The following is a 141,616-nucleotide window of genomic DNA, read 5'->3' on the forward strand; positions in this document are numbered from 1 at the left end:
ATCTGTTGCTTATAATTAACTAAAATTAAATCATGATTAGCAGGTAACACTTTATAATAAGTACACAATAATAAGCATTAGTCAAGCATTAAATGCTGAATTCATCATTTATAACACATGAATACTCATTAGCATGTAGTTTATAAACAGTTTAAATGTTTTACTCATCATTGATAAGCACTAACTGCATTTATAAACTACATACTAATGAGTATTTATGCGTTATAAATGAAGAATTCAGTATTTATTAATGCTTAACTAATTGTCTTACCTGATTAACATTATAAGTTATTTGATGTTAAACTGCATCATGTCTGTGCAAAAAGTGATGAAGAAAAAAATACAAATGAATAGATAAATATATAAATAAATGAATAAAACTGGACGTGTGCCCGGTGCAGTGACGGGGACGTGATTTGGAGAGCTCACCTCGATATGACACGGTGAGAATAGGGGCATGTGGTCCCAGTCCTCTCACTCTCAAACTGGGTGATGACTGACTGACCACCCCCACTGTCATGTCAACCACACACACTCACACACGCGCACACACACATGCATGCACACATGCAGCTTACATCAGCCTACAAGTGACAGATGCACACACACACACACACACACACACTGAAGCAGGAGCAGAATCTGCACATTCAGACATATTTGAAGGATAAAGACATGTACGAAATAAACAGTTAATGCTCTGATGCTTCAAGAATTTGAGAGTGCAGGCTTTCAATTTGGTAAAATTACATTTAAAATCCACTCAACCACAAGATTTGCTTTTTTCCCACATTGAAATGTTGGACCAGAACATTTAGTTTGGAGTAGGTGAAGTATGTCAGGAATATGCTTTATCTGTGGGATCAAACGTTCAAAAAAAAAATTAAAAACAAAGGCCCTGCTCAGGACTAATTATGCCACATGTGGCTGGTTCTCGACAAGAGCAGGGTTTATGTTAGAGATGCTGTTGTGCCTGAATCTTAAATCTGAAGACGCCTGTGTCGTCATTTCATCCATCAAACTCAAACAAGCTCTTGTCCAAAAGCAAAAATTCAAAAGCAATGAATCGGCCACTGTTCTTATTAAATACACGACGACAACAACACAGCACCACTTTTCTCCAGTTTGCCATGTTTTATTCTTCCTGTTTTCAGAGGTCGAGTTTTGGGGAACTGCAGCCTGGCACCTGAGGTGGGTCTTCACAAGTCACAGTTAAATTAAATGTGTTTGTGACCCGACCCGGACTATAAACAACACTGACCTCTCAGAGCTAAACTGAACGGTGCTATAGTGAAGGCTGGTGCACGCAAAGAGACCACAGGAGAGGAAGAACAATAAAGTGAAACAAAAAAATTGCAAAGATGAACACTTTGATAACCACTGAACTGTGTGAACTTATATTTATCTCTTTAGCACAATGCGCTATACTCTGCAAGTGCATGATGTGTACGTCGTGCATGCATCTCCCTGCAGTGACCTGCCAGAGAGACAGACTCTGTGGATTTAAATAAAAAACAACATTTCAGTCTCACTCTCTCTCTCTCTCCGTCTCACGCACTCTGTCTCTCTGTCTCTCTCTCTCTCTCCTTCTAATACTTTCAGAAAGCTTTAACATCTCCCATGTCGCCCACTGTTTTCACCGACACGCGTCTATCTGGGACGAAACGCTGCCCACATCCTGTCTGCTCATGTTGGTTGGTGCCCCGTCACCAGCAGGCGCCCGAGCACCAGCATCTGTCTCCCCCGACCCCCGGATAGTGAGCTGATCAGGATATGACACCAGCCTGAAACCCGGGGCAGGCGGGCGGGCGGGCACAGCAGAGCCACCAGCTCTCGCATCTGCATCAAAGAGTGAGGTGTAAGTGTGATGCAGCTGTAGAGAGATGGGCACAGGGCCAAGCAGCACAGCAACTACAGACATGAAGGGGTCAAAGATGAGAGTGTGCACAGCATGAGAGGGAGCAGCGTCATTGCACGGTGCCAAATTTGAAGAATTTCTGTTTATTTTGTCCTATTTTTAAAAGGTTTCTGCAGAAAAAAGAAACAATTCAACTATAAAAACAATATTTTCAGATGCATCCTCCCGCATCTGCTTCAAAGAGTGAGGTGTACAGTAAGTGTGATGCAGCTGTAGAGAGGTGGGCAAAGGGCCAAGCAGCACAGCAACTACAGACATGAAGGCGTCAAACATGAGAGTGTGCACAGCAGAAAGGGAGCAGCGTCATTTCAAAAATCCAAAATTTAAGAATTTCTATTTATTTTGTCCTATTTTTAAAAGGTTTCTGCAGAAAAAATTAACAATTCAACTATAAAAACAACATTTTCAGATGCATCTTCTCGCATCTGCTTCAAAGAGTGAGGTGTACAGTAAGTGTGATGCAGCTGTAGAGAGGTGGGCAAAGGGCCAAGCAGCACAGCAACTACAGACATGAAGGGGTCGAACATGAGAGTGTGCACAGCAGAAAGGGAGCAGCGTCATTTCAAAAATCCAAAATTTAAGAATTTCTATTTATTTTGTCCTATTTTTACAAGGTTTCTGCAGAAAAAAGAAACAATTCAACTATAAAAACAACATTCTCAGAGGCATCCTCAGGTATTGCATCAGCTCTCACATTAAAAAACTGTCAAACCAAAACCAGCTTTGTGTTTAGCACCTCCAAAAAAATCTGAGCGACAAAATGAATGAGTCCAACCGTGAGATTTGAGTTACTCGCTTTACCATTCGGTCACGTCAGTGCCACAGTGTAAAAGTAAATGGAAATCAAGACTAAAATGTGTGAAAACCATCAACCCGGTGTTAATGATGACAGGTTGGTTTGACTTCTGCTGAACAGCGGCCACTGTGGCCAGACCTGGGAACTACACGGACGGTGAACTTCACCTTCACCTCCTCTGTCAGGTGCTTTAAAAAAAAAAGGTGCATTTTTTGTTTTAATACAAACACTGGAATGACTTCATAAGAGTCTGAAAGATGCTATTATTGCTCACTGTGCTTCAAATATCTTCCCTTTCTCTCTGCTGAACCTGTGCGTCTGTGGGTTTGTGAGGATCTGCTGGTTGTTTAATCTGTGTTGTGTGTGCGACTGTGCGTGCGTGCATCCTCGTCTGATCCTGTGCGTCTTGTTCTATTGTGACACTCGGGGTGAGAACGGGCGAAAAAGGAGGCAGAAGGAGACAAGATGGAGAGACGTGCCGGACGAAGACAGAGGAAGATAAACAGAGGGAGGAAGAGGATGTACAACAAACACAGAGAGAGGGAGAGAGATCCAGGGCTGCTCCTCTCCTCACCTCTCCCTTATCCTTTCTATCCTCCTCTCCTCTTCTATCCTCCTCTCCTATCCTCCTCTCCTCTCCTCTCTTCTCCTTTCTATCCTCCTCTCCTCTCCTCTTCTACCCTCCTCTCTTATCCTTTCCTCTCCTCTTCTACCCTCCTCTCCTCCCCTCCCCTCTCCTCCTTTCTATCCTCCTCTCCTCTCCTCTTCTATCCTCCTCTCTTATCCTTTCCTCTCTTCTCCTATCCTCCTCTCCTCTCCTCTTCTGTCCTCCTCTCTTATCCTTTCCTCTCTTCTCTTCTTCTACCCTCTCCTCCTTTCTATCCTCCTCTCCTCTCATCTTCTGTCCTCCTCTCTTATCCTTTCATCTCTTCTTTTCTCCTCTTCTACCCTCCTCTCCTATTTTCTCCTCTCCTCCCCTCTCCTCCTTTCTATCCTCCTCTCCTCTCCTCTCATCTTCTGTCCTCCTCTCTTATCCTTTCCTCTCCTCTCCTCTTTTCTCCTCTCCCCCCCCTCCCCTCTCCTCCTTTCTATCCTCCTCTCCTCTCCTCTTATCCTTTCTATCCTCCTCTCCTCTCCTCTCCTCTCCTCTCCTCTCCTCTCCTCTCCTCTCCTCTCCTCATCATGTTTAGGTGTATAAATACCCCATTTCCCCTCGGGGGCCGGCTCAGCCCAGCAGGACCCCTCTTTGCCCCCTCCGCTCCCACCTCTCCTCCTTGTCCAGCTCCCTCTTACCCCCTCCACTCACCTCCCTCTTACATTGTCTAATTAGGATCTTGGGCCTCGTTAGGGCCGGCAGCCCCCGGGGGCCCCGCTGATACAAAAGCTGATTCCATCTGACGTAACAAGTCAATGCCAAGGGGACAGATGCTAATTTTAATTAATTAAATGGAAGGGTCAGCTCGTGACAAACAAGGGCCAGAGGGAGGGTCGGTCGCCGGTGTGTGTGTGTGTGCGCTCGGACCAGCCAGACCCCCCTGTTCCTCTGGAGGGGAGGATCAGCCCTGGTTGTTGTTATTCCTGCTGTTGTTCATCTCACGATGCTCGAGCCCCCCACGTTCCCAGATGAGAACTTTACAGGCAAGTCATGGCTGGTAGGCAGGAGGTGATTGGAGGGGAAGAGAAAGAACTTGGCATTCCTGCTTGTTAGCGCAAATTACAACGTGCAGGACGCGCTTTCAGGGTTAAAGTTTTCGTATAGGAAACGACGCTTTCCCCTCACCGCCATCTCCCCTGTTAATTTTCATTAAAATGACAATAACGGGCAATTATATTTCTCCTGTTTCACGCTCCAGAAGCCAAAAGAAACCTCAGTAATCACTACACAAACAGGAACTGTGCCTATTTTGGCTGAATTTATATTTTCTCTATTGATGATTTTTTCAAAAATACTTCATATTTTGTCACAAATAAGCAAAACATTTCCTGTTTTGTTTGTTTTCCCTCGTATCAACTAAAACATACCCACTTTTTAATATGTTTATGCGCTCACACCTTCAGGAAGGAGTCCTGGTTCAATAATGTAAAAGTCAGCGGTGGCATGAGACGAGATGGGATGTTTTCACTTCATTAACATTTAATCCAAACCACAATCTTCCCCTCACCTTAAAAAAAGAGAAACTGCTTCAGCTGCCTCAACCTGAACATACGTAGGACTGAGGATCTGAACTGTGGTTTCTGTCCTGAACTCTCAACGCCCACCAGCCTCCACCTGCATAGAAAATCATACGCATCAGCTCCCTCGCTGGAAAAAAAAAACAAAAAAAACATACAAGACAGACTTTTGATGCTAATTTTTATTATTTGGAACAAATGTCAAAGGATTTCAAAAACTATTTAAGATTCAATACCCGGTCGGTCACATTCTCCTCTTGTTTTCTGATCTTTAACCGTCCACTTTTGCTTTGCACCGTGCAACTTCAACATCCTGCAAAAAAAACAACAACACATGAACACTTCACACTAAATCTAAATTTAAATTGCAGCTCAGTATCAGTTGCAATTTTTTTTTTTTTTTTTTTTTTTGCAAGTGTGTGGAGAGCTGCTGTGGTATCAACCACAGGTGCGTTCTCAACAGTATACGGACGACCAAACCATCACTGACAACGAAACCGCAAGTCTCTCACTGTCTCCTACTGGCTACTGACTTCTCATATCTGATGATGACGATGATGAAGATGATGATGACAACCGTCTGCTTTGTTCCTTTTGCAGAAATGCTAAAAAAAAAAAAAAAAGGTCTGCTCTAAACTGACAATTCTTTTGCTAAATATTAAGGACCCCGCCCCTCCTGGACTTCCCCTCCCCTCCTTGCCCCTCCTTGCCTCTCTCTTCCTCTCTTCCCCCTGACCTAGTTTTGGCATTTGATCCTGACTGGAAGATCAACCCCTAGAGGGTGCACGGGTGTCAGCCTTGTACCATGTCAATTCCCACACAAAGGGCACGCTTTGTCACTTCATATTTTCAAGGCTCCAAAACCCTGGCTTTTTTTCCATTGTTGTTTCATGTGGCAGGGGTCACTTCCTGGTGGTGGCCATGCCTCCCTGTTGTTCTTCCCGATGGTGCACCTGCTGCCATTGTTGACCATCACACGACAGGGAACCAAATGTCTCCGTTCACAGATCATAGCTCTGACCTTATTCCAACATACCTAAACAGTGCAGTTGAGATAATCTGTCATTTAACCACGACGTGTTAATTCCATTTACAATCAGAGACGGGGGAGACACGAGGCTTATTTAGCTGCATTACACAGAAACATTACAGTTTATTATGAGGTTGTTTAAAAAAAAAAAGAGCAGTCGGACAATCAAACAGGTTGTTAAGCAAGCCGGCGAGTTAACCAGAAAAACGTTATCTTTATCAAATAAGATCAAAGCTGCACCAGGATCTGGTAGTTACCCTGTGGTGCATGTTTCCAAGAGATCAGCTTGTCAAATCTGTGTGATCTGTGACTGTTTCCTGTTTATTCGGGTTTCTTTTCAACAACTTTGCTGCAAGCCCAGATCTCAGATGCAGGATCGACAGATAAAGCGACAGAAATCAGACTAAAAAATCTCTAATAAGCTGCCACCATCTACTGTATGAGCGGAGAAAGTTTTTGTTCAAACTACTTTTTCCTCGACGCCACTCCCTCCATCTCCTCCACCGTCTATGACTCAGAGACATGGGGCATTTTCACAGGGTGTCCTTGATGAGGGCCCAGCACAAATTACCCAAAGTGCCATCTTTGCCATCGCCACTTACTATTTGACAGCAGGAGAGTGAGGGCTGCTCCTGGCAGGAAGTGAGCCCTAGAACCTGGCGTTATTGGTGGCCGGGCCCCAGACCGGCCACCAATAACGCCAGGCCAACGCTCCGCCGGGGGTCAGCAACCATCACGCACCGCAGCCTAATGCTGCTGATGAGAGAGAGCCCGCCTCACAGGCCTGCACACCCCCGAGGTGTGGCCACTCAGCGTCAGGTTAACCTGAGCTGACAGACTGTCCACCACGCTGCACTCACACGGGCGTGCACGCACTCACACATGCACTGATTCATAAAAATACACACATGCAAGGATGCACAAATGAACACACATACAAATTTGTATATATATATAAAAAAAAAACAATACCCATAGCCACAAAAGCTCCTTTCACACACACACGCAATCAGTCCAATAATAACGCAGTGCACACTTTATCATGAATCCCAGTTTTCAGAGAAACACAAAGACATAATAACAAAGCCAGTTCTGCTCTGAGCTACATGTTCACTCATGCATGTCAATGCTAACCAGCAGGTATAATGTTCATCCATCTAAGTTTAGCCTGTTAGCATGCTAACATTTTTTCTCACGGCACAGACCAGGAAGTGAAGAGCTCACCAAAGTCATTTCGATATATTCTGAGGAGAATGTAAATAGCAATTGAGACATTTCAATCCAAACCACAAATGTCAACCAGACAGTCATGATATAGAGGGGGGGGGAAAGGTCAAGAGATCAACAGAGTGATAAGGATTCAACATCTGGGAACCATGAATACCTTTAAAAACAAACTGAGCCAACCCATGCAGGATATATTAAGCTATTCCTTTAAATATATAGAAACTGTAACCTGTAGATGATGCTAAAGAAAAAGTCAGATTCATCCTCTCATCCTGTTTAACAGCAGTGCATCTGTCAACAAACAGCTGGAATGACTGAAAACTTCTTATATAAACTGATATGTTTTTGCTTTCACCTGTTGTGTTGCATCAGACACTGATAGTAAATGCATTACACATTCAGACAAATAAAAAAAAAAGGGACAAAGGTTACAGGAGTGGGGGGAGTGTATGTGTATGTGTACCTATGTGTATGTGTGTGTCTGTATTTGATCGTTGTGACACCACGTGTGCTCATCTCAGCTTCTTAGTGTGGTTAGAGACCAGATTAGAAACATAGTGTGGAAACAGTTGTAGGTCAAATGTCTCTGTAGTAAAGAGAGCTGTAGTTTTTTAATCAGAGAATTTACTACAACCTTTCATGGAGCAGATCACAAGAGGATGATTCACTGCAGATACGGTGCTTTTTTTTGTTTTGTTTCACATCATCGATTTAGATGATAAAATTTGAGTGTAGGAAACAAAAAACACAGCCTCCCTCTGAAGACACACCAGACATCATCTTCCTTCCTATATCTCCCGCGCTTTGCTCAAGGGCACCTGCAGGCGGTGATGGATGGAAGGCCAAGATGTAACACCAGCCGCATGGAGCATAATGTTCCCTGAAGTTTAAAATGTCACTTCGAAATGTCACTTCAGATCTCGGCATCTGAGTCATTAGCGAGCGCTGATGTTCCACATCAAAAAAATGGAACAGAAATTTTCGACAGCAACATCATCATCATCATCGGCGACAGCATCGTTTCTAGCATTTCACATTAGTGCTATTGAGAGTTTGTGTCATTTCAGCCATCCAGCTTTAAGTATCTTATAGTTTACAATAGATGATGATGATGCTCACATAACAGTGTTTGTGCTCTGATGATGACAACACTCACACGCCACAAGCAAACATGCAAGCTCAGCATGTTGGAACAAACCACCAGGGGTGGAAAGTAACGAGTTACATTTACTCAAGTTACTGTAATTAAGTAGCTTTTTTGTGTACTTGTACTTTTTTGAGTAATTTTAAAAATCAGTACTTTTACTTTTACTTGAGTACATATTGTTGGAAGAAATTTACTTAGTTACATTTTAAATAGCTTAAGTTACAAAGTAAAAAATATATAACTCTGTGTGGGTTGTCAAAAGTAGCTACGCTGCTGCCGCCTCTCTCTCTCTCTCTCTGTCCCTTCACAGACGCACACAGCAGCAGCAGGTACACACCTCCCCCTCACCGCTACGTGAGTTAGTGCATAACAGGGCTCGTCGCTATGTTGTCGTCTTAATATTAGCCATTAGCCGCAGCTAGCGGTTAAAAGCTGACTTTAATGATTAAAGACAACGTTATCAGGCATGTCCATCTATTCGGCTACGTTTATGGTGACCGTGCCAGACACACCGGGGCTGAAGGCCGGACCGGCAGTCCGTTGAGTTAAATGTAGGAGCCCAGTCAGATCCATGGCCATGCTCAAAGGAACAGACAAGCAGCCCACTGCTTCAGAGCAGTTACAGTAAAGAGGCAAGAGAGAGAGAACCTACAGTAAACCCCCCCCCCCCCCCCCCCCCTCCTCCTCCTTGAGAGCAGACAGACAGTAAAAAAAAACAGGTGTGTGTGAGTGAAAGAGGGAGAGAGAGATTTTTCTTTTCTTTTTTTATCCATATTGAAAATGGTATTGAGTAACGAATATTTTCCTTAATATCGATATTGAGTTGAAAATGTTAGTATCATGATCATGATCGTGACAACCTTAGTGCCAGTAACTGTAACTGTCCATCTGATTGGCTCTGGACAACTGCAGTGTCAGAAGGTCAGAATCAAGTTGGTGCCACAGGAGCTAAAAGATGATGGAGACCAGTGTATCGATGGAGAAGGGGCAAATTTGGAACACAGAGACATGCACGGAGAATGTTAGGCCAATCTCTGGCCATTATAGCCCCCCCCCCCCCCAAAAAAAAAAAAAGTAACTAAGTAACTTTTACTCTGAGTAAATTTTAAATGAACTACTTTTTACTTTTACTTGAGTAGATTTTTACACCAGTACTTTTACTTTTACTTGAGTAAAATTTCATCAAGGTAACTGTACTTTTACTTGAGTAGATTTTTTTGGTACTCTTTCCACCCCTGCAAACCACAGTGGATGCAGAAGTGTAACATCTACAGCAGCAGCAGCAGGAGGTGGTGGTGGTGGTGGTGAAAGAACCTCCAACTTTCACAGGGAATAAACTCTACAACACACCTGAGCTGAAGTAAAACACATAAAACACACACACAGCAGCAGCAGCAGCAGCAGCAGCAGGTAATTAGTTCATAGCCACCACGACATGAATGTGTTGATGAGGAGCTGTGTGGTTAATTAATATTAAACAGCAGCAACTATTGAAGAGCTGCAACTACAGTAGGCTGCACATACACACACACAGATCTCAAAACACAGCATGCAAAAGCAGTTCAGCCCATGAACATTCACAACTTCTCGTAGATGCATCCAGCAGCAGCAAAATGAAATCAAAGCCCAGCCATTCACAACAAACAGATTTGCACTCAGCAGCACCATTCATGCAAATCTATCAAATCACCGCAGCAGAACTGAAGCAGAGGAAACATGCAAATATTTACATAGAGGAAGTGAAGAGTCTCCATGGTCCCAAACAGCCGACAGCAGCAGGACAGGGAGGCAGCTCCATCTTCAGGCCTCAGGTGTGTGTTTGAGGCCTACAGCACCATCCAGCCGTCCATAGCAACACATTAAGGGTCTTTGGTGTTGCTCACTGTGTTAATAAAACGTTGCACAGGCTCCAGCTGCAGCAGCAGCAGGTGTTGCCTGGTTGAAGCACAGTTAGCATGTTAGCTTGTTAGCAGAGCAGCATTGAAGCTAGCTGGAGGTGAGCAGTGCCAGAGCAGCTTTGTGACAAAGGGTGCGTTTGATTTGAGCTACAGAGAGGACAGAAGTTTATGTTAGAAGCTCTTTTTACAGTCTATGGTTAGAAGTGACTCTTTAGGCCTGCACTGCACCATCACAGCTTTTATTCTTCTTTGGTGTTTTGCAGCAGTTGGCATCGAAAATGTTGCATGCTGCCACCTACAGTTTAGTTAGGATGAGACACTTCTCACCTGTTTTTCCTGTCTGGTCGTCTTTCGTGAAAACGTTTTTGATCAACTTTTAACCTCATCCTCGGCTCGCATTATTTTCGGTTGTTGTGTTCCTACAAACTTCCTGTTATGTGTGATATGAAGATATTCATAGTCTCGACCTCATGCCAATGATCACCACCAAAATAAAAGACTCGGATCATTGGAGTTTCATAACTGCGCATTTGTTTTTTTATTCTTCCATGCTTTTTCCATTTCGTCTTCATAGTTTTTATTCTTAATGTGACTTCACCACTTTTCAATATGCCAGAGCCTTTTCAAGTGATTCTTTTCTTTCCTCTGTAAACATTGTTTTAAAAGATAAATGTGCAGGTGCTCTGTGTCCATTCAGATCAACCACAATTTTGGACCTGGTCTATTTAAACCATGTCTGACTGCTCAGATTAGGATCTGTGAGGTTTTATTGGGGGGAAAAATCCGACAGTAGGCTATATTGAACACAGGAAGAATGCATTTTATTATTCATCATTTAAAAAAAAGAAATAACATCATTTATTGTCTGAAAATGCAGGTTAAAGGTCACATTCTCTCTTTCTCTCTCTCAGCAGGGTCTGATGTGTCCTGATGTGAGGCGATCTGACATTATTGGTTTGTTTTTGAACGATTTATTGAAAAAAAAAATGAATTAATAAATAAAAACAGCTCTGGTGGGGTTAGGGTGGGCTACATGGTGGTTGATGTGGGTTTGGGGGTGGGGGGGGTGGGGTGAAAGGAAACACCATGGTGTTGATCTCCTGGAATGCGGCATGCCAGAAAGCTGGCTCGACTGGCACCAGACCAAATGCCTCTGGCCTCCCCTCCTCCTCCCCCCCTTCACCACCACCACCACCACTCATACTCTTTTCTCTCCCTCTCTACAGCGTCATGACCCCAGTCCTAACTCCCCCCCCTCTCTCCTCATTTCTCTCTCTCCCTCTCTGTCTCTCTCTGTCTTCCACAACCCATGAAACAGGAGGAGAGCTGCCATCTCCGCTTCCTCCGACCGGATCAGCGATCACTCTGCCCAGGCCTCCGGACAGACGGCATTCCTTCCCCCTGCCGCTGTTGCTGGCCGGCTGTCGCAGAGGGCATCCAGAATAGATCTCTGACGTCCGCCTGGTTACTAGAATACGCCGATGTCCCGAGAATCAAAGGAACACAGAGGATAGACGCACACACACACACACACATAACATGGCACAGACTTAAAACACCAGCATATGTATTTATACACACTGACACAAAGGTCCAGAAACACTGAGACCTACAGTATGTCGCTGTCAGGACAAAACACAGTTGTCAAGAATCAGACCGTCATGAATACGTCACATCGAGTGGAAGCCTTCAAACAGTCATGTCAGGCATGTAAAGCGAGTGCAGTGGAGGGAGGGAAGGAGGGATGGAGGGTGGTTGGGTGGGGTAGTTGGTTTGGTGGTGGGGGCTGTGGTCTAAATAGTGACCGGATTTTGACCCCATATGTCCATATCAATACTATCAATACAAAAAACACACACACACACACACAAGGTTGAACCACTAGAGCTGAAATCCTCCACAGCAGATGCATGGATTTGTTTTAATGTCTGATGTGACTCCATCATCTGTGTTCTGTTGTTGGACTCTTTTTCTTTTTTTAGTTATTCACTCCATCACTTAATTTAAGTTTTGTAGGACCTATCGGATGGACGGACCTTAAATCTGGCAGTGCCCAGGGTGATGAACCCCCTGGACAGTGGCGACCTTTGACCTTGCATCTAGTGCAAAATGTTTCACTCATCCAACATCTTCAAAATGGATCACCACAAATTCTTTTTTAAATTGAAATAATCAAGACATTTCCATTAAAAAACAAGTTTGAAAGATGATCTCGAACTGTTTTTTAGTGAAATGTCTAAAAAAAAACTATTGGAAGGATCATCATGAAATTTGGTGCAGATGTTTATTATCTCCAGAGGATGAACACTGGTGACTTTTAACCTTTTTCATTTAGCTGTGTATTTGCAATGGGATACATATCAGTGCATGCAAGTCAATCCAGTTACAGTCTTTCTTATAATCTCTGCAAACTGAGACTCTTGTTCTCTGAGTTTAGCATTGAAAGGAGTGCCTCCTCCTCCTCCTCCTCCTCCCCCTCCTGATATAATTACACCAAGTCAACAAGGAGAAATGCAGCGGACATAATGCTTAATAACGACCTTACACCGGCAGATGCAGGATGTGGAGATGCTCCTTTATAAAGAAAATACTCCATTACAAGTAAAGGTTGTGCACTGAAATGTGTGAATGCTCCCCTGAATTATTTATTACTACCAATGCATTAAAGTGGAAGCAGCTTTTTTTTTACTGATGTACTGTAGTTGTAGTCGGACGAGGTGAAGATACTTTTAATTATTTTATACACCCTTGGGCAGTGTAGCCGTGCATCATATCTCACCAGGTTGAAGTGAGGCTTTTGTCACAGTAAACTCAGCCGCCAAAAACACCACCACACCACTGTGCGCTAACATAATCATAAACTACGCTAACATAAACTGCTAAATGTGCTAAACCTTGATCCTAAAGACACCGGAGTAGCTGTTGACTCCTCTGCGTCACGTTTGCATGACTGCCGTTTTCTGCATCCGTTCAATGTGGCACATTGCATTGTGGGGTAGAGAATTAAATAGCATGCATGTCATTGAGGATACCTTTTTTTTAATTCCACTGTGGGAATCATCGAGGGCTGTGTTGTGCATATTAAATTGGGTCACTGGAATAAAATGGTGCATGGTGTACTGACAACATCAAGCTGTAAAAAAAAAAAAAAAAAAAAAAATTGCATCAAAGAAAAACAAGAAGGCATCTAGTCGTGTCTTTAATGAGGAAACTTTTTAAAAGGCTGGGGAGGAGACGAGGGAGGGGTTTGGCGGCGGCGGGTGACACGGGGTTGTCACTTTTGCCGGGGCGCGTTTGCGTGATTCATGTTGACTGAAGCCCTGCGTTTGTCAGAGGAGGTGTCTGCAGTAAAAGTGCCACAGCCCCTCCAGATTGACACTCATTAGTGAGGGGCTCCGAGGCAGAGGGGGCCCACAGGGGGCAAGAGGGCAGCGAGGAGGGCGAGAGGCCACATCCCACTAAAAATAAATTATTACTAATGATTGATACAGATAGCACTGGACTGGACTGATAGGGCCGGATGAATCAGGGGGTTTAGGTGTTGGTGGTGGCGGGGCGAGACCTCTGGTTGGCAGGCTGTTGTCAGCTCAAACGCCGCTTAGAGCCACCGTGTCCGGCTAAACGAGGCCGAGCTGGATCCCAGAACACGCAAATATGCATACGCCACCTTACTACCAGTACACCTCCCCCTCCCTCTCCTCCTCCTCCTCCTTCACTTGTTGTGTTTGACCACCCCTAGCAGCGCCCCTCTGCCTCCTGCCACTCAGGCCATAGACACAAATATACACACTCGCATTACACACATTGCACACAAATGCCAGCGCTCGCCCAGGAGCAAGTGAAACAAACAGGGGCCACCGGACTCCACTGTCTGCCTGCCCACACACACACACTTTAGCCCTCTGTGCTTTAACCCCGCTGCACTTTCCACGTCTTCACATCCCCCGAGAACGACGTGTCCATCACTGTGTTTGTGCATTAAATCCACAGCTCAGGTCATTCATCGCTCATGTCTCAAGCTGCCAATCATTCAATCAATCCCGGCTTCATTACAGTGATTGTAATATCGAGGCCCCCAGCGTCGAGCTCGCAGGATGCAGAGGAGCAAAGGGGGCGAGATTATTTTAATACAAGCGTTCAGATCAGATTTCCTTCAAAAGTAAATTTCTGCTGCACCTTCTCAGGCGGTGTTCTTCAAACACTGAGTTTGAGCAGGAGCATGGGGGGTCAAAAGTTTCAGGAGGAGCATCATCATCAATTTAGGTGTTGATAAAGTTTTTAAAAAAACCACTCAAGAAGAAGTTGTCTGTATCTGTTTTCCTAACAATGTGATAACACTGTAGACGCACTAGTATCTTGGTGTTCTCATCTTTGTCTGCCTCCACAAAGATGCAACTACTGTAATTGTCAATGCAAATGCAATGTCAGTTTGGTTTCATATGAAAAATATGGAAGAATGACATTAAAAAATAAAATAATACATTTTGAGAAATATCTTCAGTATAGATTCACAGTACTTCAAACCATACGCTGTGCAACTCTGAGCTGTCAGGGGTTAAATTTGACAGGTGTTGGAGTAATGTTACACCACCACTCGTGTTTATAAACCGGAATATAAATATGAATTTCTGAGTAATTTTAAAGCCTATAGTTGGTTATTTTGTGGTAAAACATAAGCACCTGAATGCAGACAGATGATATCATCTCTTACATCTGTGTTTTTGTTGTTGTATTTTACCCTATACCTTTCACCTTGCATAGCACTATCAGACACCATCAGCAAATAACTTAATGCAGTCTGAAACTGACTTTGACCGAGGCTTCTTTGGAAGAAGACATCTGCTGTGGCACAGTGAGGTTTAAAAACAGGAAGCAAACCAAGACAAGAGCAGACAGACAGTTCAAAAAAGAATAAATATAGTGGTATTTATATATCGTGTGGAAACTAAGAGGGACTGAAGGACAGGTGAGGCTTATTAATGTGTAAATGAACTGTCTGGTTGAGTAATAGTGGATTAGCGAAACCTCACCAGCTCCTCCAAGGTGTCATACCACAGCCGGCTCTGTCAGCAGGGCTGCACCACAACAGTGACCCCGGCCCCTCGGAGCCTCTGAGAGTCACACTCATCTGACAAATTAAGAAGAAAAATGGTTGGAAATGAAAGAGAACACACAATATTTCCACCAACAACTCAATATCCTGTTAGAGGGTAAATGGGTGGAAGTACAGAGAGGTGGCCAAGTGGGTCAATGTGAGCTTAAGGATAGTCAGGTGGCTGCTTCCACCAACTGAAATCAAACCCCAGTTTTTCCACAAGTTTGCAGAACTATGGCAAAAGTGTGCATTTTATTGACTTCGGGAAATGTGATGCAATCCAACAAACTTTTCACATGGGGAGAGCGATACATCTCGTATTTCTGCAGGACATCCTTCAGATTCCACCAGTTAGGTTTTAGCAATTTAATGGATAATAAAGCCATTTCTCAAGTGTCAGCGTGGGATTAAGAGGGCACAGCGGACACTAGCGAAGCCAACGGTGCCTACATGCCCCCCGGACCTGCAGGAGGGATCGTTGCATTAGCAAATATATAGACCGTGTCTTTGTCTGGATAGGTGACACAGACCCATGGAAATCCCTGTTTGAATTAACAGCACCTGACACCTAATTCAGGGGGATTTATGGCCTGATAATTAGGCGTTAGGACAAGAGCCCATCCTGAGTGGCAGCTGTAGCTACATCAGCTGCCACTCAGGATGAACAAAGACAACAGAGATTGTCACTGATGGAAAAAAAACTCCCCATGTCCCAAATAACTCAACCAGCATCTCCAAATAAACACGGACTGATAAAATAAACGGACAAACAGTGGAATTCATATGGTCTTATCAGTCAATCTTTTGTTTTCTGTTGTTAATGTATTTATTTATTTAAACCAGGAACAAGAATTGGTTGAGTGCATGAATGACCCTGGATTGACTCAGTGAGAAATAAAACTTTTTCACCTCAGATGAAAAGATTGATATCAACTCCCATGTCTGTGCAATAAATATGAATGAGGCAGTTATTTTAGCTTAGCATAAACAGGGGAGGATTAGCTTCACCTTTTTTTTGGTAATCTTTATATTATGAAAACTTAAACTTTGCAACCTACTTTCGGGCTTTTTGTTAGCTTCAGCTAAAGTAATGCTAGCTGATTCCTAATAGCCTACGTCCTCTTTATGCTAAGCTAGCCATGTTGTAGCTTTAAATGTAGCATATAAACATGTATTATATCTACCTACAGTAACCCCGAACAATTAATTTCTATCTTTCTTACTTAAACAGTTTAGGTCTATTTTATCAAGTAGCTTCTAAGTTCTACCTAAAATCATGACCACATCTGGTCTCACCCTCTATTCTCTGTTTTACTCATATGAAAACATACTATATGTTTGGCAACATGCCAATAGCATAGTCTGGGCCACTGGCCAATAGAAATACAACCGCACACAACCACAACTACTCATTCACAATTTGAGTCACATAGAAAATGTCAAGGTTGGGAAACTCAAGCCTTTAATTCTTAGCAACTCTGCAGGGGTTCACAGTCGTTATCGTGTTTTTTTAAATACCCAACCTGCTATAAACCTTTCATTTGGCCTGTCACGAAATCCCGAACAGTAGTTGCAGCCACGCGGCTGACCCTCAACCAACTGACCCTGAGTCAGTATAGCAGGGTCAGCTTGGGCCTGACAAGGGTGATGATTTCTTAATGTAGTCGTAGGGCGAGCGGATGGCGGCTGAGCTGCATATGAGGCAGAGGGGTGGTGCTGGGAGGTATGGTGCCTGTAAGGGAAGCCTGGCAATGTTTTGAGGGGGTTGGTGTGGTGGTGGTGGTGGTTGGGTGGGGGGCATCTGCGTTCATGGAGCAGGCCGGAGGAATGTTTGGAAGTGCACAGCTGCCCTGTTTTGTCATAGCAGTGCACTGTGCTGTCTGCCGGAGTAACATAAAGCTGCCAGTGTTGTGTGTTCATGGAGCAGGACCTCCCATGGATCCGCGGGCCCCAGATGCACAACCCAGCGTGAATGAACCTACATGGGCACCGGCTAATACAGCTAAGGCTACGCTTGAAAGCAACACCAGCCATCAGTCAGATGCTAGTTTATTTTAGTTTGGCTCATCAGTCTGTCAAATCTATTACGTGCTTACAGTGAAACCAGTGTAACCCACATGATGTATCCCCTGCCTGCACGCCTCTATTTATGGAGATATGCTTTCATTACAGTCACTGCAGAAAATATAATACATTTTAAACAAGGATTACTTTTTGGGGGGCTGTAAAATATAATTCAGACTTTCCAATATCCAAGAATTTCTAACCCTTATGAAGCCAAATCAATGGATGGAAAACCCCTTTAAAAGCTGGATAATCCTAATCATTAAACTTTAACATTAATCTTTTGCATATGAAGAAGGAAATATAACATTTTTCAAAATATGTTGATTGATTTCAGGTCGTAATGAAGGTTTCTGGGAAAACTAAATGCCTGAAAATCAAAGTGAAAGTTTTGACAGATGCGATGATTGAAAACCCCAGTGTGTGTGATCAGTGTGTTGCATGAGTCAGAGCCATGCAGCCTCAGATACCGTGGTAGAAAAATTTAGCTGATGCAACTTTAGCACAGTGGCCCACTGAGCATCAGACGCATATTGAGGCTTTGGTGCTGCAATGTCGTTGACTCCACACACAGACAGAAGTAGTATCGGGGCAGAGGAAGTTGAAATTCAACCACACGGCTGCAGCTCACAGTGATGAGGTCTATGGTGTTGACCTTGAAATCTTTGCTAATTGAAAGTTGAGTTTCAGGTGTTTGATATTTTTAAAGCTGAAAGGTCACATAGCCGCCGTGGAGTGTCGGGCCGCTTGCTCGCTGCCTTCGGTTTACACACACCTCATCTGTGTTTATAGGGGTTAGCGAGGGTCCGTAGGTCAACCAGGGAGTTCACACTGTCCCATTAGTCTCCCTCTACAACTACCACCGCCCCCCACCCTCCCCTCCTCCTAAACAAGCTCTTGGAGAAAGTGACAAGTGTCTGTGGGGGAGAGCTCACGCCACAACTTGTGCAAGTGGTGACATCTATGAAGTCCATCGGTGTCCTCTCTGTCAGGTTATTGTGAAATGTCGTGAATAGTTTGTTGTGGAAATAAAACTCACAGAGGGAAAAACTTGAACCTGTTTTCAGACTTCTACATGTGTGCATCCTGTTTCCGTGGAACATTTTCCGAAAGCATGGCTTAATGCTCTTTATGTTGGATTGTCATCTGAGACCGGAGAGAGTACAGCTGCAGGTCGGTCTAGTGTTGCCCCCGCGATGGCTGGGGACGTCTGACAGGACAGAAACCCACCCAGCATTGATTACCAGCTAATTATAGGCTAAGGAAGTGGCAGCTTGTTTGTTTCTGGGTTGCTGAGGAATACATTTGCACTTCACCAAGAGTTCATGAGCTATCAAGTGCGAATTCCGCTGAGCACTAAGTGTTATCGTTCCTATCTCGCTCTATCTGGAGCTCGATGGATCTCTCCGTTTCCCTCTTCTTTTTCCTCACTTAATTCCACCACCCTCTGTTTTCACAGCCTCGGTGGGTGGTGCCTCCTGAAGCCCTCTTTCACACCCCGTGCAGAGATTTGAATAAACATATGTTGCGTTAATTATGAACCAGTGCCGTGGTGCGCCTGCGACAGGAAGGCGTTCTTCGGGAGCCGGCGCTTTGGAGACGCCGGAGCTCCAGCTAAGACGGTCTAATGAGAAACGTTTACACGGTGATTATGAGGGACGTCCTCACTCCTGCTTCTCGCAGCTCCCAAACACCTGCTCCTCAGCGCTGCCTCTCTCTCTCTCACACACACACACACTCACACACCCACACCCAGGCTTCATCACATTTTTGCCACGGCCTTTAATAAACTCGTCAATGTCTCAGCACTTGTGTGGCAAAGTAACTGCGTCTCATGTGAAGCCTTATAACAGAAAGATGAGTTTACAGGTCAATTAATCTGTTGACATAAAAGTACTTATAACTTCCTAATGGTACTTGAAATGCAAAGAGGTAGAGAGCATAAGAAAAGTGGAAACGTTAACCCTTTCCTCCTCTAAAATTTCCACTTGTACTTCTACTGTACTTATATCTATGTCACTGGTTCCTGGTTCATACAACAAAATTACACAGCAATGTCACAAAATGTTCCTCGAGTATCTGCTGATGTGGTCTCTGCTGATCCAGCCCATATTTTTAATGATTAAAATAACTCTAAATAATGTATTGATGTCATTGAGGCCGGATTTTAAGAGGGGTATAAAAAGTGAAAGGACATTTTTCTGGTTTTCTTTTACACCCAGATACTATATCTACTCCCTACTACTGGGGTTTGTCAGTCTTCCAAGGGAATGGATCCAAGTATAATTTGGAGATTAATCTGCTTATGTTTTATTTATTTATTGTCTTTATTTTTAATTCGACAAAATATGAATGAAAAATTGGGAATTTGGGGGAAAGAAAAACAGCATTTATCTGATGTTTGTGTCTTGGTGCTTTAGTTATCAGATGTCAGTGGGTTTTTTTTTTTGAGATATCAGGGCTGATGAGTCACTTTCTGTTGTTAAGTGATAAATCTCTCCTGTGTCTGTGTGTGATGATAATGTCATATTTTTTTAATTAGTCTGCTTGTCACAGGCCCCAAACTGCTGCTGCTGCTGCTGCTCTGAAATGAATGCCACGGCTCAGCATGTACATTGGGTTTGATTTGTGAACTCTGTGTCAGGCGTGTCATGCCCACCCACATCGTCGCAATGTCAAGACACAGATATTTACAGCCTTTGGAAGAGAAGGGGGTTAGTGGGGGTTGCACCCAACAGGCACAGTTGACTTAAAACATGAACTAGGATGGTAAGGGGAAAAAAATGTCACTTCAGAAAACATCATTTTGAAGCTATCGGGAGGTTTCATTTCAAACACTTGTTGCTCTAATAGAGTTAACAGGAAGTGGATATTAATGGAAAGTATATATGGGTTCGACATGGTGAAGGTTGTGGTCGCGAGTCAGAGCAACATGAAGCCTCTTCAGGTTTCAAAATGGGGTGGGGTGGGGTCGATGGGTCTTTTCAGTGCAGATTCAGCGGGAACAAGTTGTAAACTAACTGGTGTCAACCTGAAAACCTTTGACCTCCTTTAAAAAGGTTCAAGTGTGTTTCAGAACAACTCCTGAACCAAAGTTCATCCAGAGAGAGGAGTGAGGAAGCCAGCGTGGATGGATGGATGGATGGATGATGGGGCGGTGTCACGACTTTGACCTCAACCTCATCGTTTCCTGACGTTAGCACAGTTTAGCTGTAAAAACCTGAATCTGTGTGCAAACGAATGTCGGAAGCTTGCATGAGATGATGAACCGCACAGTGAGGACAACTGCGTGTCAGTGAGAGTGTCGGTTATGTTCACAGAAAGTGGCAGAGGGAGTGTGAAGAGAAAAATCCAACTCCTGCCCTCTGTTTTCTCACCTCAACACACCCGAGAAACTGCACAAAGTTCCTGTGAAATTTGAAAGTTGAGAGTTCGGGGAGGAGGCCGAAGAGTTGGCACAGAGAGACTGAAGGGTAGAGTTTAGGCGCGTTTCCACTGCAGGAACTTCGGGGTAATTTTACGAGGCCGGCCCCATTGGTGCGTGTCTCCACTGCAGGAATCTCCCCCACAGGGTCGTCTACAAGAACTTTTACGGGGCTGAACGGAGTCCCTGCCTAGGGGTAGGTACTCTGAAAATGTCCCGGTGGGGCATGAGATTTACTCTGTGCTGATTGGTCAGACTCAAAGCAGGATGTGACGCTTAGAGAAAGCCCTGAAATAAGCGGCATTTTTAAAACCCAACGTTATTAAAAACACGAGACGGCCGGAAAAAGAGAGAATAACTCAGTAAAAGACGAGAGTAGCAGTAGGCCTGGTAAAAAAAAAAACACACACACACATGCACAACGACCTCGCGGATTGAAACATGTTGGATGTCGCCATAAGAGCCCGGTGGGTCCTGTCTGCAGTGGAGACACGGCCACTGAGAGGGCCAAGTGAGAGGACGGTTCCTGTAGAAGTTCCTACCCCCTCCTTTTACCAGGAACTCCTGCAGTGGAAACATGGCTTTGGTCTACAAAGGTATAGATGTTGTATAGGCTGAACTGAAATGAGATCTTCTTGTCTAAGAAGGATTTGCGTCGTGCATCCACCAACCAAAAACAACATAAAACTTTTTTCTTCTAATAAAGTCCAGAGTTTTTAAGGTCGCTGGTTTTAACAGTTGTATCGTTACTGTTGAACTGGGCAGAAACATCACAGATGGCTCCCTCTTGTGCTCTGTAATGTTTGCTTTCATTACTGCCGTGCAATGAATCTTGGGATATGTTGGGTCGACCTTGATTCACCTGTTAGATTCATCAGAAATGAAGGCTGCATTTGTCAGCCATATTTGAAAGAGCCTCAAGACTTTGGTTGCACTGGTGTGCCTTTGAAATGAGACAAACCAACAGTCAAAATCACAGAAAAATAAAACATTTACATACTGCAATCATCATTTCCAATCATTGACAACGCCCTTGTTCAATTCGAGACACTCCTACCCGATTTAAATTTGCACCAGTGACTTCTGCAACATGTGCCTAACGCATTCAGTTTGAGACGCAGCACATTTCTATCCCCAACACTTCCTTTGATGCACTGCGCGAGGCCTTTAATGTCAGCCAGGAATCCAGACTGTCATTAACGACACACTGAGTAAAAACCAAGCTCATTTTCAGGTTTCACCTTTATTTTCAGCCACTTAACGATTTCACAGTGTAATTCTCACCATCTAAAAAAGATAAATAAAAAAAATCACCGCCGCCTCCTCTTTCCTCGTCCACAAAATATCATCTGTTTTAATGGAGTGGCGCGGCGATACCGTTAATGAAGACATGTTGAGAAAGACATCTGCTGATGTGTCCGTCTAACACGTCTAAATCCGTCGGCCCACAGAAGCCGACCGCACTTGTTTTAACTACATTCTTTTACAACCATCAAGGTTTTATATCCGCGTGTATCCAGTTGCAGCTCTACCTCTCACGTCTGCAGGGATGAGGGATGTTATAATTCACTATTTATATCTCCACGCTCACCCAGACTGACTTACGTTAGAACACATCCATCCAGAAATCAGAGCAGAAATGTGGGTTTGTGCCACAACCACCATCATCATCATCATCATCCCAACTTGACTGGCTGAAAGTAGATGCAAGGTTACAATCATCTCTAATCTCCTTTGTGAGAGACATTTATTATTTTAAAATCCCTGATTGTCTATATGAACAACTTACACTCATGTATGTGCTGATACACACTCATATCCCACCAGACATGCAATTAGTGGTAAATACTGTGTTCCCAAAGCAAAAACCCAACTTCAAACAACAAACTGTGCTCTACAGAGCCATTGTTGAATGAAATTCTCTTCCGGGTCACATCTCTAAAACCCAGAGCAAGGTCAGTTTCAAAAAACAAGTGAAGAAACACCTAATGGCAGCTCACAAAAGGTTGTAGTTTACCCATAAATGATTTATTTCCTGTGTGTGTCGCTGTATCTGAGTGTGTGTTTTGACACTGTATATGTGTGATGATTCCCCACAAAATCACATGTGTCTCTATATCTGATTAGATGTTTAGATTATTGGCTATATGCTGTTACTTTTACATACTGTATGTTGCCTATGTAAATCTCTTGTTATGTTTTGATTGTGTATTTCTGAATTGTATTTTTATTTTTATCCTATTATTTTTATTGTTACACTGATCGGACCCCAGGAAGAATAGTTGATGTAAACTACATCAGCTAATGGGGATCCAAATAAAATAAAATCATCCCCTGTGTGCTTTTTTTTTTTTGCTTTACGCCTCTGTGCATGATGAGAGCCACCTGACCTGCTAGTAACACTTCCAGGAGAAAATGAAAGCTGATTTTGCTTCACAAGGTGATGGCCCGGGGGGTTTAACCGGAAGCAGGGGGAGCAGAGAAGAGGAAGTGGTGACTCGAGGCCCCGGGGATGGGGGGGTTTGGTGGTTGGTGGTGGTGGGCTGGAGTGGAGTGGACACGCCTGGCTGGCCGTTGCGGCCGTAGTGTCGCTCACACTGTGGCCCCTCTCGCCAGCCGTGTCAACACTGATGACTTCAGCGTGTTGCCCTTGTGAGCTCACCTTGCTAGAAGAGACGCAGGAAGTGGGATTAGAGCAGTGACAGTGTCGAGGATGGAGAGGATAGGGGGGGTGGGGGGGTATAACTGTGTCATACCTGCACTGGAGGGGGGGTTTCGTCTATTAACGTGCACTGAACACAGCTGCTAATACCTCCGGGGGGGTTTATCTCTTTCATCTGTGTTTATGGAGCAGATCCTCTGTCCAGTTCAGCACTGGCTGACCACAGACCAGTGAAAAAGGTCTCAGAGTGAGAAGAGAGTCAAGTCACCAAAATTCACTTTCTCTTTCATTCAGACTCAGAGCTCCAGTGATGTGCGATTGGCTCTAACCTGTAAACGTTTGTGAAAGTTCACTTTGCATGTTTGACTGGTAGTGAAACCTTACCTGATGCTTTCTGAGGTGTTTTCTGCCGCCACAAATGCCATCTTCTTCCATCCACAGTGCAGTATGCGTCTAATTCATACATAATCTGTTCCTGTTAAAATGCAACATCCAGGACATTTAAACATGTTCATTAACATAGTAATACATAACAACATGCAGCGGTTACAACATCTGGGTGGACTGTGGGTCTGTGGGACTGCCGGACATGAAACTTTGTTCTCCACAGTTGACAGATTTGGGAAACAGGTCCTGACTTCTCAGAAACAAACAATCCACTTCAACTAAATCAACATGTGCACAACTAAGATAAATACCCTTACATTACTATTAATGCATATACTTGATCGTAACAAATGAAAGATAATTAACACAGTAACAGGTGAATTTCATAAAGGATTACATTTGAAAATGTATTTTTACAAATCTAATTTTCTGTCCTACAAATAAAGAAATAAATGCAATGTGTTTTTGCAGCATGAATTTCCATTTCCTGATTTTGCACAACTGAAACAGCAACAACAGAATCACATTAATAATATAATTAAAAAGCATTTAATAGGCAAACTCACCCCCTCACACACGTTCGTTTTCTGCAGAGGCGTTTTCATAAACGAAAAAAAAAACTCCTTTGAGGTGTTTTTGAGGTGTTTTCAATGAATCAGATGGAAAATGAAAATCAAATCTGGTTGATGATTCAACTCTTCAACTCATTTATGGTAAGAAACAACTATAAAACTGAAAGAAACAATTTGCTTGGCAGAGAATTCAGAGAATTTCAACATGGCGCACTTCACTTATAATAAATCAATTTAGACTCCGCGCGTTTCCTGTCAAATCGGAAGAACTAACATAATTAATCATAATAATCTTTATCTTAACTATTTTTAAAAAAGTCAAAAGAAGCGGAAAACATGTGTCCCTCACTGAAATAACTTTATTTTCCTGTTTAATTATAACGTGGATTTAATGTGTGAATAACTGGTAGTTATTCTGTGGTATACTGTTTAAATATCTAATAAATTAATTATGTTTTAGTTTTAATTCACCTTATTGCACCCGTCTATAAAAACAACATCATAGTAATATTAATTATTCATTATCCTTTAACGAAAATGCAAAAATAAATAAATAAATAAGTTGTGGCATTTTACTGTAATTTTACACCAGTTAAATTAAGTGATTTTTATTTCCTGTAAAGATATTTTAAAATATCTGTAATTATCGATATTCAAAAATTAATTCTGATCCTCATTAAATCAATTCCTGCCCTTTTGTTCCTTAATGAGATAGAGAGTGTGCGTGTGTGTGTGTGTGTTTAAGTGTGTGTGTGATTTGTGTGAAGTTAACTCCGTGACGAGGGCGACGCCTCTTTTTCATATCTGGAGCCTATCGCGTCCCCCTCGCGCGCACCATGACACACCTCCAAAATATGACCACTTATACTAAATGTATATATCACATGCAGGTTAGAGGAGTCAGCCCGGGTCTGGGTCACTGGTAGCGACTCCACACGTCACAATAAGACAAGAAACAACAAGACAATCAGCATCATCACCACCATCACCATCATCATCATCATCTGCTCGGGTAATAAAGAAAGTTTAAAGAGACAGAGAGAGGAGAGTCCACTGAGTCTTTATATGATTTGACTTGACGCCACAGTTTAAAGTTGGTGGCATGACAGAGCGCTGCGTCCTGGCAGAGGAGCAGAGTCCACGCTGTGTTGTTTTGTGATTTTTCTTTTTTCTTTTTTCTTATTGTACATGCTCTTATTTGACTGGACGCACGAGTGGAGACTTATGACATTACGCACAGACCGGGGAGAGCGGGGCTGCAAATGGGCGGCATAGGTGGCAACCTCTACCTCAGCATGTTGAATGGGGCTGAAACGCAAACTTTCGGAAAGAACACCGACATCATCAGCAGTCACCTCCACCACCACCACCGCGGCAGCAGCAGCAAGGATCTAGCCGAGTTCAAAATGGGGATTCAGGACGCGAGGTTTTACTACCCGGACTCGGTCCAGAGCGGTCAGGACACTCTGGCGCTGCCGTACCACCACTCGGAGCAGGCGGTGGGGGGCTACGGAGCGGCGCAGCCCGGCAGGTTTTACGCACAGACCCTGAGCAGCTGCCCGTACGGCGGAGTGCGGTCGCCGCCGAGGAGCGCGGCCGGGCAGGGTTACATCCCCACGGCGGCAGGAGAGTTCCCCACGGGCGGTAAAGACGTGTACTCCTCCTCGTCTCCGGAGAATTACGCCGCCAGCTTTCAGCACGGCTACCAGCGGCCGCCTCTCTACCCTCTACCTGGGCTACAGGTGAGCGGGAAGACGCAGGCGCTGCTCAATAACTACCCGCTATGGGCCAAGTTCCACAAGTTCCAAACCGAGATGATAATCACCAAACAGGGCAGGTAAGTCTCACTTGATCACTCCAGAGCTTTTCTCTTTTTTTCTCTTATTCCCCCTCCCCTAACACCAGTAAAAACCCACAGACTAGACCACTCGTCTAGATCTGGTTTTGGCTGCGAAAAGGCTGAGAAATTACGCACCGCTGTCCTTTTGGGTTTTGCATATAATTTATGCTGCCAGTCTGCATGGCGAACACACACATCAACAGTTCAACTTGTGTTAATTTAACTTCAAAAAAACAAAACAAAACAAGAAAAAAAAGCAGCCTTTAAAGAATTAAAGAACATCTTGTGTCAGTGTCTGTGAGAGCAGGTCACAGGTCAGCGCTGTTTTGACTCCTGTTCACTACGGAAATCTGCAGGTATCACACCGACACTTCACTGATCAGCTGACAGCTTTGAGTTTGGAGTTGACAAGGTGATAATAGTGGTAATAGTGACCTCTGACCTCCATGACAATTTTGGGCACAATTAAGGTGGATTTTTTTACACTTTTGGTTTTTACGCACAATTTTGCTGCAGAGCTGAGTCACAAAGAGTTAAATTAACAAGAAACTTCCGCTTTTTTTATTTGCCAAAGTTAATTGAGTAGAATTTAAAAAACATGCAAATAATTTATTATAAAAACACATATTTTTGCTTTTCTAACTTTATGTTATGCAAATAAATAAAAAAAATCATCACATCGAAATTTTGCTTCAGGCTCAAGTTGCTGACGCGCCAGAGAAATGACGGTGGTGATGATGGAGACACCTGAGCTTGACCTCAGCGACCAGCGGGGTCTCCTTCAGTCTGACACACAGCAGGGGGTCACTCACTTACATTTGGATTATTATTTTTGCAGAGACATAAACTCACAGTTTTACTTTCAATTCACACTGGAAGCTGCTGTTTGTTACCGGGTAAACTGCTCTGCTTCCCCAATGCGCTTCAATAATAGAAGAAGGAGGAGAAGGGGGTAAAAACGTGTGATTTTAATATTTATTAGCTGGAAGAAAAAACAATCTGTGACAAACTTTCCTGTGACTGTGAGAATTTTTTAAAAACAAGAGGTGATAAAGAGATAAACTGTCTTTTTTTTTGATAATTAAAACCTCAGCGCTGTATCTCATGTCGGTGGCTTTTGGAAACGAGAGCGAAACTGAGATATAAACTGACAGGTAATATTAATATTATTAATAATAAATAACAACAGTGCAAGATGTCAAAAGTGTGGTGGCAGAGCTCTTGGGGGAGATTTATAGGAAGAGGGGGCGGAGTGGGGAGTGGAGGGGGTGGAGGTGAGATGGGTCAGCGAGCATTAAGACGCAGTCATCACGTCGATGGGGATTAATTCACTAATACGGCGCCTTGCTCGTGTTTGACAGAAGGTTTGAGGCCGCGGGTTTCTCATGGCGCGGATCTGTGCACGGAGCGCGAGCCGCTGTCACCGAGGAGGACACTGATATTTCCACTGACTTCACTCGGCTTGTCAGCTGCTGAGCACCGCAGCTTTTATTAAAGTGACACCAGATTTAAAAGAGAAAGAATGAAAGAAAAGGAAAAATTATAATTTACAAAACAAAACAACCAAAAAAAAAAAAAATCTCAGAATTAAAAAAAGGACAACCACCTTTTTTTCTTGTGTTTTCTCTAGTGTTTCTTCTAGCTCTTTAGCAGCTGCAGCAGGTTCCTGTCTCACTCAATTCCCCTTTGACCTGCAGAGTCTCATTGACTCTCTAGTTGACTCCTGGAGATACTACACCTGCTGCTGCCAGGGCTATTCTCATTCTCACTGCACTTTGATGACTTCATTTGAAGTTGGAAAGTAGTTTCTGCTGATTTAAAAAAAATTTTTTTTACCATAATTAAAAAATATTGCAGGCTGCCCTTAGCTCGGCTCCATTGTTGCATAAAGCACGCAGCGGATTTAAGATTTGAAGGCGTGCATTAGTTTTGTGAAGTTTTAGCAAAAGTAGAGAGAGTTTAATGTAGTTTGTGTTGTTAATTTGTGTTTTTATTGTGCTTCCAAGTGTGTGTGTGTGAGTGTGTGTGTGTGTTCTGTCACGTCACCAGCCCTGGCAGGATGCACTGTAAAGCAGAACAAAAAAAAAGTAGCTGTCTCATCTAATTAAACATTTCTTATCATTTTATCGTTTTTTCCATCTGTCTTCAAAGAAAAAGATAAGACATGACACACACACACACACAGAGAGACAGACACACACTTGCTAGACTTTTCAGTGCACAGCAGTGTTAAATACTACCACAATAATAACATGATCGGTGAAATGGGCGCGGAGGTGTTATCCTTCCACATGCAACAAAAAAGCAAAATTTTCATGTTGCGCAAAAACCACAAACCTCACATTACGAAAATGTCAAATCCTCCCAATGAAAATGGCATTTTTCTTTCTTTTTTTGTTTGTTTCTTTTTCACTTTTTTTATCTCAGGTCCCTCCCTGACCTGCACAGACGCAATAAGCGCTGAAGAAGCTGCACTATGATGGAGACTCTTTTCTTTCTTATTTTTTTTAAAACTTTAACAACATAACAAAAACTCCCTGAAGTGGAGGAAAGAAAAAGATGGTTTTTCAATATCAGAGAGGCAGAATCCTGAGTTCAGGCTCCCACTGCAATATTTTTTTAGAGAGGTATAAGTCTGAGGGTCTGCAATGTTCATCAAAACCCCGGTTTCTAGGAGAAAGGGTGAGAGGAGCTGCAGAGTGCAGAGCAGAGAGCAGGGTCAAACACCACCGAGCCTTTAGATGGCCACGCTGAGAAGCTGAGGCATCTTTGAAGTTCAGGAAGTCAGAGACTAGATTCTCTCTCTCTCTTTTTCTTTTTTTTTCTTCAGCCTGCACTAGATGTTGGCTGCACACACAGCACAGCCCCTACTGATCTCTTTAGAAGTTTTTTTTTGCTCGTGTATACCACACCTGGGCTTTGAAATCTGGAGACATTTTTATGGGTCTGAGGCAAAAAAGAGGAGGAGGAGGAGGAGGAAGGAGGAGGAGGAGGAAGAGGAGGAGGGGAGTGCGTGAATTCATCTACACTTCTCATGAGCTAAATTCAGATCACCACACTAGTTGATACAATTTCAGGGCCCAGTACACATGCACAGGCTGCGTTTTGACTATATAGCACAGTAAGGCAGAGTTCACCGAGGCTGCACACAACACAACACAACACAACACAACGTCGTGCAGCGTCGAGGCTGAAAGACATCATTTGACGTCCAACAAATCACTGGTAGAGAAACATGAAAACCGAAGCTTCTTAGATGCAAAATAATGGGATTTTCTAGTTTAGTAATAAAACTAAAAAAGTGACTAAAACTGAGAAGAGAAAGAGAAACTTTTTTTTTTTTACCTTATTCATTTCTCTGACCAATGTGCTGATCCTACACCTGGGGACTGAGTGCTGGGGTGAGTTCAGACATGAGTCAAGAGGAGAAACTTTTCCTTGCGGTGGTTTTTTGCGGGGACTTTTTTAATTTAATCTGGAAAATAACATATTATATATAGATTAATCAAAGAAAATCTTATCAGTGATCAAAGCTTCAAGTCAATCGGTCAATAAGCCACAGATAAAGCTCATCAAAGATCCGTCTGAATGCGCTGTGTACGTGTTCTAGGAAGGAGATAGGACTCAGTGGGTCTTACCATACAAATCAGCTTTCAGGAAAATAAAACGGAGCTCGACTTCAGCGTCAGAGGAATCATGCTCATGTGCTCTCTCTGCTCCACTGAGTCCACGAGGTGACACTTATCAGTCTGGTAGTTTTTCTTGAGAGGAAATCACTCTTTCATTTATTTGCCTCCCAAGAATAGAAGCTACTTAGAACAAAGTGCCGCCATGAGTCGAGTCGGTGAGGGGCAAGTTTCCTCCTCACCACAAAAAAAACAAAACACAGAATCAACATCACACAAATCAACATGAAGGACTGCAGCTGCTTCGTCGAATACAAAAGTGAAACATTCTCTACATTTATATAAACTTTATAAACAATCGAGTTTCTTTCCAGAGTAGGTTTGTGTCAGATATATCACTTCACATCACCAAGGAAATGAGAGAGAGTGGGTGTTTTCTCTCTATACGGTGGCTGCCACAGACCTTTCAGTACAGTGCTGCTGTGCATGTCACTGATCATCACCAAGTCAAAGAACTTCATTCACTATCATCAATCAACATTACAAGATGCTGTTTTTAGGAATGTTTGGAAGTCTTATGCATTAACTCTTTCTCTCTATCTATCTATCCATCTCTGTCTCTGTGTCTCTCTCTGAAAGCAGAAGTGCGACTATTTCAAGGTTTTGGCACTATGACTTGTTACTTCCTGTTCAGCTGTTTATGTGTTAATATGCAGCTTTTCGCAGAAACATCTTCTGCCAATATTCTTCAGACAGCTAAACAAGCACTTCCTCTACCATGTTATCACCTCCACTAATAAGTCAGCGGTGAACTCCACACACAGGCCACAGGCCCATTCCTACTGTTGTTGTTGCTCCACATTTGGTTTTAAGAGAGCGTTAATAAAAAACCTTGAGCCTGATAAGGACTGAAAAAACAGCCCTGCAGCAAAGCATTAGTTGATTTAAAAAAAAAATTTAATTACTAGTAACAAATCTCTTAAAAAACTAACAATTAATTGATCCGACTAACAGGTGTGTGTTTCCAAAGCCTCGTATATCTCACCCCTCTGAGCAATAGAGCTCCATTGACGTTCAGAAACTAATAGAAATACATCACTGCTGAACTGGGTGACATGTTTCCTTATTAACATGAGCACACAGACACACTGTAGTTGATTTTGACTCACCGTCTTGCTGCTGAAAGCACCGTTAGAGCACAAAATGTGAATTAAAATAGACTATTATTAATGCATCATTTACTATTAAGAAAAATGAATCTATATCCTTACTATATGAACAAGCAGCCACGTGGTGTTATGGACTGGCAGTCAGGCCTGGTTTTAGGGGTTTTCATAGGATTTGATGACGCTGCTGCTGATAATAAAATAGAATAACACCAGTCTTATCCTTTATGAGGCATGAAGAAGCATGAAACACGCGCTGCAGAAACGAAATTTCGACGTCTCCGGTGGCTGAATTTTCTGTGAAATAAGTCGGCACAGGGGCGAGCGTGCCTGCGTGTTGCAGAGTGCTTGTGTCCGGCAGCAGCTGTAGACTGGCATGTTTTCGTCACAGATGATCAAGCGTACACACGGTGACAAAAACTGGACCTGAACTCCTGTCCGGATGAATCAGCGGGTGCGCTCATGTAGAAAAGTCCTCTCCCTGGTGAATATCCAGTTCCTTTCCCTTTCTCTCCAGCCGCTGCCTTGCATCCCCAGGACAAACCCCTCCACCCCTCCACCCCTCCACCTCTCCCTCCCCTCACTCCACCCTCTGCTCTTTCCTTTTCCCCTTTCTCTAACCTCCGTTTCCCCCCCCGCGGTTTCCCCTCCCGCGCCCTCTGTCTACGCAAACCCAACCAACCCCCCCCTTCTTCTTCTTCTTCCTCCTCTCTCCCCAACATTCACTCAGTTTATTTTGATTTTTTTTTTTTTTTGCTTTTAAATGTCACCACCAGCGGTACTGTCTCTGTATTACTGGCTGGTTCACCACACTCATCTGTTTCTATGGTGTTTTGTCTGCAAAAAGACTACAGTTATGAGTATTCATGTGCGTATATACCTGGATTGGGCCGAGGGAGTGCCAGCCTTTTGTCATTACTGTCAAGTTTCCATTGAATCAGAGGTGGCACACTGGCAGGTTGGTTAGGGAGTCTGTCTGCTATAGCTGCAAGAGCTGCTGGTTTGATTCCCACTGGTGTCCAAGGCAAGGCAAGCCAGTCCACGAAATCTGTGCTCCAGCCAGTTGTGAAATCATCTGCTAAGAAAGAGCACACACACACTTCAGTTTTCCTTATAATTAAAGCCACATAAAACTAAAATAACACATGTGGAACTCTGTAGGTAGAAACTGCATCCTGCCACCGCCAACACCACACTGACAATACCTAAACGCCAACATGTGTTTTGTGTTTTTCAGCTTCTCTTGATGAACTCTGAACATAAAACCCGAGGCGCCGCCCCCACATGCAAATACCCCTCTGTGTTGTGTTTTCTATGGGTTCCCCCCTTTGTCAAGTACTGATTTCCTATAAAAGCTCTAGTATAAGTGAATCGACAATATCAGTAGAGCAAAAAAAAAAGAAAAGACGACAACTACTCATCCACTTTCTAGATCACTCTCGCAGCGTAGGTGGGTTCTTCTGCCATTGCTGAACAGCCGAGTTTCTGTTTTCACTTGTATTAAAACGCGGCAGTGGAAGAAGAGCCCTGTCACCTGTTCTTTGCGAGCCACTAAAGAGCTGCTGCCACGATTGTGTTTCACCCAGAACTATGATTGATTGTTAAACCGGACTCGCCATGTAGCCAGAAAGACCCAACTGGGACCGGGCGGAGAAGGGTTTTGTCTTACCACTGAAGGTTGAGGAGAAGGGTGTGTGTGTGTCTGTATGTGTGTGTGTGTGCTCAGTCCACAAGAATAAAGAGCCGCCATTGAAACGCACAAAACAGAATCTATATTCATGAATATTTTGGAGTTTGCATCACATAATTCAAGCATATCCGGTTTAATAAAATGAAAAAAACAAGGAGATAATGATTTCAATATAAGGAGGTAAAGATTTCAACAGCTTCGTTAATGTATGAGTGAATACACAAGTCGTATCGGTCGATCTGGGTATCGTTTCATTATCAGTGTGTAGATAACTGATTAAAAAATTTATTTCAAAAACTGTGCTCTGTAGTTTTGAGCCCTACTCAAATAGGAGGAAATAGTGAACAAGGGACTTTACTTTCAGCTGCAGTTTAATACAGATCTAGTGCAGAGGATGGGTGTGTGTATGTATGTGTGTTGTGTATATATGTGTGTGTGTGTGTGTGTGTGTGGTGGGGGGGGCTGAGTCAATATAAACTACACTGGTGGTGTGTGTTTATGGTAATGTTGGAACGTGTCATTTTGCACAACGACAGCGCTCTGTGGTACAGAGGAATAAAAACATGCATTATATTCAAGAAAAGATTAATTTTTTGTTATTTATTAGCAATAGGAAAAAAAAAAAGTAAAATTACCAGCCTTTAAATGTTGCCAAAAGAAAAGGGACATTATAAGAATGAACACAGACTAAATTATGAATTACATCAGCCAACATGTGATTAAATAGTACGTTTAGTGTTCGATACTCACACTGAAGGTGACAAACGCCCACAAAAGGAAAAAAACTGACGTAATATCTAGAGTAATGTTGTTAGTTTCGTATATTTAACTTATTTTTGTATTTACTGTTGAAGCAAAACTGTGTAGAAAGACACATAAACACTGTTGTAGGAGGAACGGGCCCTGCAGGTGTGCCACCAGTCTGCTGACAGACTGTAACCTCCGACACGTTGTCTCGCTGCTTTTTACACCGCTAAATGACCAAGTAGCTGCAGGGATGACACACTGAATATAAATGAGATGAATTTCCATCCAGACGTGACGATAGTTGTTGCAAGTTCAAGCCGAAGCAACACAACACTACACGTCGCTTCTCTGTCTTCTTATTCTTCTCTAGAAAATGGTTTATCAGACCAATGTATCTCTTTGTGGCGCTATATGTTGTTCTGTATCACAGTTTACAGCAGTGATCAAACTAACAATAGATCGTATCTTATTGCACCCACGCCAAAACATTTTAGGAATAGTGCAGAAAAGTGCATTTCTGATAAGAGGAGGTTTTTTTTCTTATTCTTTGTGTACACTCATTTCAGCCCTGAAATGTACACAACAAAGTCACCACCACTACCTTTCTTATCTTTATCACTCACTCTCTCTTAACAGATGCACGCAAACTCCTCACTGGGGGAAAAAAAAGCAAAGCATGTACTGTAGCTGTGCTGCAAAAAGTGCTACAACCAGGACATACAGAAGTAGAAAATAAAAACTCAATCACAGGGACGGGTTGGTTGGGTGTATTTGCTCCATAGCCTCGGGTGCTGTTAGCCAGTGTAAAACAGCTGGGCCAGAATGTCAAACATGTTGCCCTGATTTATTAACACCAACTACACTCTGGTGACCTCATATAGACCCAGACTGGAGCACAGATTCACATGTAGTTGTGTATTTACTCGACCAGACACACACACACACTTCACTGTCTTCTTATTTAAAGAAATAGTTTTTATGAGAAAGCACAAATTGATATAAAACCGCCAAAATAAAGTGAAGCCAGTCTAGCTTTGACTATAACATTCCCACTACTGAGTTTTAGTTTTAAAACACACCTTCTTTGTGGATATGAATTATATGAATTATAAATGTCACTCACCTTGTTGTCTTTTCTAATCGCAGCTGTTGCGCAGATAAATTGCGCAATGATTTTTAACGATAAAACCGACTTTTCTGCTCCTAGCTTGTAGAAGTAGCCATAGCGATAGTAGCTGTACTTCCTGTTTACACTGGTTTGCGCATGCCCAGTGTACGACGACGGTCACGTGATATGCGTTCCCGGAAGTGGAGCGAAAACGGTCGCTTTTACCTTTTAAAATAGTAAACTTACGGTAAATAAAAATGGAAAAATTGAGTACATTTAACTTAAATATTAGGATAATGAAACAAATAACTCAAAGAAATCCTCACGTTTTAAGTGGAAATTTAAATGGAAAAACGTAGTAGGCTAGTTTGGATGTAGCATTAGCTTAGCTTAAAATACAGGAAGTAGGTGAAAACAGCTAGCTCACCTCAATACATCCATGGCTCACCTTCATTTCTTTTCTTTTTCTTTTTATATTTCGGTGTTGGTAGGTGTTAATTTCTGAGCTTCTAGAGTTTTGTGTCCTCGACTCTAAAATATCTCAACAATTATTGATTGCCAAGGCATTTTGCACATTGGATTATGCTGTTTGTTGCTCTATAATGTAAGGTATGAGCTCCTACTCTACAGGGTTGATAAGACAGGAGCAGTAAGTGCTTCTCTGTGAGCACTACATGCACTTTACTGTATATATAACTATGCCACTGTAGCATGTCACAAATGTCCATCTGTCGTGGTACGTTTGTCGCTTTGTGTGTTCTGCGTCCATGTCTTATATTTGTGCATCTAATTTTTCCCTGTGTCTAACCCAGCCTCTCTCTCTCCCTCTCTCCCTCTCTCCCTCTCTCTCCTTCTCTGGGTTGAAGTGTCCGGGGAAAACCCTGAACTCCCGGTTACCCCGTCTCACTGAAGTCCTCTGTGATCAAAATGAGTTCAATATGTAAAGCTCCTGCAATCAGGAGCAGCTTCTAGAGCATCTTTTATTAACAGCAGCATTAAATATTCACCTACACTCTGTCTCCCCAGCTACCACACCTCCCTTTACTCTGATTCCTCAGCTGGTGAATGAACAAGAGAGGGTCTGGTTGTCAGGCGGTCCAAACGGGAATCACCTCCCTGCCTTACAACTTGCATCATTGTCCTTAAATAGCCTGGCACTTATTATATCTTCATTCACACACCAGAGCTATTAGTTCGTACAAATGAGGACAAACTGCACAAATGGAGCTAAATAATTCAACAGGAACCGTTGTGATAAATATGTCAGACTTAGTTTTGTCACTGTCACCTCGTTCCCTTTAATTTGCAGAATTGTGTGGATTACTTCCAAGGTTCCTGTGTTCATTAAATATACTTGTTGCAATTAACACTGCACCCTCTCATATGCTAAATCCTGCAGAGTAAATATTTTGTGAGGATTGTATTTTTTTTTTCAGTATTGTCAATTTTTTCTTTTAAATTCAAACCAAGTGTACTACATTTAACAGCTGTCAACTTCTGTGTTCAGTGCCAAAAGCTTTTCACTGACACATAACTGTGTTAAAATTAAATGCAAATTAGATTTTTAAGAATGTAAATACAAGAGGAAGTCAGTGAACTTCCTCCAACATCTATATATCAATATATATCAGAGAAAATATAGAAATATGTGAACAAAAGTAGAATTAGATATCCCCAGATCAAATAAATCTGACCAGGGGTTGTATGTTTTTCTCTCTTGTGTGTTTATGCAGGAGGATGTTCCCATTTCTAAGCTTCAACATCAGTGTCTTGGAACCGTCCGCCCACTACAACGTCTACGTGGACGTGGTTCTGGCGGATCAGCACCACTGGAGGTACCAGGGCGGCAAGTGGGTCCAGTGTGGTAAAGCAGAAGGCAACATGCCAGGTACATTTCACTCAATAAAACTCACTGTCAGTCAGAATTATGATGCTAACAAAAAAAAGAGCGATGTCCATCTGATAACAAAGTGTTTCAGAGTTTATGTTGCAAAAGCTGACGCAAATAAAAATAGTCCTGATTCACTGACAGCAGCTCTTTTATCGCTACAATCACTTGAGTCTTTTAAATTGTGGAGTAATAAAAAAGCACAGCATGCTATTTGCAGTTGAAAACATCATATCAATTACCAGAAGGGTTCTTATTCCTCAATCTTTTACTGAGAATTTCAGACAAACACTATAGGTTTGCGTTCACTTACCGCCTGTGGCCATGAATTTAAATATTAAAAAAACATCCTCACATTTGTGTCTGTGGCTTCTAACAGCGAATTCTCACGCGAAAGTCGTTGACGATGAGCTGGAAATCCTGGTCAGTGAATGAGCTGGGTCTTCAGCTCAGTGCGTGCAAAATGGAAGATGTTGAGGAAGTGGTTGATTTAGCAATATTGTAGCAAACCTACATGCATACAGTAGGGAAACCAAGACGTGCATCATGATGCACAAGTATTGTTGTGAGAGGTTTCTGCGGACTCTCTGATATTTGGTTTGTGCTGTTTTTGAAGTCAGCAGCTTTGTCATGCGTTCTGCAGGGAGGATGCAGATGAAAAACTCATTTTTCCTGAACTTTTTCAACAATTACCGGTAGCCTTTTTTTTTTTCAGACACCTACTCAACTTTTATCTTGGATGCTCTGACTAAGCCTCAGATATATTTGCATTCACTAGTAAAATAAACATTGCAATTTGGCCCTTTTTAATTTTAATTTCAGCATCTTATACTGTATAGTGCAGTGCACATTGGATGCATTTTCACAGTCTAACATGTCAATTGGAGTCTGGATCAAGTTTCTGCTACATTAACATGTTTGCAGATTCAGAGCAGATGCATTTCAAGTTTGCGTGGGCTGAAAAAAAGTATTTTATTTTCTGCATTAAGTAAGCTACTTATCTGATGAACTGCTTTTTAAATGTGGTGTTGTGTTATTACTTTGAGGTGATCTAATTAGTCATCATTCGTGCTTCTTCCCATTATCTTCTGTCAATCTCTCATTTCTCCTACATCTGTAAAGACTCATCAGCAGCACATTTAACTCGTCTGTCCTCGACAGATCTCTGTTTACCTCTGCCTCCATCCACACCTCATGCTCCCTGTGCTGCCTTCCTGCATTCATTCATTCATTCATTATTTCCTGCTGTTCACACCTCAGAAGAAAAAGCAAAAGCAAGTCAACCAAGATGACATTTTGTGTGTGATTGATGATAGAAAAACCACAATTATCTAAATGAGAGAAAGTGCAAGGTGTTGTCACACATGTGCCAGGTGTTGTGGAAAGGTGACTGCTGATGTGCTACAGTTGTGGAAACTGTGGTGAAACAGCTTCTCTCAATTAGATTTAATAGTGCACTTATGTGGTGTGCTCATATAAGGTTAGCAGGTCATTGTGGTGAACACTGTGAAAAATCATGGTGCTGAGATTGATTCCTGCAAAAACAATGCTTAAAAGATAAAAGGGTTGGAAGCAAGATCATCTTCCTCTGCAGAAACCGTCACTTAAATGTTTTTTTTGTTTTTTAAATATGACAGAAGAGTGGTGTTTACATCCCACTCATTCGGCTGAATCAACCACATAAAAGTCGGCGGTGGTTGTGCCACAGAAAATTAGGGCAAATTGGTTCTTCTTTCTTTCTTTTCTTAAGTTTTTATTATTAATCATATAGGAAACGGTTCAAATTCATTCTCTTGTCTGTATATTAGCATTATATGGCAGGCGTTGGGAATTCTGTTGTCAAGAGTAAAAAAAAAGTGTTTTTTTCAGATCTGACAGGGAATATTTAACACTACACATCAGTTACAGATGTACATGTGGCTCATGATTTGCTTTTTTTTTTTTTTTTTTGCACTTGCAGGGAACAGGATGTACATGCACCCTGACTCCCCCAACACAGGAGCTCATTGGATGAGACAAGAGGTGTCGTTCAGCAAACTCAAGCTCACCAACAACAAGGGCAGCACCAACAATGTGGCACAGGTACAGTACTGTCCTTTTTACCTGCTCTCCTACTTTTTGTCTTAAATAGAAGAACCATATTAATTTTGTAGATGAAAATACAGGCACATACCTTCATAAAATGAATGCCATCATGAGCAATGACAGTCACCCACTCCATGCATTAGAGGTTTTTAGAAAAAGCACACACAGTGACAGGCTGATCTCACCAAGATGTAAGACAAAGAGGTACAGAAAATCTTTTCTGCTTGTGGCCATAAGACTTTTTAATGACCAATAGTGTGCAATAAGTTGTTTTTATCCCAATTAGTGTTTGTATTCATATAAATCAGTTTTATTTAATGGTTGTATCTAATGGTTGCTGTTTCCTTTTGTGTCTGTATGAATGCTGCTGCTCCGACACGATAATTTCCTTTACGGATTAATAAAGTATCTTGATTGATACAGATTCCATAAATTATCTAATGGCAAAAAAACATCCCAAATGGCATAAGCAGTATTATAGAGGAGGAGTACATGAGTGTTCAATTTCTGCATAATCTCTGATATATGTCATGTCAAAATGATTCATATTATGGGATGTGACAGTGGAAAAGTACTCTAAAATGGATGCATTGTAACTTTCCATCCTCACAGTTCCCCTCAGAGTCTCTGTCGTTTTCTATTAAAGGTAGAAATTTTCTCAACTCTTCTCCTCCTTCTCCTCTCCTCTCCAGATGATCGTGCTGCAGTCGCTCCACAAGTATCAACCTCGTCTTCACATCGTGGAGGTGAAGGAGGACGGCTCGGAGGATCCCTTCCTGTCGGCCAAAACTCAAACCTTCATCTTCCCGGAGACGCAGTTCATCGCCGTCACCGCTTATCAGAACGCAGATGTAAGTCAGTCAACAACAACCTCAACCTCAGCTCAGTTTTTCTGTCAATGTGTTTTCAGAGTTTGGAATTGTTATCGCTGTAAGTTACCGCCACTGACACGTAACCATAGCAACACCGTTTACACCCTGTGTTAAAAAAAAAACTAAAAAACATCATGATAAGAGAGTTAGAGTTCAATGATTTATGTCAGAGCTGTGTCTCAGAGAGAAGCTTTGGTTTATGCATGCATGCATCAAAAATGCATCCACACTAATTTACATTACCATAACCTACAGTACAGTAAGTGAGTGTCAACATGTGCCGTTAACTACACAGCAGCTCGGTTCAGCTGAGAGTCACCTCACCCCAGCTGACCTGAGAACTGCAGCTCAGCCCCCGCCTCCTAGTGTGTGTGCTATATATCTTTAACAGCTGTTCAGATACATTGTGTGAGAGACTCACACTCCCACTGTTTTTAATATGGTGTTGATTGCATCACTACATGTGTATGCGTCTGTGCGTTTGTGTTTCTCCTCCGCAACAACAGCAGCAACGACGACGAGTAGAAAGTGCATGTTAGTGTTATCCTCATTAATTATTAGTCAGTGAACTGAACTCCTCTCTTGTTGCTCACTCCTTCTCTTTTCCCCTATGCTTACATTCTCTCATTGCACTCCTCCTATTCCTCACGCAGATCACTCAGCTGAAAATAGACCATAACCCCTTCGCTAAAGGTTTCCGTGACAATTATGACACGTAAGTAATCAAAAAGAGAAACAAAGAAGATGTTATAGTGCCTGTTCTCTTCCCTCTGCTCTATGAGTTTACTATTTTGTTTTTTGTATGTTTTGCTATGTTGTTTTCCCCCTTGTATGTATATATTTATTGATTCTTAATTGTATTTTATAAGTTGTGTATTGTGTCTTGTGTTATACGTATGTCTGCGTCTACTGTATGATTGTATCTGTGTGTTGTGACTGTATTAGTTGTTTTTGTTCTACTTTTCCTTGATGACTCCAGGAAGAATAGCTATGCTAATGTGCTGGTGCTAATGGAGATCCAATAAATGAAATGAAATGAAGATATCTTGATATAAACCTTAGCAACTGTACTGTTCTTAAACGCTCTGTGTGCTCCCTGTGATATTAGAATATGCCATTACAGCTGTGCTCGAGTGTGCTGCAGTGACAGGGTGTGAGGGGCTGTGAGATGTTTGATAGATAGTTTGAGGTTTGGGCAGGAAATAACACCTTCTTTTTTTTCCTTTTCTTCTCACACTCTCTTCTCTTCCTCTTCCCCTCCTCCTCCTCCTCCTCCTACCTATAGGCTGTACGCTCCTCCCGACTCTGATCGCCTCACCCCCTCCCCCACAGAGAGCCAGCAGCTGCTGCCGGGGAGCTGCTACCCGCAGGGCTACCTCTCCGAGCAGTACATGAGCCCCCTGCCCCAGAGCCGCTTCTACGGCCGCGAGCCCATCGGCCTCGGCCAGCAGCACAAAGACCCGTCGTCCTCCAGCCCCAGCCCCCACAGCCGCTGGTACCTGCCCCCCCAGCAGGGCGTGGTGGGCCCCAACCGGCTGGAGTTCGCCTCTTCCTACGAGGGCGACTTCTCCGGAAACGGTTTCTACAAGCCCTTCCCCCTGCAGACGTCGGCCCACCACGCCCTCAGCTACTACCCCGAGCATCCTTTCGCCTCCACCAGCGTGTCCGTGTCGGGGGCGACTTCGGCAGCGGGATGGAGCACCAGCCGGCCCACCCCTCAGTACCTCAGCCACGCCAGCAAAACCGGCGGCCCCCCCACCCACCCCAGTCTGGGCTGGTTCAGACCCATATCGTCGTCTTCCTCCTCCTCGTCCTCCTCCACGTCGCCCGGCAACCACAGGCTGCACCCGCCGCCTCCCTCTTCCTCCTCCTCGCTCCTCGAGCCGCTGCCGCTGCTGCAGGACAAGCCCAAAGACAGTGTGGGGGGGGCAGCAGCAGCAGCAGCAGCAGTGGCGGCGGCGGTGGTGGTGGGGGGAGGAGGAGGAGGAGGAGGAGGAGGAGGAGAGGACGGTTGGCTGGAAACCTCGGTGAAATCAGCAGACTCTGCCGACTCGGGCCTGTTCGAGGGCAGCGTGGGGGCGGGCGACAACAAGAAGAGGAGAGTGTCGCCGTACACGTCCAGCACCGAAAACTCCCCGCCCCCGCGCAGCAGTGGTGGAGACATCTGCGAGAAGGACACCAACAGCAACGCAGACTACTATGGCTATTACACCCACTGAACTGAAGACCTCAACACAACAACGACAACAACATCGCCACAGTCTCTCTCTTCCCACCACCAGCGTCTTCCCACACTGCCCTCATGGACACGCAGCGGTCTGTCCAGTCCAGTCCGGCTCAGGTGCTGCTGCAGATAAGATACCAGAACCGCGCAAAACAGAAACATGCAAACCTCATCATCATCTACTGCCGCTCCACACACCAACCAACCAACCGCACGGTCCACACCAACACACACAACACACAGCACAGCGTGGCCGGCCTCTCTGTGAAGTGAAGTGAAGTTCCCTTTCAAAAGTGTCAAACGATTACAGGAGGAGGAGGAACTTTTCAAGGTTACTACTGTCAAACTCAAAGTGTTGAACAAACAGGGAGTGGATGTGACTGGGTGCCGCTTGCTGCCCCGGAGTCACATAAACACCCAACAGACACACGGACCTGTGACTTTACGCCTTTGAAACATCTGGAGATTTGAAAAAAACAAAAAAAACAAAACAAAAAAACATCTGCATATCTTTTTTGCTGACAGACGCCTGCAGGGATTGTCTGTTCTCTCTGCATCAAACACTCTCTCTGTCTCCTTCGCTCTCCATCTGTCTCTTCCTTCTCACACTCAGCCCTTCACACTTACTCTAAATATGCTCACGTTCATTTCCCCCCCTCCACCCCTCCCTCCTCCCCTGATCAATGTGAAGATGAAATTACATTTAACTCTCTGCAGCCTCCTCCTCCTCCTTTTCCTCCTCCTCCTCCGGATTCGGCACCAAGTCGTTCACAGCTGCAGCGCCCACTAGTGGCGGCTCAGTGCGGAGGCCCAGAGTGTCTGAGTGAGCCGGTGTCAGGGGGTTAAGAGAGCTTAGCAAAGCACATGCTCTGAAGTAAGGCCGCTAATCTGCCTCAACCCTGCGAGGACAATCTATTGCGTGTATTTTCTGTGTGTGTGTGAATGTGTAAGTGTGTGTGTGTGTGTTGCTGTTAAGTAAAATCAGCAAACATGGCAGAAACACCAACTGGAGGCATTCAAATCAAGGTTTCTATGAATTACTGATGCGGGATTATAGTTTACATTTACAACAGCAACACACTGCCCACCGGGGTCACTCACAGGGAGAAGCAAAGTCATCAAATCTGTGTCTAGTTACAGTTTTATGACCATGAAACGCTCGTTAATATGATAAAAAATCTAAAAAAGTTTGATCTGCTCATGATCCAAAATGAGCCAAACCTCAGAAACCAGATGTTTAAAGGGAGTCTACTTCATCAGAGCTGCACTGACTTGTCATTTAATCAATTAAAGAATTGATTATCTTTCATTTTTAAGCTGGTTTCAGGCTCAGATGTGAGGATTTGATAGTTTGTCTGACATGACAGTAAGCTCAACGTGTCTGAAGACATCACCTCAGGCCAGGAGGAAGTTTGAATGATCATAATTATAGCAACATTTTCTATTACCTATTATTTTATCAACACAATAACGAGATTCGATTATGGGATTAATCAATTATGGGAATAATGATGATGTTGTGCCTTTTCTGGGCTTCGTTTACAGTGTAACAGATCTCTTCAGTCTTCAGTGTGGACAACCTAAAGGTTCACTTGTGGAGGAATTTAAAAAAAAAATCACTTTAACTAATGTTTTGCCAGGAAAAAAAACAAACATTTGTCAACATATGTCCAACCTCCAGGATAAACACTTGTTTTCTCTTGTTTGTTTACATGAAAACTCCACAGGGCACCTTTACGTTTGGCTATGTATGTGTGAATTATTCAGCTCAAAATTATAAAATGTGAGGTCAACCTTTGGTAACACACAAAAAAAAAAGGAAACATGCGAGTGTGAGTGCGAGACGACATTCATCGTGTACATCCGTTCTAAGGTTTATCTCAACCAGCTTCATGTTTATTTAAAGTCACAGATGAGCAGACTGGCTGATGTTGTTGTGTTGTTTGTTGCCCGTAAAGTAAATCGAGGCCAGCAGCTCCACACACACACACACACACACACCGCCCGCTCTGATAGAGTCAAACAAGCATCACTGTAGAGAAAGAAAAAGGCTCAATCCTCTGCTACAATCAGTCGATTTGAAAACGCTTCTGTCACCATATGGCTCAATCAAACCGAGGATCAATAAGAGCATTGATAACAGAGCAGCTGGAAAACAGTATTGGCCGAGGGAAGTGTGCCAGCTCTAAACACAAACACACACCCACCACCACCACTACCACTACCACCGGTGCACATGAACCAGATTAGATTAGATGAGACCACAACTGGTGTAATCTATAAATATAATAAATGTCAGTGCATCAATAATTCATGCTCATTTAAAAAAAAAACAACAACAAAGTTTCTCACTGATCCTGGATCAGATCCTCACCCAGTTCTCTGCAGCAGAGTCTCAGCAGAGCAGCAGCAGTGGTAGTGAAAGTGGGTCATTCAGTGCAGCCAAACAGGTAAACAGACAAGGCACTGTCACCCTCAGACCTCCATGAACAGGAAGCACAAAGTGACCAGACAGACACTCTGAACCCCCCCACCACCTAACCACCCCCTCCCCACCACTACCACCACCAGTCCACTGTCCCATCATGTGGTGACACTGGTTGACAGAGGCCCGGCTCCCCCGGCCTGGTGACAGAAATGAAGAGTGAGGCCGCAGTCGGCGCTGATCAGAGATCTGCTCCTCATTCCTCACCAGGTGTGCTAATGGCCTCGGACAACACTGGGGGCGACAGGCAGCCAGTCAGAGGAGAAGGAGCAGGGTCACTGAAGTCTCCTCTATGGGAGAGACAGAGAGATGAAAAAATGATGAAAACAGTTTATAAATGTCTTGTGTTTACAGAAGAAAAAAGAAAATCACATTAAAGACCCAGTTTGATATTTTTGAGATGCTCTAAAAATGGAGCCAGAGCCAGTAGCTGCTAAGATTAGCATTAAAGCTACAAAATGCTAACCTAGTTTGCTCTCCAGAAGACAGAATGAGGCACATAAAATACGATAAATTGACAATTTTACACATGTGTTTTTGTACAGATCAAACAAACTCCATCTACTGTGTTAATCTGTGAGCTTTAGAGGTGTTGCTAGGCAGGATTCGTTACCTCCAGACAGACTTGTAGCTTCACCTTTGCCATACAGTTTCTAAAATTTCAAACAGTTCCTTCATATGAGCAGAAAACCTGAAATACATTATGGAACTAGATGCCAATAAGCATTTTTATACATATGAGTAAATAGAGCTAACAGCTTTGGGCGCCACTAAAAACTAAATTTGAGGGATATTATATTGTAAATTTTCTGAGTCTTAAACTAGAAAAATGACTCTAATGAAGCAGTCTCTGTCCTTGAACAAGCATTTAGACCATTAATGTTGAGAAATGAATTCATAAGGTATGAATTAGACAATTTTACCCTTTTATTTTGGTGCCTGGTCACTTTTTTGTGCCACTTTATGCAGGATCTAGGCTATCTCTTCTTTATATTGTAAAATCCTGGCCTTATTTCACATGTAGACCCTCTTTAGTCAAACTTTTCTTTTTACTGAGCCGATTTTAAATACAAGTGTTGTATGAAGGCTGGGACTTACACTGGAGTTGAAGATAATCAATAACATGATGCACATAAGATGTAAAAAAAAAAAAAAAAAAAGAATCTCTCCTCTGCAGCACTTGGTCTTAAAAATGATGTCGATGCAAAAAAGGGACAAACTGTGTGACAGTTCAGTCCTTTTACCTGAGCATTTAAATAATTTAAAGTTAAATGATGATGAAATGTTAATTTTATGCTGCAAAGAGAATGATGGATATATTGTATGATGAAAAATGAAAAATAATGTATGTTGCTTGTGTAACATTTCCAAAAGTTGTACCGTTTAATGTTTATGTTGACATCTGTCACAGAAAGATGACATCAATGATGATGATTCTTGATGAACCTTAGCTAATGAAGGTGAACAATGGACAATTCTTGTTTCAAGTGCAATTAATAGAAAGAAAAATACCGTTTAGATTTGAAGGTGGCATTTTAAAAACAAAAATGTCAGTTCATTATTTATTATATGTGCTGTGGTTTGTTGCGTGCTACTCTCAGTGACCCTGCACCTACAGGAGTGCAACATCTCACACCAAACAGCAGCAATGAAAGAGAAAAATGAAAAAGGAAAAGCTCTCACACGCCTCAGGAACGACCCCTGCTGGAAAATCTCAGCTATTACAACCTTACAACTTCAGCCAGTGACCCACAACTCCCTCCCTGCTGTTATGTTACCTCCATCTCCAGTGACTCTGTGTTTCCCCTGAACACACTGAAGACCATGTGTGTGTGTGTGAGAGAGAGAGAGAGAGAGAGAGAGAGAGAGAGAGAGAGAGAGAGAGAGAGAGAGAGAGAGAGAGAGTGTGTGTGGGAGATTCATTCATTTCCAGAGATTTTACTGTATAGTGTAGTAATAGAGGAGGGAAGTCCGGAGGGGAGCGAGCAAGCGAACGAGCAGGCTGAACAACAAGCATGTTTTTTTTGTTTTTTTTCGTGTGTGTGAATCATGTGCACAGTCTGTGTCAAGGGAGCAATAATCCTCCTTTGACTCTTTCATTGAGAGCTTATAAATTCAGAAACAAATAAGAGATGAAGAGTTCTGAGGGGGAAACTGTTATTTATTAAAGGTGGCTTAATTGTGTAATGTACTGTTGTTTTTTTATTCATGAAATTAAAGCTTACACATGACAAATCTCCACTGGTTTCATGTGTTCAGTGTGGGAAGACTTGTTATTTTCAAATTGTGCGTTAATAAATTAATCTAAATAAATACATTTGCACACAGTTGTGATATTAACAGTTTTAATGTACTGTATAAATACAGTATTTACATGTTTCCAACCAGTTGGATATTCTTCTTACTAGTAATGACATAAAAATACAATACATCATCCATTAAATCCTTTTTTTAAATATGTTTCTATTCTTTATTTTTATTCTTAAATAGTTCCCAAGTTCAAAAAAAAAAATGAAATAAAAAAAAATTAAAACATTAAACCTATGACCAAAATATTTAGACAGATACTGTCTTAAATGTTTTCCTCATTTAGGTCGGTGATGACGATCGTCTTCAGCATCGTACTCTCTTCTCAGTCACACCTGAAAGCCACAGGTACCAAGTCGGAGTAATTCATGTGCAATACGTCAGTACTGCCCCTCCCCCCTCCAAAAAAACAAAACAAAAAACAACTGAGCACAAATTTGATCCAACACAAACTTACTGAGGTGAATGCACCATGCACAGAGAGGACGGGTGATAATAAACATGCGATTACGAGTGTTATCATCATCTTGTAGGTTTATGTGGTGAGAAAAAAGCTGCTTATTAATTATATCTCCCTTTCTCTCCATTTTGATAATCATTAATCATTTCATTTATTGTAATATCGGTTCTGGTTCAAGCTTCTCAAACATGACGATTTGCTCCTTTTCCTTTGTTAAGTACTGAATGACATTAGGAGACATTATCTTGGGATATGGAAATTTGCAATGAGCATCTTTCACTATTTTGTGATTGAATAATTGAATTAAAAAAAAGTCATGTTAATTGATTTAAATGTTGCTGCAGCTCCTGAGGGAAATATTAAGCTGTTTACCTTGAAATTCTACTCACTGTTTGCTGCTGCATTCAATACTAAACTTTAAATGTGTGACTTAAAACAGGATCTGAAACTCAATATAAGCGATTGATGCTGCAAATACAGGTGGTAAATAAGATGTGTGATTTTAAAAATGTCGATTATAGCCACTTAAAAGTTCTTGTTCTCTTGATTGTGCTTCATTGGTGCATGTTCCTGTATGAATCTGCATTAAATCAAATTAGCACAGAAAACCAGTCAATCCAGGCCCCGACAGCCTGCAGCTGCAGCTGTGACTTCACGGTGCATCTACACAGTCAAACACCTGCAGCTGTAATAAAGCGGAGGACACGGTCTGACTGGATGTTCACAGACAGTACACTATAAGAACAACAGGCCTCGGTATCTAACCTGACAGAAAAATATAGTTTTCCATTTCAAGTCATTGGTTGCTGCTTCACACACAGTCTGTTTTCTGCATAAAAATTGTTGAAATTCTCAAAAGTATAAAGATATATGTATATATGTGGAGCGCAGTCTTCTAAAAAACTCCAAGTAGCTCGACAGGTGCATCCTCTGAGATTTAACAACCAGGTGCTGACGGTTCCCATGAGCCAGTCACGGGTGTGAGGAGGTGGAGGAGGAGGAGAAGAGCTCAGCAGCACCGTCTCCACTCTGCAGCCTCCTCAGAGCGGTTCATATATGCTGCTCAAAATATCCAGCACTGATATTTTTCAGTCTCTCTATCTTGTGTGTTTGTTGCTGCCGTCTCATCACCACAGCGTCACGTTCTCAGTCTTAGCGAAACCTGGATTCTCTCGGAGCTTCCAGTACATCCCGTTGGTCAACCACACGTCCCGTCCACAGGAGTCTTTGGCTTTCCTTCAGGAGAAACAGAAAATGATTGCATCAAAAATACTTTTACATTATTCAACATTTGCATTTGCAGATTTTTTTTCTACGTATGTAAGCTTGTTTTCATTTGTACCAATGAATGAGTTTCAATATGTATCTGTAGGAATGTAAAATACAGAGAAATGTACTTTGAAAATACTTTTTGATAATACACCAGAAGTTAAACTTCACTTAAAGTCCCTTCATAACAGTAAATAAATATACATGGTTTCTACCTCACTATCATAATCAGAATGAGTTTTGTTGTGATAATACTAATGAATGTTTTAAGCAGATAAGGGTATATTTTATTATTAATTTATCCATCCATTCATAAATAAGCATTTATATCAGCTTATTTCTACATTATACTCCATTATAAACATGTATATGCTGCTTATAAATTCTAGAAAACGACATAAAGTGAAGTGTGACTGTTAATTTAGTCATTTTTGTGCTCAATACTAGGTCAATTATGAGCAGTAAGAAAAAAAAAGATTATAATAAGAGTTGAATACAGTATATAAACACATTAATATGATCAAATATTGAGTGATCACATCAGAGTTAAGTTGGTAGTGTGACCTCTGACCTCAGCCTGTCTGCTTCAGGCTAACAGCTGGAGGCTACGTTAGCTGCTACTAGCACAGCATCGTTGTTTTTGTTTTGTGACTCCAACAGCATCATGGGAGTTTTATCAATAACAAAAGGCCATATAGTATATATAGATAGATATGGTGCTTATTTTATGGTCTTTATTATTATTGTCATCAATCATTATAGTATAGTGCTTTTGTTGAAACAATAATATATCACATTATATGTTCCTTTAAAGAGGATAAAATAAACTCACTTGAAAAATCGCGGGGCATGCTCTTCTCCCTTTCTGGCGAGTTCTTTCCTCCGCTCCCTCTGAATTCCTTCGATATCGTCTTTTTTTAAGTCTGCTTCTTCCACCTTTCCCTCCTCCAGCATTCTGTTCAAAGAGACAGTAACATCAGCTTAAATCTGCTTTTATTAATTTACCCACACGATAAAGGCTTCCTCCAGATGTGCTCACCTCTGGTCCGGGCGCAGGCGGCTGTCTGTGGGCGGCAGCAGAGGAACCAGCTCCTGGGTCAGTTCATTCAGCTCCATGGCGAAGGTGGAGAAGCCATAGTAGAGCAGGTAATCCTTTGGCTGTGTATCTGCGGGGTGACACAGGTTTCTCAGGTAAGTCGCTGCTGCTGCGGCACAAACATGACGCTGGGATTTATGCTGATTAGCAGTTTTGGCGAACGAGGAGCTCCGTTTAAAGCAGAGACTCTCGCTTCAGAGCCTAAGTACACCGACGAGTGACGCAGACGACTCCAAACAGAAAATTATACCATCACAAAGACGGATTAAAATGTGAAAGATAGCATTTAAAGGGATAGTTCAACATTTTGGCAAATGGCCCAGAGCGTTACGAGACAGAGTTGTTTTCGAGGTAAATACAGAGACTGCTTGATGAAAAACTGTCCCTGAAGGAAACGTGCATCAGCGGTTTGTAATAGCATTTTTACCTCCTTTTTGAGATACTTTCTAATGTAATTATAAAATCAAGTTCTTTTGCATTTAAACCACCTAAGACACCTAACCTTCTGCTTTCCCAGACTTCCTTCTGTAATTTGTGAATTCAAGTTCCTTTACACTTAACCATCTGTGATGCCCAACTTCCAACTTCCTAATTCACACTCAAACCCCTTTGTATTTTAAATTGTATCTCTTGACTCCATACCTCGGGAGACCGGTGACGATACCTTCAAAGGCGAAGGTGTGAAAAGACAATCAAGGAAGGGGCCGGCCAAAGAACACAAACACACCCCAGAAGTGGACCTTCCCTCAGCTATAAATGTATAGGTTTTCCCCATGTTCAGGGTCTTTCTTCATCTTGAACCGCTCGCATGTTGATTGACCTTTTCTTTGCAAAGGAAATAAAACATTGTCGGCCGGCAAGTCTCTATTTCATTTTTCACCAGCAACAGCAGAGAATTTCCATGACAGGTTTTGCATGAATTTACCTCTAAAACAACTCTGTCTGGTAACGTTCTGTTATTATCTCATAGCGTGGTGAATGTGCAGGTCACAACTTGTCCAGAGCATTTTGGAGTTGTTGGATTGTGTATTTGATGAGTTTGATGAGGGAAACCAAGCTCTGAGCAGCTTGCGGCTCTGCTCCACTGTTCTAAAAATAGCTTGCACCAACAATTAAAGGTAACAAACCTACTGCTATGACTATAGGGATCATGGCAATGGGTCAATTTGCCAAAATGTTGAATTATCCCTTTAAGATGAAAGCATCTCAAGTTAAAATGTCAATCATGTTACTAAAATGTCTTGTTTTGGTTGTTCATTCACTCACTTGGCTTCCACACACACTTCGGCGTCGGCAGAGTGTCACAGAAGATGCCTTCATGCCACAGGCCTCCGAACCGGTGAATCACACTCCCGCTCTGGTCCAGCACCGTCCCCTGCACCTCGTTCTTGTTCGTGTCTGAGCCCCAGTAACGAGACTGCAACAAAAAAAAAAAACTTTCTTAGGAAAATCTGCCACTTGCAAACCAAATAATAATAAGTAGAAGAAAAGCAGCGTTTAAAATGTGTGACTCACCTTGACGAAGGTGATCTTGCAGGTGCACGCGTTGCTTTTCAGGTTTCGGATGGTGACCTCGCCGTAGTGCTCCAGGTAGCGCTGCTGACTGAGGACGTTGTGGATGCAGGTCACCACTTTGTTCCACTCGTAGTGGTCTCCGTACCTGCATACAAGCATCACAGTTCAGGAGATGTAGTTAACACTGAGCCAGTTCATCAGTAAACAAAGAAATAGACAACTATTTTGAAGTATTATCAGGTAAAAACGACAAAAGTTCTCTGGATTCAGCTTCTCTCAGGGGAAGAATCATAGTTTTCCTGTATTTTATATCATTGCAAACTGCTAATTTGACAAAATGAGCCATTTTGAATTGAATTGAATTGAATTGAATAAAAGGACATCAACTTCTATTTTGAGAAAAGGCAACAGATATTTGTCACTATTTTATGGCATTTTTTGGACATCAGACAGTAATTAACAAACAAATCCACGATGGAAAACAAATACTAGTTTGGCTGCAGGTGTCTAATGTTTAAGGTGAAAACCATTCAGCTACAATGTCCCTTCTGTTTTACGGATTCAGTTCATTATTCTATTAGTTTTTATGAACTTTCTGTCACACGCTGACATGACAGCACCTTCATTATGTTGTTAGTTATTACATCACATCATTATATATGATCAATCAAATGCAGAAGCGCGAGCAACATCTGGACAGATGGTTGGAAGGTGGTGATATTCATGTCTCATTGCTCCCAGCTCGTCTCTAATGGACAATTACGGACTTCATCATTTCTCATGAGGAATGAGCCTCAGTCACAGGTAACGGTCCAGAGTCGCGCCTCATCTGACACAGACTCTGGAGTAAAATTTGCAAATTCAAATTGGGACCGGTGAGAATAAAGTCGGACCGTTTACCTCGGCAGAGTCACGTTCACCATCCCTGTCGGCAGGATCTCCAGAGACTTCCCCCAGAATTTGTTTTTCCATCGCTGGTCTGGAGAAAAATACAAACAAATGGCGATGACGATGATATAAAACAGATGTTTTATGGATAAGACAGATGTTTGGTGTGATAAGAGCCTCACCTTGCCAAAAGGAGTAGTTGGGTGAGTCTGCGTGGCAGGCGGAGATGGGCGGGTGGTGGCAGACCTGGTGTGGATGAACAGAAGAGTCACATCTTTTTGTCGAACTCAGGAATTAGCTTTTTTTATTACTGTGAGATCACATGTGACAGGTTCTTTCCTGAAAAGTAGCTTGAATACATTTCTGAACAACCTCTTATATTGATACATATAGAAATTTGAAAATAATTACAAAGACTAAAGATGATTTAATGGGTCAATTTCATCTTTAACTCAGTTTATTGTGCATTTTATGCTTTTTTTGGCAAATGGATTAGATTAAAAGACAAATATGCAAAAATGCTACAGGATCTACATCTGCTATTCCCACTATGTCAGTATTTCATCTTTTAAATATCACTGTTATTAACACTGGATATATTGTGACAGTGCTACAATATTAGAAATTGCTGCAAAACATAAAACAAACAGCTGTTTTTCAGTGATTAAATGTTGAGTCAGTGACACCTGTTAAATTCATGAGTTTTTACATTATTCTTCTGTTTTATTCTCATTATTAATTGAAATAGATTCTGTTTTTGTTTTATTGTTCGGACCTATTGAAGTTTAAGTTTTTAAAGTGTCCTACAAGTAAATATGATCATGATGTTGGGCAGAAATCACATCACAACTACTGTCCAAGAAATTAACTGCTTTCCTGAAGACTGATGTTTAATTATTTCCCCTTAATTGCCATCACTCCTAAATAAATGGCTGAAGCATTTGTCGTCCCTTTATGATTTGTTATTACAGCCATAAATCACTCCACAGCTCTGAGCAGCTCAATTAAACCACTGACTCATTCATCTAAATTCACCACAAGGGGATTATGTGTTATGGCAGCTAATTCCTCATCATCTTTTTCTTTTAAAAAGCAGGTCAGATTTAATGGAGCTCGGCGGTCGGTTGTGACGGTGGTGAAGTTTTTCCTTCGGTTACCTGCTCACTGATGAAGTGGAAGCCTCGGTCGTCCCTGAGGCACTCGTACGTCTCCCCCAGCACCGGGTTAAAGGGCTTGTAGCGGTTCCTGAACGTCGCCGTGGAGTAACCAGAGATAGCGAAGGCAGCAATGTAAACCTGCAGGTAATAAAAACAAAAAAAGAACGATAAAATGATGAAGTGAAGTTTTAATGCCAAGCAAATCTTATAGATGAGCTCTGAAGTGTATTGGTCACATTTTCCTAGTGTGTATATTGAGCGATTACATTTTATTTTGTATTTTTCTTGTTCTCTGGGCAACAAATTGAATCAAAGGCAACTGGGGAGACGTTTCGCCTCTTATCCAATGTATTTAACCTCACAGAGGTTAAATACCCGAGTCTTACTCCACTGTTTGTCAGACTAGTGTATCACAAACTGATGAAGCCCCTTGGATAAGAGGTGAAACGTCTGCCTAGACAACTACAAGACCAGTTGTCATCTCATTCATCGTTATCTCTGGGCAACAAATTGAATCGAATATCCACAGACATATTTTTCTTGTGTTTTTTATGCTGTAACTCCAAATTTGGGATGATCCAATCAGTGAATACACAGATTTATTATCAGGTCTTTAACAGCAACATTGTACCACGTGTGCAGGCTTCTGCCGAAACGCATGGGCTGTAACCCACTCAAATGTTTTATTCGATACAGCCATTGTACAAATAAAGGCTTTTTATATTATTGAAGAAGAGTGCCTTGGATTTTCCTTTATTGCACCACATGTGTTTGACAATATAAAGACAACAGTGTGTGTTGTATGTTTGTGCAGCCTCACCATCCTCTGGTAGGGGTCCGGTGTGTTGCTGGCCGTGTCCAGCAGCTCGCTGTACTCCAGCTCCTCACACAGCCGCTGCAGCAGGTTCACCGGCTCGTTCAGAGCGGCCGGCATCGACACCCGCGCCAAGTCTTTACCTGAGGAGGAAGACGAGCAGGTGAGCCTCAGGAGGAAGGTGCAGAGTGGTGAGATGTTATATCAGTAACAGGTGTTTCAGTGCAGCGGGTGCTTACCTATGTTGTTGTAGAGGATGGCCATGAGCCCCACGTGGCTGTTGTCTGGACAGGAAGCCGGGAGCGTGCGACGCCCAGTGCTCTTGGGGACGACGCTGTTAGGAGACTTTGAAATGCTCGCACGGTACTGACGAGTGGCCGATGCTGTGATATAGTAGGTGACAGGAAATCATTTCAATTATTCAGAACAGAGACTCACAAGAGTCCTTAAAGGTCCAGGGTGTAATATTTGTCAAGGTTTACTAGCAAAATCTGAATATACTACCAATGAATATATTTGTATAAGTGTATAATTGCTATAAAATAAAATCTGCTTGGTTTTCATAGCCTTATAATTCTTCTTATATATATATACATATAGCAAGGGTCTTACTTAGAGAGAGTCACCATCTTACGCCACCATGTTTGTACGAAATGGATGGAAAATCCAGCCAACCAGAGAGCATGTTTCAAGAGTTTCACGTTCATGAATAAACAATACAATTATTTAATAGATAAATAATAGAATAAGAATGCTAGATGTCACCGTTTTCCCCTCATTTTAACACACTGGTAGCCTGACAAGCCAGACTATATCATTAACATGTCTAGTCTGGCAACGACCGGTAGACCTCGGCTCAATCCAGGGGGCGGGATGAAGGCGGGATGAAGGCTGTCTTTCAAACTGCCTCTGCACGCAATAGGGTAGCACTACGACTAATCAGAGCAAAGAGCAGGATGACGTAGATTAAACTTCCCATATCCCGTTGGCAAAACACCAAATACATCCTTCCTCGAAATGAATGACTTCAGTGCAGTTTCTTGCTCAACTTTTAAAGAAAATGACAAGTTTAATTCTTTCAAAGTTGATGCCAACGCCGATTCAAACGATTCCTTTGCCAAAGCCATCATGTTTTTCACCGTCGCAAGTATGTCGTCATCGCGTTAAGCCGCCCAACGACTCTCTCAACAGATAGAGCGCTGTGATTGGTGAACACAAGCGGTGTTTGAGACTCAAAAAGTTCCTATGGCTCGTTTCTAGACTGACCTGCGGAGCAAATATATTTGCTGCCGCTAGGGTGCAGCTAGATTTCTAGGCTAACACACTGGACCTTTAAGGACAAAAAGTGTCATGGACGAACTATGCGTGCGTGCACCCACCGTGTCCTTCCTCTGGCTCTGAGTTGGAGGTGGTCCCGTCACTGAGTCCTGATTCGTCAGACACCTCGGAGGAGCTGCCGCAGAGGACGTCGTCACTGGCGTCGAAATACTCCGCCGCTGAATCTGCCACCGAGGGAGGCCCGTTGGATGAATGCCTCCCTGCCGCGGGCTAAGGAGACAAAGGCATACATTTAAAAAACAAAAACAAAATAAAAAACACTTGTCAGAGACTCCACATGACAGGTGCAGCATGAATCTTACCGGGGCTAATGTGTTCGGCTGGTGGATGTTGTTTGAATCCCAGACTTCTTGTAATTTGTGCCTCTCCTGGGCCAGAGTCTCATGAACAGTCTTCAGGGATGCGAGCACTGAGGGGCAATAAGAGGACAAACCACACGTATTTAATTACTAAAATATGCAGTGTAGCCTACTCATATTTTTTTTTCGCTTTTCTTTCATTGTCCTTAGCCCTGATCCCTCCAGCGTGCATGTGCATGTATCCGTCTTACTGACCTCGTAGCGACATGGCGCAGATGTCCTGCTGGATCTTCTTGCCCTCGGGCGATGCGACGGTGGGAGGGGACAGCTGAGTGTAAACGTAGTCGGGGATGGACGGGACCGACGCTCCGAGGTGAGACGAGCTGTTCAGGTGACTGGAGGACAGCTGGGAGGTGAACAGAGGAGGAGGGAAGAGGATCGATTCTCTGGTTAATTTAAGATTTTTCCAACTTATCTGTCAGAAAGGTGTCAGAGCTGCATTTTACAATCCAGCAAGGTTTTGACCCTCAGCATTTATACTTGTTACCACTGTCTACATATTTGGACTAGACTATCATACACTGTTTTATGGATGTTATAATACAACTATTTACTTTCTTGTCCAGACTTGCACACTAAACAGTAACTGCAGAACTTTTCTTCAATATCAGAGTAACCAAGTGCTAATTATCTGTAAATCCATTCAGGCTGTTAACAGTGAATTCGGCTCACTTCATTTTTCCAAATTGTGAACAAATAAAGTTGTATGCTAATCCAGGGGAAAGTTAAAGGAGAATTCCGGTCATTTTCTAAATAACGCTCTACAGCTCTAGGTCCCCAAATGCTACCATAGGAAGAGACCCGAGAAAAATATGTGCAGCCCGGACCTAACTCTCCTCCTGCTAGCTGCGCAACATTGCAGTTAAACAACGAAGTAATGGGGGCAGAACTTGTGTGCTGAACGCTGCAGAAATTATAAACAAATTGAATTGAACCTAAATAAAACAGAGCCGTCATTAAAATAATCATCGTTCGTTGCATCTGTGCTTTTTCTGCAACAACAAGTCCAGATCACTGTGTGCGAGCGGCCGGTCTGTGTGCTGTAATATCATTACACTAATCTCATCAGGGACTTATTTACACATTGAACTTCAGGTTGACTAACGTTTCACAGCCCTGCAGCTTTTCTGTCCTACCGACTGTGTTCATTTGGTTATTTTAATGTTTAAATCAAGACTACGTTTGCAGAGCAGAACAGAAAAGCGAAGCAGAGCCAGGAAACCTACACATCTAAACTAAACACAGGTTTACATGGCTGATCTATTGACTCACTCATTCTACAAAATCAGAAACATTTCATGTCTACGCTCAAACATGTTTTTGGACGTTGAATAAATCAGAGTTTAATCCACCAGATAGAAACAAAAACACAAACACCATCATCCAGTGAAAATTACACAAAACACATTTACCATTACAAATGTTAAAAAAAACTATTATTCATAATTTGAAATATGCAGCAGTGAATATGTTTTTTTGTTTGTTTTTTTAGGAATCAAGTTGTTTCATGTTTGATGTCAATTGGCGACTCACCGATTTAGTAATCCCACGAATAGGCTTTGGATTAGAGAAAAGCCCCAAAATGTTATAGAAAGGTTGGGATGTCAAATTACTTAGACCCAGTAATTACCAGCAATCAAAGACCAATTAGTATCAAAGTCAAATGTATGTAAAGAAAATTAGTGTAAAATAAAAAATCATATTATCCGTAGCGTTCAGCCTGCCCAAGCCGTTCTTACCATTCCCAAGGCCTCCACCCGGGACAGTGTGCGGGAGTGGCCCCACATCTTCCCCGACTTTGACTTCTTCGGCTTCTCAAGTGAGAGGTTCTGCAAAAAGAAAAGAAAAAAAAGAAATAATCACACTATAAAAAGTTTAGTTTGTGGTACATTGACCGTTTCAGACCCCTCGGGCCTCGGCTCCACCTGTATGCTGATGATCCGCTGCAGGTCTCCGTTGGTGAAAGCCTGGCCCACCTCCAGCGCCTGCAGCCTCTGGATTAAGCGGTTTAGCTCGGAGAGGTCCAAGTGGCACCGGTTCAGCTCTGCAAGAAAAACCATGAGAGGTTTAATCTTCTGTTACTTGTACTCTGAGTAGATGATGGGACGGATAAAAGCTTCCTACGCCGTGCTATTGATCACAGTCACAGAGTGTTACATATACAGTATATATACCTTGGACACAGAGATCTGGGTCGTGACTTTGCTGCAGCCAGGCCGACACTTTGCTGTTCACGCCCGTGTTAGCTGAGGGCAGCATCCCTGAGGGTCCAGGGGGATCTGTCCCTGCTGTAGAGCTCTGTTAACACGAACACAAACATACAGCTACTGTAAGTAGTAACTTTGATTCACTTCTAAAAAGACGTTTAAAGGGATACGCCAACATCTCCCGAGTCCATGACAAGCAGATAGACACCATCCTTTCGACTGTGCATGCAGTAACGAGGGAGATAGAGCCGTATCGCCCGTAATTAGCTTAGCTCAAACGCTGGAAGTGTATCGGTGGTGTTAGCCTGCCTCCCTAAAGTCATCAGAGACACTCTTCAGCAACTCTAAACGGAAACCGGCGGGCCGATCTTCATCTCAGAGCTGACAAAACTCTCCGGTAAGGCATCTTGAGCGGTCAAATGCCGGTAACGGGACGAGATCGGTCAAAACGGAGGGTTCAAGCAAAGACGGTTTATTTTGGTTCAAGCTAGCTACATCGAGGGTAGGTTAGCTTCCTATTTCAAAGTAAAAGCACTTCTGTATGTAAAGGGCAACGGGTGTTTTATTTTGTGAAAATAACCGGAAGTAACCGGAAGTGCGTTGGTCACAACTGCTAGCTTGAGTAGCGCTGAATTTGTCAGAACAAAATTGTAAACAGCTGCTATTTAGACAAGTTAAGGACACACTGCTGATCTAAACGGCTACTTTCTCGCCTAAAAATGTTGATAAAGTGATATATTTACAGAGTTTAGAGCTAAAATGAATTCAGCTTCTGACTGCTGATTTCGGCTCAGGTAGGAGGCAGGCTAACACTGCCTATACACTTCCAGTGTTTGAGCTAAGCTAATTACGGGCGATACGGCTCTATCTCCCTCGTTACTGCACGCACAGTCGAAAGGATGGTGTCTATCTGCTTGTCATGGACTCGGGAATGAGGCAAGACATGAAAAAAAAATGTTGGCATATCACTTTAACTTCACTCTTTTTATCCAATAGCCTACTCACCATATCTCCGTTCCTCTGAGCCTCTCCGGCCCCCACGCTGTGGGACAGAGTCTGGATGAAGCCGCTGTTGACGTGAGCCGCCTCGTTTTTCTTGAACAAGCGGTGAGCCTGGAGCTTGGTCACCCAGATGTAGAAGAGTTCGTGGCTCTTTGCCTTGGTGAGAGAAGAGAAGAGAAGTCATGTATGTATGTATGCATGCAGCGGCTCCTCTGTCTCTTTCACCTGAAGCCACGCTGCTCATCTCATCATCACCATCGTTTTACCTTCATGTGATAGAGGATGTCGCCTGCGTCCAGATCGATGCGGTTTGACTTCTTATTTATCGACATCACAGCGAGGCTGACGTCCAGGGAGCCCTGGACTCGTCCCCTGGAGACCTAGAGAAGAAAAAATAGATGTGTCCAACGGTTTTCAAAGATAAAATCCTGTCAGAAAATATTGGGGCTGCCCCCGACCAAAGATTTTCTTGGTCGACCAGTAGTCGTCATTTATGGCGATTAGTCGACTAACCCCCCGATAACATCTGTAATCACATCGGAAAAAAGCCATGCTGTGTAAAAAAAAACAAGCGAGTGAGTGTCACGACTTCCTGAATCTGGCCCTTCAAATTAAAAGCCCTATAGCCTTTCATATACAGTTCAGTCTTGTTGATTTTGACTTAATTTTGACAAGACACGGCTCCAAATGTTTCTTTTTCTTTCCTGCGACCAATCGACCAATGAAATGTTGGTCGGCTAATGACGACTATTTGGGGGCAGCCCTAGAAAATGTTGTGTTCACTTACATCTTGTTGATTTTTGCAGTAGCGCAAGATCCCGGCCTCCAGGACAAAGTATCGCTGAGAAAGAGAGAGAGAGAGCAATCAAATATTATAAGTAACTATTATTTTTATCATTCTAAAAAGCAAATGTGGAATAAAAGGTAACAGATTCCATCTTCCTCTCACCTTGTGCCACCCTTTGAGTGGCCACTTCCTCCTCTTGAGCAGATATCCTTCACAGATCCCCGGGGTCGCCATGTCCTGAGGGTTGTCGCCCGCTGAGTTCATCTCCACATGAAGGTCGTCGATCACTTCCCAATCTTTGATTATCTGTACATAGCAAAGTAGCAGGAGAAACAGTCTTCTTCTTTGTTATATCGTAACGTGACGACGACACGAGATACGTGCTCATTGTTCTCTCAAATATCTTGATTCATCGTTTAATCTATAAAATATCAGACGTATATCGGTAATTGTCAAACTGCATGTTTGATATGACAAATCAGTGATTAATGAGTGAAATACCTTGATTGATAACCCCCTACAACCTTTATCAGTGGCATCCAGAGGCTCAGAGCTTATCTGAGCTTTTTGCATAAAAGCTCAGATAAGAAGGCCTGATGTTTTCTTTTATTAGTCGATGACTGATTGTGACACATCTATAAAGTGGAATTATTTGTTATTTCTGGTAAATTCTGTGTATTTTTCTCCACCAGCCTGTCTGTTATGACAATACAGTGAGCAGCCAGACGATGCGAAGACACTGACATTTGCATCACTATTCACTATTTCTGTCGTGGTTTCTAGAGTAATTTACTGATTAATCGATAAGGAAAATAACTGTCAGTTCAGTTGCAGCCTTGTGTGTGTGCATGCTGCAGATATTCATGACACAGGCATCGAGGCATCTTTTTTTTTATCTTATCTTTCAGATTAATAACCAAAGCGTCTGTTTCTGTCTCCAATCTCTGTGGTTTCGTACAAAACAAGCAGAGACAGTCACGGTAAAAAAACAGAGGAGCTGAAACTGAGCAGAAGTCAGATGTTATTCTGGGTCTTGTTGTGGTGAGGGTGTGTCGTCAAAGGAAGGAAGACCCCATCTCTCCGCTCCGCCACCAGCTTTGTTTTGTTGTGCTGTTTTTTTTTTTAAATGATTGAGAAATCATCACCACTGGTTTCACAACAGACGTGAGAACCAACACCAGAACCAGACAAACAATAATAATGTCGACACACCTGTACGTTGTGTGTGTGTGTGACTGACCTGTCTGGAGTGACGGGACGACAGCGTGCTGCTGCTGCGAGAGTGCGGCGGCTTGTTCCAGCTGGGTGAGGTTTTCTCCAGGCCGCTCGCCAGCGACTGGCTGCGGTTCAGTGACGAGCCGTAAGAGTCCATTTCACACAGCAGCTCTCAGACTCCTGCACCCGGGCTGACGAGACAGGGCCGCTGCAAACCACCGAAAGACCCCTGTCAACGGGAAAAAGGACCAGTGGGTCAGAGCGAAATACGAAAAACACATCAGGTGGAACGATTGATCAAATATTTGCAGTTTCCAACTTCTAAAATGACAGGATTTTATGATTTTCTCTTTCAGATATGATAATAAACTGAATATTTGGGGGTTTTCAACTGTTTCTCGAGCAAAACAAGACACTTGAAGGCAACAGGAAGTTACACGTCAGACTTTTGTCCCTGTTGTAACGTAATTAAATGATAAACTGACTGGCAGAACATATATTTTCAAGCACATACAGTCAAATGTGGAGAATCTCTCCGTCACTGCAATTACACTTTATCTATTAATTGAATACCTTATTAAATTGATGGTTTAATGAGCCGTTTAGACTGTAAATATTAGAAAACTAAAACAGTCCAACCTTTTATCTTTATATGGATAATCCTTGTGAACATATTTGCTTTACCTGGCCAACTGTTCTAAAGGGAAATGATAAAGTATTCAGAAAAATGGCCGCTTGAACGTGTACATCAGCTGATGAAGAGCATGTGAATTGATAGAAAGCCCCTCAATATATATTGAGAGGGCTTCTCACAACAACTTTTTTCAACAAAGACATTCAATTTTCAATGATATAAAAGAGAGAAAAGCAGAACACCTGTCATTAACACCTGATAAATGACTTGTTGTGGCTTCTGAACATAAATAAAACATGGGCCTGCTGCATGAACCAAAAACGGCAGCTGTGCACTGGAGTCAGATCGTAATCTGACATGTTTCCACTGAGTTAGTTTCCTTTATGAAGATAGCTGCTGCTCGGTGCCACATCGCTGAGGCCAAAGTGAAAGTGTTAAAGAGCCACAGAGCAGAGGAGGATGAGGAGGAGGAGGATGAGGAAGAGGAGAGAGGACTCTGTGTAATCCAGTTACCTAACAGAGGTGAGGAGCTGAGCTGCAGGTTCAAGCCTGTGATGCCATAATTTAATGTTACCTGGATGTGGTTCAGTCTATCCTGGACCCGGATCCTCATCCAGATCACTCTGGATCTTAAACGTCACAGGAAAACAAAATTCCTGCCAAACTCTGAGATAAATTGTTGTTTGGCTCCAGATTATCATACGAGGGCGACTCTGGGCTTTGAGGTCGAACGTTACGTGTGTCATAAAAACAAACACGTAAGAGAAAAGAAGCTGGAAATGTAGGATTTGAGCACAGTTTGTCCTTTGTATCTTGTCATTCTCTCTGAAACTGTGTCACTAAATAATCTCAGATTTTGAACAGAGGTGGATCAACATCCTATAACAGGCTTCAATTTAATACAACAGCCCTGCAACAAAACTATGTCATGAGTTTATCAGAGAGACACAATTGTTGCATGTTTAAAAATGAAATAGTTATAATAATACGCATTAAAAGTGGCTCTTTCTTTGCATAATTGAACTAAATACAAAGATTTTCATGAAAAGCTAGACAATAATATAACAAAAGCAACAAAAACCCATTAGAAATCAATGCAGCTTCCTCTCATGTGCGATACTGTGTGGTTTGCACATGGTGGTGTAACGTCTCTGTGACAGCGTGGGCCAGCACCGCCTGCAGCGAGCGGATTACCAACCTCTGCTTAATTGGTTTTTCAAGGGGATGTTTATAGCAACTTGTCACTGGGACCTGAAGCAACAAGCTCCCAGAGCAGAGAGTCAGCCACACCACAAACATCAGAACGTGCAGAGACGAGACGTCCACTACCACCGTCACCACAGCAGGACACAACGGTCGAGAGAGATGAAAACGTGTAGGGAAACTTAAACGCATCATGATGACAAGAATAAAAAGCAAAGCTACAGGTGTAAACTTAAGGGAGAAATGAGAATGTAGGCCAGCTCACATGCAAAACAAAGGCTATGTGCTACAATCCAAACTGATATCCGTCTAAATCTGGGCAGAAGCAGCCTGGCTCGCTTGTTATGTTATGTAAGGCCTGCAGAGGATGAGAGTAACTGACCTCAGTGATGAGAGCATGTGGTGGAAACAGGATGAAGGGATTTGCAAGGTTTCTGAGCTCGCTTACTCAAGGAGGAGCACAAAAAAAAAAATGCTTTTGATCTCAAGATAAGACTTTAGGGATTTCCCAATCCATGTAGGAACTCACTCACTATTCTAAATGTTCCTGTATAAAACCTGTTTTGCTTTTTACAAGCACCGAGGTTGTGCACTTTGAGGAAATGTAGTCCGACCAGATTCAAGTGCAATAACGCATCCAAAAACAATCACATGATTGTGGGTCAAAGCAGCGTTTTTTCCTCATATTTGACCCAGATTAGATAATATAAAAACTGGTGGACGAGTGACATTATGAGCTCGTAACATGGAAGTAGACTCCAACAAAACAAGTTGGTACAGCCACTGATCATGAGATTATACCATTTAATGTCTCTTATGATGGAATAAAAAGTGCTGCCAGTAAAAAAAGTGGATCATCAGATCAGTTCAGGATAAAATATTCATGATTATGAATGAATGGGGGAAAATGTGAGGCTCAATCCAAAACACAGTGACTCAGTATGTTTGTAACCCTGCACTAGAAATAAGGAAATGTAAATTATTTGATCTGAGTCCCTTGTGTGTGTGAAGCATGTGCTCTGTTAACACACAGAAACACACTCTGTACAAGCAGGAGGCAGCTTAATACTCTAATGTAAATGAGTGGAAATGAGCCTTAATGAGCAGCAGGGCTGAGTTCACTTCCTCAGTTGATGCCACCACACGTGCCCTGTGGGGCCTGTTTGAACTATTCAGGGCCTCATATGCTCTTATCTAAAGCTCATTAACATATCACTGCTCCAGCGAAGTCAAGTTGAAGTTTTGGCCAATTTACCAAAAGGATTATTATATTCTAAGGCGGTAAAGATGGTTAAAAATGGCTGTAATATATAGGCAGGATAATATAAAGAGATTAAACCGATTCTTCTGCTGAGAATATTTCGCGTTTCTTATCAGAACTTAAAATAAAATTGATTTAATTTCGTGTTTTCTGATTTAAAGCGTGAAAAATAATAAAATAGGGGGGAAAGGAAAGGGAGTCTCACCTGTAATCCAGCCTCCTCGACTCTCATCATCTGTTGCGGTTTGATAAATCCAACAAAAAGTCTCATGTGGCGTTCAACGGTCTGTGGGACATCAGCATTTCGACGAACAAAACGTTTACTTTTCCCATCGAGATGCGTTTGGAGAAAGGGGGGAAAAAAAGGGAAGTCAACCTACATGTTTCCTCCGCTGATAATCACTTATTGTGGCCACATAAGCTGAGCGGCGGCCGAGCCCTCTCTCCCTCCCTCTTCCTAGCTCTCTATCTCTCTCTTTCTCTGGCGGGTGACTCCCTGCAAATCCAAGGAGAGCTGCTGCGCGTCGTGCGCAATGTGTCCTGGGCATTATCCGCATTAGCAGGAATTACACTGAGTGTCTAGCAGGGATGTGGTGGAGGGTAAATCTAGCCGACCTCCACTCACTCTGCTGCCCCCCTCACTTCACAGTTTCTATCATAAAGCAGAAGGTACGAGTTAAACCTGGAGATGCATCAAACGATTAAGTGGTGCATTTATTAAAATCGTGTATTTTAATGCAAACATATGGATTTATATGGGGGAAAAATGAATTCGTGGGTTATGATTTGCCCACCATACCCTGTGTTTACCATTATACCTGGATTTTGTTTTTTTAACTTCATTTTCAGTTTGTTTTTGTGATGCATAAGGAAATAAAACATCTTTTATTTTGTTTTGAAGTGTAAAAACTCTGCACCTTCACTTTGATTTCTGAACCATATTGTGTTTTCAGTCAGTGTTGACAGTCGCTCTCCTGCAGGGGAGTGTGGTGCGGAGGAGGAGGAGAGTGCCTGAGTAGTGTCTGTCTCTGTCTCTCTCAGAAAAGCAGGCCATAATAGACTAACTGACCCAGATTAACATGCTGTAATCTGCAGATTAACGTATCAGGATCTGTGACCACTCGTGTTTATTTTGGCTGGGACCGGTTTTCATGATGCCACTTACGCTTTACAACAATGACTGCTGCTATGTGCTGATCTGTGCAAATCTCATGTAAAGGAATCTGCATTAATAAAAGAAATCAATTATCATCCCCCAATTAATAAGAATATAATTGCTGCAATCCTGGAAAAGATAATGTAACAGTGACAAAATGTGTATATTCAAAAACGTATCAGTCAGATATCATTTGGAATATCATATCATTTATTTTCATGTGACAGTGCCTTTAAATAAAGTAAAAGCTTGAGCAACGATGACATTTTTTTTGCAGCATTGTCCATCCAAGTCGTCCATTCAGAGACACCGGTTGCGTCTGCACAATCCTTCAGTCATAATAGTGAGTGACCAGTGCTCCTCTGGGTGGATGCACACTAGAAGATTTAGTGGAATTTAGCTCCAGCTGAATATATTGAGTTAATATCTCAAAAAAAAAACTCTGACAGGAACTTTTGGGAGTAAATTAAAATAAATATTCAAGTGTGCATCCGACTCTGCCGTCGTTCCAAGCAGCAACAGCTCTGCGCAGTTTGTTTAACAGTCCCAGCTGCTTCCTCTGAAGCTCTACGTGGCCTCCTCGGCTTTAGGAGCTCCCTCCTCCGCGGCGCCGCTGTCCGAGCTCTGCTGTTTGACGTACTGCTGCAGCAGGGCGGAGAGGTGGGCCGGGTGGCGCTGCAGCAGCGAAGCGGTGTGGGAGGTGAGCATCGTCAGCCCGCTCACCAGCTGGCCCTGGACGACGGTCATCGACGGCATCTTGGAGAAACTCACAACGCCCTCTGCGCTGAGCAGCGTGTTCTCTATGCAGGCTCCTGTAGAGAGAGGAGAAGCATGCTGAAGGTTAATGTTCATAATCACAGATGCTCTTTAGATATCATTTCCTCCACCTTCTTAAAGCAGAAGTAAGCGATCCGGTCGTTTTGGCTAACTTCTTGTCAGCCGATGGAGTTAGCAGTCCCCGCCCTCGTCCCTACGTCACCACATTCACGCGCATCCCTTGGCTGCACACACTGCCCCTTTATGCCGTTCTCTCTCCTCATTGGATAAAGGTTGTAGGATACAGTGACTGACAGACCCGTGTTGCGGACCAAACACTCTAAGTGATTGCTGTCGGAAGATATAACTATTTAAGACTTATATTAAAGCAGAAGTAAGCGGAATATTTATGTTAATATAAGTCTTAAATAGTTATATCTTCCAACAGCAATCACTTATATAGAGTGTTTGGTCTGAAACACGGGTCTGTCAGTCACTCTGCTCTGCTGTAAGCTGAGGAGAAAACTTTCCTTGTATCCTACAACCTTTATCCAATGAGGAGAGAGAACGGCATAAAGGGGCGGTCCTCTCTGTGTGTGCAGCCAAGGGATGCGCGTGAATGTGGTGACGTAGGGACGAGGGCGGGGACTGCTAACTCCATCGGCTGACAAGAAGTTAGCCAAAACGACCGGATCGCTTTACTTCTGCTTTAACACAAATATTCCGCTTACTACTGCTTTAAATCTGAAGATTTGTTTGTTTCTTTGTCCTTTAATGATACTGAATATGAAAAAATCTGCATGTCAGAGAGTTATTGTGTTGGACATAGAGGATAACATACCCAGGAGCGTCATCTGTGGGCTGGACCTGAGAGCAATCAGCATCTCCCTCGCCTTCGGCTCTTTACTGATGATCATCACTGTGGGGCCGATGAACAGAGCGGCCATGTTGGAATAAATACTGTCCTTCAGGAACGACCGCGTCACCTGAAAATAAGAGAGAGGTTTCAGATTACATTACTTTTTTATTAAAGGGGACCTCATCGGCTGCAAAGTTGTGAAGCATGTTGCTCTCAGTTGATCGGTTATTTTCCAAATATGCAGGTGCTGCACAGATGATGCACTGTTTGACAGATTAGACAAACAAAACTGTACAAAATATAAACATCAGCCACAGGTTGTTACTGTCTTTTCTGACAAATACCAACACAAATGCAAAACTTGGTTCTCTACTGGACCATAGTTAATGATACCTCCCATAAACCTTTGTTGCATTGTTTTCCTCAATTCTCTCCTCTAATGTCCCATAATCCTGTGTGCCATTTATTTAAGCAATTTAATAGAGCAGGAATAACTTCACCAGAGCAAGCTTTAAGAAACATGGAGGCAGAAAGGCTGTTTGCATGAAAAAGCTACCGTCATAGTCGACTCTACTTATACAATGCTGACAAATGGATGTAAAAAGACAAATAAAACCATGTACAGTAGACGTTACCTGGTTGGGGAAGAACTTGACAGCGATGCCGTGTTTATGAAGTCTGTTCTTGAGATTCATCAGGTCTTCGGCGTTGCTGGCGTTATTCTGGACCACAGCGACCATCTTATAATTCTGGAAAACATTCTTCAACTCCTTCTTCATGAGTGACGTCAGAGGACTATCCTGATGAAAGAGCAGAAAAGAGTTTATCTCACAGGGATGTGAATGACTGGTTGATTTCAGCAAAAAAACCCACCTCTGGATATAAACACAAGGAAACATAGGGTGCAAATGTTTTTGACATATGGTCACACAAGTCTTGGTCGAGCTGGACACTTTCCTCAAGACCAGTCAAGACCAAAGCTGCAGTGACATCTGTTTTTTCTGTCATTTGCTCACTTTGGTTTATGTGATGTAATTCAACAACTTTAACAGGATTAAAATTGTTCTACTAACTAAAGTATCGGCTTGTGTAACCATCTGAAAAACTTGGTTGCACCAGTGTCAACACAGTGGGAGGAGGAGACTTCAGCAGGTCGTGTGCTGTGTGCTTCTGTTCAATCCAAACTTTGTTTACATTAGATATGGTTTAGATTTTATATAAAATCATCTTTTCTTTTTAGCTGAGGAGGAATAATGTAAATATCAAACCACATGATTATTATCAGAACTGGTACTCAATACAGTAATGGTCTCGCACTGGTTTGGTCTGGTCTCGACTCTGTTAATAATCATAGATATATAATAAAGTATAAGAGATTAAACAATATTATAATAATAAATGGTCTTTACCTCCTGGGCCACTCTGGGTTTGGCTGATGGGTAGGCGCCTGGAGGAACGACCCTTGTTGGGGGCACGTACTTGGTCACAGCCAGCAGCTTCTGTCGGAGGATGTGCATCGGCTTCTTGTGGCGAGTCACCGCCTTGGAGCCGTGTCGGACACTCTGGGTGAGAGGAAGCCATCCTGCAACACACACAGTCCGGTAAACAAACACACCTGACCTGACAGTCCACATCTCTAACGTTACTACTAGCTGCTGGTGCTAACACCGGCTAACTGAGCAGCAGATGCAGCAGCACTGCAGGAAAACAGTTTAACAGGAGCTAAGATGACAGTTACCAGCTTTAAAAAACCACAAACAAAACATTAATTCACTGTGGATAAATAAACTAAAGTTAACATGCAGTATTAACTCTACTTTACCCTGTTTGGGTAGTAATTTTACACACAAGGTCGCCGCCATCTTGGACAGGAAAAACGTGATTCAGGAAGTGACGATGCTACAAATGCTGCGTTCAAGTCCCGTCGGTAAAAAGGGGATGTCACTCGTCTCACACCAGAGAAAGAACAGGAAAGTTAAGAAACCTATAATAAAACATATTTAACACGTTACATTACATTATTAAACTTTTAAATGTGTAATTTATTGCTTAAATGATTGTATGAAATAACAGTTTTGGGGCATAAAAACGGATTTTTCTGTTACTGAAAGCTGGCAACATAAGGTAAATTTATTGAGTTATCGAAAGATAGCTTGCTAAGGAGCAATCACTGCATTTTGTTTTTTGTGCATTTATTTTAAATTACCTTTGTTTTATAGTTTCCTTTTCTTTTTCTTTCTTTTACCAACATTTAATTACGTTTTTTAATCATCATGTGATGCCATCGTAGCCAGCACAGACATACACCTGCCCAACTTACTTTGTAGCCGTGAATAACAAATATAACGTGAACGCAGCATGGCTCATCGATGTGTGGTTTTAATCATCGCTGAATCATCGCTGTTTGGGTTATTTTTTCTTTAAATCACATCTGCTTTACACACAACCTTATTTATTTCATTTTTATATTTATTCAAGGTCGGTTCATGAAAATACTATTTTAAAATCGTTTTTAAAAAAAACTGTCCAGTTCATTAATGCATGATCAGTTTCATGGTCCTGTTACAAAACTCACCGCTGTCTTTTACGTAAAGAAGGACGCGGGGTTACGTCAGCGTCAAATTGACAAGCATGAGGCGCATACTCAGTGCGAATTTATCCAGGTATATCACTTTATTTGGGAGAAATCTTCCGTCCCGTGCCTCCCTGACCGTGGGTCAACACTGCGCGTTTGCACCGCATTTCTGCAGGAAATCAACGACAGACGGCACAACCATGGACCTGAGCAACATGAGGAAGAAATACAAAGGAGATGAGGAGGTGAGGAGTCTCAAGACTGAGTCGCATTACTTATAACATCCACACCGATCCAAGTCTGTGGAGCTGCAAGGTTATGGTGACCCTCTGCTTGTGTGTCAGAAGTTTAAGGTGCAAATCCTGCATTGTGCATCCGTCATTTGTGTACTGGGCTGGGTAGTGTGTGTGCTACAGCTGCAGAAATCTCTATGTTTTCATGTACACCAGGCAATCATGCACAGCCAATTAAAAGGCTCATAGAGACCCCACATGTGGATATAGAACATATATTTGAGCTTTGAAAGTGAAAAGATGTTAATACAAACTCTGCAGGAAACAGAGATTAAATATTATAAGTTAAATCATGTATTGTTCTAACCCTAACCCCTCTGCTGGGGATTTGTGGCACAGGAAATATTATAAACATGCTGAGGTCAGACTAGAAAGTGAAACTGCAAAGAAGCTGACCTTTAAAATGTGACAGTGATTCAGAGCAAAATCTCAAAATCCACCATGCACCACCACTTGAAGAAACCGAACACGCAGCTTCAGGATCTGTGGTTATTTGTGTCGACAGTGCTTCGAAGAGAGTCAGCTCGTGTCCCTGGACCCAATCAAGCAGTTTGGAAACTGGTTTGATGCAGCCACAAAGTGCCCTGAAATCGGAGAGGCCAACGCCATGTGCATCGCCACTGCCACCAAGTAGGAAACTTTAACTCAATGAAAAGAGCAGATTTTCTGTCACAATGTTTCCCAGTTTCTCATCAGTCTCATCTCTGTTCAGGGATGGATGCCCGTCTGCTCGTATGGTTCTCCTGAAGGGCTACAGCAACGAAGGTTTCCGCTTCTTCACAAACTATGAAAGCAGAAAAGGTTCAGAGCTGGTGAGTTATGAGTCTCTTTGTCTCTCTAACTCCCACACTTTGTCTTTTTTGTATGTGGATTTTGGCATTTATTCTATTTCCACACCCGCCATGTTGATCTTATCTGTCATCCACAGGAGACTAATCCATTCGCCTGCCTCGTCTTCTACTGGGAACCTCTAAACAGACAGGTACAGAGAGGCGTGCTCCTATCCTCCCCATCCTCCTACAGTGCATGACAGTCGATTTATTTAAATGTTTATATCCAGATTCGTATCGAGGGCCGAGTGGAGCGGATCCCCTACCAGACCTCCTGTGACTACTTCCACTCCCGACCCAAGAGCAGCCAGATCGGGGCGGTTGTGAGTCGACAGAGCACTCCGGTTCCCAACAGAGACGTAAGAACCAACAGAACTGCCATGGTGTTATGAATGAAATGCATCAGTGTTTGTTTGACGCCTCAGTTTTTTTGTCCTTTCTTTTCTTTGTTAGTATCTCAGGGAGAAAAATGCAGAACTGGAGGAGAAATACAAGGAGACAGAAGTGCCCATGCCTGACTACTGGTGAGCACCACGTTTTATTCTGTGCATGGGAATAAACTATAAAATCCTAAATTATGGGGAAATGAGAAGGAGCGTTAGTGCTTTTTGCTTGCAGGATTTCATAATAATAAGCTTTAGTTTGAGTTATAGTTAAGCTTTGTTGCTCCAAGCCACATTAAAACAACTAATCATCCACATAGTTAGAGGTCACAAACCCAACAACACTTGCAGGAAATGAAAGTGCATCAATTTTAATAAAATTCCTCCGTTAAATTTCGGTGTATTTGGACTTTTCCCTTCCTCCGGGCACCATTAAAGTAGGTGAAGAGACAGGAAACGAGAGCAGAGGAATGCAACAACGGTCCTTTGGCTGTGAATCAAACTGCAGGTTGTGATTATGTGGGATGCACATTAACCATAACACAGTAAACCAATGAAATATCACCTGTTAATTAGTAATAGTCACAGGTTTTTCTCAGGTACATGATGTTGTGTTTATACAGAGCTCCATGTTGTTCTATGTTCATGTTGTTTTATACTGTGGTGTTTTACTAACAGGGGTGGCTACATGGTCAAACCGTACTTGATGGAGTTCTGGCAGGGTCAGACCAACAGACTCCACGACCGCATCGTCTTCACCAAACCAAAGGACGGAGAGTCGGAGCTGGAGGAGTTTCAACACAACGCAGAGGGAGGCTGGGTGTACCAGCGCCTGTCGCCATGAGAGACCGACTTTCATCATATACAGGGAACAGGGACACAAACCTCATCCAGGATGTGACATCATCATCGAATTTAAAGGGATAGTACACCATTTTTTTTGGCAAATTGGCCCATTGCCATAATCCCTATAGTTTTAGCAGTAGATGTGTTACCTTTAATTGTTGGTGCAAGCTGTTTTTAGAATGGTGGAGCAGAGACGCGAGCTGCTCAGAGCTACGCTACGGAGGCTCATGGGATTTCTTGGTTTCCTTCATCAAACTCGTCAAATACACAATCCAACAACTCCAAAATGCTCTGGTGGACAAGTTGTGACCTGCACATTCACCACGCTATGAGATAATAACAGAACGTTACCAGCCAGAGTTGTTTTAGAGGTAAATACAGAGACTGCTTGCTGAAAAACTATCCCTGAAGGCAACACGCATCAGCGGTTTTGCATGAATTTGCCTCTAAAACAACTCTGTCTCATAACGTTCTGTTATTATCTCATAGCGTGGAAACCAAGAAATCCCATGAGCCTCCGTAGCTTAGCTCTGAGAAGCTCGTAGCTCTGCTCCGCCGTTCTAAAAATAGCTTGCACCAACAAATAAAGGTAACAAACCTACTGCTATGACTATAGGGATTATGGCAATGGGCCAATTTGCCAAAATGTTGAACTATCCCTTTAAAGAAAAAAAAAAAGAAATCACCATCTTTACCTCACCTGAAGTAACTGCTCATCTGTACAGTAGGTACTGATGGAAAACATTTGATGTTTAAATAAGTGCTGCTGCTGCTGCTGCTGTGTTTAGGATTTAAACCGTGAGACGTTTGTTTCTTGTCCTCACATGTTCTCAGTGGAGAAGCAGGAGAGGCGTGATGCAACTTTACATTTCCCTCGTGTCATGAAATGAAAAATGTGCTGAACAGAGAGTGCACTGACTGACACGGGAGAGCAAACTCCATGTGGTTTTTCGCTGAATAATGATTGACCATAATGTCTGTTATTCAACAGCGCTGTTGTTAATGTCGACCTTTAGGACCGGGAAACTGTTTCATTTTTCTTAGCACAATCTGTGCCACCGACTCGCCGCCACCATTCAGTCTTCTCTGTTAACTGTTCACTTTAAGTGTTGAAGAAAATGGGCAACACTTTATTTTACAGGTTTATTTTTTTCCTAATAATCCACAAGAAGGTTTACGAAAGATGCAGCTAATTCTGAATTAGTGGAGAGTTGAGAGGCAGTTTCCTTAACAAAAACCATCAATTATGAATCATTGATTATTGGAAAACTGGATAATCTAGGTTAAATCAGCGAGCCATGAGAGGTTTAATCAACTGTAAGTGTTAACATCATTTCCAGAGCCTTCGTAAAAATATATATTTTTAAATTTTTAGAGAATAAAGGAGAATAATTGACCCATAAAGTGAAGTGTTTCCAGCCTTTACAGTTGATTTCTATTAACTATGAACTGATTGTAACCGTCTTAGATGCCTTTTAATAACGAGATTAAAAGAGCTGACGATGTTGTTTGTGCCAATTTTCTTGTGTACGTCTTGTACTACCTGAAATTGTTTACTGATGAAGAAAATGTTGTTGTTGTTGTTTTTGACATGAATTAACTATGAAATAAAGTTTAATTTATAACTCAGGCCAAAGTGTATTTTGTGACCAGCAGGTGTCAGCGGTGCAACGTTTACAGACTCAAAAGTCCAACAAAAAACACTCAGAGGAACTATTTTCATGCATGAACAGCTGGAAACTATTATTTCTGTTTTTATATATATAAATATAAATAACTAGATCCTACCTGTGGCCAGTTTGTGCATTAACATTAAGGAATCTTGTATTACAAAGTGCAGAAACACACCGTGTGGTATCAGATGTCAGTGTCTGCTTACAGTCACCATGCCGACACACACTCAGGTGAAATAACAAACTCTCCTCTGCAGCTTTTAGACAGGACCACGTCAGTAACGTTAACACCTAAGTCGCTTAAATCATTGATCTACATGTTCAAACAGCAGTGAGATAACTCACTGAGTGTGACCTGCCTGCACACACACACATATACACACACAGCACACTCTGTCACATTAACACATCATTATACATTTATTAAAAACAAAATACACATTTTTTGCTTCAAAGATTCCATAAAAGATCATATAAACTGTATATATGTATTTTTTTTTTTTAATTTACCGTACCTGCGGAGCACCATCAGAGTCTCACACAGTCATCAAAATCAAGTCTATATTTGCTTTGGTCGTAAAAATGTAATAAAAATTTTACAGTGCCCTGGTCGCACACTACACAAACATGTCTCCTCCGGTTTATATCGATTGAATGAAACATTACAAAAAAAGAAAAGAAGAAAGTGTCATTCCAAAACTCTACATCTACATTAATAAAAATAAAAACGGAATAATTACAATAAAGTTGCTTTTCAATCATGAGGCTGAAGACGAGGATGAGGTTAGGCAGTTTAACGTTTTCCTTCATATGTTTGATATAAAACAGCACAGGGAAGTTATGGAGAGATTTTTTTTATGTTGTTGATAATAAACCCCAAAAAGAAAAATGTCTTTGAACTTTGCTTTGCCTCTGTTTGGTGTGCGTCTAATGGCCGCCAGCCAGCTGATACCAGATGTTTGTTTAGGTGTGAGCCCATTGGTCACAGACAGTATCTGCCTGGGTGTGGTGCTGCTGCAAGTGTTTGTCCACCTTGCACATGTGCTGCTGCAACATGGTTGTGTTTGTTTGTATGTGTGTGTGTCGAAGCTTTCATAGATGTGACACTGAAATATGACACATTTGGGATTTGCTTTTTTTTTAAAGGGAGCATGTGCTCTATTTGTCAGTCTTCTTTTTATGGTTTTCATCATCTGCGAACAGGTTTGGGTTCTCGGACAGCGTGGCCCGGACCCTCTTCTTCTCCTTGAAGCGCCCGGAGTGGGACACTTTGACGTGACGGCCCTTGGTGGCAGATTTATCCACAATCTTCTCCAGTCTGGCATTGAACTGGCTGTCCATGTGGTCCGCGGGGGGGTTACTGCCCGAGTGGTCTTTCTTCCCGGTGTTGGTCCCATACTCGGCCGGGATCTCGTACAAAACCTTTGGTTCAGATTTCTTCTTGCGGGAGAAGGTCAGCTTCCACCAGCTTTGTTCAGCCATGGCCCCGACAGAGACTGGAGAGGACTGACCTGAAGGGCACAGACACAAATTATACATGATTTGTTTTGACACATTGTCTAATATATCAATTTAATTTAACATCTTTCATCTTGTTTGACACCCTAAGAAATGGTTTTGGCCTCTCATGTCAGTGTGGAGGCTTTGAAACAGCATTTAGAGACACATTCAAAACATGAAGTCATTTTAGAAAAAGTGTATATTTGACAAAACACAGCTGAACCACAAGAGGCGGGCCGGCACAAGACCATGATAAATAAATCAGTCAGAGCTAATGGGGTTGAAAACTTACTAATTTTAATGCACAGTAAATTATTTAGCATATATATGAGGTTTTCTTATATTTTTGTATATAAAGTAAACTATTCTCTGTCAAATAAGGGCAGTGGAGTGAAAAACAACATTATTCCCCTCTGCAATATGCAGCAGCATTAGTTGGACATACTGTACTCATGTACCTCACAATTGTACTTTTTTGTGTTAAAAACACTCCTATACGACTAGTACACCTATAAAAGTAAATACATGGGTATGCAATTGTGTATGAATATGTGTATGATTATTTAGACATATGGGTGTAAGTGATCAGGTGCACAGACGTGTGTGTGTACCTTTTGTCCTTCTTCTTTCCTTTTTTGTTGTTTCTTTTGTGTATAAGGGCACTACATGGTTAGCATTTGTATTATTTAGCTACATCATACTGTACCCATACCTACTTTTATTCACTACACTGATGCTGCCCATGTTTTGTGCAAAAAAACGTTAAAAATAAGGAATTAAATTTTTTTTTTTTTAAAGTAAATACATGGATTTTATACATTTGCATTTTAGAGTTTTCTATAGTTATAGTAATGTCAAAATCAGCTGTAAAGGTGGTCATCATCAGTGCTTTTAATGTGACATCATCCACTACCTGCTCATTACTGTAGAGACTAATGACTGTGTGTGTGTGACTGTGCATCCTTAGAAAGCCGACAGTGACTGTGGATGTGGATGAGTTCTTCTTCTCACATCTCCATGATTAGCAGGTGTAACCTAACGTGAAGAGGAGGAAGAGGAGGAGGAGGAGGACACCTGACACTCTGCTCTCAGCTGATGAATTAATAAACACCTGAACAGTATCCTCTGTCTCTCCCATGTGATCTGATATGAAGTCAGAGTAAAAAAAAGAAAAAGAAAAAAAAAAGCCTCATCGTGTTATATAAGAATAAAATACAGTCGAACTGATTCTATTGAAAAGGAACGACCCTGAGGATGATTCTGTTAAAGTCTCTTATATCTGTGCTGCTGACTCCTCCACGTCGACACACAGAGAGACAGACAGCAATCAGACAGACAGAGTTTTATTATTACTTTTATTTCATTATTACCCTTGGTCGCCTAGCAACCACATGGTTACAATAACTTCCTCATGGTTATTGACCGGGTCTTTGATGATAACAGTTAGTGTGTCACATGCATCATAACATTAAATCGACGTGGCAGCGCCTATAAATGTGTTTATATCCATCTGCTTTTAAGTTTTCTTTAGGTTTTCTTTTTCTTTTTCTTTTTCTTTTTTTTTTTTTAAAGCACGTGTTGTTGACATAAAACCTGCCTGGTGCTGCTGAGTCATTTTCAATTGATCGGGCTGATTTGATTGATCACCTGTTGCAGCTCTTTGATCCTGTAAAAGTCTGTTCGAGTGTGAAACCTTTGCTTTTAAATACGAATATTATAATGAATCAACAATTTACTTTAAGTCTCATTGAATTAAAGTTGCTTCATTTGCCTTTAGTTGAACCATTCAAGCTCTACTTGCTTTTTTTTCTGAGCTCTCATCCACTTTATCAGCTTAATACACATTCATTCATTCATTTAAGTCTTTCAAAATACTATTCAGTGGTTAAAATGCACACTAGAGCTACAACGACTACTTGACCGATCATTTAAACAGGGGCCTTTAAACTTTCACTTTTCAGCGCTCACTAATGTCTGAACTGCTGCTTCTCGTGGTCACAGTAAACTTTTCATTTCATTTTGTGGCTTTGAACAGTTTGTTGGACGAGATAAAACCATTTCCTGCTCATCTCAGGCTGTAAGATGTTATGATTAGCATGATCATGTGTTTAATCACCAAATTAATCAATATAAAAAAAGAAACAATCACCAGCACGCACTGTGTTATCTGATCATCACTAGTTTGACTAAAGCTGGGAACCCCCCATGTTTCCTCTCTGTGTCCTCTCTCAAACTAAACCCTCACACTCCTCTAACAGGCGATTTACTCGGAAATCAAAACCGAAACGCACAATTTCAATAAACTTTTAGTTGAATATTAACAAAATACACCTTCCTCGCCATGAATAAACAAGCTAAATAGATAAAACGACTGCAAAACGATTTATATTAACAGGAGAACCGAGGTCTCCCAACCTGTAGGCCTATTTGAGTATTTCCGTGCATTATGTGCTCGTTGTTTAGCGTTTGTGTGACCGTGTGGCTAATAAACTCAGGTTTTTATGGGTTCATCAGATGCTGCGATTCCAGCTTTATGAGGGCTGTCAGGAAGCAATGAACGGCACCAATGCTGCGTTGGTGTGGTCACTTTATCATGAAGGCACCTATGCAAATAAAGAGTCCATGCCCTTTTGCAGAAACACTCATCTTACTCTTATCTGGCCCATGTGATGTGCGGCACCTGGCACGCACACACACACACACGCACACACACATACACACACATGGTGCAAAGGTTCAAGACAGAAACAGTGGAGGAAACAATTTACTCTTGTTTTTTTAGTTTTTGTTTTATCAATTTTACTTTAAAACGGTCAGAGAGGGACGTCTAAAGCAGGGGTGGGGTGTGTTACATAAGAGCACCTGCACTTTAGTCCTCTGTCCCACTAATGTCCAATTGTGTTTATTGCTGACCTAGTTGTGTACACACACTCAGGTAACAGATAGTGCTGCTGACCAAGAGGAGCTTTTATGAGTTCCCTGTGGCTGCAGCATCCGTCCCCTCACCACAGTGCTCACTCCTGGGTCCCAGCTTCTTTCACTATATATATAGATTCAAACATCTCTATTCAAATCCTAAATCTGAAGTTTATACTGTAATTTATTTTTAGCTGAATTCAGTAAACTGGATGTTTTGTGCAGGCTGCTTGCTCCATGACAAACGTTTACACAGCATTTACATAGTACTGTTGACTTTCCATCCAGCAGTTTCTGCAGAACACAAAGTTAACAACAGCGAGCGGCACTTTCACACCGTGTTAAGTAAGAGAACACAGCGGTACGATATGAGCACATATTTCTTTTTAGTCCTCTATGTTTGACTTAGATGTGACCTTTGAGACAAAAAGCCCTGTTGACACAAAGGAGGCCCTCCATAGCTCTCTTTAATAAGTTACCATGAATTTTTGTTATGTGTGTGTGTGTGTGTGTGTGTGTGTGTGTGTGGGTGAGTTGCTTTGCCTCAAAGCCTCAGAGATCAGAGCAGGAAGGAGGGAACGGTGCAGTGGCGTTCAGAAATCACTAACCAGCTGCAATGTCTTTTCAATAGCATAATGTTTGAGCTGCAGGGAGAGACAGAGAGAGGAGTCTCCAAGGGCACCGGTGACTGTGCTGCCCTCATAATTGAGCTGGAGGTTCATTAGATTCTCAGGTTTCATCCTTTGTGCCAACTTCACTGTTGACCCGTGACTGCAAAGTTGAATGAGTTGATGAAGGCACCTTGGGTGTTCTCTGTCTGATCTTTGTTATAATAATAATACTAATACTAATACTATTAATAATGACAATAATAATGTGGATCTATATGTAAGTGTGTGTAATTCCTGAGCGTTTTTTTAGTTTCTGTATCTTCATTGAAACTTCCTGTGTTGTTATGGGGATGTTATTATTATTCTCTTCATCTTCTTTGTATAGCCTATATACTGTGTTGTCTTATTATGTTTTGTGAAGCACTTTGTGACTTTGTGCTGCGAAAAGTGCTATATAAATAAATAAATGAAATAAATAAAGAATTATTATGTTAAAATCCAGAAATACTGTTAAATTCATGACTTTGAAAAAGTTTATATTTACTCTCAGTCTGCAGCTCAAGCGTAGGACAAACAAATAATGACATGTTGTGACATATCCACTGCTACTGTGGTTCATGGTTCAGTTTTCTTGTCTTTCAGTTTCTATTTATAACATCTATTTAAATCAAACACTGTTATATTTCTCTCCATATTGTAGTTTTTCAAACAAAACTGGTACTGTAGAAGGTCATAAAAACAGTGAAACGGCCTGACGCAAAAAAGCAAAAAAAAAGCACCTGTTAATGTCATTAAATGTCCTGTTTTGTCCGACCAACCGTCTAAAAACCAAAGATATTCAGTTTAATATCATGAATGGCAAAGAAAAATGACAGAAAACTTCAGATTTGAGAAGCTGGACCCGTCATTTGTCCTAAAAATGACTAAATTCCTGCCTGTTGTTGCCATCTTGAAGCTGTGATATAATAATAAGTCCTGGACTGTATCGCTCTGTGACTGACACAGGTACGTTGCATATTATAAATATACTTTAAAGATGATAAACCAAACTAATACTTTCAAACATATTACTGGATCTATTCTGAGATCAATGAGCCTTCAGTTGCCAAACATATAAACTGTTTCTGTGATAAGTTTTTAAAAGACATTAAATAACTTTCAGGTGCGTTCAGGTGTTTTCTTACCTTGTTGATGAAGATCTGGCTGAAGGAGAAGCTCTCAGACGTGATGCTGCACCGCCATGATTATGAATTCTTTAACTCTCCTCTGTGTCTTTCTTCTTCTTCCTTCTTCTTCTTCTTCTCCTCAGGTGATCATGCACAGGTACAGCATCTCTTCCTCTCTGCCTCTCGCTCCCTGACCTTGTCCCTCTGTACTCCACTCCTGCACACACCCTCCTCAAACACACACACACACACACACCTAAAGCCCGCCCAGCTGAGTGCATGAGTGAGTAAATGACTGTTGCACCCATGTGATTTGGTGAGACCTTCCTCCGGGGCACATTACTGACAGCAGGGTTAATGTGAACTTGAGAAATGAGCAGCTTTCCAAACTGGAAATACATTCCCCCTTTTTTAACTGTGTCACGTTAAAACTCAACTTTCTTTTAACAGGGAATTAAGAGAATAATAAAGAGTCAATTTGTCATTGTGTTTTAAGTTTCCTGTTGCACAGGTTTTAGTACAGAGAGGGAGCGAAGAGAGAGACAGCTGAATGAGGGGAGTGTTTCTGATGTTTTGCATGAGTTGTGCAAAATCACAGACAGTGAATTGACACTTACTTTGCAAGTTTGGTCACAATTCAAATGACCTGAAGTTAGGTTACTTGAGAGGCGCTGCTGCTGCTGTTGTACATGACCTCTTGTAGGCCACAGTTCACAATAATATTCAGATTCATTACCAAAGTAAAAGTAGAAATACTTGAGGTACTTGCACTTTATTTAAACATTTTGATTCTATTAGGCTATCTTAAATAAGGGGCTAATGTAGTCTTTACTGAACTACAATTAACATTTATTTACAGCTATAGGCAATGCAAGGCAAGGCAATTTAGCCCATTTTTACAAACAGTTTGTGTCAAAGGGCTTTACATGGCATCATAACAACATCCTCTGCCCTTATACCCTCACATCGACTGAGGAAAAACTCCTGGAAACACTTTTAACAGGGAAAATTTTGAGAAACCTCAGGGTGAGCAACAACAGAGGAGGGATCCCTCACCCAGGACGGGCAGATGTACAAGACAAGACAAGAACACAGTTTATAACACAGAATATGGAAAACATAGAAATGTTAACAAGAGCTGTTAAGAAGAGCATCTCTTACAATATAACCCCCCCCCCACAAAACTCTGAAGGCTAAATAAGTTTGAGCTGAAATTACCAATGGCTGATTGAATAATTGTATTTTAATAACTGATCAGTGGTATTTTAATACACACAGCAATAAATACCTGTTATTATCATAGACTGTATAAAGGTTATTATCAATACATAGCCTACCTTATGTTGATAAAAGTGATAACAACGACCTAGTTGGATAACCTCATAAAATTCAATGAGGAAGCACCTAAGTAACTGATAAAAAGAAAATAATAAAATAATAAATCAGAGGGAGATGTATTAATAGAGGTGAACGCGGAAATCATAAGTAGGGCATTCAAAGGGAAACGGAAAACAAAAATACAAAGATGTAAATAAGTAGATAAAATGACTTTGAGTTGCCTTTAGACAACGACAGCGCCCTCTGCTGGCGGACTTTGGAGCTGAAACAACCCCATTCACCAATCAGCTGCAGCTTTCAGTAAACTGTAACGTGATTGGTCGGTCCTTGCACCCGGATGTAACACCGCCTCCTCCCATTGGCTCTCCTCTTTGTAACGTGTCGTAAACAGTGAAATCTGGATGGTAGGAGTGATTTTGGATAAAAACCTTTCAAAGAAACTGATTTTCAAACGAAGTTGTTTTTAATATGAAGCCATAAAAGTTACGCGAAGCCAAAACAGTGAAGATAAAATGGAGGTAAGCTGAAATAACCGCTGTCTGACTGCGGTTTTGATTAGCATGCTAGCTAACGTTAGCTGGTTGTCACAGTCAAAGTGCAGTTAAATAGCAAATAAATAGCAAAACGCTTTCAGAAATAAGTTAATATATTATAGTTTTTGTGCGGTTATCTGTGGTGTATTGTATTATCTGTACAGCTAAAGTATACAGAGATTTCTCGTGCACTTGCTGCCGTTAATAAAATGTGGAATAAATATAGTAAATAACTTTTTTCACTTCCAACAGAATATCCAAAACCTTCCCATCGACATCCAGACCAGCAAACTTCTGGGTAAGGCGACACATGCACTGTCAAAGTGTCAGTTTGGTGGACTGTTAATTCAATTCATTACTGTATCTGTGTGTAAACAGCTGTCACACTGATCCTATACAGTTGTCACATGTTGTCTCCAATAGATAAAACCACAGATGTTAATTGCAATTAATTACTATGTGTCCTGTGTCCACAGACTGGCTGCTGGATCGACGACACTGTAACCTGAAATGGCAAAATGCAGTAAAAGTGATCAGAGAGAAGATCAATGCCGCCATCCAGGACATGCCAGAGAACGAGGAGATCAAGCATCTTCTCTCCGGCTCCTGTAGGTCCTTTATAGCCCCACACTGCCACTGTGCCTCTTGTGTAATGTTAACATATAACAGCCAGGCTTTCTGTGTCCATCTATAGTTTTGTATCATGATTTCATGCCGTACAACAGAGTTATAGTAAAAGATATACCAGGATTTCAAATAAAGGTGCCATATATAATGATTAACCATGTGACACAAATGCACTGGTAATTTTTAGCTGTTGCTTGTCATCTACTGTCTCTGTATTTTCTGAATGATTATAAACTAACAAACATATTTTTTGTTTTTCTCTACCAGACATTCACTACTTTCACTGCTTGAGGATAGTGGAGATACTGAGGGGAACAGAGGCGTCTTCTAAGAACATTTTCGGCAGATACTCATCTCAGAGGATGAAGGTGAGAGGAGTCACACGAGCGTCTGTTGCAGCACTCGCAGCGAGTCTCTCAGCCTGTCAAATGTTTATAATTAGTATCTCAAACCAGGTGGTGTGAGGAGATTTCTGAACAGTGTGCATCTGCTTTATAAAACTAACTGCTTGAACTAATCTGTGTGGCTTGTGTTTTTATTGTTACAGGACTGGCAGGAGATTGTGTCCCTTTATGAGGCAGATAGTGTCTATTTGGGTAAGCTTAATATAAAATACGACAGAATCTGCATTAGAATCTGCTTAGACTTACCATTTCTCATTTGTTATGTAAACAAAGATTGTTTTAAGCAAGAAAAATAGATTTTGGTCCAAGCAGCTGCTGTTATTCTCTTCGAAAGCGGAAAATCTGTTTTTTTTATTTTATTGCTGCTGTTCAGGTTGTTTTTGCACCATCGCCACAGGATATGGGAAAATAACATTCGGCTAAAGAACCTAAATTAATTGGATGCACAGATTTGTTTTATCCTGAATGTCTGTTTTCCTGCCCCAGCGGAGGTCGCCAGCTTGCTGAGTCGCAACGTGAGCTACGAGGGCCCGGCTCTGAGGAAGCAGCTGGCCAAAGCTCAGCAGCTGCAGCAGGAGATGAGCAGGCGGGAGGTGGAGTGCCAGAGCTCCGCCGCTGACCTGAGGGAGCGATACTACGCTGCCTGCAAGAAGTATGGCATCACAGTAAGTGCAAACACATGCACACACCAGCCAGAGAATATTTGGACATGCACACTGAGACTCAGAATTAAAAAAAAACAAAAACAAACAGATTAAATTGCATGTTGATTGGCCAGACTCTTGCTGTCTGCGTTGCCATTCGTCATCCTGTTGCTTTACTTTTTCCTTCTGCCAGGGAGATAATGTGGCTCGTGAGCTGCAGGCGCTGGTGAAAGACCTGCCAGTGGTGCTCGACGAAGTCGGGAAGGATGCAGCAAAGTTAGAAGAGCAAATCCGACTTTATGCTGCTTTCACAAAATTTGTGTGTGAGTGGTGAGTATATCATCAAAGCTGTCACTCTGGCTTTTCCCTTTTACACTTTGAAGCTCAATGATATGAAATAAATATATTATTACTTGACTAGCAGTAACTCAGCAAGTTTCAAAATACAATTGTATTTCTTAGAGTGGTACACACACGTCCCTCCACACAGTCTAAAGGTCTTAACTCTTAAAACCATGGGGGATTTTTTTTTGTTTGTGGCCAGATGAGCTCACATGTTGTTCCTTGTAGGACTGAACCAGTCTTGCCCATGCTGACATTTGCCCAGAAGAGGGGGAACACAACATTTTATGAGTGGAGGACAGGGGAAGTCCCCAAAGTTGTTGACAGGCCGGTTGAGGAGGATGCACCTCCTGAGGCCGTCACAGAGGACACGGTTAGTACACGGTTGATTAGGTTCATATTACAAAAGCTTCCCATGTTTAATCCAAAGTAAAAAAAAAAGACCACTTCAGTCAAATTTTGTTTTATTTGTGTATACATTCGTCTTTAATCTATTTTATCAGTTCATTTGAAGCTTTGTCTGTTTCTGTGTTGTCTTTTTAAAACCTGCTTTAGATCGACTGGGGCGACTTTGGCAAAGGAGCAGACTCTGTGGGTGTGAGTGGGGGCATCACGGTAGAGGAAGGTATAGACTGGGGAATCAGTCTGGAGCCCAGCTCTGAGGTACGACACCTACACAATACAGTATATAGAGAAAGATTAATGCATTTAGATTTTATGTGCTGTGCATACACGTTTTTAGAAAAAAAAGAATATGTTTGATTATAAAAGTTACTACACTTACTCAGTAATATCATTGTCATAATATTACTATGTAATAATAAACCTATAAAATCCACTTGAATGAACTCATTTGAACCTTGAGGAATGGTGACAGTGAGGAGATATTTAGTTCTTCTATCTGTGGCTGTGTGGACACATGTATAACTGAAAAAAGTTGGTAACCACTCCTCACATTTCACCAATACCAGTCATACCAACGTCCATCTGTTTCCTTCAACAGGACGCTGGCGCAGGCGGCATCGACTGGGGCGACGGTGAAGCTGCTCCAATAGAAATCGAAGTTGTAGACGTGGGCACAGACTGTGAGCTGCTTTCTTTCTTTCTTTTTTCTCTCTCTCTCTCACTATCCCTCCAGCTAAACTTAACCACATGCAGCTGTTGTGTGTATGTGTGTGTTAAAGACGAGTGTGTCATCCTGTAGGTCCTGAGGGTGTGGCCAGGGGCGAGGATGCTTGGTCTCTTCTGGAGAACCCACAGTCACGCAGCCAGTTCATCGATGAGCTAATGGAGGTAAAGAGTTCAATCATCAGAAAGATTTAGTTACCCCTTTAAAAGAAACAAAGATATGAAAAAGCATGCACACATGGCCTGTGATTATTAATAATTTTACTTACCAACTAATCTAGTGAATACTTTTTCTTTATTTGTGCAGTAAAAATAGAAAATAGTGAAAAATGCCCATCATATATGTCAAGTTTTGTCTCACAATACATTCAAAATGTGAAGATGATACAGAAAAAAGTAATTTTTTACATTTTAAAACCAGAACCGATGAATATTTGGGTCTTTTCCCTGATAACTGATTCATCGTTTGTCAAAATTGTTTCAAAATTGTTAACTTGATGTCCCTCTATAATTCATGCAAAATTGACAACAGTATTCTCAGAGATGGATTGTGTGGTGCGCTTTTGCAGATTATGATGACAACACTAAATGGGATACTTAAAGTTGCTCCAATCGATAGTTTTTATATTAACAATGGATCAAATGACTAAGCTTGGGAAAGGCTTGTGATGAATTATCGTTCTCTCAGCCTCCGCAAGAGCTTTACCTCCCAGCTCAAGGTTTTTCTTGCCCCTGTACCTCCACTCCTGTGGCTCACGCTCTCTTGCGCCAGGATAGTGTCAATTATTTTATAGTATTCAAATAATTTATCACGAGGATGTGACACTGGTTTCATGTGTTGGTGCAGCTGGAGGTTTTCCTAACCCAACGCATCAGTGAGATGGGAGATGAGGGAGACGTGGTGTCCATGAGCCAGTTCCAGCTGGCTCCTTCTGTCATCCAAGGCCAGACCCGGGAACACACCCGGGAGATGCTGTCCATGGTGCAGGACATTGTGGGCCGACTCACCACTCTCCGGATGCAGCACCTGTTTATGATCCTGGCGTCTCCACGGTACGACATGCATGCTTGTCATTTAAAGGGATAGTTCAACATTCAAATTCGCCTATTACCATAATCTCTATAGTCATAGCAGTAGGTTCATTACCTTTTATTTTCGGTGCATGTTGTTTTGAGATCGGCGGGGCAGAGATGCTAGCTGCTCAGCGAACACAATGGAGGTGAACGGCACATGTCCCTCAAAACTTATCAAATACACAATCCAACAACTCCAAAATGCTCTTGTGGAGAAGTTGTGACCTGCACATTCACCACGCTATTTCAAAAGCACATGTTTAGTGCAGCTACTCCCATTTACTCAAGAAAGTAGTTCCGACTATCAGTCGTAATGTTACATATTTATACATGATTATTTCATAGTGTGGTGTACGTGCAGGTCACAATTCCAAAGAGAGCGTTTTGGAGTTGTTGGATTGTGTATTTGATGAGTTTGATGAGGGACAGGGGACCAGTACCGTTCACCTCCATTGTGTTTGCTGAGGAGCTCACATCTCTCAAAACAATCTTGAAAACAACATGCACCGATAATTAAAGGTAATGAACCTATCCCTGTGTGGGTACAGGGATTATGGCAAGAGGTGAATTCGCTAACATGTTGAACTATCCCTTTAACAAAATGAAATGGAATTTTAACATTTATGCAAAAATCAGGGAAAATCTAAAAGATGTGTTTTATATCTGATATCCGTGTTTAGGTATGTTGAACGTGTGTCAGAGGTGCTGAGGCAGAAGCTGAAGCAGGCAGATATCCTGGTGCTGAAAGGTGCCACCATGGCTGAGAAGAGGCAGGAAGCCCTGGAGGAGCAGTCCAGACTGGAGCCTCGTGTCGACCTGCTGGCAGGACGCACCCGGGAACTCCAGAAACAGGTATTGGATTTCTGTTTCACTTTATTTATGCTCACCAGGTTGGTGATTTCCCAGCTCACTAAGAAGGGGAATATTGTGCAATGTTTTTGTTATCCCTGAGGGTTCAGTTTACAGTATAGTGGCAGCTAAACCAATTCAATTAAAAGAATAAATTATTAGTTATAACTTTAAGGTTCTTTAAGTTGAAATGTGTATTTTTGCTTTGATTTCTGACTGTCAACTGTGATTTGTATTTGCAGATTGAAGCAGACATTTCAAAGCGATACCACAGCAGGCCTGTCAACCTGATGGGGGTTAATATCTAGTGAGCTTCACAGATACTCACTAAAAAATATTTTGTCATGATCTACAAGGAGAAATAAAATGGTATTTAATTTAAAGTCTTTCATGGTCTTTATATTTTCTGGATTTAAACTTTAATGACATTTGTACAAATCAAGTTTTTTTTTTTTTTTAACAGAGCTGTTTTGGCAAATTAATAAATGGCTGAGGTTGATAGCCAAATATCAGTATCATTGATATAATTGAGTTTTTTCTACTATATTTCTCTAACAGTGGGCGTTAAGTAGTTTCTATTTACACAATATAACAAGTACAATGCTCTTTCCAAAAAGCAGTGTGTATCTGAGGACACTTGTCATGTTTTCAGATGATTACAAGTTGTTTTCCGGCAAATGACGTACATTTTAACAGCAAACAGTCCTGACATCATACTTGTTTTACCTGCCCTATCTGCCCTCATTTGCTTGAAATATTGTCTGTGTTTGTCAGACTACGTCCCTACTGGTTTTTCCTGTGCCATCTGTAATCTAATTTATTATCTGTGTAACATGGTTTTACTAACTGCCTGCGTTGGACAGTACGTCTTTCTCAGCCTATTTGTCCTGTAGTTCTGTTTCACTGATTTATATATATATATATATATATATATATATATATATATATATATATATATATATATATATATATATATATATATATATATATACGGTATATGTTTTTATGTTGATGTATTTATCATTTGGCCCGAGGGGCATTGATCTGTAGATTGAGGATAAATACAAAATATGATAGTTTTGGTTATCACATTTACAATAATGGTGATTTTAAGAAAACATATGAAAAGAAAAAAATGTTAATAGGTCTACATTTTTAATACAAGTTAAATACTTTTTTTGTTGAAAAATATAATCATGCATTTGTACTTTTTTACAGTGTAAAATAAGTAAAGGTTTTAAACTTTATTAATTTGTTTAGAAAGAATAAAAAAAAGAAGTCAAATTTCTATCTATTTGCAAATGCATATGTGTAAAAAAGAAAGAAAGAAAGAAAGGGGGGAGTTTCCTGTTTTAAAATATGTATAAAATGTTAAATATTGCTCGTGCTGGAAGCTGATGAAAGCTTGCCACTAGAATGTTCTACGCATGCGCAGTGTGAAAGCGTGTTTTGGTGTCAAGCGGCGCTGCTAGGCTAGCCGGGCCAGCTAGCAATTTTGCAAGTCATGGTGGGCCATTTCAGTGAGGAAAGGCTAAATCGGACAGCACAGAGGAACTTTTAATGAAAACCAGATCCGATTCCTGCTCTTAGCTGATCGCGGCCCCGTTTGAGCATGGAGGCACAGTTGACGCGTAAGTATCAAATCGAGACGTTTTCAATTAAACTAATGCGTTTACAAAACAAGCAGCTACATGGACTGCACTGCATGTATTGGCAATGAGCTAACGTCGCCGCAGCCGTTAGATTAAATACGTGGCATTTGTGTGCGAATGAACGGGGACGTGGCGGAGTGTGTGTTGTTAAAGTTACTTTTCAAAGTAGTTGAATTGTTACGTTAGTTAGTTAGCAGCGGAGTAGCTAACGAGGCTAGCAGCACCGCGCAGACTTGTCTCTCCAATCGCAATTTAGAGTTTTCCCCCAAGCCCCGCCCACGGTGTATTTCTATTGGCTGGCTTGACTGGAGTCATGTGTCGTCACCGCGTTCGAGCCCCTGCGATTGGCTAAAATAATCTGTCACTCGGCCTTTCACCACTTGTTGCCAGGGAGATTGTTTGATGCCTGTGTAGATAAATGCCAGTAGAGGTAACCTGTCACTTTTTTTTTAAGGGGGTAAACAGAGATGTAAGTTGACTAGCGGATGTGGCGACACCTCGTACTACGGCTAACTAGGGCTTTTATACGTGTGTAAATGGCTGTTACCGGGCTCTCACAACACACGGTAGCCTCAGAGCTAACGTCGTAAGCGGCGGAGAGGAGGCAGAGAGGGAGGGACCGTGTCCACCACCTAGCCAGCCAGCCAGCCAGCCAGCCCCAGCGAGCTTTCTCGACTCCCTCATTCACCTTCAGCAGCAGCCCACAAGAAGTAGTTGTCCTGTCAAGGGTGGGGTGATTGCCTACTAAAGCTGTGTGTTCATCATCATCATCACCATCATCATCTCTTGTCTGCTGAATTTTCCCCAAGAATGAAAAAGGCACTGCGCGGTGCGAGCCAGCACGACATCACTTCTTCTCTAGTCTTGGGAGGATGGAGTGAGTGGCTGCAGCAGTGGGCTAGCAGCAAGTCCTGATTTCTTTTGATTTAATAATTTCATTTTTATTTTTTAACATGTGCTCAATGCAAAACGTAGGTAGGTAAGACTTTGTGTGTCCTAGGTGCGTGATTTCTAACGTTGTAAAGTGGTGTAGTGTGCAGTAAGAGAGCAATAAAATGTCATGTCTTACTTTTTTGTCAGGAATGGGAAGATGAGCACCTAATGAAGAACAAAGCACTGAGCACAAATTGGACTCTAGCAGCAGAAGTGGAAACCCCCATCTTGGATCCTAAATGCCTTTTAAACTCACCAAATCCTGTTGAAGACCCTGCCCCCCTCACCATCTTTCCCCACTTTTTGTGCTCATGTATCCACCTCCATCTTCTAGTACTAGTACAGAAGTATTGATCCAAGGTAGTTGGCCCCGTTTTTGTTTTTATTTTTTACTTTCACCTTTTGTTCCTTTGTAAAGAAATGCTTTACCTGAAAAAGTACTTCACAGAGGGCCTGATTCAGTTCACCATCCTTCTGAGTCTCATTGGGGTGCGGGTGGACGTTGACACCTATCTAAGCAATCAGCTGCCCCCACTGAGAGAGATCATCCTGGGCCCTAGCTCAGCCTACACCCAGACACAGTTTCACAACCTGCGCAACACGCTGGACGGCTATGGCATCCATCCAAAGAGTGTGGACCTCGACCATTTCTTCACTACCCGACGGCTGCTGAACCAGGTGCGCCAGCTGGATCGCCTCTCCGTGCCCAGTACCGAGCTCAACGCCTGGCTAGTGCATCGCGACTCTGAGACTGTGGTGTCCGCCAGCAGCCAGTCCAGCCCCAGCATCACCCTGGACAATGGGGCCGGCCTAGAGGACGTTGACAACCCTGACGCTACCCCGGCCATGAGGGGAGGAAGTGGAGCACCTGAATCCACGTACAACCTGAACGCAGCGGACAGCAGCCTGGGAGCCGTGGCACTCGAGGGCAACCAGGAGCAGGGCAGCAGGGATGGCAATGGCAATGACGACCTCACCAAAGAGGTACTGCAACCAACACCTGGGGGGGAAAACTGTCACAACGAGGGGGGAGCACACACATGCATATATATATACACACACACACACCGCCTTTTAACAGTTACTCCTTGTCAACACTGTCCCACACTGGGATTTGCTCATGCTTGATCGTTCTTACATTAAAATAGACCCATTAGTGAGAATCCATGTTTTGAATCTCAACTAATCAACCATCTATTCAGATTTCTTCACTTTAACTACATAATAACAACTTGAAACTGAAATTAGGTTTATTTACAATTCAAAGGTACAACACTAACATGTTTCAAAAAAATACCAAAAGCATAAACTCCATTTATGTAACACTACTCACTGGTGTCTTTCCTGGTCCACACCCCTGGTCTTTCTATCAGTGTCAGATATTTATAGTCAAACCAGTTGAGTCACATTGACTACAGCTGTGTTTCTGGTCACATTTAATGTCATCCACCAGAGTGCAACTTTGAAAAACACAGCGAACGATCACCGTCTTTAATTTACTCCCTTAAAACGCCAACTGATATTTTTTACTTGTTGTATATCCACAACGTTACTATTTGTTGATAGCAGCTATTTATTATTTCTATTTGTCTTTTTTATCCCAGAAAACTTGCACAGAATGGCCTTATTGATGCGGAGGAGTAACGGGTCATTATTGTGCTTTAATAAACGGGGACTTCTATCCGATCATATGATAACCACCATGCCAAAGTGTGTATGTCATGGTTACATCATCTGACCATATTTCTGTTACATGATCTGCCCCCCTCCTTCTAAAATTACCCAGTCGAATGGAATAAAAAGTCGGACCGCTTATATACACGATAATCAGTATAAGTATTGGTTTTAAAATCAGAAATGAGTGAATATTTTCAGCTGAATAAATGAATCAGATTTCAGCACAGTGAACGCCTGCACAATACCTGGTTATTAAAGACACTTCTCTCTACAGGGCCATTTTTCAATGGTTGCTATATGTTTTTCTAGGACATTGACTTGATTGACATCCTATGGCGACAGGACATCGACCTCGGCGCGGGGAGAGAAGTGTTCAACTACAGCAACCGACAGAAGGAGAGCGAGGAGGAGAAGCCCAGCCCACCGGAGAGCAAGGACGGGGGGAACGAGGAGCAGGAGAGCTGGAGAAATGGAGTAAATCTACAAGGGGCTCAGCCAGTGGACGGGGAGACCGGAGAGAGTATCCCAGAGCAGGTTTGTAGATTTAACACATCTTCATATCCTCGTGTTTTTGTCCAGCGGGAGGTGGTACATTTAACTTGCCCGTATGCTACATGAGAACAAAGAGGAAACCTGGGAGCTGCACACGGCTGATAGAAGATAGTTTTCTTCTCTGCTGAAAATGGGATTATACTCATGAGGAGACGTTTCCCATACAGCTCATTTTCAGCAGTTACCTAAAACTGTGCAAGCTGGAAAAAAAAAACCCCATCACGTGTCGATGAGTTCGGTCTCAGTTATGGAAGAGAACGAAGCAGTCACAGGTTGTTGGGTTGGTTTTAACAAGCCGTACACAAGCTCATTTTATAACTGCGTCAAATTTATTCCAGGAATTAACACCCATCATTGAACCACTGGGCATTCAGAGTCTAGACCAGTCTAGTTAAATGTGTACATAAAATCCTGAACATGCAGCACATGCAGCACTGGTATCTGTGGTATTCATGGTATCTGTGTCATTGGTTATCTTTTTCCGATAAGGACACACACAGACTCAAAAAAAACAACTTATATTATATTTGAATGGTGACCACAGTGGTTGAGCATTAACTAGATGAGGAATATACAGATTATTCATTCAATAAACTGATGTAAGATTTTTAAAAATGTGTCTTTTTAGGACAAATTGGACTTTTATTAAGACATAAAACACAAAGTACAGAGAGATTTGGCAGCGAGGATGTCAGAGTGATGGACGCTGCCACACCTATCCTGTGTGGTTAACACAAAACCTAACGTTAGCTCATTGTCTACAGTTCATTTGTGCTGGTGTGAAAGCTGTCAATCGAACCCTGGTGCAGACTAAACAACAGCAGCAGCAGCAGAGTTTGGCGCAGTTTGACAGATGATTTCTGATTTTTAGCATGAAGTTTTCCAAGAAGTCACGTTTATATGACAGCAATGGTTGAAATACCAAGCTTCCCATAAGTCTCTGCCACCGTTGCCATGGAGAAGAGAGCAGCTAGCGGCGCGAATCAGTCACAGTCATCAGGAAAAGTACACAACGCCACTGTTGCAGATCTCAAACCAGAAATGATTTAGTTTAGTTTTTTTTTTAAATCACTTTTATCTTTGACATGTAACTCTGTGATTGGATGCTTCATACTGAAATGCACCTTGGGAGTTGTAGTTCATGTCTGCGTCTAAGTTTTTAGATGAACCGGCTTGTAAACTGAACAGATTTTCTTATGTAGTTGTTTAATCTTTTGTACTGACGATTGCACCAGAAGAGTTTTGTGCTGGTCCCAGCTGTAGATGTGCTCCAACTGTGAGTAACGCAACATTGTCTCTGGGATGAAATGACTGGGACTTTTCCAGAAATACGCACCCAGGGGTTCCCAAAATAGCTCCTCTGACTTGGCGAGTCTATAAGTGTTGTGTAGCCTATATTTATATATATATATATATATATATGCATTAAGATCAGCACATAGTCACATGAGAACTGGGAATTTTCCTGATAAATCAGAAAGTGAAAATGAGCCTGCACCACCTACTGCACTGTAGCTGCTCTCCTGTATAAAGTCAGTCACACACAATATCTGTCATCCCTTGATGTTATCCTACAAATGCCCTCTTTTTTTTGGCACTATCACAATACACAAAGTCCAGTGGCACTGCTCACTCACTAATAACGCTCATAATCAAGCTATTTGTCCGTCAGCTCTTTTTTTTGACACCGGAGAGAATAAATACATCCAAAGCCAACTGTAACACACAGTAAAGGGCAGCGTAATCTCCCCACGTGGGCTCATGTTGCACAGCTGATGATGTTGGACAGTCCCCAGAAATGTCATCTGTCAATCCCCACCCCCTCCTCCACCCACGTATCACTGTGTCCCACATGGAAAAACGATGTGTTTTAGTGTAACTCATCAACTTCCTGAGAGTTTATTTAAAAATCCTGTATTTAATTCTGTTTCCAGAGTCCCTGTGTTTCTGAAAGGTTTTTGCATGTTAATTATATGTATATAGAATGTGTTACAATGTATGTTACTGTTTTTATATGTGCAGGTTTCCCTTTTTATTAGGTTGTATTTAAAAAAGAAAAAAAAAAAAGAGGTACCTGCCGGTCCATACGACGTTATGCTGCTTGGATCCAGACGTGATTTAAAACAGACCCTAAACAGAATCAGAGCTTTCTGTAAAACTAATGCACCACCTCTCTGTTGTCACGCAGCTCCCAGCTCTCGGTTCTCAGACTTCACTGTCGCTACAAGAATGTTTGAGGCTGTTGGAGGCCACTTTCCCTTTTGGTGAAGAATCTGAGGTAAGAGCATTGTATTTGTTTACAATGAATTGATGTAGAAAAACATTTTTTTGTATCTTTATCAATATATGTGTGTTTTCAATCAGTTTCCAGCCCCGGTCGTCACCCCAGAAATAGCAGTTTCCAATGAAGACGCTCCTTCCACATCTCAGGGCCTCCCTCTGGCACCACCGCTGCCCACAGCAGAGCCTCAGTTAGACCTGGAGCAGCAGTGGCAGGACATCATGGCCATCATGGAGCTACAAGTATGTCACTCATTTTATAATTCACCATATTTAATAAATTTTCAGATGTATTTGCTCACCCTGATGATGCCGTTTAGTATTTTGAGATGTAGAAACTGACCAAAGTAGATCCAAAACAAAGGCGTTAGTGTCTTAAAAATAATAAAAATCTATATTTAAAGCTATGGTCGATGTTGAGAACGATTGATCGTTATTATTTACATCATTTAGATGGTGGTTATGGCCCAATAATACGACCTGTACAATGTGAAGAGCAAAAGGAACGAAAAAAATACATTCTCTCTCGCGGCTGCAGACCTGCAAAGAAATTGACCAATCACAGCCTTGTGATTGGTCCGTATGGCTGTGATTGGTCACTCTCTCTCTCTTGTACCCTCCATCCAATCCCCTCGCTCAATTTTGACACTCTCTTGCTCCTCGTCCCACATCATGTAGACCTCTTTCCGCATTTGAAACTACGAGCGGTTTGTATTAAGGCCCTGAGCAATTCAGCCATAGACGTAGAGTATATACATTGAATACATGAATTCAGCGGCCTCTGCTTGCCCCAACGGCAAAGGCCGAAAGAAAGTGCAGGTCTGCCACCGAAAAGGCCGAGACGAAGAGGAGATGCGACAAAACTAAAGTGAACATCGGGTCATCGTTTGACCGATGGAGAAAGGTGAAAAGTGATGCTGATATAGTTTTTGTTGAACAGGTAATCTTTCGTTTTTATTGTGGAAGTTGTGACTTGTGAATCCGACATTGTTACTCCGCATTCAAAGCTGGCGCCGTGTTTGGTTTCTGCCGAACAGGTTGTTGCTCTGCGGGAGGGAGTGTGTCGTTAGAAGGTCGATACGAGCTCGGAGGGGAGGGGTGTGTGTGTCTTTCACGACGTCGACCATAGCTTTAACTTCCAAATTCCAAATAAAATCTGGAAGTGTGAAAGAAAATAAATAGAATCAGAGTCAAATTCAGATATATGCTAAAAAATATGCTTTTATTTTATTTTGAACTATATATGGAGCGTTCAGTTAACAAAATCTTCCTGTCCGAAGGCAATGGAAGTGAACAACACTTCAGAACAGCCCCAGAACAACTCCAGCAGCGTTAGCGGCACAAGTGCAACGACCGAGTCGAACACAGAGGGAACCTTTGGACTTTCTACTCGCTCAACACCGATAAACCAGGATGTCAGCCTCCACCAGGCCTCCCTCCCCAGCTGCAGCCAAGACTTCCCCCAGATTTTCAGCCCCCAGTTGGACTCTGTCAGCGTCACCCCGCGGCCCACCATGCTCAGACTTTCCTCCAGCAACTCCTCCAACATCAACTCCACGTTCGGAGCCACCAACCTGACCGGGATCTTTCTCCCGCCTCACATCAACAGCTCCAGCACCAACATCACATCCACGCCGATCCTGCCAGATCCCTTCAGCACCCTGCTGGAGGAGTCCATGCTGGATGAGATCAGCCTGCTGGACCTGGCCATGGAGGAGGGCTTCAGCCAGGCCCAGGCCTCGCAGCTGGAGGACGAGCTCGACTCCGATTCCGGCCTTTCCTTGGACTCCAGCCACAGCCCGGCCTCGCCGAGCAGCTCCGAGACGTCCTGCTCCTCCGCGGCCTCTTCCTCCTCCACGTCCGCCACCTTCTCGGAGGAAGGAGCCGTGGGATACAGCACCGACTCGGAGGTGGCCACGGTGGAGCCGGAGGAAGGCGCCGTCGGGGGTTACCAGCCCGGATACAGCAAGCTCTGCCGCATGAGCTATCAGGACCCCTCGCAGTTCCACAGCCTCCCGCAGCTCGACAGCATCGGCCACAATCACACGTACAACCTGCCGCTCTCCTCCCCGTTCACCGAGCACCCGGAGCTCCCCCTTTCAACCGGGAAGAAAACTCTCCGCGACAAAACGAGCTCCAAGCTTCAGCCCGCTCAGGACTTGCTCGACAAGCACTCCAGTCGCGACGAGCGCCGCGCCCGGGCCATGAAAATCCCCTTCTCCAACGAAAAGATCATCAACCTGCCCGTGGAGGAGTTCAACGAGCTCCTCGCCAAGCACCACCTGAGCGAAGGCCAGCTGGCCCTCATCCGCGACATCCGCCGGCGCGGCAAGAACAAGATGGCGGCGCAGAACTGCCGCAAGCGCAAGCTGGACACCATCATCAACCTGGAGCAGGGCGTCCAAGACCTGAGGCGCGACAAGGCCCGGCTGCTGAAGGAGAAGATGGAGTTCATCCGCTCCATCCGGCAGATGAAGCAGAAAATGCAGAGTCTGTACCAAGAGGTGTTCACTCAGCTACGGGACGAGGAGGGCCGGCCCTATCCTCCCAACGAGTACTCGCTCCAGTACAGCGCCGACGGCAGCGTGCTCATCATGCCCCGCGGCATGACGACCGCCGAGCAGAGCCGGAAGCCCGAGAAAAAACAGAAGGACAAAAAGAAGTGAGGGGGGGGAAACGAACTGCTGTTTATTCTGTCACTTTGCTAAAATCAATAAGAAAGATTTCTGCAGATGCAAGAGAAATGTCCTTTTTTCCTTTAAGAAGATTCTGGTGAGTAGAAAAATGGCATTGTTGACTACTCTTCCTGCATTAGTTTCTCCCTTTTCATTCTTTTCCTACACGTTTTTTCCCGGAAAAACTTCGAAGCAGAAGTAGCTCTCTTCGTTTGAGTACTGATATTTCATTATTTAGACGGGGGGAGAACAATAAGTGAGAAGGAGGAGAGGGATATAAAAGGACATAATAATGAGCTATTAGAAGAATTTTAGCTGCTCTTGATCCTTTTGCACCAAACCACTGAGGATGGAGATTTGTAGGGTTAAAAAAAAAAAAAAGAAGGGACTGGTACCGAGACGAGCGGGAGGACAAGAACACTGTCGTCGAGGACGGTTGGATTACTATGCACTGAAGGTTGTAAAGGACTATCAGATCACATCCCACCCTGGAGACTTTTAGTGATTTTCATAGTCACTGAAGCTTTTAAGTTGCAAATCTTCAGGCAAAAAAAGAAAGAAAGAAACGGCGTCAATGGTTGTTGAGAGTTTTTAGATACCAAAGGCTAAAAGGAAGTTCCATCGTTTTTTTTATTTTAAAAAGGATGCCATTAACAACACCGTTACTAACCAAAGGTTGTGTATGGTGCACCTCGCTCGACCTGAATACATCTTAAATGCTCAGACACTGCACTCTGATTCTGTAAGGTTTGTTGTGTCACAAAGTCCAGGTTTTTCGAGGCAGTTTGTGAGCGGCATCTTAAGTTCAGAAGGCCCCCCCCACCCCGCCCGCCCCTGCACCCCCCCCTCAACGAGGAGATTGGGTTTGATGAAGGTGGAGGAGGATGTTGTTGGCACGAGAGAACGAAGTCAGAGGCTGTTGTGTTTCCCGGGTCTAAAGAGAGGCCTGGAGGTGAAGTCCTGCAAAAAGGAGTCAGGAGTTAGGAGGAGATGGAGGTTTTTTAGGGAGGAGGCACACTGCATTGCAAAATGTATCAGCTTCCTTATAAATTATACATAGCACTGTAATTTGTCTTTAAAAAGGCTTGGCTATATGCATTTTGCCGTGTCTGTCGCTATTCCTTCGCTGCAGGTTTAAATACGGGAGCTGCGTTAAGGAGAGGCTCTTATTAACTGTTCATAATCTGTAGTATAAGCAAGGTTATAGGTCTAGCCACATCAGCTTTACATTAAAAAGTCTACACCCTTATTTGTTGATTTTTTAATTTAATTTTATTATTATTTTTATTTTTTTTTATTTCTGAAAGCCTTGAATCACAAGAGAGTTTCAAGAAATTGTGATGAGCCGGGAGCTCCAGAGAGAGAGAGAGAGAGAAAGACAGAGTACTGTACCGATCACCACCGACTCCAGGCTGCCACAGATCAAAGCTATGGATTATCTGTTGGTTTTTCCTTTTTCCTCTCGGATGCCCCGTTTGAAGCATTAACTTGAAACAGGCTCAGTCGTCGTCGTCGCTGTGGCGTAGGAGCGACATCCCTTTTAAGTAACTTATTTGCCAACGCTACCCAATTTAAAGCCACTTGGGGCGATTTTTCTAACTGCTGTAAAAAGCCAAGTTGTTTGGCTTCAATTATTAACGCGTCCTATGTTGGTTTCTTTTTTTGTTTTTGTTTTGTTTGTTTGTTTAAAAAAAAAAAAAGTTTTTGTGTTGATAACAAAGTGAGCCGGGTTGTTACACAAGATAACGAGTTACTTGGGATGTGTGTTGCTGATGGCGTGCGTTGTGGCCACTTTGAATTTGAATGCCTTTATTTCACGAATCTCATTATCTTCACTTTAAAGAGGTTTTTTGAGAACTCGGAAGAAAAAACCTGTTCTCAAAGTAGAAGTGCTATTACTTGTCTATTTGAATGAAGTTTGTCAGTACATGTGTTACATCACCCTCTGTAAAGAAAAAAAAACGTTTAAGATTAAAAAAAAAAATGTTAAAAAATCAAAATAGGTCAGTTGTTGCAGCTGAGATAGCAGTTAGGCTAGAATATTTACAAGAGGCTGAACAGAACTCGCAACATTATGATGTCCAAAAAAACTTGTTTTTGAAAGGAGAAGTGTCCTCATTACATGTGATATTCAGGCATGAAACTCTGGTTAACATTCACTTCAGTGTAACCCAGTGCAACACCAACTATTTAGTACTGCTACTACTACTTAGTGCACTTTTTTTTCTTTGTCTGTCTTGTTATGTAAATATTTTCATGTTTTGTGTTTGTCATGATTTATGAAGTTTGTCAAATGTCTCCATAACAGTCTTCACCCCACCTCCCCCCCTCCCTCTGCTTTGAGTTTGGATGTAGTTCCCTGTTTTGAGATATTTGCTGGCAATCAAGAATTGTTTTTATTGATTAATAAAGTGTTTTTATTTTCACCTGTGACTCTTGTGTTCTGGTTGTCGTAAATGGTTTGTGTCGCGCCGTACGACAGGAGTTACAACAGTGTTTTCAGATCATAATAATAATTTTAAAAAAAGCCTCAGGTTGATGAATATCCAAAGCTGGGTAATAGAGCTGCAACAATTAGTCAATTATTGGTTAACTGATTGACAGAAAGTAGGAAAAAGGTAACATCACAGGTTCTCAAATGTGCTGTATTGGAGTAAATTAAGTGTCTTGAACCATTTTCTAATGGTCAATAGACAAGTTAATCCCCAGTTGCAGCCATGGGAGTGATATATATATTCATTCATGTTATATTGAAGAGTGACACACCAGCATGAAACGGCACGGTAACAAAAAAAGTAGTTTATTTTCCAAAACTGACAAGCAAGACATGACGATAATGAAAAACACTACAAAGATTACCAGTGACCAAATTAATCACTGAAAAAGACTTTGTGGTTGAACACCAAACAAACCCCTACGGAAAACGGCTAAATTTTTATTTTATTTTTTTTGCTCTCAAAAGCACTGATGCAAGTTTGGGGAGATGGCACACTACCGAAAATAAAAAATATCACCTCACTGGCACGATGTCATGGCAACATGACTGAGGAGTCAGGCGGCGACTCTTCAAAAAACTTGAATGGATACTGGAAAGTAACACTGATTCACAGGTGAAATCGACAAGGTTTTTGTCAAGCAAACCTGAAGCATAATATATACATTTAGATTATATCCAGATAAAAGTAGAATCAAATGAGTGGATACTTCACCAAAAGACAAATGGGAGTCCAATGGCGTCTTGCTTGTCTCTTCCCCTTCCCCTCGTCCCCTCCAAACCCCCTGTTTGAAAGTTACAATGAAGTTCAAAACTACAATTTTCTTTCTTCGCCCCAGCCTTTCGTCCTCCCCGTTAGTTCTTTTCCTCTTTTTTCTCGTCCTCGGTGGGGTACGAGTGCCAAGTGAGTCTCTCTTCGTAAAATGAGATCACCACCTGCGGACACTTGACGTTGGCCTCCTTCGCCGGCACCAGGTCAGCTTCATCAGAGTTTTTCCTGGACAACAAACATCAAGAACAACAACAGAAAAGAAAAGAAAAAAAAAAGACACGACACAGATGTGTTTAATGATACATTTATCCTCCTAAAAACAGCTGGACTGATGTTGCCAGTGCGAGCAGTTAACCGTGCAGCACAAACCATTTCATGAGGAACATGAGTTCTCCCGTGGAATCTGTGGCGCCAATAATCCTCTCTGGGTCCAGGCCTCGAGCAAAGCCCCTTAGCTTCTCTGTCTGAGGATCAAAGAGCAAAACACAACTGCAGTCAATCGCAAAAACACCTTTTTTTTTTGTCTTTTTGCATAAATACAAAAGAACCTCATGTACTGTATGTATGGTCGTGGTTGCTGCATTTTCATGGCTGGGATGTGCAGAGAAAATACTATATGGGAACAAATGGAGGTTGGAGGATGTTTGTGGAAATCTATGAGATCCAAATGCTGATGAACAAACAGGAATGTGTATTTTCATCTTTTTTTTTTTTTTTGCATCTGTTGAAAGTTGATTCCAAATGTGGACTTTTTGGAAAGCGGCCACTGGCAGACTTCAGCCATAAGAGTTTAATCCAACGTCTTCCTGCCTTTAATTTATATGCAGTTTTTTTTATTTTCTAAATGCCGATGCCAATGTTCTCAAAAAGATAAATGATAACATGTTTTATTCATCTGTTTTCATCCATTTGCATCCGTCATCGTAAGCTGCAAACTGTCTTGAGTTGAGTTGAGCGTTTTTTATTTATTTAATGCGTCTATTTGTGAAATTATTTTAATTGTTGATGAAAAACCTGCTGCTTATTCTCTCATTGGTTTGTCATTAAAATGTTGGAAATTGCTAGAAATGCCTGATGTAATGTCTCACACCACAAAGTGCTGTTTTGAAATCTCCAAAGACAAAAAAAAGACTTTCAGTTTTATATCAGATATGAGAAGTTTGGTCCAGTAGATGTTTTACTTTTTTGCTTTAAAGTTTGTTATTGTACTACATTTTATTGTTAATTCTGTTGTCACTAACATCAGTAATGTCAATTAACTGTGTGTAATTCATTCATTGAAGTCTGGACCTCAAGCCAGTCCACTTGAGCCCTCTTGTGGGCTCGATGAACTGTGGATCTGGAAAGCCCTCAGCGTTCACAAACCTCTATGGACGCCAGGCGGTGTGAGTGTGTGTGAGTGTGTGTGTGTGTGTTGAGGGAGATTCCCCCCTGACATTTGGATTCAACTTGAGAGTTTCCTGTGAATGGGTTGAGTAACCAAACAGAGGGGGGGGGGGGTCTTATCGCAGGCTCTGGCCACCTGAACTTCTGCCCTGTCTTGAGAAACTGTGGTCAGTGTTGTGGGAACGAACCGCAGGAGCTGCTGGATGATATGAAGTTGTCCTGAACCACAACACAACAAACATCTGACACCTGCTGCTGCTCCTCTTCTCACCGAGGCCTTATCATTTTTATATAAAATGTCACAGTCATGTTGTGTAGATGAAGAGTTTTGTGTTTTTCTTTTTATGAGTTGATGACACCAGAGCGAAGCAAAGAAAAACTAAACAAAAATGAACTGTGCAAATTTTTATTAGACATTATAATAACATATTACACTTAATGGTCACACGTAAAAACTTGATGGGGCTATTTAATCAGATTCACAGTGGTGTCAAAACATTAAACTACACAGGCTACTGACTAGTTAGTTATGTCCCAGCACGGGCGAGAAACATTAATGCATGGTGGTAGGTAGGTAGTCGTGGTGTGTTCAAAAGTAATTAATAAGCATTAATGTTTGTGCTGGTTATTGGAGCTTTGCAGATGAGGTTTATGACCCTTAGTTTGTGCCAATCTTCTCATAAATACTAAAAAAAACATTGATTTAGCACAATTTCATGACACCACTTTTGGAAATTAATATCACCATGTTTTCCACCTGTGCATTTTTCTTTTTTATTAAGACACAATGTTTTTAAGTGTAAGGGAAATACTAAACACGGGAGCAACCATTGGCTCGGACGACAAAAAAAAAGATGGAAAACAAACATTGATGGACTCGAACAAAAACAAAGAGTTGGGACTTACGTCATCTTTTTTCTTCTTCGATTTACTGTCGTCTCCTTCTGCTTCTCCGGCCGCCTTTCTCTTCCCATCGTGCGCCGATTTTTGGGACTGCAGAAATTCTGCAATCAAATCTGGACAGTCCAAGTTATCCGAGGGCTCCCACGTGTTGTCTTCTCTAGAGAAAAAAACACAGTATTTCCAAATTTAACTCACTGTTTAACATAAATATACAGATATTTCCTATCTATTCTTTGTTGTAATAATGCAATCTCTGATTTAGAGGTTTGGATAAACAGGATAATGAAAAGACAAGATGACGCAGGTAAAGCACTCACTCAGAGAAGCCCTTCCACTTGAGAAGATACTCTACTCTCCCTTTCACCACTCGCCGGTTCAGGACCTTTTCCACCACGTATTCTTCCTCCTCCTCCTCTTCCTCCGCCGCCGCTGCAACATCATCAGGCTTCTTTTCCTTCTTCTCAGGCGTTGTTGTCATTTTAGTCTCTGATGGGGTGAGAGACAGAAGCGTGGCGATGAGAAGATTACTCGTTGGGTCGACGAGTTTTCACGGATGCTGCTGACTGAGCCTTGAAAGTGAAAGCTCTGTCTGCCTGCAGGTGTTAAGACTCAGTGGCAGATGTTTTTTTTTTTAAAAAGACGTTCACAAATGAATGGGAGACACTTCTGCTGGGTTCAACTTTGCAAATGGATGACAAAACATTTATAGTGCCAGCTTTTGTTGACATACATGGCTTTGTCCATTCCTCGGCTCTTTCGACACACACCTTTACCCCACAAGGACAAGTGATAACAGAGAAATTTATGTTAGGAAAAATAATGATATATAAAACCTTCCGTAACAGTGGGGGGGCCATCGTTAGAGGGTTCTGTAGTCAGGCTCATACTCATCAGGTAGACCTGGGGACCAGCAGGTTCCTGGTCAACGTCAAGATTGTTGCATGATGGAAGAAGCAAGCGGGAATCAATGTGGTAGAGAGGAAGAAAACAGCATTGGAGAATGGGATTCATTGAAAAGATACGAGGGTGACAACGTGAGGCAATGCAGATTACCAGCAATCCATGTGTCATACATATATACTGTATTATGTATGCAGGTTTTCACTTATTATCAATTATATTTTCCAATGATCAATTAGATGTTTTTTTAAAATGTAAAATAGTGTCACTACGGTCCAAATAATCCAAAAATATTGAATATTGGCAAATTAAGACTTGATATGTGACAATTTTGCTTGAAAATGAGCAGACACTGATTTTATTTTCATTTTATTGACTAATTGATTAATAAGCTGATCATTTCACCTTTAATGCCGTCTCTATTATGGGTTTCTATCATTTTTTCATTCATAAGACTGCTTATTATTCTGCATTGCCTGGAGTTACCCATGCACCTTTTTTTTTGACATGGTGTAAACTCTGTAATCTCTGCATGGGGGGGTTGGAGGGGAGAGTTACAAGTGTTTTATAGCTGGAGACAGAAAAAAAAACCAAACATGAACCTAATGACCACCGACCTAACATCACAGATCAATATCGACAAGGTATTTACACAGCTGGGGTGGATAAGTCTCAGGGTTTTACAGCTGATAACAACACTGTGCTGCTGCTGCTGCTGCTGCTGCTGTGTTTATGGCCTGTGTGGTCTGTCACAGCATCAACAAGAGGTTTGCATTGCAACACCTGGCTCAGAGCTAATAATAATAATAATACACATACGTAACACTGTCATGGTGTTGATGATGAATGATTGAATAAAAAAAAGAAAACACGCGTGTATTGTCAATGCAAAAGGGGGAGGAGGAGGGTTTGTTTGGTTGCTGCTAACCTTAGCTAGCCATAATAATAAAAAATAAAAAAAGAAAAGGAGAAAAACACAGCGCTCGACAAAGCCTCGAAGGTAAAAAGCACAGTTTGCAGCTAGCTGGTGTCTCTCCTCCATATTGCTTTCTCGTTAGCAACTAATGTAACATATTCTGGGATGTCTGTCGGATGCACACTGGCTGGGAAACGTGTCTCTTCGCTATAACCACCACCACCATTGAAAAATATCAATATGCACATTTAAACGAGCTATAACATTTTGGTTTCGTGCAACAAATCAATCAAACACACGTTAGAGAGAAGAGAAGACCCTCACGGTACTTGATGTTTTTTTTTTTTTTTTGCAAGGAGGAGGAGGAGGAGGAGGAGGAGGAGGTGGGGAAAGACAAAAATTAAACTCACCTTACAATGATTTATATTATGACAGAACCGGGGTCTAAAAGTTTCCACCCGAACCGAAATAAATCAAGAAGACAGCGGCGGCGGCGGGCTTTGTCCCCGCAGTTGTTCGGTAATAACGTCGCGGTTTGTGTTGAAAATGTGTCGTTTCCGCCCCTTCGTCTGGTTCGAGGAGGGAGGGGGAAAAGAAGAAGAAGGAGCGAGTGGCGGACTGGATCAACGGAGCGGACTCTCTGCATAATCGATACAGGATAGGATAGGAAGAAACTGATTTATTTTAATGAAATAATCATTATACAGTTATGGAAAAAATAAAGAGACCACTCCAAAATGCTTCTCTACATGTATGGCAGCCATCGATTCCAGTGTCTATTGAACTCCAACACAAGCACACCTACAGCTGATCACCTGAACCAAATCATATACTGTAATGAGGAAGATTTCTATTACTCTTACTTGAATACATTTCCAAGACAAATATTTTTACTTTAACTCTAGGAAGGCTGAAAAGTACTCGTTACTTTCAGGTCTGCTCTTTTTTCTTTTCTTTCTAAAATACTATTGAACACAAGCTGTGTTTGTCAAAGAAGGAAACCCTAACCCCTAAAAGCAGCACATCAGTGCAGGTGGTTTCAAAGAGTTAATTCTGAGAAACAAGAGTTAAAAGGTCCTTAAATTCATTTAGAAAAAAATATAGTAATTCATTGATGTGAAAAATAAGAAATTTACTCTAACTTTTACTTAAAGTAAATTTAAAAGCATGTACTTTTGGATACTTAAGTACCTTTAAAAGCAAGTACTTTTTTTTTTACTCTTGTAGTGTATTATCCACCTGAACCTTTTGCTTTAACATCATGCATTATGTTCTTCTGTTCTTCTTGGAACTGAAGGAAAGTGTTATACTGTAACAGTAATAGATGAGACATGAGTGACCCCTGTGAGATGCACCCTAAGAGACTGTGTTTTTGTTGTTCAGAGCCTTAAGCTGATGTTCAGCCTTGTCCGAAGCATGAACCCAAGGTCGTAAAATTATATATAGGTTAGATCCTGTCTTGTGTTTATGAACACAATACATGAACTGTGTATGTTAGACAGATACAGCTATTGTTTGGATTTACAGAATGCTTCCATTAATGTTGAACAGTTAATGCCTAATATGGAAAGTTACAGTATATCCTTATGTTGGGAGAAGGTGGAGTTTTGGAGTTAGAAAGTATATAAAGATAGTGGTTTTGAGCCATAGAGAGAGATCTCACATTGGCACCATGAGATGCTCCGATTAAAAATTGGGATTATTCCACCAATTTTGAGTTTAAAAAGTAGTGTTATGTTGTTTTAAAAATGAATATGAACTTGTTTTCTTTTATACAAGGTCTGAAAACATCTGAATTTTTTTTTTGTTATTTTGACCTGTTGCCATTTTCTGCAAATAAATGCTCTAAATGACAATATTTTTTATTTCCAATTTAGGATAAATGTTGTCAGTAGGTTATAGAATGAAACACATAGCTATGAATAGTAAAACCAGAGGAACTGATCATTTTGGTCTCTTAATTTTTCCAGAGCTGTATATACTGTATTTATATAGACATATGCGCGTATTTAAATACATCCCTATATTTTTCTATATTTCTTATTTCACACAGTTTACAACACATTAATTATTAATTCTATATCTATTTCTATACCATGAACATATGTATAAATGTGTGTCTTGACAGTAGTATTAATAGTATTATTATCATTAGTTGCACCAGTAGTATTTTTGGTTCTTTAAAGTAATGTAAACTTATAATAACAACAATGATAGTATTAGTAGTAATATTCTGTATGTCTGTAACCTATAGGTTTATAGATTGAGATACATATATTTATATGTGCATACTATATATACATACATATTAATAACTGTACTGTATGTATTGAAATATATCTATATATGATCTATATATTTTTTATTCATTCTATATCTATTTTTTTCTACCTATGCATACATATACAATACAATACAAACTTTATTGTCCCTGCAGGGAAATTTGTCATGGACAGTCATGTGCCACAAGTAACTGCATTAAGTACACATAACAGATAAAAAACCAGTACTTTTGACATTCCTCGCACAGTTCTTCTCACATACACACAATTCTCCCATTCACACAGATAAATATAAATATGGTAGATAAAAAGTACTGAATCTGTGTTTTGACAGTAGTATACTAATAGTGTTATCATTTGTTGTACTAGTAGTAGTTTTGGTTCTTTAAATACAGTAATGTGCACATGGTTGTAACTTGTAATAACAAAAACAATAGTTGTAGTAGTAGTATAGTACTACTTGTGTAATCGTATCAATAGTATAGTATTTGTATTGCTTTAAGATAATTATTGGATTGTCTTTAAAGTCTAATAATCCATCTAAAACAAATGTGTATTTAAAAGGTCAAAGGTTAAACATCAAACACCAGGGACACCAGGTGTTATTTTCTGTATTTCCTCTGGGAGGCCGCACGGTGGCGCTGTCGCTTCCTCACGTCGAGTCTCCACACAACAGAAGAAGAAGAGAGAGGCAGGCGGAAGTAGTCGGAGCCTCCTCATCCACCTGAGCTGCAGTGTGTTGTGTTGTTTTGTGGTTGTTGTGGGCAGTTGGAGCCATAATACCCCGGGTCTGAGGGGGCAGCTGGTCGCCGGGGCACCATGTCCAGAGCCCGGGCGCTGCGGGCGCTGGTGGCCGAGAGGCTGGAGGCGGCGGCGGAGGAGATCAGCCGAGTTGTCGGGGGGAAGATGCTGCTGCAGGCGTCAGGTCCGTGACACACACACCTACTTTCTGTTACCTGTGGAGCAACACTTCACATTTAACAGGCTTAAAAAAACAACAACTAATGAATCGAGAGAAAAAAAACTTTAAACATAGTCACATTTATTGTTATAAAAGGTTAGTCTGTCTGGGGCCGTTGATTGACTTCGCTGTTTTGGTAGGAAACGGATCCAGGGCGAGAGACACCGTCAAAATAAAAGCACCGAGCTAATAAAATGCGGTAAAACTCTTTAATTTAAGGAATTTAAGGAATATAATTTACAAGAAAGTCCCCGAGCCATTAAGTTAACATTTTGCTTTTATTGTATTACAAGTTAATGTCTATTTTAATAAGTTTTATGTTGGTGAACACTTTTATTTTGGTGAATTTGGTGATTTCGGTTTCCGCTACAGACGGGAACCAGAATGCAGACAAAATTCGGAGGCTAATAATAAAGGTTAATTATTCACGTTAAGCTGAAACCAAAGCAGTTTATTTATTTTCTTATTTTTTATTTTTTATTTAAGGAGGAGAATGCACATTAATGAACATAATAAAATGTAAAGGTGCCAGCATAGGCGGCGCTAGGGCAGAAGGAATGGGGAAGCTACGGGACAAAAAAAAAAAAAAGAAAAAGAAAAAAAAGTCTTTACCCAGGCAGATATAGGGCCTACTGTATATAGTTTTGATGTTCATCAAACTGAGATGCAGCAGAATGATTCCTTTCATTCTCTACTTGTTTTTTTGTTTTTTTGCTGTTGTAGTAGCCCATAATTAATTTAATCAATGTTCTTACCCTAAGCAGCATACGCCACGGGGCGTTTGTGTCATATTTCTCAACTATTTCTTCAGGTTTAAATCCTCTTAGTTGTCGCTCTCGATGTACAGAAGCAACAGAGTTGACAGTATCTGCTGTGCCATTGTCCTCATCCAGTTGCGCAACTGCTGTATCGCTGAGAATGTGCGCTCACACAGGTGTCCAGAGGTAGGCTGGTGACTGGAGGAGGGAGGCAGCAGGTGTCCGGGCGGTCGGGGCTGCTGTCTGGACGTAACTTAGGCCAGTGACTGGAGGAGGGAGGCAGCAGGTGTTCGGGGGGCCGCGGCTGTCCGGAGGTAGACCGGTGACTCGCGGGCAGTGGCCGGTATCCGGGGGGGGAGGCAGCCGGTGTCATGATGGAGGCCAGTGGCAGGAGAGAAGGCGGCAGCCGGTCGTGGAAGCATCGTGGTCGGCTTCATGGCTGCTGCTTCATGGGACTCTCGGACTCGTTAATTTTGATATTCAAAAACCTTCTAATGTCCGTTTTACCGGGCTTTTTTCTTTTAATTTCGCTGGACTGTCAGTGACTAGGGGTAAGCTTCTACGCTGCGCGTTGTAGCTACGCCGTGTGTACGTAATGACGCAGGTAACCAGTCAAATACCACTGAAATAAAAAATAAATAAACCATCGACATAGATAATACTTTAAAAATGTGTGTTTTAATGTATTTCCCACCTCTTTCTAAAATATAATTTAAAAACAACAACGAAAAAAAAACATTATTTTATTTTTTCATTTTATTATTTGTGATGATTTTATTTTATTTTCTGTGACAATCTAGGGGAAGCTAAGCTTCCCTTAGCCTATTGATAGCGCCGCCTATGGGTGCCAGTGTTAGCCAACGGCTAGTATCCTACTGTAGTCCTCCTGGCAAGGTGTTAAAAGCCATTAAAATGAACACAAGAACATAACAACATAATTCATTAAACAGGAAAAAACACATACAACAAACACATGTATCCAACAGAAACCAACAGACATAAAAACTACAAAGAAAGACAATTAACATGACACTATTATAAAACAGAAACAAGAAGTGTAGTGCAATTTAATAGATTTAGGTGAGATGGACTATTTATGATGGATAAAATGGATGAAGATGCAACAATGCAAGACCAAAACAGGGTTTGTTAATGGAGTTATGCTAGGATGGGTTGAGAACACAAGGAAACCAAATTTAATACAGTGTAATAAAGTGCTACTAAAGTGCTTTTCTGTGGGGGAAGACACTAGCTATAAGTATGTTTTGAACAAATTAGTTTACTATTGATTAAATGTTTTTTCCTTCCATTAATGTCCTGTTGTCTCTCAGATGGTTCAGACAGATTAGGAGACAAAATACTTTGTAGCTCTGTTGCATGTGTGTGTGTTACTTTACTAATCTTTTTCATTGTTTTGTGTCTTATTTCATTGTCTGCCGTCTAGATTTGTGTCTATAATGTGCAATAATTAAAATATCACACATTAATAATGCACAATTTCAACCAAATCAACCTGTAAATTCAGCTTAGTCTCCAGTTTTTAGAAAAGAAGAAATAATAAATACTGAAATACAAAACAACTTCTGACACAAACATGTTGCATAAATATGAATCTGATCTTTTTTCTTGTTTCTTTTTTCCCCCCTTCCTGCAGAATTGTCTCCTGAGCAGCAGAGAGCGTTCGTTCACCATCGACTGTCGGCCGTCGCTGATGAGATCTTTAGGATCCTGGATGGGATGGTGAGTGAGTATGAGGCAGAACTCTCCCGTGTCCATGACAACAACAACGACGCCCGGCAACAGCAGCTCCTGAAAACAGAAGAGACGAACCTACACACAACAGGTGCATCTCAATTATAATCTTGGAAAACATGTGGGAACAGTGTAGTTGGGTAGTTTTGTACAGATTTGTGTTTTTTTTAAACACACACTTTAAAGGAAACACTTTTTTTGCTGTTAAAGGGATAGTTCACTCAAAATTCAAATTGCACTCATTATCTACTCACCCTCATGTCGACTAAGGGCTGGGAGAAGTTTCAGAGTCCTCCGTGGCTTCTCTGAGTTACAGGGGGTCTCGGCGTAGCAGTGCATGTCCATATAACGGTTGCAAATGGATACCAACTGCCAACAAGCTTGAAAAATAGACTTATTTAATTTTTTTCGGGACAATTTCGCATTTCGGGGCTTCAATACAAGACGGACATTACATACGAGCAGCATGGAGGTATTTGGATGTTTTTTGGTGTGTCTTTTTGTTACGAAGAAAAGTGGTATCCATTTGCAACCGTTATATGGACATGCACTGCTATGCCGAGACCCCCTGTAACTCAGAGAAGCCATGGAGGACTCTGAAACTTCTCCCAGCCCTTAGTCGACATGAGGGTGAGTAGATAATGAGTGAAATTTAAATTTTGGGTGAACTATCCCTTTAAAGGAAACACTTTTTTTTTGCTGTTAACATTATTTCCATGTTGTGTTTTTTTTGTCTTCGCACCCTCAGACAGACCGTCACCCTCCGGCCGAGTCCAGGGAGCATCGGGTCCAGTTCGGTGTAAAGACGCTGCTACGGCGACCGACTCTGAGCTTCTCCACGACGTCAGAGCTGTGACGGGAGCAGAGCGTGTGCTGCTGCCCCCTGGTGGCCCGGAGGAGGAGTCGGAGGACGGGAGTGGGGACGACATTGATGATGATGTTGAAGACGAAGATAGCGTTGAGGATCTGAGTGCGAAGCGGCAGCAGCTGAAGTCGAGCAGGAGAAAGTCTCAGAGGCCTCAACGTCGAGGTGCAGATTGTTGCAAGAAAAAAAAAGAGAAAAGAGCGTCGGGGAAAGTCGATCATCAAACGGACAAACAGAGTGAGACGACGGGACGAAGCCGCTGCAGAGTCTGCGGGAAGTCCTTCCGCTACAAACGCTCTTTTCTGAAACACGTCCTCACGCACGAGAAGAGCACGGACGTGTGCGGCATCTGTGGGAAACATCTGGAGGAGGAGGAGAGCCTGAAGCTGCACCTACAGACCCACAAGGAGGAGGAGAAGAACAGCTGCAGGGAGCGGACGCACGACGGGAAGAGAGAAGACGGAGTCAAAGAAGAAGAGTCAAAGGCCTTCGGGGGTTCTTCGGACGAGGAGGAGAGCGGGGCAGGCGACAGCGACGAGGACTGGAAGGAGAGCGAGGGAAGCGACAGCGGCGACGATGACAATGTCGAGACCAGAGGAGGAAAAACAAGAAGGGTCCGCACGGGAAACAAAGCGAAGGCGGCGAAGAACAAAGAGGGTAAAGACTCGTCGTCTCAGCTCAAGTTCGACTGCAAGGCGTGCGGCCGGTCGTTCTGCTACCGAGCCTCGTTCCTGAAGCACGTGCAGGAGGACGAGGTCGAGGCGGATCTCTGCGGCGTCTGCGGGAAACCCTTCGACTGCGAGGAGAGCCTGAGGCTTCACCTGCAGTCGCACGTCGAGCCCAACGACTGCGAGGTCTGCGGCAAACACTTCGACGGACACCGGGGGCTGGAGATGCACATGAGGACGCACACGGGGGAGAAACCGTACGTGTGCAGCTTCTGCGGAAAGGCCTTCACGCAGAACGGGAACCTGATGAGCCACATGCGGGGCCACACGGGCGAGAAGCCGTACGTGTGCAGCGTGTGCGGCCAGAGCTTCGGCTTCAAGGAGTACATGACGAGCCACATGCGCATCCACACGGGCGAGAAGCCGTTCCTCTGCAGCGTGTGCGGGAAGGGCTTCAGGCAGCGGGGCACGCTGAAGACGCACATGATGATGCACACGGGCGAGCTGTCGCACCGCTGCCGGGTCTGCGACAAGAAGTTCTACAAGAGCGGCGCGCTGAAGATCCACATGCGGTCGCACACGGGCGAGAAGCCGTACGTGTGCAGCGTGTGCGGGAAGAGCTTCACGGCCAACAGCTCGCTCAGCAAACACATGGGCATCCACGACGGGGAGCGGGCGCAGCGCTGCCGGGTGTGCGGCCAGGGCTTCCAGAGGAAAGACCACCTGAAGAGACACGTGCAGTGTCACAGGCTCGAGTCCGCACAGCTGACCAGTTTGTGATTCCTTGTTTAAAGGGACAGTTCAAGATTCATTTTATATAATGTTTTTTATTTTATTTTCAGGCCGAAACAGTGAGACAGAAAGTTTTTGTTGTGTTTTTTGTTATTTTTTAATGTTTTATTTGATAGAAAATTGATAATTTGGGATCTGACGAAACAAGAACTGAAAAATTAATCAATTTTCTTCCTCAACTTTGTTATATTTAATAATCTGTGTGTTGTTTTTTATATTGAATATCGTGTTTCTGTTATTGTTTCAGCAAATGTTTAAACTGCGCAAATGCTTGTTTTTCATTTCATCTGCTTCAAAAAGGAATAAAATAAAAACATCTGTGTATAATGTCACAGTTAATTTAATATTTTTACATTTTGTCATCGACTCTTTTTAATATGAACCAGTTCACAATGAGCTGTTACACAAACACTCACGAGGCTTTTATCTAATCTAATTGAAAACTCATTAAGAGCTGAAACTATTCAAGTTATTAATTAATCTACAGTCAAAAAAAGTTATTTTTTAAAAACAAAAATACAAAATAAAAGTATCTGCTCCTAATTTTTAGACAGATTATGTTTTACTCATCAAAATATACTTTGATTTTGAATTGTTCAGACAAATCAAGTGTTGTTTTGATATTTCATTCTATTAAAACTAACCAAGACGCTGAAGACGCACATGATGATGCACACGGGCGAGCTGTCGCACCGCTGCCGGGTCTGCGACAAGAAGTTCTACAAGAGCGGCGCGCTGAAGATCCACATGCGGTCGCACACGGGCGAGAAGCCGTACGTGTGCAGCGTGTGCGGGAAGAGCTTCACGGCCAACAGCTCGCTCAGCAAACACATGGGCATCCACGACGGGGAGCGGGCGCAGCGCTGCCGGGTGTGTGGCCAGGGCTTCCAGAGGAAAGACCACCTGAAGAGACACGTGCAGTGTCACAGGCTCGAGTCCGCACAGCTGACCAGTCTGTGATTCCTGTTCAAAGGGACAGTTTGACACTTATTTTATATAATGTTGTTTTTTATTTTATTTTCAGGCCCGAAACAGTGACACAGAAACTTTTTGTTGTGTTTTTTTTTGTTATTTTTCTGTTTTATTTGATAGAAAACTGATAATTTGGGATCTGACAAAACAAGAACTGAAAAATTAATCAATTTTCTTCCTCAACTTTGTTATATTTAATAATCTGTGTGTATTGTTTTTTTATATTGAATATTGTGTTTCTGTTATTGTTTCAGCAAATGTTTAAACTGCGTGAATGCTTGTTTTTCATTTCATCTGCTTCAAAAAGGAATAAAATAAAAACATCTGTGTATAATGTCACAGTTAATTTAATATTTTTACATTTTGTCATCGACTCTTTTTGATATGAACCAGTTCACAATGAGCTGTTACACAAACACTCACGAGGCTTTTATCTAATCTAATTGAAAACTCATTAAGAGCTGAAACTATTCAAGTTATTAATTAATCTACAGTCAAAAAAAGTTATTTTTTAAAAACAAAAGTACAAAATAAAAGTCTCTGCTCCTAATTTTTAGACAGATTATGTTTTACTCATCAAAATATACTTTGATTTTGAATTGTTAAGACAAATCAAGTGTTGTTTTGATATTTCATTCTATTAAAACTAACCAAGATGCTGAAGACGCACATGATGATGCACACGGGCGAGTTGTCGCACCGCTGCCGGGTCTGCGACAAGAAGTTCTACAAGAGCGGCGCGCTGAAGATCCACATGCGGTCGCACACGGGCGAGAAGCCGTACGTGTGCAGCGTGTGCGGGAAGAGCTTCACGGCCAACAGCTCGCTCAGCAAACACATGGGCATCCACGACGGGGAGCGGGCGCAGCGCTGCCGGGTGTGTGGCCAGGGCTTCCAGAGGAAAGACCACCTGAAGAGACACGTGCAGTGTCACAGGCTCGAGTCCGCACAGCTGACCAGTTTGTGATTCCTGTTTTAAAGGGACAGCTCGACATTTATTTTATATAATGTTGTTTTTTATTTTATTTTCGGGCCCGAAACAGAGAGACAGAAACTTTTTGTTGTGTTATTTTTCTGTTTTATTTGATAGAAAACTGATAATTTGGGATCTGACAAAACAAGAACTGAAAAATTAATCAATTTTCTTCCTCAACTTTGTTATATTTAATAATCTGTGTGTTGTTTTTTATATTGAATATCGTGTTTCTGTTATTGTTTCAGCAAATGTTTAAACTGCGCAAATGCTTGTTTTTCATTTCATCTGCTTCAAAAAGGAATAAAATAAAAAACATCTGTGTATAATGTCACAGTTAATTTAATATTTTTACATTTTGTCATCGACTCTTTTTAATATGAACCAGTTCACAATGAGCTGTTACACAAACACTCACGAGGCTTTTATCTAATCTAATTGAAAACTCATTAAGAGCTGAAACTATTCAAGTTATTAATGAATCTACAGTCAAAAAAAGTTATTTTTAAAAAACAAAAATACAAAATAAAAGTCTCTGCTCCTAATTTTCTGACAAATTGTGTTTTACTCATCAAAATATACTTTGATTTTGAATTGTTCAGACAAATCAAGTGTTGTTTTGATATTTCATTCTATTAAAACTAACCAAGATGCTGAAGACGCACATGATGATGCACACGGCGAGCTGTCGCACCGCTGCCGGGTCTGCGACAAGAAGTTCTACAAGAGCGGCGCGCTGAAGATCCACATGCGGTCGCACACGGGCGAGAAGCCGTACGTGTGCAGCGTGTGCGGCCAACAGCTCGCTCAGCAAACACATGGGCATCCACGACGGGGAGCGGGCGCAGCGCTGCCGGGTGTGTGGCCAGGGCTTCCAGAGGAAAGACCACCTGAAGAGACACGTGCAGTGTCACAGGCTCGAGTCCGCACAGCTGACCAGTTTGTGATTCCTGTTTAAAGGGACAGTTCAAGTTCAACATTAATTTTATATAATGTTGTTTTTTATTTTATTTTCAGGCCGAAACAGTGAGACAGAAACTTTTTTTTTGTGTGTTTTTTGTTATTTTTCTGTTTTATTTGATAGAAAATTGATCATTTGGGATCTGACGAAACAAGAACTGAAAGATTAATCAATTTTTTTCCTCAACTTTGTTATATTTAATAATCTGTGTGTGTATTGTTTTTTATATTGAATATCGTGTTTCTGTTATTGTTTCACCAAATGTTTAAACTGCGCAAATGCTTGTTTTTCATTTCATCTGCTTCAAAAAGGAATAAAATAAAAACATCTGTGTATAATGTCACAGTTAATTTAATATTTTTACATTTTGTCATCGACTCTTTTTGATATGAACCAGTTCACAATGAGCTGTTACACAAACACTCACGAGGCTTTTATCTAATCTAATTGAAAACTCATTAAGAGCTGAAACTATTCAAGTTATTAATTAATCTACAGTCAAAAAAAGTTATTTTTTAAAAACAAAAATACAAAATAAAAGTCTCTGCTCCTAATTTTTAGACGGATTATGTTTTACTCATCAAAATATACTTTGATTTTGAATTGTTCAGACAAATCAAGTGTTGTTTTGATATTTCATTCTATTATAACTAACCAAGAAATTAATCAATAATGAAACGATTTGCCAGTTGCAGCTTTAAACCTTCACAAACTTCCATCATGTTGTTCATCTGCACTTTGTGTTGTTTGAGCTATAATAAAAAACACCCAGAGATAAAAATCTGCTTTTGTTTCTATGAGATATAGTTACAGATGTGGAAACAGCTGCAGAAAAACTTCCATGTTCAACAAACCTGCTCAGAATCACTGTGTAGTTTGGAAAACAGACACCTGCTGAACATTAGTGTGTGTACTAAAGCTTTACAAGAGCATCTTCAGTGTGTTTGACTTGAATCGTTACAACATCAAAGTCCAAACCTCTGACTTTAAAGGGATAGTTCAACATTTTGGCCCATTGCTATAATCTCTTTAGTCTTAGCAGTAGGTTTGTTACCTTTAATTGTCGGTGCAAGCTATTTTTAGAACGGGGGAGCAGAGCCGTGAGCTGCTCAGAGCTACGCTACGGAGGCTAATGGGATTTCTTGGTTTCCCTCATCAAACTCATCAAATACACAATCCAACAACTCCACAACGCTCTGGTGGACAAGTTGTGACCTGCACATTCACCACGCTATGAGATAATAACAGAACGTTACCAGACAGAGTTGTTTTAGAGGTGAATTCATGCAAAACCACTAATGCACGTTGCCTTCAGGGACAGTTTTTCATCAAGCAGTCTCTGTATTTACCTCTAAAACAACTCTGTCTGGTAACGTTCTGTTATTATCTCATAGCGTGGTGAATGTGCAGGTCACAACTTGTCCACCAGAGCGTTTTGGAGTTGTTGGATTGTGTATTTGATGAGTTTGATGAGGGAAACCAAGAAATCCCATGAGCCTCCGTAGCGTAGCTCTGAGCAGCTCACGGCTCTGCTCTGCCGTTCTAAAAACAGCTTGCACCGACAATTAAAGGTAACGAACCTACTGCTATGACTATAGGGATTCATTTGCCAAAATGCCAAAATGTTGAACTATCCCTTTAAGGTCGATTTATGGACTCAGACGGAGGATGAAACTAAAATCCACTCAACTTTTCTGGACGTGAAAACTGTGAAGCTGTGAAACACCAGACCGGACTCAGAGACGTTCAGTTTAAACACAATTTATTTTTCTGCTTAAATAATTACTTGGATCATCCAGTGTAGGCTATGTTGGTTCGTCATACATGTTGGTACCAGATTTTTATTATCAACAATGGATGCTCGGGGTGGTTTGGTATGAAAAAAGACGAAATGGAAAAACAAACAAACAGATTTACACAGGAACAGAACATCTGATTTTTAACATGTTTCAATACTGTGATTCATTGTTGTGACTTGTTTTAGTAAAAATGACCAGATTTGGGTGATGGATGATGGGTGGGGTCGAGGGGGGGGCTAAAAATGAGATCCTCTGTTCTCATGTAATCACAACCAAATTAAATAAAGATAAAAATCATCATCAAACCTTCAAAATAAAAGCCCCCCCCTTTTGTAAAACCACTGCAGAACTAAAAGTCGTATCTTACACTTGAAAGATGGGCGACAGATAGACTGGTTTTATTTCATGTCACACACACACACACACGCGCGCACACACACACATATATGCAGGGGGTGGGGGGGGTTGGCTGCTAGCAGTTTGGAGTTAATGTATTAATAGTGTCAGTCTGCGTGTTACATTCAGGGACACTTGGTTCGGCCCCTGACGCGACAAAAATAAATGAATCTGGCCACTTGAGTGTGGAGTGTGTGATCTGTAGAAAAACAGAAAAAGAGATAAAAACGGTAACAGACGACAGGAGTTTGTGTAGTTGTGAGTGTTGCACACAGACAGACGGACCATCATCAGACCCTCTCTAATTGGATTACAGTGCTTCTGGATTAGGAGAAACAAAAACAAAAAACAAAAAAAAGAAAAGAAAAAAGCGTTAATAAAATAAAGTGACGTCACATGCAGCAAAGTATCAGATGTCCCACAGACGGACAGGAAGTAGCTGTTTTGGCTTTCAAAGAAACGTCCTCTGTTTAAAATCAAGCAGTTGTTGTCGTCGTCGTTGTTTTGTTGTACTGTAGTTTATCTTTTCTTTTTGTGTTTTTTTTTTTAATCTCCATTCGCGTTACAGTCGTTTTTGTTCCTTTGTATAATTCAGTGAGGAAGAAAGAGCTCGTCAGGCGTCGATCGGTGTCGACATCCGTACAAACGCAGCGACTCTGCAAAGCTTCAACTCAAATCAGTGCATAAACAATCTGTGAAGCTACTGATTTTTTTTTTTTTTTAAAGATTTTTATACAATGTCATTTATATACAACAAAAAAAAAAAAAAAAAAAAAAAAAGAAAATCACCCATTTACTATATTATTTCATTTTTTAAAAAAGAACCACATGGTACAAGCCCAGTACTGTGGGTCCAGGAGGAAAAAATAGACCATATAAGGCGAGTGTCTGAGAGATTGAATCACAAGTTTCCTTTTCTGTCAGCAGTTTGCTTTTTTTTCTTCTTATTTTTTTTTTTTTTTTTTTTAAAGTTTATTTATTTTTTTAGTTATTCCGTGTCAGCCAGCGTCTGGTCTTTGGTGGCAGACGCCGCTCCAGCTCTCACGTCCATGCGTGTCCCCCTCCATGTCTCTCCGTGTTGTTGTTTTTCCTGACAGTGAGTGAGTTTTGGTGACATGCTCATGCGAAATCAAAGAAAAGTAACTTGTTGTTGTTGTAGCGTCGTCTTTGCTGAAAACCATGCGTTGTTAAAGTGAAAGCTTCAGACACGTTTTGGCTTTGATTGACGAGGCTTCTTCGTTTTCAGGTGGGTAGAGGGGGGGCAGGGCTCCAGTTTGTTTCTCCTCCTCCTCCTCCTCCCTGGGTGTGGATGTGGTGTCGCAGGTGGACGTCAGGTGGACCTGGACAAAACATGGAGACGTCACAGATTAATTTTAATGTGCTGATTCGATCTCAGTCCAAATATCTGAAGATTATTTTAATTTAATTTGAAAGCATACATTTTTAAACTGAGGGAACTAAAACTTTAACTATTCTCTGACATTTGCATTAGTGAAAGATCAATAATAATCGACAGATTTTCCTCTTCTTGGTGAGAACTGGAAGAGAAACTGATTCAATCTCAAACTACAGTAGCTGTGATTCGTTCTGCAGTTTCTTCTAATTAAATTTAAGACTCTTAACGAGCTTTTTTAACTACACTATAAATCATCATAATAAAACCGGACCGGATAATGAGGTGGTTAAATGTATTGGTATTTAAATCACATTTTCATCAGCTTCAAAGTCCACAGTAATAGGAGTCACTAATCTATTTGTTGATTAGTAAGTATTTTATTAATTGATTGTTCTTTCAGCTGACAGTTGGACTCCAGTGAAGGACATTTCAGTAGGACATTCCACTGTTTCCCAGTCTTGTTGTGGATTAACAGAGGAAATAGACAGATGGATTTACAAAATAAAAGTCTGACAAATTGATTTAAGAGTTGTATGAATTTTACACTAAGTCAGAAATCTGGAAAAACTTCTTGTTAACTTTTTCCAAGAGCTGCAGATAGTCTGTTAGCTTATTTTAGCTTAGCATGAGTGCAAACAAAGTGGGATTGGTTTCTGTGCTAAGCTAAGCTAACAGGAAGAGATTCATCTTCATCAAACAAAGAAAACAATTCAACTAATCTCCCAGAATATAAAACTGTTGTTAAATATATTATCTTAATCATAATGTGTCTGTTATTCTCACCAGGTTCAGCTCAGAGCTCCTCTGTTACGACTGACTCTTCTTCCCTTGTTTCTTGTCTCCAGGCTGCAGGTTCATCCACAGACATTAAAAAAAACAAAGAGATGTAAACGTTAGTGTGTTTCATCACTTAAATCTGACTGAGTTCGTGTTAATGAAGCAGAAGAGTTGAGCTCAGCTACTGAACGTCGACAGATCACAGACAACATGCTGCAAAGAGACGAGTCAGAGGAGGAAAACAGATCATTTTCAGATAGAAATCACACATGCTGCATCGTTACAGGTTAAAAGAGAGAAAAAGGAGCAGTTTATTTTTTCTATATTAGTCCAAACACTTGTGTTATTAGTCGTTCTTTGGCCCAATCGACGAGCTGTGACGACACAAATACAACCACTGCAAAACCACAACCTCTGTTTCAGCTCCACAGAGGAGATTTAATTATCTAAGGATCCTTAAATGTGAATAAAATGACCAAAGCTGGTTCTTAAACTCTCAGATGATGCGAGAGAAAATGAGAAACATGTTGGTGTTAAGTTTGTCCGCACACACACACATGAGCTAATGTTGCTAACAGCTGCACATTAGCGGCCTCATGCAGGTGAAGGCGACCGGCTGCTTCTAACTCCAACCTCCTGTTTCCCTCTCTGGGCTTCTTCTCCAGACTTGTGGCCCCCCTGTCGGCGCTTCCCTCTCCTCTTGCCCTTCCCCCCTGTGGCTCCTCCTCCTCCTCCTCCTGATGAAGGAGCAGCATCTGCTACACCACTAGCACCATCACCACCACCAGCAGCAGCACCGCCACCAGAAGCTCCTTCTTCTGCAAGAATTTCGCCTTCACTTTCCCTCCTCTCCTCAGAGTTGTACACTCGGCGCACAACCTTTCTGATCACCTGTTGGGAGGCAGAAGCATGTGAGGGGGGAGGAGGAGGAGGAGGAGGAGGAAGTGGAGGATGCAGAAATAAAGAAAAGAAAGATGGGGAGGGTACATGGATGTGTGTGTAGGTGCATGATGTTGGAGAAGGATTTGAATCTCCTATGCAGTCTTGTGTGGTTAAAGGTCGACCCCTCTGGGCCTTGATGCCCCTCTCTGAGATGCAGCTGCTGCTACAGACAGTTATTTATCTGCCCTGCTCTTCCTCACAGGAACACACCAAGGCCATGTTCCTTCCTTTTGCATCCTAAATCTCACTCTTTGGTGGTTTCCACACACAGCTGCAGACCTACTAGGTGATAACACGTTATGATGTTGCTTTCCTATCACCTTATTCCCTCCGGTTCATCCAGTACTCCCATTGAGCTGACCTGCTCTAACCCTTTCCTGTATATGGTCCAGCCTGCGAACTTGGAAGCTGCCAGGTCCTTCTTTAGCTCCATTTCCATGTTTTTCCTCATTCCATGTTATAAACTGTTTTCTTGTCTGTATACAACATCTATTGCACGTCTGTCCGTCCTGGGTGAGGGATCCTCTGTTGCTCACCCTGAGGTTTCTCCTGTTTTTTATGTTTCTTGGGAGTTTTTCCTCATTTGATTTGAGGGTGTGTAAAGCCCTTTGAGACAAACTGTTTGTAAAAAATGGGCTATACACATAACCTTGCCTTGCCTATAGCCAATAGGATGTTAAAGCAACACTATGTAGTTTAACAAACACAGGTAGCCTAAATATCGGACCGGTGTTGTAGAATTTCACAACTCTGTGCTGGATTTTGTTCAATCAACATCAAGCTCAAGCCTGGTCTCCCTGCTCCTCTCACCCACACATGATGTACAGGGACACTCGGCTGTCCGGCCTCCCCTCCAGAGCTCTTCTCGCTTTTTTTTCCTTTGCCTCCTCTGACAAAACAATCTTTGCTTTCTGATAGAAAAATACTGAGTGTTCCTTTAATAATGTTGATCATATGTCCTGTCTTGTTTTGTGAGAACCTGTCCAGTTTTGATAAGCGAAGCGACCTTCAAGATAGTGGAGGCATGCAAACAGCTTTGTGAGGTTAGGTTTTGAAAACATCCTCCTTGCAATCTAAGCGATAACAGGGCTGTAACTAGGCAGTATAACGTGTCTTATGAGTACTCTGCAATATGTGCTTAAATACTGATTACTTTCTCTGTCCGGGGAGCTGCTCTCTCATGACTCTGTTGTGGGAGATTCTGTGCACAACTTGATATAAAGACATTGACCTCGAGAACCTAAGCGCAGTGGCCTTTTCACCCACACTTTCCTCCGGCACCGGCTCCGTCAACAATAACCAATTTTTTTACCACTTAAATGGTCGAAAAACTACATAGTGTTACTTTAACACATCTCCCCTTACAGGCTCTGTCCACTTTCCTAGTATAAGAATCTGAACTTGTGCTCTGGCCCCTGAGAGTTGAGGTGGCATCATGCACTCACATTGTGTCGATTTTGTTCTCTTTGATCGATCAAGCCCTAATTAACTTCCTCAGTATGAGACATCCTGTGCTTTTTCTTCTTCCTGCAACACCTTAGAGTTTCTCCCTAACATATGAGATTCATTATATGTGTGGTGGCAGGTATCCATCTGAAATATGACTGTGTAATTGTGTGTGTGTGTGTGGATTGGGATGTTGACAGGTGATTAGTGGAGGGTGAGGACAGTTACTTTTCTGGTGACCAGATTCCCGTCTTCATCTGTGAACTGCTCCTCCGTCACAGACTCTCCAGGAATGTTTTTGGCCTCCTCTCCCTGAGGGAAGGGTTGAATAAAAAAATAAAATAAAAGAAATGAAGGGATGGGAGGAAGGGATGGAGGGTGGAGGGTAAAGGTAAAAGTACAGTCTAGTGTATAATGATTATTAAGAAAGCAGACTTCAGCCTCAGTCAATGGGTTAATTTCATTTTTCTCCTTTCTCCTTCTTTATGCTGATGTTTTTAAAGCAGTAAATATTCATCATCCATCCTGTGACAGCTGACTCAAACTTGTTCATATAATTTTGCAACCTTGACTTTAAAATGCAGAATAAGAGACAGACGTCAGAAAACTGTTTCATCATCACCGTCATCAAAAAGAAAAGAAAAATCAAGAACATCAACAAAAAAAAGCTTCAAACCTGATGACGTTCACACCTGTGTCGTGCACAAGAGAGAATTTAAAACCCACACATCACCACACTCAGGTCTGAGGCTGCATTTATACAGAGGCGGATCAAGTATAAGTTGTTTTGTTACATATTAAATATTCAGCCTCAGGACACAAAGAGAAAATGACCTGCTGAGAGAATAAAACATCTGTTGTGTCCATCAGTTGGACACATGTCTGCTCCTGTACAGATGCAGCCTCGGATTCACACAGTTCAACAGCAGCAGCAACGACGTCACATCTCACAACAGCACGGCAGCGGATGTAGTGGCTCAAACCAACAAGCAGTGAGTAGCACCTCATGCTAAACATCCACACACACACACACACACACACACACACACACACACACACACACACACACACACACACACACAGAGGAACACACACTCTAACCCCCTGTGAAACTACAGTTGGGTTTCTGTCCACTTGTGGAGAAATCTCTGACCAAAATCTCATAAAACTGACGATAGAAAATGTGAATTAATTTGTGTTTCCATCCTCCACGTGTGAGTGTTATTCTACCTAAGTGTTGAATGAGTTGAGTCCTGTCTCTTGGTACGGTGTATTGGCCAATGTGATTAGTTTGTATGTCTAATCTATTTAATGTGTGTTGTTTTAATTGCTTTTTTGCTAACTACTTTTTTCTTTTCTTTTTTTTTAAAGCATATTGCATGGATTAATTTCTAATCTATGAAATGTATGCTGTTTTAATTGCTTTAAAAAAAATTATTATCAACATGTCCATTTCCATTTCGGAAGAAGAAAACCAGGTGAAAACATGGCAGCTCTGTTTGTTTATGTCTAAACTTCGGGATTTCTAAACTAAGACTACATTTTTTGATAATCTGACTCTTAAATTTTCATGTTTTTTTAAACTCAATGTTATGTTTTTTCCTCTGTCAGTGTCTCGCTTTTACAAACACACTGATACACAACACAACACGCATCTACACAGAAACACACTCTCAGACCTTCTCCATATGAAACACACTAATGCTGTCAAACACATTCAGGTAACTGTCATTCAACTGTTGTCGAGCTTGGATGCCAGTTCACTGCACACTGCCTGCAGCCCACCACACACACACACACACACACACACGGACTCACACACACCTTCAGTATGACCCGTCTGCGGTACACCCTGGTGGTGACAGTGGTCTCCTCATCAGAGCCGGACTCGTCAGCTCTGACTCGGCCCTGACGGACGTTAATGAATCATTTTATTAACTTGTTGTTTTGTGTTTGTCTATGTGTTATTGCACTTTATATTGTACAGCACATTGTGAGTGTTGGTGCTTTATAAATAAACTTTCTTCTTCTTAATGAACCCAGTGTGTTTGTGAGTGTGAGTTTAACACTTTGACATGTTTTCACCACAGAAATGACTCGAGATTCACAGAAACTGGGAGAAGAAAAACAGAATTTAAAGGGATAGTTCAACATTTTTGGCAAATTGGCCCATTGCCATAATCCCTATAGTCATAGCAGTAGGTTCGTTACCTTTAATTGTCGGTGCAAGCTGTTTTTAGAACAGCGGTGCAGAGCCACGAGCTGCTCAGAGCTATGCTACGGAGGCTAATGGGATTTCTTGGTTTCCCTCATCAAACTCATCAAATACACAATCCAACAACTCCAAAACGCTCTGGTGGACAAGTTGTGAGCTGCACATTCACCACGCTATGAGATAATAACGCAACGTTACGAGACAGAGTTGTTTTAGAGGTAAATTCATGCAAAACCGCTGATGCGTGTTGCCTTCAGGGACAGTTTTTCATCAGCAGTCTCTGTATTTACCTCTAAAACAACTCTGTCTCGTAATGTTCTGTTATTAGTTGTTGGATTGTGTATTTGATGAGTTTGATGAGGGAAACCAAGAAATCCCATTAGCCTCCGTAGCGTAGCTCTGAGCAGCTCACGGCTCTGCTCCGCCGTTCTAAAAATAGCTTGCACCGACAATTAAAGGTAACGAACTCTCTCTGGATAAGACACCACCACAAACTTCTCACCTGGACTTTGTGCTGGGACCTGTCTCCTCCGTCCTCCCGTCCTCGGCTTGGTCCCGCTGTGCTGCTGTCCTCCTGAGATCCCTTCCTCTTCTTCTCCTTCCCGTTCCCGTTCCTGGCGGCGTCACTCTGACCTCCGTTCTGTGTGTCGGTCTGAGCCGCCGGCGGCCGCTGTTCCCGGGAATCAGCCAGACTCTCCGGGCTGGAGGAGGAAGGAGCAAAAACACACAGTGAGGAGGAGGAGGAGAAGTTGTGAAACACTGGGAGACAGGACGTCATTATTTATTTTTTTATTTTGGTAACACTTTACAATAAGGGTCCCTTAATTAACGTTAGTTAGTACATTATTAAGCATTAATATATAAACTAATGTGTTAATTAATGCTGAGTAATGCATACATAATGATAACTAATTACTATTCAACTTTTATTATTACTTAATAATTTATTAACTAATTTTGAGTATAAAACATTAATTAACTGCTTACTAATAGGCTACATTAATTAATGTGTTTCCTAATCCTAAGTAATACATACTAATGATTGTTAATATCTCTGTAAACAGTTAATTAATGCTTAATAATTTACTAACTAACGTTAATTAAGGGACCCTTATTGTAAAGTGTTACCATCATCATCATCACACTTCATCTTAGTTCAAGTAATACAATACACATGGCCGAAAGGGAAAGCGGGAGAGGAGAAGCAAAAGCTTATCTAGTCCCGCCCCCATTATTACCCACAGAATACAATCTTTATCATAATCTTATCGTTATCAGATCCTACCTTCCCTCCGCGGCGCCGTGCAGCAACAACGACGACGACGACGACTCTGCGATGATCGCGTCCGACATCTCGCCTCTCCAACCTGGAACTGAACACACGTCCTTTTCTGCTTGCCGTACTTGCTCGAGGATGGCATTCACCCTCTCCTCCGTCATCTCCTCGTCCTCCAAGCCTCCCTCCAGCTGAATGTCCTCCAGGAGACTCTGCAGCCGCTCCTGCGTCATCTCCTCATCCTCTTCTTCCTCTTCTCTTTCCTCCTGCTTCCCGTTTCCTTGAGGAACTTCCGAAGCTGCGTCCTCCTCCGTTAGTTTTCCCTCCGCTGCTGCTTCCACATCTTCTGCTTTTCCCGATTTCTCCACTGCTCTCCTGTCGTTTTCCGGCCTCTCGTAAGAAACCAGCTCTTCTTCCACTTCCACCACCATTTGTCCTCCAGTGGTCAGGGTCGTGTCTTCTGCCTTGACGATGGTGGGCCCCGTGGTGACCGTTGCCGCAGCGACCGTTACCGGGTCGCTGCTGCTGGTGCTGGTGGTGGTCTGAGTGAGGGAGAGGTCGCTAGGTCTAGTGAGCGTGGTCTTGCTAGGGGAGTCTAAGCTAGCCTCGCCCTCGCCAAAGAAGTCGTCTTTGCGCAGCGGGGTGGGGGGCTCGTAGTTCAGCTCTGTGGGGGTCAGCAGCTCCAGATCTATATTGTGGTATCCTGGGTGGATGGCAGGAGTAGAGGAGGATTAGAGGGTAAGGGGATCGAAGAGGAAGGAGAGGAAAGGAAAAAGAGGGGGGGTAATGGAGGGGCAGGGGGAGGAGAGGAGGTAGAGTGGTGGAGGTGATGAAATGAGAAACACTTGTAACATCTAAAGGCAGCGTCTGCTCAACGGTCACACAGGAGGAAGTCACAGTTTAAAGCTGCAGTGACTGGTTTTTGGCCACTGGGGGGCAGCAGAGAAGAGCAACAAACCATCACTTTATGCAGCTGTTTAAGGGAAGTAGCTAATAAACATCTGTCTGTTTACACATCCTGCAACATTTTCAGTAATTAGGAGTCAGAGTGTCCACTTTGTAAATGTATTTTTAATTGTAACTTTCATTTTAGATCTGTTTTTCCTCTACTAAATCTAATTATGTGGCTTTTTAAAGGGATAGTTCAACATTTTGGCAAATTGTCTCGTAATGTTCTGTTATTATTTCATAGCGTGGTGAATGTGCAGGTCACAACTTGTCCAACAGAGCGTTTTGGAGTTGTTGGATTGTGTATTTGATGAGGGAAACCAAGAAATCCCATTAGCCTCCGTAGTGTAGCTCTGAGCAGCTCGCGGCTCTGCTCTGCCGTTCTAAAAATAGCTTGCACCAACAATTAAAGGTTACGAACCTATTGCTATGACTATAGGGATTATGGCAATGGGCCAATCTGTTGAACTATCCCTTTAAGATCTTAATGCTCCACTGTGTCCAGCTGGGAGTTGATGATTGTGTTTACTTCTTGCTTATTCCTGATAGAAATGTGGATTGTCAATGGTTTTTCAGCTGCCTCATGCTGACAGGAAGCGAGGTAGAGTGGGATTTGTGGGTGAAAAAACTCAAAACAAAGAGATAATGTGGCTAAAAAGCTGATCTCAGACCTGTAGAGCTCAGAGGAACTACAAACAGCTAACAGCTATATGAAGTTAGTGACCAGCTGGTGAATATTTAGGAGCTGGTTGAGACCAAAACAGAGCAAAAAGAAAGTGGATATTGAACTTGATTCCATCATTAAAATCAATGCTAATGTTGTTGGATGTGTGAATAAGCAGCTGTTTTCTAACTCATTAACCAGACCTTAACTTTGCAGCTTATTCTGCTGCATCTTATTGACAGAGACAAATCACTTAATACTGATTACAGCTTCAAGTTTCCAACTTTACATGTTTTTGTCAAACACGTGTTGTGTGACTGCTGAAGCAGCTCTGCAGAGGAGACACATGAACAGATCACAAAGAGATGGAAACAGAGAAATTAAAAAGTACCAAAGGCAGAAGAATATTTAAAAAAATGTGAGACAGAAACTTCACATAAATATATATTTATAGGCTACTGTACGTATAAAATCTACAATGAACAGTCAGTCACTGTAATGTCGCTGGAGGAACTGCCGGAGTTCCTGTTTAAGTTTAAGTGGCACTTAAATCAGAGAAGCCTTTTTGTTAAAGCACTTAACTTCAGACCCACAGAGTCAAAACCAGAGCTACTGATTTTGTGAAGTAAACGAGGAGGGTGTTTGGAGGGGGAGTGGGTGGGTGGGGTCTTCATTATAGCACTTTAAAACAAGCTCATCAGCTCAGTTGATTGTTGCTGCAGTTAATGAGCCAAAGCCTGAGCTGAGTCCAGGTAGGTTAGTTAGTTGTGTTGATTGAAACAAAAAGGCAAAAAGAGAAAAGAGAAGGAGGAGAGCAGAGCAGAGCGACAAACAAACAGGCGTCTAGATGTAAAGTTCAGGGACCGAACGATCCCGCCTGAAGTGACGGGGGACACCGGGAGGGAGGGGCGAGGGAGGAGGGGAGGAGGAGGAGGGGGGGAGGAGGAGTGACGGGGGAGAAAGAGAGCGGTGGTGGTGATCTAAGGGAGGAGAGGAGGAGGAAGGAGAGAGAGTGGAGTTGGAGGATGAAGAAGGGGAGGAAGAGGGAGGAAGCTGAGAGGGAGAGGGGGGAATGGAGGTGGGAGGAGAGGGGAAATAGAAAGGGGGAGAAAATGGAAGAGGAGGAGGAGGAGGGGGAGTTGGAAAAGAAGGAGATGACGGAGAAGAAGAGGGAAGAAGGGCAGATGGTTTAATGGATTTAGGGGATGCTGCAGAGCGAGGAGGTGGGAGAAGGACGAGAGGAGCGATGGAGGAGAAGGAGGAGGAGAAGGACGGAGGGGACGAGGGGAGACAGAGGGGGGAGGGAGGAAAACAACGTGGGAAGGAGAAGAAGGTGGAGAAGCTGAGGGGGCTTCGAGGGGAGGAGGGAAGAGGAGGGGAGTAAGGCAGAGAGAAGAAGTGGGGGAGGACGGGAGCGAGGGGGAGGAGGTAAACGGGAGGAGTGGACGGGGGAGACGGGAAGTCGAAGACGGAGGAGGAGGGAGACGGGACAGCGGGGGGGGAGGGGAGGGACAGAGCAGTGATGTGGCTGAAAAAAAGAGGAGGAGAAAAGGAGGAAGAGGAGGAGGAGAAGATGGAGGCGAGGCAGGGAGGGGTGAGAGGGTGAGACGTTCGGGGACACAGAGGGAAAGTGGGAGATCTGAGGAGCTTTGGAGCTATTTCAATCATCACAAGAAAAACAAACAAACAAACAGAGAACGACAATCAGACAAGACTTGAATGAAAAGACAAACAGAGCAGTTATAACAAACAAACAAATGAATGCACAGACAGTGAAATGAAGACACGACACGCAGAGGCTTAATGTTGAAGAAGAAGCTGCTGCAGAAGCAAAAGACGTTGCAGACCAGAATCATGGGATTGATTGACTGATCCGAGCAGACGAAGCAAGAACAGACTTTGTGCATCATCCAGGAAAACATCCAGAACAGGAGAGGAGATAAAGTCGCACTTTAGGATCTGGGTGAGCTAAAGTTTTGTTCAGCTGCGAGTTAGAAGTTGCAGCAGGGAAACTGGGAAAAAAAACATATTTACTGAGAAGAAGAAAAAAAAAATCCTCCAGAGATCCTTTCCAACAACTGCTGAGTCCCAACTTTTTACTGCAGTACAGTATAAACTGTGTGTTGTATATTTTGTACTAACACAAAGAATAACACAGTAGGTCAGCAGCAGCAGGCAGTGAGCCGCTCAGCTGCAGTTAAACAGAACGTTTTTATCCTATACATACAGTATGATGTAGTTTTATAGTTTGAAACAACTTTTAATAAACTGTAAATGTGAAGTGAATTATTTACCAAAAATAAAATTGATAAATGTATGTCTACGTTTATCTTTTCAAAGATAACCCTCACTCCTATTCCTTCAACTCAGAAATTAAATGACTGATAATTCACTTATTCCATTTAACCATTTTATACATAAAAAAACTCTCCACCACATTATCAAGGATATAATTCAGTTTCAGAAAGACTGTGTTGAAATTAAAGCATATGTATCAGAAAAAGTGATTTCTGCCAAGATAAAATCTACATAATAAACAATCTATATGTAGTTTTTGTGTAATTAAAGAATATATAGATAAAAAAACTCCTCCATAAGATGGTAGAAATCCTCAGTCATGGTTAATGTTTGCTACACAGCAGCTGTTAATGGTGCCATAGACAGAGTTTGGGGGCAGGAGGGGATCTGCAGCTGCAGCAGCTGTTAGTGGACGGCAGGGGGCGCTGTTGCATTTCCATAGTTACTCTAACCAGCCTGATGATCTCAGTGGGGAGGGTGGGAGTGGGAGTGGGAGTTGGAGTGGGGGGGTGAGGAGAGCAGGAGCTGGAAACTGGATCCAGAAGAAGCTGAAGTTAGCAGAAAATTAGCCACTGGTGGGAATTAGCTGGTTAGTGGTGTTTAGCGCTGCCAGGGGGAATTTGCTTTAGGAGTTAGTCACTCAGAAGCAGCAGCAGGAGGAGGAGGAGGAGGTAGAGGAGGAGGAGGAAGATGAGGAGGAGGAGCAGGAGGAGGAGGAAGGCGGGGAGTCTGCTGGTCTCAAAGCAGGAGAAGCTGCAGTGGAGCGAAGAGGCTGGGCGGCTCGGAGGAGGAAACCCAGGAGATGAGAGCTGGAGTAACAGCGACGACCAGCAGTGACACAACAGAGTTACACACTGGACACTTTGAAAAGAGGTGTTTCGTTTTCAACCCATGTGGAGCGGCGTCCGAGGGGGCGGAGCTCAACGTGAGCCGCATTGCACACTCTCAAACATATACTATATATATATATACGCATACATACACACAACTCCCCCGGTGCGCTGATGTGTTGAAAAGGCTCCACCCATTTGAAGAGTGTTAAGAGTGTATTAGTGCAAGCTGACAACATCAGTACAGGCAGCTCCTCACACACACACACACACACACACACACACAAACAAAGCTGTAGCCATGCATTTTGTTTTTTGTTATTAAATGTTAAATGTTGGTTTCATCTTCACATAAAGATCAGAAACACTGATCCTTGTGTTCAGACGACTTTTTCCAAAACTAAATTTGAACAAATCTGCAACGAGGCCCATTTCAGAATTTAGTCTTGGTGTGTGAGGAGGAGTGATATTTTTATTCATTAGGGCTGTTTGTTTCCTTGTTTTTGTGACTTACAAGGAAACTGCAGCAGGAAAATGTTAAAATATTTATTATTTGAAATATTTTTGGCAAATTAAAAGTAACAAAGTCTCTGTTTTCAGTGAACCCCTGGGTGTAAAAACAAGATTATTCTCTTTTTGTTTTGATTTTCAAGCAGCTTATTAAAACACATGGAGATAATTCATCCTGTGAATATATAAATATGTGTTTCATGTTTGTGATACACACACAATCTGTTCAGATCTGACTGAGCTGAGTTTGTCAAACTACATCAGTGTTTCAAAGTACTTGCTGTTGTTTTACCTCACACTGTATCTTTAAACAGGCTAATTTAAATTAAAATAATCTATAATGTATTTTCTTCAGATTCTGAAACGGCCCTCATTGGGTCTGTCAAAATCAGAGAAAACTATAGTGTCTGCCACATTTAAATTAAATTTAAATTACAAAGAAAAAGAGAGAAATATAGAAAGAAAGGATGAAGAGACTAGTTGTACTGCTTAAAGCGAACATGCTGTTGTTATACATTGGTTGTAATAATTATGTTTTTATGTATTTTAATAGCACAAATCGATGAAACTTTTAACATACACATAAACATAACTATTGTTTAACCAAATTCTGAACCAATGCTTCATCCCAGCTGAAAAACGTGCTTCATTCTGTCTCAATTATCAATCCATATCATCAATACATTGATCAGATGGGACAGAGACACCAGTTCATCTCGTTTGACCATGCTTCTGGACATAATTTACAAAAAAACAATCACACACATTTAAAAAGTGTCATGCACCTGTAATGGTACAAATTTTCCTGCCCTCAATTAAAAATCATTGATTGAAGTGAATGTAAAGTTTTTTTTTGTTGTGGTTGTTGTTGTTCTTTTTAAATGTTATTGATCATCACCCAAAAAAAAATCTATAATCACTTGCCATTCATGTTCCAATGACTGAGTGCTACAAATGCATTGCACTGCCCAGTGTTGGAAAACTAACAAGCTGACTGGGGTGACTGCTCGATAGAGACGAACACTAATGCTCTTATTACCTGACGGTCCATTAACTATGAGCTCAATGAACCTGCTGGAGCATCAAGTTGTTTGATCGACTTTTGGTAAATTAACTTCCACTGTTTTTTTTTTTGTTTGTTTTTTTTGCTCAGGCCCGATTAGTTCTGTTTGTTGTTGTGTTAAGTTTGCACAGTCAGGTCTGACTATCTGAGCCGAGAGAGGAGGTGAAGAAGGGTGAAGGGATAGACTGAGAGATAGACTGATAGTTCAGCTAGGGTGGGCTACACTTTACCATCGGACTGATCCGGGAATACTGCGTTATCATCGGCAAAGCAGCGTGTGCCTGAAATGTTACCGTAGTCAAATATGGGCCCTTCCAGCAAAGTCACAATATCCAACCGATTGATCTTAGTCAGCACCGCGGTTAAAGCGTCCGCTAGTGGAGAGAGAGAGAGAAAGAGAGCGGAGGTAAAGTCACAGGACCATCTGAACATCTGCTGATAAAAGTAGAGCTGGATATGAATTATAAGTTGTGTCTCTGCTTACTTGTGGCATTTTTACCATCCCTGTGCACCCATTTCTTTAGGAGCATGAAACTCTGTGCTGTCAGGGAATTGGGGTTCTCCACCCTGATGAAGTTGATCTCATCCACAGAGAAATCCAGCTCCCTGGCCAGCTCTGCAACGACACACAACAAACACAGTAACAGTGGGTGAATTTCTTATTGTCGGCCGTAAGAGTGACGGCTTAAAAATGTTTTCACAAACGCAGCGGTGCTAGAAAACGGGCAGTCATCTGATGAAGAGGTGTTTACTCACACACAATTTGCACAGTGCACCACGGGGGAAATACTAATGTGTGCAGCAGTGCACAAAAAAACAAAAAAACAGCGGCGATAATTAGCAAGAAAAACAAACATACAGTTTAAGAGGAGGCTGACATTTAAAATTAGATTTCAAGTTTGCAGCATCATATCAAATAACATTCACCTTCCAGCTGGTTTTTATGCTGCAGGCTGCACTTGATTGCAAAGAGGTGATAGAAATATTGTTATGAAACTGAAATCACCACCGTACTTATTTGTATATTTGCTTATTGCTCCTTTGGTTAACAGCTGTTGTTGCCAAACATGATCTAAAGATAATGCAGTGATAGTGAGTGAAGCGCTGCCGTACAGCCGAGCACACGGGTCATAAATCTGAAACCAGGGGAACGTGATGTTCAGCAGAGCTGCTCGTTCACTGCAGCTCCGCAACAGGAACGCACATTAAATATGGATTAGATTCTTTTCCCTGTGCCGAGCACTCACTCACTCCCTCGGTCACCAGACAGGGAGGCACGCGACTACGGCGGCTCGCGTTCGTGCACACTTTAAAAAGGATGACGGCACACCCACGCACACACATGCACACAGGCGTGGGGCAGTGCTGCAGTGCAGGTGGACAGGCTGCAGAGGCCACACCCTGAGCTCTGCTCACTATGTACACAACTATCATCACTCTGTCCCTCTTAAATACACTTACACACAAAGCTACAAGCATAATACATTCTTATGCAAGCTTTTTAATTAGATAAATTGTTAATGTAAGTATAACGTAACTTATTTTCTAGTCCTCACTCTTAATATATCACAACATGAGGTAATTGTGTTTAAATTAATATGAAAAGTTACAATGCAATTTGACTTTCCTGTGATTCCTCTGCTTAGATGTTGTACAGTATGTGTGTGTAGTTGATGTTGATGTATGTGATTATAACAGCCACTGCAGCACTGCCAGGTCCAGATATTTTATACTCTTCGTCCACCAGGTGGCAACAGACACTGTGAAACTACTGGTTTTTGGCTGAACTCCAGTCAGACTGATGTAAAATTCACTTCTGCATCATGTCACAAGTTTCAGCCTCTGCTCACACAGTAAACTGATCCGAGTGAAACTGATTTACTTCCAGCTCTGCAGTGGTTTCTTTCACCAGGCACAGTTTTCCCAGGTTGGGACAAATAAACTACTTGACTTGACTTGACTTGTATTGCTTCATATTTTGCTTCTGGCAAAATGTGACAAGGTGTGTGAGATATGTGCAGACTCACCGGTCCAACTGAGTCCGAGGTGGTCAGCTACTATTGCCATGCGGAGGTCTGTTCTCTCACAGGGACTCTGAGGGCCTGTGAGAGGAGGCGGGAGGAGGAGGAGGAGGAGGAGTGGGGCGGGGCGGGACAAAGAACAGTTAATGTGTGGCATTATGACAACGATCCCCAGAATTAAATAAATCAGGTTCTAATAAAATGGCTGCAGAGAGGAACAATGACATTAAATGGAAGAAAGAGATTGGGATTGTGAACTGAAGTCTGTTGATATTAATGTGGTTTGACCATAAAACTCTCCTTTTTTTACCCCCATTTTCTGATGTGATGTTCATTGTATGTAAAGATCAACTTTAGCTCACTGTCCCATGTCTCACCTTAGAAAAATAATATGACTTTTCTGGCCAGACTCTCCTCAGTGATTCAGTTTAGATAATAATTGATACAACTAGCCAGGAAACTGTTAGCTTAGCTAAGAATAAAGAGGAAACATAGCTAGCCTGGTTCTTCCCAAAGCTTAAACCCACAAAAGCTAACTAAAACTCTCTCAAACCTGCTATTAAACATAATCTGATAATATAAAAATAAATCTCAAGCATGAGGATGTGTGAGGCCAGAAAAGATTAAAAAAATCAATAAAAAAAAATCAAATTTTCACACTAAATTCTTTGATGTTCAGTAGTACAGTAGTAGTATTAGTAGTAAGAGTTCAGAGATAAAGATTTCTGTATCACATCACTAACAACAAACAATCTACCGTCAGGCAACATTCCCTCCCACTGATAAAAACAATCTATGGCTTCAACTTGAAATCAAGAGCGATTCAGCCACACAAGTGTTTTTTTTTTTTCCCCACCGAGTCACAAAGTGGACGACTTCCTGTGTGGGCCGACGTTCACGTGATTTGTCAAGTTCAGCCGATGGATTGTTTTCACAGCGATTTCCAAGAGAGCAAAAGTAAACCACCAATCTACAAACCAACCAACCAATCAATCAACCAACCAACCAACTAACCAACCAGGCAAGCAGACCAAAACAAACACAAGAAGATCATGTTGTACCCACAAAATCACTTCACATTTCGGTCTCGATTGTGTCTAAAGTGGAGGTGGAGTGGTGTGGTGTCATGTGGTGAGGTGCAGGGCTACCTTTAAACTCAGAAAGGGATGTTTACTCATTCTTAAGGTAGTTGTCGCTGAAGTGTTTTTACTCTCAAACTGATACTGACACTTATTTTGAAAATGTAGTTCCTGTACCTTTTCACTGTAATCTGTTGGCAAAAGTCTTGTCAGATGGTTGTTACTTCTACGAGGTAAATCTATCCCGTTGTCTTAACCTAACAGAAATAAAATCTTGTGCTTGGATCCAGAGATACATTTTTGGAGTGTCTGTGTTTTATCCTTTGTCTAAATCAGACAGCACAGGACACAAATCACAAGAATGACAGGAAGAAGAGGAAGAAGAAGTGACAGCTACACTTACGACGTCACATCACAAAGCACCCACAACAGCTACATGCATCTCATAGAGAAAGATAAAGTATATAAATAAGTGTTTAGAAAGAGTTTACAAACTAGTCTGGTTCTCCGTGACAGGAGCCGTGATTGGTTGTTCAACCTGACTCCCTTCCTCCTTGTGCTCCTGCTCCTTCCCTCCATGTGTCCGCCTACTCTTCCTCCTGCTCCTCCTCCTCATCCTCTCACTGCTGGCCTGCTCAACCTCAGCTCTCACATCTCTAGCAGATGGTGTTGGTGTTGTGGTGGTGGTGGTGGAGGTGCAGGTAGAGGTGCGTGAGGGGCAGGAACTTCTAGAGGCTCTAGATGGCTCTGACAGGGAAGTGTTCCTGGTAGTGCTGAGGCTGCAGCTCTCTTCGTCCTCAGTGGGCAGAGTTTTCCCCTCTAACTTTGTCTCAGCCTCCTTGGGAATGGTTTGGTCCACAGGGATAGCTACCTGTCTAGTGACAGACCTCGTTTTAAAGTTTTTCGAGATCACTACGCTGTTCTTTCTCGCAGACTCATTTGTGCTACTTCTTCTCGGGGTTTTCACTGAACTAGATCTTTGCTCGGTGCTGGATCTGCTTTTAATTTGCTGCTGCTTATTATCCCTGCTAGATTTAATGCCTCTTTCAGTCACTGAAGATTTGGCTCTGACTTGCTTCTTCTCCCGGGAACAAGAAGGGTATTTAATGGCTTTCATCACTGGGATTTTAGATTTAGGAAATAAATTCTCAAAAGGGTCCAATCTTTCCCTGACTTTATGTATCGTATGTTCCCTGACTTTGAATTTATCTGCGTTTTTTTGTGCCTCGTCTTTCACTCTTGGTCGACTGTGGCTGCATAGTTTGTGGCTGGGCACCCTCACTGGTAACCTGGACTTGCATATCTGAGGTTTGACCTCTTTGGCTGCCATGTTTGTTATTGCTACATTAGGACAAATCCTGCCTTCCCTGCTGTTCACCTCTAGCTGGTTGAAGGACGCTTCTATCCTGCTGATCTCCTGCAGTCCAGCGGACAACATGTTGAACACAATACTTCCGGCCTGAGCGACATCTGATTGGACATACTGGGAGACAGGGACGTTGCTACTGGTATTGCTACTTTGTGTCTGTTGTGAAGGTGCGAAAGAGTAATCTGTGCTTTGGTGATAACTGTTCTGACTTTCTGAGATCCAATCCAAATAGTCGCTTTGTTTGTACATACCTGAAGGAACTGAAAAATAATCTGTCACGCCTGATGATGTAGTAAAATTAGAACAATCTGTGTTTGAGGTCACAGAGTAAGAACTATCTACAGCTGATTCTGAGGTTATATTATCAAAGGTGCCTGTTGTTCTACATTTAGAACTGTTATTTGATGCATCATATGTTTTATCAGATGACAACTTGAATCCTGATCTAAAAGTGGAAAATGTAGGCTCAGTATTGGAAGTTGAGTCTTTGCATGTGCTGTAACTGCTAGCCAGATTTGATATTTCTAGCTGCACAGTGGTAGTCTGAATGGAGACTTGAGGGACTATTGAGGTATCTGTGGGATCCTGAGCACTAAATTGATCCCTGTGTTGTGAGGAGGCGTTTATCTCTGAGTCTCTGACACTGTACCTGCCCGCCGAGTAGTAATGCTCACCAATCTGAAAAAACTGGAGCCTCTCCTCCACCATGTCCCTCTTGCTCATGTCAATCGCACCACTGCGTGTCATCTCAAACATCTTCCCTTCATGGAAGGGGAATGGATTTGGCTCGCTTGTCGGCGTGCTATCGTCCGTTGGCGTTCGGGCTGGGGTAGTGTCTGGTGTTGTGGCCTGAGACTGTTCGTCCACTGCAAGTCCAAAAGGCTTAGGCTCACCATTGCTTCCCCTTGTGCCTCCCATGTCAACGATATCTTCTTCTCCACTTTTACTGGGCCAGGGGTCAAAGTCTAGCCCTTTAGTGGCAACAGTCTTAAAAGGAGAGTTAAACTCCTCCTCTAACTTATAACTAAAGTAAGTGTCTGAAAATCCCTCTTTATCTGAGGGTTTTTGCTCCTTACTTGTAACCCCATCTTTACCGTTAGCATCAGGTTTACCACCATCTGAGGAAGCATCTTTTTTGAAAGTGTCCTTTTGACATTCCTCTGGGGTTTTTTCCTCCTCTATAACTTCAAGTTTGGTCGGAGGAAAAGAGCGGTCAGTGGACCTAAATGTGTCTGTTGCCCAGACGTCTCTCCGGCTGTCTGGAAGACCAAACAGCCGTAAATCTGCCTGCTCACACAGGCCATCATCCTCATCCTGGAGTTCATATCCATCTAGAGAGTCTATCTCAGTTGCATCTGTGTCATGAGAAAATTCAGCAGTTGTGGCTAATGAACAGTCTGTTATTGACTGGTCATTTCCATTTTGCTCATAATCATAGTCCTCTGCTTTTCCATTAGAACCTTTAGAACCATTGGATCCATTGGATCCACTGGAGCCATTGGTCCCATTGGTCCCATTGGTCCCACCATTAAGTTCTTTGTTGTTTCCATTTTTGTCATGTTTTTTGGGTTTAAGAGCCTTTTCCTTCTCCTTCCTCCTGTCCTCTTCCTCAGGAACCTTGAAAGTAAATTTCTTACAAGGAATCGGTTGAAAGATTGACTCATCGTCATCGGTGTCTGCCTCATCATCACCGTTTGACTGACTGTCGTCTTCCCCAGGAGGTACCGGGGAAGGAGGGTGGATTCGTATAATTGGCTCAGTCAGCAGATGCCTGTCATGTTCTTCCTGTAAGTTCACCTCCATCATTTCTGTCTCAGTCTCTGAGGAGGCACAGGAACCTTTCCTTTCTGCGTCGGAAATTTCTGAGTTTGAATCTAGAGGGGGAGGGGGAGGGAATTCAATATATGCAATACCTTTGTCTTTTGAGACATCATGATGCTCCTGCTCTGTTATTTCATCATACTCGCCATTGGTTGTTGTCTCTTGCTGGTTCAATCTATTGGCTAATTCCTGCAGGTTATCATTAAGTTCTGTTTCTTGCTTATTAGCATTATCAAGGTCTGCTTGGGTGGTGTGAATACCAGTTTTCTTTTCTGGTAAGGCATCTTTAAAAGAGAAAACTTTGCCTTGGTCATCTGCCTCCAATTCCTCAGATACCTCCATGATGGGACTGGGCTGCCCTGTCAGGAATCCCAGAAAGCCATCAGGGGTCTTGACCGTGAGGTCATAGCTAACTTCCTCAGAGCTGGGGGTCTCTGGTGTGATGGGGCTTTTACCTGAGCTGTCTATGAATGACACCTGTTCTAGTGTGTCATCCTCTGGGCTTATGGGGCTGAGTGCTGAGTTGGATTTCTGTTTGACTGTGTACAGTGATCCTTTGGCCTCCCTCTCTGCCTGCCTGCCTACCTGGACGCTGACATAAACAGGTAATGTTTTGATGCCCTTGAAGTTCTCTTTGGTCGTTGTGGCAGCTGGAGGAATTAAGACATTCTCCAGCATTTCTCTGGGGCTCGGAAGATTATTGGAGTTGGAATCTTTGGGTGCATTATCCAGAATTTCAAAGGTTATATTTTCATCTGTTTTTACTGGGGTTGTCTCAAGACTCATCTGTGCTTTGGTCTTGGATAGTGTAGGTATCTGCGAGGGTTTAGTTACGGCCTGTTTCTTTGTGAGGTCGTTATCTAAAGTAGAGGTTGCTCTTACGGGAATTTGAGATTCAGTCTTTTTTCTGAGATTTCTATTTAGCGTTTCCTCGCTATCTTTCTTGGGCAGCTCAGATTTTACTTCTGTGGAAGCAGCAGGCTCACGTTTCGTTATTTGTTGGTATTTTTTAGCATCACTCCCTTTCTCTAGTAATCTAACAGCGTCCTGAACAATAGATGTCTGAATGTTCTGGACTTTATTGCTTTCTTTGATTTCCTGAGTAATACTGGAATGGATATCTTTCCCTTTAGTAGTTGCTTTATCAGTCTCAGTTTCAACAACTGGTCTTCGTATGGGGGCCTCTGAGATGTTTTTGTTTGGTAGTTTTTCTCCTACATGTTTTGGGGATTTAGATGCTGATGATATTGCAGCAGGTTTACTGCTCTCTGTGGCAGCACGTTTATCCTGCACAACATCCTTTTGCAAGCTTTCATTTTCTGATGTTTCTTTTGATGCTTTTCCTCCGGCAAATAACTGATAAACAGGAAGTTTGCTCTCCTGTAATTTCTTTACTGAAGGTTTTGGCTGCACTGGAGGGGGGATTTTAGTTGGACTAGACTGACTTTGTTTCTGAGCCTCTGATTCAAACTTCATTCTCACAGCACTAACCTTGGATGTTGATTTTACATGAGCAGGAGAAGACGGTGCAGATTCACTGGTCTTAGTTTGTTGTTTAATTGTATCATCACTGGTATGAGGGGTGACACTTTTCTGGGGGCTGCTTGGTAAACTAGAGCTTTTCTTTTCAGCTATTGGGGAGCTCACAAACATTTTACCAACTGGAGGCTCCCTGAGTTTGCTTTTACTGAATCCGTCTTCTCCTGCCTTAGGTTTCTGCTGTGTTTTCTCCGGGCTACTGCAGGCTGAGTTAGGCCAGGACCTTGGTTCCTTTACCTCTCGCCTCATAGGCTTTTTCTCAGGGGACTGGAGCTCATCATTGAGCTTCTCTGTTTTGTCACGGAAGAACTGCGATACCTCACTGAGTTTTTCTTCAGCTTCCTTCACAGATTGGTCCACCCTATCCTCATAAAGCAGCTTATCCCTGCTTCTGTCATGCTTATCCTCTGTAAATCTCATCCAAACTGCATGCTTGGGACTGCCCTGATCTGTGGAGTAATGGAGCACTGTCACTTTATCAAACGGAGGGGGTTCATCCCTGTGCATGAATTTGCCAGATTTAGGGGAACCATCTTTGGATGACTTAGAGACATACTCTCTTTTGGGGCTTCCTTGCTGATGACCGATGCTCTCAGTGCTATGGCCACCAACCTCCTCATAAATTAGACGATTCTTGTCAGTCGTCATTGCCGAATCCTCTGTGTCAGAGTGAGCAGTTGAGGACACATCAAGTTTCTCAGACAGAAGCATTTTCTCAGCAAACCTATAGGACTCGCCTCTGATCTCTGACAGCTCATCATCACAGTACTCTATGGAGTGCTGGCTCAAGAGTTTCAGGGCTTTATACGAATCATCTGCCATCAGTTGGGCAGAGCTTGGGCGACTGTCTTCCTCCTGCGACACTGGGGTGTTCACGCGAGATGTTTCCAGGAAGGAGGGCAGGGATTCTTCGGCAGTGAGCTCCTCCTCTTCCTGTTGGGCCTCATCGTAATCAGTAAGTTCCCTAAATCCACGGTCCCCTTTGTAGACGTAAAGCTCTGGATGTTTTTTGGTCTCCCTGATAATAACCTCAGTTGGCTCTGTTGTGCTGTGCCCCTTTTCAATATGAACCTCAATTATCCTTTCAACTTTGGGTTTGGATTTCATGTCCCTGTCTAGGAATCTAGGGGTCAGCTCATCACCTTTGACAGAATCCTGGCTAGCCTTGTGTTCAAAAAGCCCTGCCAGCTCTTTAGATGGATCCCTACCTGACTGGAAAGCCTTCATGAGATCTCTGACTGACATACCCTCCTCTCTCATCTCAGCACCATCAGTTAGTTGGGGCTTGTGATAGACCATTCTAGTGGTTGTAGTAATATGAGTTTCCTCTTTTAGACACATGCTTTTGTTCATCATGGGGTCGTCTTCTGGCATTTTCATCTGTAGGGCTTTAGTAGAGCTTACTAAAACTGGATCTGGCTCTATAGCAGGAGGAGCAGATGGTGCATCCTCCATGAGAAGAGGCTCACAAAGATCATCAGGCTGCTCATAGCTCCTGATATGGACCACTTCGGTCCTGGTCTCCGTTACGCAGGGAGGGATGGGTGAATCTGTGAATAAAGGCTTAGGTCCTGTGCTCTCTGCACTCTGAGGTGCAGACGGTGTCTTTTCACTCCTGGTCTCAAACCCGCTGTCTGACAAGGGACTTTTATCCTGCTCATGAGACAGGTCCTCGGGTGATTCCAAAATAGTCTCAGACCCCTGTTGATATGACTCAGCAAGTTTACTCAGGTCTTTCTCTGAGGGCGACCTAAGCATGCCTGAAACTGGTGGAGGCATTTTGAGTTTGTGCTCTTGTATCGTCATTGATGGTTTAAGAACACGTTTCTGTTTCTCCTCCCCATCCCTTTTTGTCACCTCCTCGTACTTAGATTTCAACTCTGACATTTTAGAGAGAGAGTTGGCACCAATGTCATTTGTTAAATAGTCTACCACTTTCGCTAACTCTAAGTCTCTGCTTGACATAGATTGGCGTTTGAGAAGGAGTGTATTTTCATCAAACTGTGGGTAATAGTCTGTGAGAGAACTTCTTTGTGCCTCCTCAATCTCGTCTTTGGAAAATTCCTCCCATTCATCCTCTGAGGCTCTCTCTTTACCTGCCTTACCTGCCTTACCTTCACTCATGATATCTTTCTGTAATATTTCACTGACTTTCACTAAATCTTCTTTCACTTTCTCAACCAGAGTATATGTCTCCTCCTCCTCTAACTTCTTCTCTTTAGGAGTACCAGTATTTGATGTCTGGACAGTTTTGGCTGCTGTCTGTGTGTCTGTCTGTAGGATAGCTGACATTCTGATCAGATCCTCTTTCATGTCTGCTACATCTTTTAGTATCTCCTGATTGGAGGCTGCCGTTGGGTGGATGATGGGCGGCGTAATGAACGGGGGTGATTTCAATTGGGAATTTATTTTTGATGTGGTAACGCAGGAAGACAGAGAGGAAGAAATCGAGGATGAGGGACGAGGGGAATCAGGAAGTGCCATTTTGAGAGACCCTGGCCCTGGTTTGACTGGCGCCTCTGGGATGACGTTTACCAATGAATACACAGGTAATGTCACCGAATTAGATGAAACTGCTGCACCGGGGGCAGCAACTACAGATCTCATGGAACCATAAGCTGAGCTTGCTGTTGCAGTTCTACGGGAAGAGGACAGTGTTTTGAGAGTGCCGTAGCCCGAGACAGAGTATGAGTCTATAGCTTCATTTATGGCTGCACTGACACCGGAGGTTGCCGCCTGTGTGGTGGCCTGAATCCTCTCCTGAAGGCTGCTACTCCTCTCAGAGATGACGCGAGAGGAAGGGGAAGATGGCGTGGACGAGGAGGATGGATATTTGACAGGCGAGACTGATCCGTTCATCATGGACAGTTCTGAGGAAGGCATGGTCGTCTGTCCAGTTGAGGAGAGAGACGAGAGGGACGTTCTACCTCCTCGGGATGAGAGCGTTGAATCTACAGAGGTTTTC

General features: G+C 42.3%; 10 protein-coding genes across 15 annotated transcripts in view; 4 read left to right on the top strand and 6 right to left on the bottom strand.

Moving 5' to 3' along the window:
- Nucleotides 1–25,304: 25,304 nt before the first annotated feature.
- On the top strand, nt 25,305–42,379 carry tbx21 (T-box transcription factor 21). Its single transcript, XM_083994552.1, has 6 exons — nt 25,305–26,229; nt 36,303–36,457; nt 38,418–38,539; nt 39,235–39,393; nt 40,068–40,129; nt 40,700–42,379. Exons 1-6 carry the CDS (start codon nt 25,655–25,657, stop codon nt 41,631–41,633), a joined length of 2,007 nt encoding a protein of 668 aa, XP_083850678.1. The 5' UTR covers nt 25,305–25,654; the 3' UTR covers nt 41,634–42,379.
- Nucleotides 42,380–48,017: 5,638 nt separating this feature from the next.
- On the bottom strand, nt 48,018–60,694 carry osbpl7 (oxysterol binding protein-like 7; the record flags this gene model as incomplete). The annotated part of the gene is made up of 22 exons (XM_083994737.1): nt 48,018–48,126; nt 48,992–49,114; nt 49,199–49,325; nt 50,522–50,672; nt 50,771–50,915; nt 51,671–51,749; nt 51,841–51,904; nt 52,816–52,953; nt 53,636–53,772; nt 53,869–54,012; nt 55,009–55,177; nt 55,270–55,376; nt 55,522–55,672; nt 56,860–56,883; nt 57,066–57,155; nt 57,252–57,370; nt 57,501–57,624; nt 58,539–58,691; nt 58,802–58,915; nt 59,323–59,376; nt 59,485–59,625; nt 60,563–60,694. 22 exons carry the CDS (start codon nt 60,692–60,694, stop codon nt 48,018–48,020), a joined length of 2,595 nt encoding a protein of 864 aa, XP_083850863.1.
- A 4,306-nt stretch (nt 60,695–65,000) lies between these two features.
- Nucleotides 65,001–69,734, bottom strand: mrpl10 (mitochondrial ribosomal protein L10). 2 transcript variants are annotated; one of them, XM_083994609.1, is made up of 6 exons: nt 69,671–69,734; nt 68,982–69,187; nt 67,816–67,988; nt 67,042–67,206; nt 66,389–66,533; nt 65,001–65,603 (listed from the first exon to the last, which is right to left on the bottom strand). In XM_083994609.1, exons 3-6 carry the CDS (start codon nt 67,921–67,923, stop codon nt 65,359–65,361), a joined length of 663 nt encoding a protein of 220 aa, XP_083850735.1. In that variant the 5' UTR covers nt 67,924–67,988; nt 68,982–69,187; nt 69,671–69,734; the 3' UTR covers nt 65,001–65,358. The 2 variants fall into 2 exon arrangements, with proteins under 2 accessions (XP_083850735.1, XP_083850734.1); XM_083994608.1 differs by lacking the exons at nt 68,982–69,187; nt 69,671–69,734 and adding an exon at nt 68,229–68,281.
- pnpo (pyridoxamine 5'-phosphate oxidase) lies at nt 69,000–71,432 on the top strand. The gene is made up of 7 exons (XM_083994606.1): nt 69,000–69,226; nt 69,780–69,904; nt 69,987–70,086; nt 70,203–70,256; nt 70,335–70,463; nt 70,558–70,628; nt 71,166–71,432. Exons 1-7 carry the CDS (start codon nt 69,038–69,040, stop codon nt 71,329–71,331), a joined length of 834 nt encoding a protein of 277 aa, XP_083850732.1. The 5' UTR covers nt 69,000–69,037; the 3' UTR covers nt 71,332–71,432.
- A 1,970-nt stretch (nt 71,433–73,402) lies between these two features.
- prr15lb (proline rich 15 like b) lies at nt 73,403–79,430 on the bottom strand. Its single transcript, XM_083994637.1, has 2 exons — nt 79,218–79,430; nt 73,403–74,517 (listed from the first exon to the last, which is right to left on the bottom strand). Exon 2 carries the CDS (start codon nt 74,486–74,488, stop codon nt 74,165–74,167), a length of 324 nt encoding a protein of 107 aa, XP_083850763.1. The 5' UTR covers nt 74,489–74,517; nt 79,218–79,430; the 3' UTR covers nt 73,403–74,164.
- A 1,450-nt stretch (nt 79,431–80,880) lies between these two features.
- cdk5rap3 (CDK5 regulatory subunit associated protein 3) lies at nt 80,881–86,984 on the top strand. Its single transcript, XM_083993624.1, has 14 exons — nt 80,881–81,055; nt 81,323–81,368; nt 81,547–81,678; nt 81,965–82,065; nt 82,245–82,293; nt 82,588–82,766; nt 82,939–83,075; nt 83,316–83,460; nt 83,643–83,750; nt 84,091–84,172; nt 84,292–84,380; nt 85,063–85,268; nt 85,970–86,141; nt 86,381–86,984. The coding sequence occupies exons 1-14, from the start codon at nt 81,050–81,052 to the stop codon at nt 86,444–86,446; spliced, it is 1,518 nt and encodes a 505-aa protein (XP_083849750.1). The 5' UTR covers nt 80,881–81,049; the 3' UTR covers nt 86,447–86,984.
- Nucleotides 86,985–87,580: 596 nt separating this feature from the next.
- Nucleotides 87,581–98,333, top strand: nfe2l1b (nfe2 like bZIP transcription factor 1b). 2 transcript variants are annotated; one of them, XM_083993793.1, is made up of 6 exons: nt 87,581–87,769; nt 88,871–89,707; nt 90,710–90,934; nt 93,141–93,230; nt 93,317–93,475; nt 94,513–98,333. In XM_083993793.1, the coding sequence occupies exons 2-6, from the start codon at nt 89,144–89,146 to the stop codon at nt 95,896–95,898; spliced, it is 2,424 nt and encodes an 807-aa protein (XP_083849919.1). In that variant the 5' UTR covers nt 87,581–87,769; nt 88,871–89,143; the 3' UTR covers nt 95,899–98,333. The 2 variants fall into 2 exon arrangements, with proteins under 2 accessions (XP_083849919.1, XP_083849920.1); XM_083993794.1 differs by having other exon boundaries at nt 90,743–90,934.
- Nucleotides 98,334–98,703: 370 nt separating this feature from the next.
- Nucleotides 98,704–103,834, bottom strand: cbx1b (chromobox homolog 1b (HP1 beta homolog Drosophila)). Of its 4 annotated transcripts, none has more exons than XM_083993578.1 (6): nt 103,689–103,834; nt 102,296–102,380; nt 101,780–101,948; nt 101,466–101,619; nt 99,543–99,637; nt 98,704–99,398 (listed from the first exon to the last, which is right to left on the bottom strand). In XM_083993578.1, exons 2-6 carry the CDS (start codon nt 102,351–102,353, stop codon nt 99,257–99,259), a joined length of 618 nt encoding a protein of 205 aa, XP_083849704.1. In that variant the 5' UTR covers nt 102,354–102,380; nt 103,689–103,834; the 3' UTR covers nt 98,704–99,256. The 4 variants fall into 4 exon arrangements, with proteins under 4 accessions (XP_083849704.1, XP_083849705.1, XP_083849706.1 ...); XM_083993579.1 differs by having other exon boundaries at nt 103,694–103,727; XM_083993580.1 differs by lacking the exon at nt 102,296–102,380 and having other exon boundaries at nt 103,689–103,816.
- Nucleotides 103,835–117,404: 13,570 nt separating this feature from the next.
- Nucleotides 117,405–141,616, bottom strand: part of LOC311002319 (ankyrin-1-like) — a 173,589-nt gene continuing 149,377 nt past the window's right edge. Inside the window, exons 39-48 of the mRNA XM_083993649.1 lie at nt 132,850–132,924; nt 131,307–131,438; nt 131,053–131,196; nt 124,519–125,212; nt 123,736–123,934; nt 122,843–122,926; nt 121,247–121,330; nt 119,264–119,521; nt 118,637–118,699; nt 117,405–117,797 (exon numbers count right to left, since the gene is read on the bottom strand). Of these exons, the coding sequence (XP_083849775.1) occupies nt 118,661–118,699; nt 119,264–119,521; nt 121,247–121,330; nt 122,843–122,926; nt 123,736–123,934; nt 124,519–125,212; nt 131,053–131,196; nt 131,307–131,438; nt 132,850–132,924 (1,709 nt within the window). The 3' untranslated portion in view covers nt 117,405–117,797; nt 118,637–118,660. The remainder of the gene's footprint in view (nt 117,798–118,636; nt 118,700–119,263; nt 119,522–121,246; nt 121,331–122,842; nt 122,927–123,735; nt 123,935–124,518; nt 125,213–131,052; nt 131,197–131,306; nt 131,439–132,849; nt 132,925–141,616) is intronic.
- Nucleotides 134,310–141,616, bottom strand: part of LOC311003093 (ankyrin-3-like) — a gene marked incomplete at its 5' end in the record, with an annotated part of 8,847 nt that continues 1,540 nt past the window's right edge. Inside the window, one exon of the mRNA XM_083994778.1 lies at nt 134,310–141,616. This exon is cut by the window's right edge and continues 667 nt beyond it. Within this exon, the coding sequence (XP_083850904.1) occupies nt 134,410–141,616 (7,207 nt within the window). The 3' untranslated portion in view covers nt 134,310–134,409.

This window comes from Trachurus trachurus (assembly GCF_905171665.1).
Source record: "Trachurus trachurus genome assembly, chromosome: 19".
NCBI lineage: Eukaryota > Metazoa > Chordata > Actinopteri > Carangiformes > Carangidae > Trachurus > Trachurus trachurus.

Excerpts from the sequence above, each read along its gene's own strand:
- cdk5rap3 (XM_083993624.1), top strand. Across the intron at positions 81,679-81,964 it reads GCATCTTCTCTCCGGCTCCT|ACATTCACTACTTTCACTGC; the intron begins GTAGGTCCTTTA and ends TTTCTCTACCAG. Across the intron at positions 83,751-84,090 it reads GTCTGGAGCCCAGCTCTGAG|GACGCTGGCGCAGGCGGCAT; the intron begins GTACGACACCTA and ends TTCCTTCAACAG.
- nfe2l1b (XM_083993793.1), top strand. The coding sequence starts at position 89,144 with ATGCTTTACCTGAAAAAGTACTTCACAGAGGGCCTGATTCAGTTCACC. Across the intron at positions 89,708-90,709 it reads ATGACGACCTCACCAAAGAG|GACATTGACTTGATTGACAT; the intron begins GTACTGCAACCA and ends ATGTTTTTCTAG. Across the intron at positions 90,935-93,140 it reads GAGAGAGTATCCCAGAGCAG|CTCCCAGCTCTCGGTTCTCA; the intron begins GTTTGTAGATTT and ends GTTGTCACGCAG.
- prr15lb (XM_083994637.1), bottom strand. The coding sequence starts at position 74,488 with ATGGCTGAACAAAGCTGGTGGAAGCTGACCTTCTCCCGCAAGAAGAAA.
- pnpo (XM_083994606.1), top strand. The coding sequence starts at position 69,038 with ATGAGGCGCATACTCAGTGCGAATTTATCCAGGTATATCACTTTATTT. Across the intron at positions 69,905-69,986 it reads TGCATCGCCACTGCCACCAA|GGATGGATGCCCGTCTGCTC; the intron begins GTAGGAAACTTT and ends ATCTCTGTTCAG. Across the intron at positions 70,087-70,202 it reads GCAGAAAAGGTTCAGAGCTG|GAGACTAATCCATTCGCCTG; the intron begins GTGAGTTATGAG and ends TGTCATCCACAG.
- cbx1b (XM_083993578.1), bottom strand. The coding sequence starts at position 102,353 with ATGAGTATGAGCCTGACTACAGAACCCTCTAACGATGGCCCCCCCACT. Across the intron at positions 101,949-102,295 it reads CCCCCCCACTGTTACGGAAG|AGACTAAAATGACAACAACG; the intron begins GTTTTATATATC and ends TCACCCCATCAG. Across the intron at positions 99,399-99,542 it reads CTCATGTTCCTCATGAAATG|GAAAAACTCTGATGAAGCTG; the intron begins GTTTGTGCTGCA and ends TTTGTTGTCCAG.
- tbx21 (XM_083994552.1), top strand. The coding sequence starts at position 25,655 with ATGGGCGGCATAGGTGGCAACCTCTACCTCAGCATGTTGAATGGGGCT. Across the intron at positions 26,230-36,302 it reads ATAATCACCAAACAGGGCAG|GAGGATGTTCCCATTTCTAA; the intron begins GTAAGTCTCACT and ends GTGTTTATGCAG. Across the intron at positions 39,394-40,067 it reads CCGCTTATCAGAACGCAGAT|ATCACTCAGCTGAAAATAGA; the intron begins GTAAGTCAGTCA and ends TTCCTCACGCAG.
- mrpl10 (XM_083994608.1), bottom strand. The coding sequence starts at position 68,268 with ATGGCGGCGACCTTGTGTGTAAAATTACTACCCAAACAGG. Across the intron at positions 67,207-67,815 it reads AACCCAGAGTGGCCCAGGAG|GATAGTCCTCTGACGTCACT; the intron begins GTAAAGACCATT and ends CTCTTTCATCAG. Across the intron at positions 65,604-66,388 it reads CCCACAGATGACGCTCCTGG|GAGCCTGCATAGAGAACACG; the intron begins GTATGTTATCCT and ends CTCTCTCTACAG.